Genomic DNA, 143,710 nt, shown 5'->3' on the forward strand with positions numbered 1-143,710 from the left:
AATCGTTTTGCCGAAATATCGCGATAGTTCATTTGGCAAAACTTGTGTCTTCCTTTGATCTTTTGTCCATTTTCCACAACCTTGAATGGACTTTTCCGTCTGTCAAACACCCATCGTTAAGATGAGTGAGATGATTCACTTTGATCCAGACTTCTTTCTATTTATTTATTTTATTTAAATCCAGTAAACCCCATAAATTATATCAATTTTATGGATGACAACTATTTTTTATTAGTGACCAGCTGTTAGTTTGTTGCGGCTCTGGAATCATAAGCGGTGAGTCTAAGCCCCGCCCCCGCCTCTCTGCCTGTTCATTGTTTTCCCCCGCGTGCAACCCCCCTCCCCCTCCTGCGTGTACGTCTACACAGACAGCACAACATACAGTCATCATAGCAAACAGAAGACAGGATAGTACGGGCGTCCTCACGCAAATCGAATGACTTTTACGCGGAAAATGGGTGGTTTTAGTCTAGGGGGGAAAAAAGGCTTTGGGGGGGGGCTCATGTGTCCCCTAGGACAGGGGTCAGCAACCTTTTTTACTCAAAGAGCCATTTGGGACCGCCCCTAATAAAAAAGAAAGCACCCGGAGCCACAACCCGTTTTGACATCATTATATATATTATGCATGTATATATTATTCAAAGGTGCTCATTACGTCGATCGCGATCGACCGGTCGATCTTCAATGACATGAATGTAGATCGCAGGCCAGAAAAGATAAAAAAAAAAAGTACTTCTTTAAAATCCACCAGCCAATCAAAATCCTCACTGAGAAGTACGGGACTTGATTGACATGTAGATTGGCCAATCGGACATTGTCTGAAGCATACGTCGCTGCAAATGCACATTATGTTCTTTAAAGGATGATACCGCGGCCGCGTGTGGGAGGAGCTACTGGTTCTGGTCTGATCGCTGCATGGAGCGATGTGTTTATCAATGCATGGTAGACACTGAGAATGTGGAGAGATCAGGTTTATTATTTTGAAGAGTTCTACTTGGTAATCATGTTTCCATGTTTGAGTTCATAAAATCATCCCAGGGAAAGTCTCTGCTTCAACTCCTGCAGTGAAAGCTGCGTCTGAATCTGACGCCCGTGTTTGCATCTGACAGAGTTTGAAGCCAAAGCCCCTCCTCCGCCTCTCTACCTGCTTTTCCTCTCTACCTGTTCACCTGTTCATATCTTCTGCAGCTGAGAGTTGGTTTCCCCATGCTCCTCAGTGTGTCCTACACAGAGAGCGCAAAATACAGCAGTAGTCGGGTCGCTCCAGCGCAGCACAAGGATGAAAGAGCCGGACGCAGGTTATAGCGGGGATAGAGCGTGTTAAGAAAATGATTGGAAGAAGGCGCTCCACTGAAGAAATATTCAATATTGTACACATTTTATTATTGGTCAGAACCATCTTTTATTTAGAAAAATCTTTTATTTTATCAGTCCAGTACGAAAAGAAAACATCAACAAAAGCTGTGTTGGGCGGTTTTTGGCTGGGTCTGGCAGTTTTCAGATGACTTTTGGGCTGGAAAACTGTGACTCTATCTGGCAACATTGGCGCAAACTCTCTGTCATCAGCGAGTTGCTCTCACGTCAAGTTCCCGGCAGAAGATCGGAGTGTTTATTGAAGCCGCCCCGCATGCCTCTCCCTGCTATCAGCTCTGCAGGTTTGAGCTCATTACGAAGCTGTTTTTTATGTGGCACTCGCTTCGTGCGGAGCCAGCAGCGCCTTTGAAATGGCATGAAAAATGAACAAACTAAAATAAAATTTAAATATTATAAAATACTCATTATTTTCCAAATTCACAGGGAGCCACAACAGATGGATTAAAGAGCCACATGTGGCTCCGGAGCCATGGGTTGCCGACCCCTGCCCTAGGAGGTTACCACTGACTGTCTTTTTAGAAGAACTTTCCATCCCAAAACAGACTCTGGTCGGCGTTCACAGCTGCAGACACGCCCCCCTCTGTGCGTTCACGCTGCTCTCTTCCTCCTGTCCGTTCACCTGACGGTGTTAAACGCGCCGCGACAATCTCAGAACATGATAGTTATTTTACAAAAACACAGAGAGCCGCAGCACAGGGAGGAAAGAGCCGCATGCGGCTCCGGAGCTGCCGGTTGCCGGCCCCTGCACTAGATGGTACTCATGATCTTTGCTAGTGCTAGCCATTTCTTCTATGACGTCGAAGTTCGAAAAATACCACGAAAACCGTGGTATTCAAACTTCTTTCAAGCTGAATCGGTTTTAAAGTTCTTTGCTGGTATTTTCTTTAGCTTTGGTTGAGCTTTGGTTGAACTTCTCGCTTGGAAAGTGTTGTTTTTTCAGGTAAAGCGTCGGATCCCCGAAAAAAGTAACCGCTTATTCCGCCATCTTGGTAACACCCCTCGACCGCACTATATGGTGCACTATATCGAGCGCAAATTCTGTCATCAGAAAGTCGCTTTCTGCCCGGCGGCACATCATGTCCCCGGCAGATGACCACTCAGGACAGCCGGAGTGTTTATTGAAGCCGCCCCGCGTTTCTCTTCCTGCTATCGGCTCTGCAGTTCTCGCCCGTTAAATACGAGGTCATTTAGGAAGCTGTTATTTTTTTTCGTGGCACGCGCATCAGACGGAGCCAGGGGCACCTTTGAAAAGGCACACTCCCCGCATCGCACGGTTTACAACAGAGTATGACATACAATGGTCGCTGCTTTATGTCTTAAAATGCCTCATCTGTTAATACAAAAGTATCTCTGTGTACTCTCACTGTGTAGTTTTTGCTCATCAGTACGTAAACATAATGTACAAATAACATGTAACTAATATACATAACTAACATACATTTACTAGTGGTATTTAATACGTACACATGTATGTGTATATATATATATATATATATATATATATATATATATATATATATATATATATATATATATATATATATATATATATATATATATAAAAAAAATGTCCCTCTCACCCTCCGCGGGTGGTTTCTCCTCCAAGCTCGGGTCCTCTACCAGAGGCCTGGGAGCTTGAGGGTCCTGCGCAGTATCTTAGCTGTTCCTAGCACTGCGCTTTTCTGGACTGAGAGGTCTGAGGTCTTTCCAGGTATCTGTTGTAGCCCCTCCTCCAGCTTGGGGGTTACTGCCCCGAGTGCTCCAATTACCACAGGCACCACTGTCACCTTCACTTTCCAGGCTTTCTCCAGTTCTTCTCTGAGTCCCTGGTATTTCTCCAGTTTCTCATGTTCCTTCTTCCTGATGTTCCCATCGCTTGGCACTGCCACATCCACCACAACAGCTTTCCTCTGTTCTTTAACCACCACTACAATGTCTGGTTGGTTCGCCATTACCATCCTATCAGTCTGGATCTGGAAGTCCCACAGGGTCTTTGCCCTCTCATTCTCTACGACCTTCGGAGGTGTTTCCCATTTTGATCTTGGGGTTTCCAGTTCATATTCTGCACACATGTTCCTGTATATTATTCCAGCCACTTGATTGTGGCGCTCCATGTATGCTTTCCCTGCCAACATCTTACACCCTGCAGTTATGTGCTGGATTGTTTCAGGCGCCTCTTTGCACAGCCTACACCTTGGGTCTTGTCTGCTGTGGTAGATCTGAGCCTCTATGGTTCTGGTGCTCAGGGCTTGTTCCTGAGCTGCCAGGATGAGCGCTTCAGTACTGTCCTGTAGGCCAGCCCTTTCTAGCCATTGGTAGGACTTCTTGATATCAGCCACTTCAGTTATGGTCCGGTGGTACATCCCATTCAGGGGTTTGTCCTCCCATGAGGATCTGTCCTCCAGCACTGTATCCTCTGCTCTCCATTGCCTGAGACATTCACTGAGCACACTGTCAGTTGGGGCCTTGAGCTTGATGTACTCATGCATCTTGGATGTTTCATCCTGGATAGTGGCTTCTACGCTCACTAGTCCTCAGCCTCCTTCCTTGTGGCTAGCATACAGTCTCAGGGTGCTGGATTTGGGATGGAACCCTCCATGCATGGTGAGGAGCTTTCGTGTTTTAACATCCGTGGTCTGTATCTCTTCCTTTGGCCATCTTATTATTCCTGCAGGATATCTGATAACTGGCAGTGTGTAGCTGTTTATTGCCCGGGTCTTATTTTTGCCATTGAGCTGGCTTCTCAGGACTTGCCTTACTCGTTGGAGGTTGTTTAGCCTTTATTTTGTCTGGACACAACTGGACACACGAATCCACCTGATTGTTTGAACGGTTTCTGAGGACTGAGCGACATTTATTTCTGCTCTGAAAAGTTCACACACACCGCCCCAAAGCCGCTGTGTGAGCTGGCGGTTCTCCTGAGTCCTGCAGCCGCTAACCCAGAACGGCGGGACGGCTCGCAGTCTGAATTCTCCCACACATAACAAAAAACAAAACGCGGCACACGCAACAAAGCATCCTCCCCTCCCCTCAAACAGAGAGTTATTAATCCGGCTGCTCTGCTCACTCTGTCCACTGGCACCCGAGCTCTGGGCTCGGGTGCCAGTGGACCGAAGTGCTCCTCCCCCGCATCCCCCTCGTGAAGGTTGTACGCGAGCGGGGCGAGAGCGGGGCGAGAGCGGAGCGTCACTTTTCACGGGGCGTCCGCAGAGCAGCTGGTCTGTCCCGCATGAGCTCCAAAGCTTTCTCTCAGTGAAACACCGTCTATGCATGACGTAAACCAGAGCAGTAGTGACACACGATCAGAATGAACTGTTTACATGACCAACGATCGGATCAACAATCGGCATAACCTCAGGGGTGCCCACATGAAAGAGGGATCCTCCCCCAGGACGGACAGGCAATTTACCATAACTCACAAAGAGGAAAGAATTTATCTTACACTACTACATGTCTATGAAGACTCTCATCCATCCAGGTTGGTTCCATTGTAGTAGGTTTAGGGGATGTCATCTGGACTTGGTTTTAAAGTTAGAAGACGTTTCGCCTCCTATCCAAGAGGCTTTGTCAATTCTGAATTAGCTGGTCTAAGAGCTGGTATATATATGCGTCCATGGGGGAGGAGTCAGACCTGAAACTGGAGGTATTGTCCACTTAGCCTACATGGTTTCGGGTCGTTAATAGTCCTTTGTCCTCAGCTGGGGGTTGGAGAGCCAGTGACTCGCTCTCCACATTGGTCCTCTCTTTCAGCGGTTAACGACTCAGGTAGAACTGGTTTGGTTTGTTTAGGTTTCAAGACACTGCCGTAGATGGATGGAAGAATAAATCTGAGACCACCATTCTTATTAAGAGAAGGTTTATCCTTCTTGACAAAGATGGCTTCTTTCACTCCTCGCTCAAACCATCCTTTCTCTCTGGCTAGAATTCGGACTTCACTGTCCTCGAAAGAGTGGTTTGTGGCCTTCAGGTGGAGATGCACTGCAGACTCAGGTCCACTTGGGTTGGCTCTGCGATGTTGGTAAAGCCGCTTGTGTGTTACACTACAACTACATATTTAAAGTCCAGCAGACGAGCTTCATCCAGATGGAGTTGGGTGGACGGCCGGGGGCGCGAGACGAGCCGGAGACAGGATCCATGTCAAGACAAGCATGACCTGTGCGAAATGTGCAAAATGAATTTTCACAAAGCACAGTGTGATGGTCACTCTTGTGCTGTGTATATGTACAGACACACACACACCTTCATATTGCAACTGCTTGTCTGTTGTGTTGTGATTTAGTTTTTTTCTGATTCACAGTGCATGTATGTAAAACAAAATTTCAAGATTATGTTTCAATGTTATGTAAAACTATTGTATTTTATATGTCAGTCTTTCAAAAGTAATTCAGTAGTGAAAAATAAAAAAAAGCTTGAACATGTATATTTTTAAGAAAAACGAGTGAATAATCTGATAATTGAACCACTTCCTGTTAGAGGTAAGGAACACCATTTCACTAAGTTTTTGAAAGAATAATTGGTAATGGAGTTAGTGATGAAATATTCACACTGCTTGTTAGGATTTCTGTGTTTCGGACATTGTTTTAATTAATAAAACATGCACCGGGTCAAATTGACCCAGGAACATCACCTCTGTTCCTCACAAATGAACATAACAGGAGGGTAAACACCGCTCCTCACTGCTTGTAGAAAATCCCTTTATTCAGATATCAAATATGATAAATATCTTTGTATATTTAGCAGAAAGACCATCGTCTCAGATTTGACCTTTCCAGATGTTCATTTTACAAATTGTTTCTTAGTAGGATTTGTTGTGATCAGCGGACAGCATTTCATTTTTGAACTGTTTGAATTTGAACAAAATAGTCTTCAGGTTGTAGTCCACTAACTGGAGGTTTTGGGGAAATATTCTGAACCAACTAAAGTTTATCATGAAATCTCCCAGAAGCAGGTCGTCTGGGGTTCATTCGGCCTCCGGCTTTGGTAGACTGAACTACAACTCCCACTTCCTCCTGCATGCGATCTGACGGCGGGAAGCTTGACAAAACACGCACACGCATTCGTGTCATTTCCTTCAAATTAAAAGTTCTGTTGATCTGTAGGGGGCGCTGTTGGCTGCTGTTGTCCCGGTGCGGGGTTCGCGTGTGTAAGTGTGTTTTAGTGTGTGTTAGTTTATACAATCTGCAAAAATGTTCAGCTAAAAAACACATTTATATTACCAGGAATCACAATTATTCCAGACGAATCATAACTGAAACGAGCTTCAGACCAGACAAACCAACAACAGGAACATTTAAAGAAATGTTAGAAGAAAAAAAAGTCAGATCAGCTGTTTGGTCTGTGCTCCTTTTGTTGATCCCAGCCTGCAGAAAAAACCCGTGAATAACAAAAATCAGACTGATCTGAATGTTAACATGACCAAATAATGGCAAATAATGGCACTGTAAACAAATCTAAACAGCACCAATCTGAGCAGAAGCAGCAGATCTCTGGCTGGAATCCAAAGATGGGATCTCCTGCAGGCCTCAGCCTCTGTCCGTCCAGCCCTGATGAAGAGGATGCTCAGGAGTCCATAGTCTTCCTCTCCATCGCTGCTTCACAAACGTCCAGCCTGTAGCTGGCAGCAGATCCTTCCTGATCAGCTAAACGCTATTTGAGCTTCTGAACTGTTGGTTGTCATCCGTTTGGATGAGAAGACCCCGTTTTGACCCTGCAAAGGTAACACTGGACTATTCCTTCTCTCTACCGTGGCTCTGAGCTCAGGTGACTTTATTTTGAAGGGCCAAAGCGGAAGCTGCCATCCCTGTTCCGCTCCTCCGCCGCGCCCACATCCAGCTCCCGCTCCGCACTGCAGCCCCGCAGGACGCGGTGTTCGCCTCTCCGCCGCGCTTCTGCGGCCTCAGCAGCCCGGGGAAGCCCGCCCTGTCCTGCCCTTCACCCGCCGGCCCCGGGAGGACGTCCCCGCATCCTTCCTGCGGGGTTCTGCGGATGCGCCTGCGCGCTGGAGCCTCCGTCTGCAGAGCATCATCCGCCCGGTACCATGAGCAGCACCGGTAAGACCTTCCGCCGGAGCGTCGGGCCTCTCTGCGTTCCCAACGGGCATCCCCGCGGCAGCTCGGCTGTGGTGCAGCGTCCGGCGGGGACGTAAAGATGCCGCATCGTGACGCACAGCCGGGACCCAGAGAGGCGGTCACGTGACCGTCTCCTCATGATGTGGACCTGCAGGCTCTTGTCCAGGTGTTTCTGCTGCTGAGGTGGTCTTCAGGTTTCAGGTTCAAACAGCTGCATCTGGACAGATGTGGTTCTGGTGAATCCATTAGTGACGAAACAAAACTCCTTTGGCTCCAACTATAAAAAAATGTTCTTTTGGTCAACATTTGCAGACTTTGTAGATTTGTCATAGAAGCACTAAATCAATGCAGCGTTCTGGATGGAGGTTCCTTGCTGCTGATGCTGAACGTACATGAAGGCCATCTGTTCTGGTTCATGGCTTATGGAGGCCACCTGTTCTGGTTCTGGTCTCAAGGAGGCCACCTGTTCTGGTTCTGGTCTTATTGTGGCCACCTGTTCTGGTTCTGGTCTTATTGTGGCCACCTGTTCTGGTTCTGGTCTGATGGAGGCCATCTGTTCCGGTTCTGGTCCCATGGAGGCCATCTGTTCTGCTTCTGGTCCCATGGTGGCCACCTGTTCTGGTTCTGGTCCCATGGAGGCCACCTGTTCTGGTTCTGGTCCCATGAAGGCCACCTGTTCTGGTTCATGGCTTATGGTCTCATGGAGGCCACCTGTTCTGGTCGATGTCTAAAGGGGGCCACCTGTTCTGGTTCTGGTCTCAAGGAGGCCACCTGTTCTTGTTCTGGTCCCATGGAGGCCACCTGTTCTGGTTCTGGTCTTATTGTGGCCACCTGTTCTGGTTCTGGTCTTATTGTGGCCACCTGTTCTGGTTCTGGTCTGATGGAGGCCATCTGTTCCGGTTCTGGTCCCATGGAGGCCATCTGTTCTGGTTCTGGTCCCATGGTGGCCACCTGCTCTGGTTTGTGTCTTATGGAGGCCATCTGTTCTGGTTCTGGTCCCATGGAATCCAACCCTTCTTGTTCTGGTCCCATGGAGGTCATCTGTTCCGGTTCTGGTCCCATGGAGGCCACCTGTTCTGGTTCTGGTCTCATGGAGGCCACCTGTTCTGGTTCTGGTCCCATGGAGGCCATCTGTTCTGGTTCTGGTCTCATGGAGACCACCTGTTCTGGTTCTGGTCCCATGGAACCCACCTGTTCTGTTTCTGTTCTCATGGAGACCACCTGTTCTGGTTCTGGTCCCATGGAGGCCATCTGCTCTGGTTCTGGTCCCATGAAGGCCACCTGTTCTGGCCCATGTCCCATGGAGCCCATCTGTTCCCGTTCTGGTCCCATGGAGGCCACCTGTTCTGGTTCTGGTCTCATGGAGGCCACCTGTTCCGGTTCTGGTCTCATGGAGGCCACCTGTTCCGGTTCTGGTCCCATGGAGGCCATCTGTTCTGGTTCTGGTCCCATGGTGGCCACCTGCTCTGGTTTGTGTCTTATGGAGGCCATCTGTTCTGGTTCTGGTCCCATGGAATCCAACCCTTCTTGTTCTGGTCCCATGGAGGCCACCTGTTCCGGTTCTGGTCCCATGGAGGCCACCTGTTCTGGTTCTGGTCCCATGGAGGCCATCTGTTCTGGTTCTGGTCTCATGGAACCCACCTGTTCTGTTTCTGGTCTCATGGAGACCACCTGTTCTGGTTCTGGTCCCATGGAGGCCACCTGTTCTGGTTCTGGTCTCATGGAGGCCACCTGTTCTGGTTCTGGTCCCATGGAGGCCATCTGTTCTGGTTCTGGTCTCAAGGAGGCCACCTGTTCTGGCCCATGTCCCATGGAGCCCATCTGTTCCGGTTCTGGTCCCATGGAGGCCACCTGTTCTGGTTATGGTCTCATGGAGGCCACCTGTTCTGGTTCTGGTCCCATGAAGGCCACCTGTTCTGGTTCATGGCTTATGGTCTTATGGAGGCCACCTGTTCTGGTCGATGTCTAAAGGAGGCCACCTGTTCTGGTTCTGGTCTCAAGGAGGCCACCTGTTCTGGTTCTGGTCCCATGGTGGCCACCTGTTCTAGTTCTGGTCCCATGGTGGCCACCTGTTCTGGTTCTGGTCCCATGGAGGCCACCTGTTCTGGTTCTGGTCTTATTGTGGCCACCTGTTCTGGTTCTGGTCTTATTGTGGCCACCTGTTCTGGTTCTGGTCTGATGGAGGCCATCTGTTCCGGTTCTGGTCCCATGGAGGCCATCTGTTCTGGTTCTGGTCCCATGGTGGCCACCTGTTCTGGTTCTGGTCCCATGGTGGCCACCTGTTCTGGTTCTGGTCCCATGAAGGCCACCTGTTCTGGTTCATGGCTTATGGTCTAAAGGAGGCCACCTGTTCTGGTTCTGGTCTCAAGGAGGCCACCTGTTCTGGTTCTGGTCCCATGGAGGCCACCTGTTCTGGTTCTGGTCTTATTGTGGCCACCTGTTCTGGTTCTGGTCTGATGGAGGCCATCTGTTCCGGTTCTGGTCCCATGGAGGCCATCTGTTCTGGTTCTGGTCCCATGGTGGCCACCTGCTCTGGTTTGTGTCTTATGGAGGCCATCTGTTCTGGTTCTGGTCCCATGGAATCCAACCCTTCTTGTTCTGGTCCCATGGAGGTCATCTGTTCCGGTTCTGGTCCCATGGTGGCCACCTGCTCTGGTTTGTGTCTTATGGAGGCCATCTGTTCTGGTTCTGGTCCCATGGAATCCAACCCTTCTTGTTCTGGTCCCATGGAGGCCATCTGTTCTGGTTCTGGTCCCATGGTGGCCACCTGCTCTGGTTTGTGTCTTATGGAGGCCATCTGTTCTGGTTCTGGTCCCATGGAATCCAACCCTTCTTGTTCTGGTCCCATGGAGGTCATCTGTTGCGGTTCTGGTCCCATGGAGGCCACCTGTTCTGGTTCTGGTCTCATGGAGGCCACCTGTTCTGGTTCTGGTCCCATGGAGGCCATCTGTTCTGGTTCTGGTCTCATGGAGACCACCTGTTCTGGTTCTGGTCCCATGGAACCCACCTGTTCTGTTTGTGTTCTCATGGAGACCACCTGTTCTGGTTCTGGTCCCATGGAGGCAAGGCAAGTTTTTTTGTATAGCACAATTCGTACACAAAGTAATTCAAGGTGCTTCACAAAACAGAAAAATGCATTAAAATCACAATACATCATAGAAATAATCAACATAAAATTTACTTTAAAAGAAAAGGAAAAACAAAAAAAAGATTTAAAAAGAAAGGAAGGAAAGAAAGGTGCAGATAGGACCTTTCAGTCATATACACGGCTAAACAGAAATGTTTTAAGTCTAGATTTGAACATGAACACAGAAGAGGCCTGTCTTACGCCTTCAGGGAGGCTGTTCCAGATTTTAGCTGCAGAATATTGAAACGCTGATTCCCCTTGTTTAGTTCTGACTCTGAGAATCAACAGGAGGCCGGTCCCTGAGGTCCTCAGAGTACGAGATGGTTCATATGGCACTAACATGTCAGAGATGTACTTTGGTGCTCGGCCATGGAGAGACTTGTACACAAGCAGAGCTGCTTTGAAGTCTATTCTTTGAGGTACAGGGAGCCAGTGCAGAGACCTGAGCACAGGACTAATGTGATCATACTTCCTGGTTCTGGTCAGGACTCCAGCAGCAGCATTCTGGATGTACTGAAGCTGTTTTACAGCTCGTTTGGAGAGGCCGGTGAGCAGGCCGTTACAGTAGTCTAACCTACTGGAGACAAATGCATGGATAAGTATCTCCAGGTCTCGCTTTGAGATTATGTTTTTGATTTTGGCAATGTTTTTCAGGTGATAAAATGCAGCTGATGTTACTGACTTGATATGGCTGTTAAAGTTCAGGTCAGAGTCCATGATTACCCCTAGATTTCTGACTTGATTTGAGGGTTTAAGAGACAGAGAATGAAGGTAGCTGCTGACACTTTCTCTTTGTTTCTGTGGGCCAAAAACAATAACTTCGGTCTTGTTTGAGTTTAGCTGGAGAAAGTTGTCCTGCATCCACGCGCTGATCTGTTGGAGGCAGTGGTTGAGAGAATCCACCGGCCCATATTCACCTGTTGTCAGTGACACATAGATCTGAGTATCATCTGCATAGTTGTGATAAGATATGTTATTACTGCGTATTAACTGCCCTAGTGGCAGCATGTAGAGGTTGAACAGAAGGGGTCCCAGGATCGATCCCTGGGGCACACCACAATTCAAGCCCATGTAGTCTGAGACACAACTCCCAATTTCAACAAAATATTTCCTGTCTTCTAGATAAGACTTGAGCCAACTTAGGGCAGATCCAGAGATGCCAACCCAGTCTTGGAGTCTGTGCAAAAGGATCCCATGATCAACAGTATCAAAGGCAGCGCTCAGGTCTAGCAGGATTAAGACAGAGACTTTTCCATCATCAGTGTTCAGGCGGATGTCATTGGTTACCTTGATAAGAGCAGTTTCTGTGCTATGATGGGGTCTAAAACCTGACTGGAAAACATCAAACGAATTGTTTAATAAGAGAAAGTCAGTGAGCTGTTGGTAGACAACTTTTTCAAGGACTTTTCCTAAAAATGGCAGATTAGAGATAGGTCTGTAATTATTCAGTACAGTGGGATCAAGACTGCTCTTTTTCAGGAGGGGTTTAATGACTGCAGTTTTTAAGGCCTCTGGAAATATTCCAGATTGAAGAGACATGTTAACTATTTGAGTAATTGATGGCAACACACTGTTCAAGACAGACTTTAGAAATCTAGTGGGTAACACATCAAGGCAGCATGTAGACGAGCTCAGACGGGTGATGGTCTCTTGGACAGTTTGGTCAGTGACAGGTACAAAGTGAGTCAGCTTAGAGTGAGTAGGTGGCCGTTCGATAGTTATATGTGTTGTGGAGTTGATGGCTTTTTTAATGCCCTGAACCTTGTCATTGAAAAATACAGCAAACTCATTACATTTAGGTGTACAAACCAATTCTATTGGTAGCTGGGTTGGAGGGTTAGTTAATCTGTTAACTGTTGTGAACAGGATACGAGAGTTGCTGCTGCAACTTCCAATGATTTCAGAGAAGTACCTTTCCCTTGTTCTGCATAAGATCTGGTTATAAGCGTACAACTCCGCCTTATATATTCCATAATGAACCTGGAGTTTTGACTTGCGCCACTTTCGCTCGGCTCTGCGGCACTGTTGTTTCTGTGCCCTGACTAGATCATCATTCCTCCAGGGAGCTTTCTGTCTATGTTTTCTCAATTGAACTTTCATAGGGGCAATGGCATCCAGAACATTCAAGATGCTAGAAGTAACAGAATTCAGCATTTCATCAACATTGGCACCAGAGACGTTTTCAGGGTTTATCATTTCTACAAACTGTGCCCTAGTGCTCTCATTTATTTGTCTCCTTTGGACAACTGCAGGGCCAGGTGGTGGTTTGGGAGCAACAGACAGGTCAAAGAATACACAGAAGGCCACCTGTTCTGGCCCATGTCCCATGGAGCCCATCTGTTCCCGTTTTGGTCCCATGGAGGCCACCTGTTCTGGTTCTGGTCTCATGGAGGCCACCTGTTCTGGTTCTGGTCTCATGGAGGCCATCTGTTCTGGTTCTGGTCCCATGGAGGCCATCTGTTCTGGTTCTGGTCTCATGGAGACCACCTGTTCTGGTTCTGGTCCCATGGAGGCCACCTGTTCTGGTTCTGGTCTTATTGTGGCCACCTTTTCTGGTTCTGGTCTTATTGTGGCCACCTGTTCTGGTTCTGGTCTGATGGAGGCCATCTGTTCCGGTTCTGGTCCCATGGAGGCCATTTGTTCTGGTTCTGGTCCCATGGTGGCCACCTGCTCTGGTTTGTGTCTTATGGAGGCCATCTGTTCTGGTTCTGGTCCCATGGAATCCAACCCTTCTTGTTCTGGTCCCATGGAGGCCACCTGTTCCGGTTCTGGTCCCATGGAGGCCACCTGTTCTGGTTCTGGTCCCATGGAGGCCATCTGTTCTGGTTCTGGTCTCATGGAGACCACCTGTTCTGGTTCTGGTCCCATGGAACCCACCTGTTCTGTTTCTGGTCTCATGGAGACCACCTGTTCTGGTTCTGGTCCCATGGAGGCCACCTGTTCTGGTTCTGGTCTCATGGAGGCCACCTGTTCTGGTTCTGGTCCCATGGAGGCCATCTGTTCTGGTTCTGGTCTCAAGGAAGCCACCTGTTCTGGCCCATGTCCCATGGAGCCCATCTGTTTCCGTTCTGGTCCCATGGAGGCCACCTGTTTTGGTTCTGGTCTCATGGAGGCCACCTGTTCTGGTTCTGGTCTCATGGAGGGTGGTAGGAAGGGGGCACATCCGTCCTCTTCAGGCCCACCAGCTGTATCCTCCAGCTGCTGCGTACAGATCTGTCCACTGGGCGGCTGTGACTGCGGCACACATGACTTCCTGAGGTTACCGGTTTGGTTACTGGTCCTTTATTTCCTTCTGCGCCCATCATCCTCTGATCTGCTGTCAAAGCGTTCCCGGTGCTCTTTTAAGTTTGTTTTTAGTCAAGATCTAGAACCCCGTGTCATTATTTAGGACTTAAGATAACTAAGGGTTAATGGCAGACGAAGTGTGCGGTTATTACATTTTAACGCAGGCCGTGGAAGCCTGAAGTCGGACTGTTCCACGAAGTGCGTTAAAAAGTAACAACTGCACACTTCGAAGGCCATTAACCCGCTTTTACCATGGTCACTTACAAAAGCAATACATATTACCCAGGTTTTAGTCCTTAATTCTTGTTTTTTTTCCGATTTGGATCGCTTTTCTCACAAAAAGCAGACTATATATTGCGCCGCATCACGTAACATATAGTCCGCGTCGCCCAGTACCACCGCTGCAGTCAAGTTTCGGCGATATATCTATGCTGATCGTACCGATGGCTTGAATAAAGCATCATTTCAGAGAGAAAGTTCTCCTCTAACCGCTTGTTTTTGTCTAGATGATGAAGCAAAAGGTTGTTTTAAAGAAGCCGGCGCAGTGATAGAGAACATTTAAGCTAGCTGACCGAACTTCTTTGTTCACTGTGCGGTCATCAGGTTTAATACATACCCAGCAGCCAATCAGAATCGAGTATTCAACCGGACCATGGTATAATTGTTATTATTTCCCATCATCCCTTTTCTACTTTCTCCCGCTAGCTTACAGCCCCTCACAACATTAAGCTAACATTAGCGGAGCAACAAAAACAGCAGCAGCATCAGATCCATCCATCCGTCCGGTTCTGATCCAGATTCCATCTCAGACGAGGAAAACAAAGACGTTCATAGATCTGTTCGTCAGAAAGGGGCGGAGCCTAGAGGCTTTGATGCGCTAGCTGTCGTTTTTATGTAGAACCTATGATCTTTTTGAAAAGGTACAAGTCATCTGCCCCTGACTCCCAAATATCAATGAAATACTCAGAAATGCAGGTTAATCTGAATTGTTTTGTATACGTCCTCCATCATGAGAAAAATCGTTAAAAAGAGCGTTTTCACTGGACCCTTCACTGGGACATCTATGAAAACTATTACTTGAACTTGTCACATGCCTGATAATGAGCCTTTTGTCCAGATCCATTCACTATTGGCACTTTGTGTCTGTTTTACGGGAAGCTGTTTTTTTTCACTTTCACTTTCACTTTCACTGGACCCTTCTTTCTCCTCTGCCTCTGTACGAGGCAGAGGAGAAAGTAAAGGTTGTTGGGGCGTCTCCAGAGATCATTGGTGAGTGACATCCATGCCCGTCATGTCATCCAGACCTGTGAAGAAGCTGAAGAGGAAGCTGTCTTCCCTGTCAGACCAAAGGCTGCTCTAAACTTTCCTTTAGATCTGATTTACTCACAGCTCAACACGTTTTAGAAGATAACCTGATCCGCTTCAGTTATGGTTAATGTCAGAATCCCAGGCTCAGTTCTTTTCCGGTTCCTACCCTAATCCTGAGTTTGTAAATGTTCTGTCATCCTGTGAGCACTTCTGCCTCCTGGAAGTTTGTTGCCCACAGGGATTTCTGTCTCCTCCTTTCTCCAGATCTGAACCTGAACCCATCAATCCTCAGCAGACGTGACGTTAAGCTGAACCAAGCAGCTCAGTGTGATTCACACCGTCTGCGCAGACGTCACACAGCTGGTCTGTCTGCATCCGTTCCGTTCCAGATCAAAGCCTTGGCTCTCTCAACTCTCAACTCAACTTTATTTATATAGCACTTTCATACAACAGTAGTTGAGACAAAGTGCTGAACACAACAGTAAAAAACATTAAAACATGTTAAGGGGGGGAAAACACAGAGGGAGATAAAACTATAGAAAACAGTAAACAGTTAGAAAAACAGTGGTCTTCATATTGGGTTAAAAGCCAGAGCATAAAAATGGGTTTTTAAACGGGTTTTAAAAATGGACAGTGAAGGGGCTTCTCTAATGGCCAGCGGCAAAGTATTCCACAGCTTTGGAGCGGCTACAGCAAAAGCTCTGTCCCCTCTGAGCTTCCGTCTGGACCTCGGTACCTCTAGAAGCATCTGATCAGCTGATCTGAGGCACCGTGCCGGCGAATAGGGAGTGAGAAGCTCAGAGAGGTACAGCGGGGCAAGACCGTGTAAAGATTTAAAAACAAGCAGAAGAATCTTAAAATGAATTCTAAAATGCACAGGCAGCCAGTGAAGCGATGCTAGGATCGGTGTGATGTGGTCTCTTTTGCGTGCTCCAACCATAAGACGAGCAGCTGCATTTTGAACACGTTGGAGACGCAAGAGAGACGACTGGCTGAGTCCAAGATAAAGAGAGTTGCAGTAATCCAGCCGGGACGTGATGAAAGCATGGATTACTGTTTCAAAGTGTGCAGGTGTTAAAAAAGGTTTTACCTTAGCAAGTTGGCGAAGGCTTAAAAAGCTTAACTTCACTACAGAGCTTATCTGTTGGTCCATCCTAAAATTACTCTCCAATTTAACACCCAAGTTAGAAACAGTTGATTTTAAGAAACCAGTCAGAGAGCCCAGATCAATCGGGGACGGTCCACTAAAATCATTCGGTCCAAAAATTACAACTTCTGTTTTCTTTTCATTCAAACTCAAGAAACTTAGGGCCAACCAGTCCTTAATGTCATGGAGACATGACAGGAGCCGCGTCACAGAGAGATTATCCTTTTTTAGCGGCAGATAGATCTGACTGTCGTCAGCGTATAAATGAAAGGAAATGCCGTGTTTTCTTAGAATGGACCCTAAAGGTAACAGATATAAAGAAAACAGAAGAGGTCCCAAAACCGACCCTTGTGGGACCCCATAGGGAACCCGAGCTGTGGTGGATTCATAACCACCTAAACTGACACACATGGTTCTTTCCGCCAGGTAGGATCTGATAAGTGGACCCGACTATCAGGTTAACGGTTAGCTTTGGTTTACGGGTCGCTCCTTGGTTTAGGACGGGGGTCAACGACCCTGCTCCTGCTTGTTTGCATTTGATGGTTTAACCCTGCTTCATTAGATGGTTTAGCCCTGTTGTATTGGATGGTTTAGCCCTGGTTCATTAGATGATTTAACCCTGGTTCATTAGATGGTTTAACCCTGGTTCATTAGATGGTTTAGCCCTGTTGTATTGGATGGTTTAACCCTGGTTCATTAGATGATTTAACCCTGGTTCATTAGATGGTTTAACCCTGGTTCATTAGATGGTTTAACCCTGTTGTATTGGATGGTTTAACCCTGGTTCATTAGATGGTTTAACCCTGGTTCATTAGATGGTTTAACCCTGGTTCATTAGATGGTTTAACCCTGGTTCATTAGATGGTTTAGCCCTGTTGTATTGGATGGTTTAACCCTGGTTCATTAGATGGTTTAACCCTGGTTCATTAGATGGTTTAGCCCTGTTGTATTGGATGGTTTAACCCTGGTTCATTAGATGGTTTAACCCTGGTTCATTAGATGGTTTAACCCTGGTTCATTAGATGGTTTAGCCCTGTTGTATTGGATGGTTTAACCCTGGTTCATTAGATGATTTAACCCTGGTTCATTAGATGGTTTAACCCTGGTTCATTAGATGGTTTAGCCCTGTTGTATTGGATGGTTTAACCCTGGTTCATTAGATGATTTAACCCTGGGTCATTAGATGGTTTAACCCTGTTTCATTAGATGGTTTAGCCCTGGTTCATTAAATGGTTTAGCCCTGGTTCATTAAATCGTTTAGCCCTGGTTCATTAGATGGTTTAACCCTGTTTCAGTAGATGGTTTAGCCCTGGTTCATTAAATGGTTTAGCCCTGGTTCATTAGATGGTTTAACCCTGTTGTATTTGATGGTTTAACCCTGGTTCATTAGATGGTTTAACCCTGTGTCAGTAGATGGTTTAGCCCTGGTTCATTAAATGGTTTAGCCCTGGTTCATTAAATGGTTTAGCCCTGGTTCATTAAATGGTTTAACCCTGGTTCATTAGATGGTTTAGCCCTGGTTCATTAAATGGTTTAACCCTGGTTCATTAGATGGTTTAACCCTGTTGTATTGGATGGTTTAACCCTGATCATTAGATGGTTTAGCCCTGGTTCATTAAATGGTTTAACCCTGGTTCATTAGATGGTTTAACCCTGGTTCATTAGATGGTTTAACCCTGTTGTATTGGATGGTTTAACCCTGGTTCTAGTTTGAAGGTTTACTTGTTTAGCGGCTGGTCTGCTGCGTGTAGGACTGGTACATGGAAAACCGGGGTTTGATTCCCAGGGGTGTGTTGAGCTTCATCCAGTGTGGGTCCTTAGGCCGGACCCTTCACACTACTGCCTGAAAGGGGCTCAAGTCTGGGTCTCCCTGTGCCGGTCCCCAGCCTGGATAACATACAGGTAGTGTCAGGAAGTATTTGGCAAAAAGTGGATTTTGCATCACATAAGCCCTTTTCCTTCCAAAGTAAAGCATCTACTCTTTCCTTTTGGTTTTAAAAACATTCACTCCTCATTTCTTATCGTTTAACAAACGTAAGCTAATTTAGCCATTGAACTGAAGTGACTTTTTTGACTAAATCAATAAAGTTGCATGTTATCCTAGTAATATGATGTCTTTTTAGTGTGGATAGTCTGATGTAGAACATGTTAGTTTTTATTAAAGCTAAATGTAAAGTTGGCCTAAAGCTGGTCAGAATAAACATCCTGTCATCTGCAGAGATGAAGAAAAAGAACCATCTAGAATCACTGCTGCAGTTCAGCGCACATGAAAAGAAATGCACTAAAGGGAAGGGCGTGTACCGCCGTGTCTTTGTGAAACCTGAAACTCCTGCTGATCATGCTGTTGTCTTTAAAAGTTCATGCCGTCAAACATACCTGGTCAGCACGTCGGCCCACCTAGAAGCAGAAAAACCCAAAGAAGTGTTGGACCACTGCCTGCTGGGATTCTTACCGTACTGATGTCAGAACCAAGAGCTTGGTGCACCGTGTTTTTGGACGGTGTAATCCTCTGCCCTCACCAGCCCAATCTGCCCCAGGACCTAGAAACTATCCGTGTACGTTTGCCCCAACAGAGGGGTCGTTTTCCGGGTGTTTTGCTTGATTTGTGGTTCTTTGGTTAGAATGCAGGGTTCTGTGTGTTTATGAGTTCTGAAGTACGTATTACTGCAAAAACCCAGAAAAGGAGCTAAGAAACCCAGATAAAACCCAGTCTAGAATAACTTCTTACATTGTTGTTGCTTATTTTATATCTGTTTCAAAGTGTAAATGGATTTGGGAATTATCAAAAGCGAAGCAGAAATAATACAAAACTAGACAAACAACAGAAATGTATATCTAAAGATTTATCAGACACTGGATAATTAGTCATTAAATTGATTGGAAAATACAAGTTTACGTACACTAGTACATAATTTAATTGTTACTCTTAATCATGAATACAAATATGAACTCTTTCAATATTGTGAAACCATTCAATATTGACTAAAGACGTTCAATAGAAGGTGTGAATGGGAGGAAGAGCACTCAAATAATTCCATCTCTTTTTTTTTTTTTTACTTGTCCTGTCCAACAGCTGGGCAGGCAGATGAGAGCTGAGGGCCTCTTGTGTTGGACATATTTTACTTTAACAAGAGGGGTTATTAATCTTCAGACAAACCAAAGGTATGTCTGAATAAACCCCTTTTGTAATTGAGGCCAAACTTTATTAATTTCAACCATGATTGAAAATCTTTGGTGTTGGACCGGACGGAAAAGGAAAGAACGGAAGAAGAGGGAGGGATGTCGGGGGGGGGGGGGGGGGGGGTGATAGTGAGAGGGGGGGGGGGTAAGACCATGAAGCAGCATAGAGCAGACAGGTTTACTGGTTGTTTATCGTTTCGGTACAGTTCAAATGTAGTACAAAAAGGGCGGGGCCTATTCACACACACTCAAATATTATCAACACACCTGCTAGCTGCAAAAAATGTTCACATGTCAACATGTACACAAAACAGATAGTGTTCACACACGCATACCTATGCCTTTAAAACAACTAGTGTGAAATCTTTCATTCATTCAATCATGCAAACTATTAGTGCAAAGGTGAGCTAACACCTGTGCTCAGGTGGGTGTTTATGTTCTTCTAAAATGGATGGTGGAATGTGAAAATAAGGAGGAGGAGCGCCCAGCCACCCCCACACCCGGACCCCCGCCGCAGCAGCAGCCGGAATCCCCCCAACGCCACACGGGAACAGGCAGGGAACAACTGCCCCCCGGGCGACCAAGACCGCCACCCAGGCCAGGGCCAGCAGGACCGCCGCGAGGCCCCCAGAGCAAGAGAGCAGGGAGGCGCGGAGGGAAAGAGAGCGCCGCCCCAGCCCAGCCAGGAAAGCAGCCCCCCCGCCGCGCCGGAAGAGCCCAACGCAGGGCCCCACCGGAGAAGGACGCCCACAGCCCCAGACGAGCACCCCACCACCACCCAGGAGTTCCGGGCATCCCCCCGCCCCAACCCCAGGTACGAGCCAGGACCCCCCAAGGGAGACCCGCTCCGCACTCCAGGCAGTCACCCACCCGGCCCACGGTTGGTCCAGGGAGGAGCAAGGCAGGGGCCTGCCGCCCCCGCCCAGGAGGGGGGAACCCCGGGGAAAAAAGGGCGGCCCACAAGGGGTGTTATAAATATGGCCCGACCAGGCTCGGCCATGTTGGAAGTTTGGCGGGGCCCAGCGCTCAGGGGCAAAGACCAGGACCCACCCCTCAGGGACACGAACACCCCCGGCTCAGGTGTAATATGAACCCCCCCACCGTGCGGAGAGAGCACCGCCGGGCCCAGGGAGCCGGCACCCAAGGGACACGGCCGCCATCGCCAAGGGGCCCGCACCCCCCACCAGGGAAGGGGTAGGGGACAGATGGACCCAGGTCCCACCTTCCTTGCAAAATGTGTGTGCGTGTATGTGTGTTTGAGAGGGTGTGTGTGTGCATGTGTGTGTGTTTATGTTGGAATGTATATATTGAAGGGGGAGGGGTGTGTGTACTAAGGGGGGTGCAGTTAAAATTGGCGAGTAGGGCACTAAGGGGACATCTCCTGATTACTCACAGTGATGTCCCCTCACCCTCCCCACCAAGGGGCCCTAAATGTCTAAGATGCGGTTAAAATTGGCGGGTAGGGTGCCAGGAGGACATCCGCTGCTTGCTTGCAGTGATGTCCAAGCACCCCCCCTACCAAGGACCCTACATGTCTAAGGTGCAAATAAAACCGAAAGAGGGGGGGCCCACTCCATACGGCAACCATAGGTGGAGGGCCACTGCCAAGTAGCCCCCCCCCAAGGTGCATAAAAAAAAAAAAATAATAATTCCATCTCTGCTTTGCTTTACGTAACTTTTTGCTTTCTTAACCTAGCTTATTGTTATCCGGTTGCTAACTTCTGATCAGCTGTGTATACTTTACTATTTCCAGTTCTTCTTGTTGACATAAAGAAGCTGCAGCTCCTGTGGGAGTCCCTTTCTGCCTGATAGCTGCTATTAAGGGGTTTCTCCCAATATTCCTGATAATAAAAACATTTACACTTTGGGATTGTTAAAGAACTTTCTTTCAGCCCTGGTGGTATTTTTTGGCAAACTTTGGTGATGTCACTGGTTTTCAGTTGTAAGCTTTGGTCCTACTTCTTGCTTTGAGATGTCCCAAGTGTGTCTTAGATGAAAGGGTGGCAGTAAGAGGACGAGCTAATGAAGCCTTCAAAAGAAGGAGCACACAGCAACTTAAGGGCTTTAATTAGGGGGTTTAACCATTCATTTCGACAACTATTCAATTGCAATTGAATTAAAAATTTGAATTACAATTTGCCGATTCGATTCACTGTTGATTTTGGTTCAATTTGAACGATCCGACTGGATCCAATTCCTTGACTTAAAATTGATCCAGAACATCTTTAGACAAAACTTTAACCAGAGTGACTCAGGATGTATTCAGACTGGACACATTTGAGACAAATGAGGTTGTTTACCCGATAATCGGAACATATTTTCAGTCTGAATACGGCCAAACGGACTCTGGTCCAGGACCACCGGAGTCGGTCGTCACGTAAACAGAGCAGGAAAGAAGCAACAGACGAGTCGCAGACAAATGTGGAGCAACGATTGTGGTTTTACCAGACAGAAGAAGAGTCCAGCTGTTTATTTGTTAGAGCGTTTATTTTAACATCACTGAAAAGCTTCTTCCACGCTTTTCTGCGTCTCGTTACGCGGCACGCGCCCTCCGCCGCTGTGACATCATCCTGAAGCTACCTTGTAGTTCCTAAAACAATGACATGACACCACAGCCATGAGACACAGACACTCACTGAAATGAATTCAGCCTCATATGTGATCCACATCCCTTCTCACTGTTTTCCAACCATCTGTACGTCATAAACATTTATCAGAGCTCCTTCTTAGCCGTCGTCTCCTCGGTAACCGCCCTGCAGCACGACTCCACCAAAGGAGAAAGTGTTCAACCAGACGTTGATGCAGACGTTCAGAATCAGTCAGAGAAACAAAGTTTGACTGAACTAAAACTGACTTTCATGTTTACATAGCTTCTAGTGGCTTTGCCCCGCCCTCGTAATTCCTGACCAATGAGAGATATCTCTAAATTCATTCTGGAACAGGAAAGTCGGCTTGACGGCAGTCTGAATACAGACCCAACAGGTTTCCCAGTCTGAAAACAGACTCAGACAGAAATTCCTATTTAAACTGGTCTAGAGGTCTAAATAAAGCCTTTATTCTTTGATGATGATGGTAACAATTACACAACTATTAGAATTAGTGGTTGATAATACAATTCATAGTCAATTTTGTTTCATCTTAAATGATCCGACTGGATCTGATCCTCTGTCCTAAAGTGGATCCAGATCCTCTGTCCTAAAGTGGATCCAGATCCTCTTCATCCAAACTTCCAGACAGAAATTCCTGCTACTGAACAGTTTTCCAGATTCTTGGATTTCTTCCAGATCATCAAGTTAATGAAATCTGTGTCCAAACCAACAAGTAAACTAGAATGAATGTCAAATCCATTCACATGTTAGTTTCCTAAAGTTCACCACTGTTGTTTTTCCACATCCAGAGAATCCAAAGGGAACATTCTTAGAACATTCTAGACACTGGATGGTCACATGACTTTATTCAGTCTGTCCACACTAGGGCTGCACAATATACCGCAAATTTATCGTTATCGCAATATCCAGCTCTGCAATATGCATATCGCAAAAGACGGCGAATATCGCAATAAATCGCAAACCCAAAATGTGTTAAAACAATCTTCTAGCAGCTTGAAGCATTTAACGAATCAAATAAATCCCTTTATGCTTTGACCAATCAGATGGACGCCTTCCCATTGTTGACCAATCAGATGGAGGCCTGTTATGTTAACCCTGGTCCTGAAGAGCCTCAACCCTGCCTGTTTTCCAGCTCTCCTTAACCAGCTTGCTGTTGATTGGCTGACTCAAGTGATTTCACATCCTGATTGACTGAACACACCTGATTTTGGTTGTCATTATCGAGCAGTCTAGGGAGAACTGGAAAACAGACAGGGTTGAGGCTCTTGAGGACCAGGGGTGGCCACCCTGACGTTTGTCCCCCATGTCGATGAGGGTCATTAGGAGCATAATTTTTAAACTGTTGCAATGAAATGGGAATGATGTTTTTGTTTATTTTTCTATTTGTTTATTTACCGCAAATTTATCGTTATCGCAATATTGATCACTAATATCGCATATCGCAAGTTTTCCTCATATCGTGCAGCCCTAGTCCACACATTGGATTGGAATGATGGACTGATCCATGTTGATGACATCACATGTGTGTTGTCTGCTGTGATTGGTGGGTTTTAGAAACATAAACCAGACTCAGCTGATCTGAAGCTGACTTAGAAATAAGTTTTCTTTTAGTTTAAGTTCTGTTTAGAGGGAGACGCCTGCTCATTACAGGAGTGATGATGTCATGGCGTTGCTGCACGGCAGTCTGCCTCCCTGCTGTGCTCCATGTGTGTGTGTGTTTGTGTGTGTATGTGTGTGTGTGTGTGTGTGTGTGTGTGTGTGTGCTGCATTGCTAGTGAAACTGAAAGTCATCCTGTGGATGTTTTGTGTGCGTTGATGACCTAAATAAGTTTCTGTTAGTGCGATTTTCTGTGAGCCACACTGTTTATTTAGTAATACACAGCTTTATTAGCGCTTATTACCCCGATAACGAGCGCACGTGGCGTGCATGTGGGCGTGCACAAAGATATACCTGCATGTGTGCTTCAAACCAATGGATGTAACGTGTGGATTACAGTTACTAAAGCCATCCACCATCATCCAGACCTCCAAGTAAAGATTCAAAGATTTGATTGTCATTGTATTTCTACAACAAAATTTCCGATGGAACTCAGTCAAAAAAGATACAGTAAACATGAAAAGAATATAAACCAATATAAAAATCGTTAAGAAGTTTTTAAGTAAAATGTCATAATAAATAAACAGTTATTTCACATTCAGTGCTACGTTATAGACTTTGACCCGCAATCCCAGGTTGAGAGTGTTGTCAATCACGAACAGCGTTAAAACCCAAAACCTCACCCACATTTATGGTCCTTCGAGCTAGACCTCATCTTCTTCTTCTACTCTTCTTTTGGGCGTTTCCCTTCAGGGTCTCCACAGCCAATCAGCTTCTTCTGTCTGTCTCCTGCATCCTCTACCAGCAGCTACCTTCATGTCTTCCTTCTCTGGTCTTGCTCTAGACCTCTGGCAGCTCTAGACTCAGCATCCTTCAGTCAGTCCTCTGGACATGTCCCAACCTCTGGCTAGCTTAAGGAGACCTTCTCACTGTACTGACTAGACATTGTTCCAATGTTTTTGTCCTTCACACTTCTGAGATCAGGCTTTGGCCTGCTGTCTTCCCTCCGCTGGTCCTTTTTGCTTCTGCTGTTGTCCGGGCTGTCTATGTCGCATTCTGAACTCTTGTCCGCCTCGGAGAGCCTTGTTTCCAAACAGAGAAGGGTCCACATGTTTGGTCTTTGCAGGAGCTCTCAGATGTACCGTCTTACTTTCCAAATGTGGCATTTTTTATTCCAGGAAACATACTGGTGCAGACCTAACCTGCCAATCCAAGAGAGAATAGCTTTATCGCTCAACAAAAGACACGCCTTCAATTTGCCTTTATTCATGCTGTCAGAAGTTTAACAGTATTAAAAATTACAGTTCCATCACAGCGTTCCAGTGTGATCCGGAGAAATATCCGGATCAGAGCTGTTTGGGTTGATCTTGGATTCATTCTGATAGTCAATTCCATCAGAAATCAGCATTTTGACTCCAGCGAGCGGCTTCAAAGCGGGGCGCGCTCCGGTCCGGACACAGCATGGCGAGGACTGGGACACACCCGGTGACACATTGCTGGGAGGTGTCACCCTCCTCCAACTCTACAGGCTTCTATTTTTACCAGATAGTTGCAGAGAGGTGGGAGAGACACCCATGACCTGAGCTCATTCCACAGATAGTAACGGACGGACCCTCAGTCTGTCCACAGCGTGCAGACGATGGGTCACGAGTCTGGCAGTACACGCTGACAACTTTGGGAATTGGTCTCTACATTTTTATCAGTGAAGGACACCAGTCTAATCTGTGTTGTCACTAAAGCCATAGCGACAATGCCAGAGGAGAAAGGTAAGAAGGAATTTTGACAGCTATTCAGTTGTTTTCCTTTCTTTTGCCCAGTACAACCTGTTTGGAGTGAGCTCCTCTAATTCATCTCAGTGTTTGCAACAAAGAAATATTTAACTGCTTTTCTATAAAATGTTTAGCTGAATAATTTAGGAGTTCTTATGCAATCTCAGTGGAGAATCTGTGAATGACAACCAGCCTGTGGGGAGAGCTGGAGGCTGCAAACTGATATCCGGCCTGCCTGCAACATCCTGGCATCAGCAGTGTTTACTTAAACGCTGGGAGCTCAGCGATTACGGCAGCGTGGCGGTGATGTGGGCCAGGTCCACAGACGCCATCACAACCATGTGTTATGGTCATGTAAGCTGCTGTGGCAGGGCTTTGTCCATGACACCCCCTCATCAACATTAGCATGTAGATTCTTGTTTTTGCCTTGTTTCCTACAGAAGTCTTTCAGAAACATTTTGTGCTTTTTAGCTTGATAATTAAGAGATTTTTGTACTTTGTATATTTCTGGATTTCCTTTGACAGCAAACAAAGTGAATCTCCAATGAGGGTTTCAGTTGATGCATTTTCCATTGTTGACCTTCACCTAGTTGGTCGTGAAAAGACTATTTCCTGGTTATTGTCTAGTTTTCACCAACGTTAAGTCTCCTTTTGTTTGTGAAAGCTGGCTCTGATTCATGCACCCTGCTGTCACAGTGAGACTGTTTCGGTTGTTGGGAAGGACAAAGAGGTGACTCAGCAACGCACACTCGCCGCCACGTGCTCTGAACGCAGGCATCTTGCATCACGTCAACCTGGACGCAGGCAGCAATGCTCTGTATTGATGTGGTCTGAGCTTAGATGTCATGGTTTGTTCTGAGTTTTAAGCCAATTGTGCGTAAACCTTTCACACGGGAGCTTTAGCTTTCTTTTCACTACCGTAACTCTTCAGCCGCGTACACAATTAGCATAACTCCAGCAGTACGTTGGTGAAGGTTCTCATTCATCCGGGTGATGTCGTCTTGAAGTTGTAGCAACCGGACTATCGCCGCTCATCCAAGTGTGTGTATCAGTCAGAGTGGTGCAGAATTCCACAGGAAAACAGCCTTGTACTGGTATGCAACACTGGACAGGGGTGACGTGCTTACTCAACAGAAATCAGCTGATTCTGTTTTGGAGAAAAGTGTCTTTGGGCAACACTTCCCATTAGTGATGTCTGTAAAAAGTTCTAAAAGTCCTTGCAGCCAAGGAGGGGAGAGGGGATCATTACTTACCCCTCAAGAACAGGAAGAGGAAATCCTGATAAGCCTCTCCAGGGACAGGAAGTGTGAAGGGGACAGGGAAGAGGCATAAGGGGGCAGACCAGGGTGAATCCACTGGGACAGGAAACATCTGAAGACACATATATCCTTTAAGGAAAGCAGACTCTTCCCAGAACTCAACCCAAAGGCTGTGTGATCCAGACAATCCCCTTAGGGACAGGTGGGACCATGGCTCAACATGGCTCGGTGGGGCTTGAAACCTGGACCCATGTTGGCCAAGTCATTCTTTCAGGAACTGGTTGAGTAAAATGCTGGACAATATTCAGCAACTCTTGTAGAAAAACTTGTTATAGACCTAAAATAAAACTGCACTGATGGTAAGCCAACACCGTATCATTGAACTGAAACAAAGCAAACGTGTCCAGTCTGAATACATCCTGAAACAACATTCTCAGATTTAGCATCTGATCATTCCTGGCTTTTGGATGTGTCCATAGTGAAGATGATGAGACATCAAATACCACGCTCATCAAAACAAGACAATTGCATTGTGAGACAGCAGCCTGCATGCAGCAAACAGCTGACCCAAATCTTTTCACAGAGGAGCTTCTATTCAAGAGTCATGCTGCTTCTCTGTGGCTTGAAAACACCAGCCTACAAAACCCATTCATGTCCGGTCCTGGCATTGCTTTGCTCCTTCCTCTGCTGCCTTCCGTGTTCCCTCCATCAGCTGGACTGGTTGCTGGGTTAGTAAGCTCATCCTTTTCTGCACACAGGTACCGTCTGGGTTTCTGCATCCCGTTCAGAATCTTTTTCACGAGCCGACCTGGACTGTGATTGTGCTGAGGTAGATGTTCAGGCAGGAATCAGAAGTCTCTGTTCAGCCAGCAGCAGGAAGACTCCACCAGACTGCTTGAGTTCAAGTGTTTTTAATCATCACCAAGAAGAAGACGCTTCAGCAACAAACACAGGGAGGAGCTTCCTTAAATAATGAAGCTAAGTGAGATCATTGCAGGCAGCTGTGACCAATCATGGAGGCCACAGTCAACCTGGAATGAAAAACCAAAAAACCCCAGTAGGGGGCGACCATAACAGTTTCAGGCCGTTATTCTTGGAAGCTCTCACCGGTCACAACATTTTTACACAAAAGATGTTTTCAATGGAGATCATGGCATCTATAACCCCATTGGTTCTGTTCAAGCTACACATTTATACTGACAGTCCACTTCTTTATGAGGAAATGAAAGGAACCAAACGCAAGGCTTGATGTTTTTGCAAACTCCTTGAGAAATGCTGCAGGTCTCCTTAAACCCACCCACACCTGTCATTAGTGGTTTTGATTAACAGCCCCATGCTGCCCCTTACCCCAGTAATTACTGTGGACATGGGAAGGCTTCCCAAATTCTGCCTCTGTGTCGTTCTGACAGAGGTGCAGTGGCCTATAGATGTGTATGCTCATGGCATAGGACATCGGTAGAGCCTAAGGTCAACCTTCCACCCCTGCTGACCCTGCAGTAGGTGCACTCCTAAAAGCTGCAGGGATCCTGGAATCCTGGATGTTGAAGGCATGCTATATATTTGGGAGGTGTATGAGGATGACCCCCCCAAAAAGGTATTTAAGATGTAGCTGGTGACGCCTTCCACAGTGAGATGAGCACACTCAGCTTGTGATGGCGACTCACCTCAGGGTACTTCCAGAAGGAAGGAATGCAGCAAAACCGGGGCAGTTCTCTGGAAAAAGCATGTTGTCGCTGTAAACCCCCCCTAGAGCTGAGCGTGGAGGCGTGCGTGCAGCGCAGACACGCGGCGCTGCATTGCTCAGATGGCTGCCTGCCTGTCTGCGACCTTTGGGACGGTGACATCAGAAGAGGGAGAAAACAGACACCAGAGAGGCTGAGTGACGATATGGACAACTGGCTTCTGGACAACACACATGAGGGACACCAGGGAGTGCTGAGGTCTGAAGACCCCCACCAGCAAGAATGTCCTCTTCCACCTTTAAACGTGTTGCATAGGCCTCACTTGCTTTGATCTGCACAACAATTCTTTAATGTTCAGGGTGACGGTTATTGAATGAGATGCACAAACACAATGAAAACACATTTCTGGTTTGTTTCAAGCCTGATTTGAAATTGGCTCCACTAAAGCATTTGTTGGGATGTGAAGCTCAGGACATTTGCAGTGCTCTTTTTCTTACAATGGAGACTCAGTGAGTTCTTTAGATTCTGGGTCTGGACTCTAAAGAACTATCCCCTATTCATCTAAAAGACATAATGAGTAGAAATGGAAGAGAAAATCTGGGATGCTTAGCAACAAGTACACATCCAGATTTCATCTGCTGCATAAGAAATAATCCTCTTTTCTCCTCCACCAGAACTTTGTCTCATGAAGATGTAATGATTTTGCTGCATTCCTCAGTCCAGTACTGGAGTCTCTGCCCTCTGTGAGGATCCGCCTCATGCCCATCCTTTTCCTTTGGTTGGAAGTAAAGGTACTGAGACAACCCCGTTCTTGCAAATGCCCCTTCCAGCTATTTTCAGACTCGTTTCTTCTCCAGATGGTTCCAATCAGCGTGTTTTAGGCCCTTCTTTACGAGGACGTGATACTTTTCCTCCTAAATTCTTGTCTTTAGGCTGCTGTACGCTCGCTGTCTGTACTGCAGCTCGTCTTAACACTGGATGGTGAAATCTCTTCTCTTTGCTGGATTCAATTTGTTACTTGGCTGGATTTCAGGAGTTATAATGTAATCCAGACATGTAGGCTGAAAGCAGCTTTACCGATTCCAACTTTGGCACATTATTATAATTTTATTCTGCACACAGAGCCTCAAGTTAAGTCATTTCTGGTTTAACGTCGCTGTCAACTGTTTTTTCTTTTCTTTTTACTTGTCCTGTCCAACAGCTGGGCAAACAGATGAGAGCTGAAGGCCTCTTGTGTTGGACATATTTTATTTTAACAAGAGGGGTTATTAATCTTCAGACAAACCAGAGGTATGACTGAATAAACCCCTTTTGTAAGTGAGGCGAAAATGTATTAATTTCAATCATGTTTGAAAATCTTTGGTGTTGGACCGGACGGAAAAGGAAAGAAGGGAAGAAGAGAGAGGGATATTAGAGAGAGGGGGGGGTTAGGAGGGTGATAATAGGAGGGGATAAGACCATGAAGCAGCATAGAGCAACAAGTTGCTGAATGTTTATCATTACGGTAAGGTTCAAAGGTAATATAAATCTAGAAGGGGCGGGGCCTGTCCACACACACACCTAAATCCCACAAACATACTTGTTGGCTCCAAAAAAATGTCCACATGTCAACATGTAAACAATACAGATACTGTTCACACACGCATACTTATGCATTCAAACCAATCAGAGTGAAATATTTCCTTCAGTCACGCCAACTATTAGTGCAAAGGTGAGCTAACACCTGTGCTCAGGTGAGTGTTTATGTTCCTCTAAAATTGATGATGGAATGTAAAAAGAAGGAGTGAGAGAGGCCACCCCCACACCAAGACCCCCGCCGTGGCATTAGTGGCAGGAAGAAAAACCCCCCAACGCCGCACGGCAACAGATTGAGAACAACCGCCCCCCCCGGGCAACCACATACGCCTCCCAGGCCAGGACCAGTGGGACCACCGTGAGTAAAGCCAGAGAGCAGGGAGGCATGGGGGGACAGAGAGCGCGGCTCCAGCCCAACCAGGAGAGCGGCCCCCCCAGCAGCTGTGAACCGGTTTTAGGAATCAGGAATCAGGAAAACTTTATTGTCATTTTATCATGATAAAACGAAATTAGGCTCTCTGGTCCCGGGCCAGCCGTTTACATTCAGACATAAATAATATATATCAATAATAATGTCAGTAAAATATCAGTCTGTTATGGTGTGGTTCCTGATGAGTATTGCACAGAAGTATTTTTCAAATTGCACAGTATTTTATGTTAAGGATTGCAAGTATTAACGTTGCTGTAAACCAGTTTAACGTTGCTGTAAATCAGTTTAATGTTGCTGTGAACCAGTTTAATGTTGCTGTGAACCAGTTTAATGTTGCTGTGAACCGGATTAACGTTGCTATAAATCGGTTTAACGTTGCTGTAAACCAGTTTAACGTTGCTGTAAATCAGTTTAACGTTGCTGTAAATCAGTTTAATGTTGCTGTGAACCAGTTTAATGTTGCTGTGAACCGGATTAACGTTGCTATAAATCGGTTTAACGTTGCTGTAAACCAGTTTAACGTTGCTGTAAACCAGTTTAACGTTGCTGTAAATCAGTTTAATGTTGCTGTGAACCAGTTTAATGTTGCTGTGAACCGGATTAACGTTGCTATAAATCGGTTTAACGTTGCTGTAAACCAGTTTAACGTTGCTGTAAATCAGTTTAATGTTGCTGTGAACCAGTTTAATGTTGCTGTGAACCGGATTAACGTTGCTATAAATCGGTTTAACGTTGCTGTAAACCAGTTTAACGTTGCTGTAAATCAGTTTAATGTTGCTGTGAACCAGTTTAATGTTGCTGTGAACCGGATTAACGTTGCTATAAATCGGTTTAACGTTGCTATGAATCAGTTTAATGTTGCTGTGAATCGGTTTAACGTTGCTGTGAATCAGTTTAACGTTGCTATGAACCGGTTTACTGTTGCTATGAACCAGTTTAATGTTGCTGTGAATGGGTTTAACGTTGCTGTAAATCAGTTTAACGTTGCTACGAACCGGTTTACTGTTGCTGTGAACCGGTTTAACATTGCTGTGAATGGGTTTAATGTTGCTGTAAACCGGTTTAAAGATACTGAATGATCTGGAGTAGCAGAGCCACGGCCCAGACCTAAATCCCATAGAGAACTTAGGGTTAGATGTGGAACAGGATGGTCATACCCGATATCTGCACAACCTAACTGGATCAGTTTTCATTGAGAACAGAGCCAGATTGCAGATGTAGACTGAGTGATACGTATCCACAGAGACTTGAAGGAGGTGAATACCGATGCAGGCAGTTCTTTTTCTCTATAGATGTTTTTGTTTCATCGATATAGGGATATAGTTTACTCTAAAAAGCTTAAGAACAGGAGGATTTAGACCCTTTAAGAGTTTTGTCCAGAGAAATAGACATTTCATAGATCATTAGGGATTTAAAAGGGAAAAGCATTCAAGGGGGCAAATACTTTTGCAAGGGACTGTAAACCATTTCCTTCTTCCAAGCTGAGGTCTGAGCTCTTTGAACCGTCACCAAAATGTGAGCTTAGAAAGCTTTTATAGGAAAGTCTGGTGTTACCGTGTCGTCGGCATGATTGTCATTAGCTCAGAACTAGCGTCTGGGTTTAGCCTTGGAACACGGGTTTACTAGTTGATGAGCATCCTGACTTCATAACTTAATCCTACTGTCAACCACAAACCAAAAGAGTGTGGCGCCTCTTCAGAAAGGGACTAAATATTAGCACACAGCGAGACCCGGTTCCTGTTGAATCCCATTTGTGAAGGAGCCGTTCTGGAAGCCAGGCCTGGGAACGGAGCTTTTGGCAGAGCATCCGGCTTCTCCGGGTCCACGGCAAATGAGCCAGACTACACCACAGCTTGGCTGCACCACAGCTTGGCTGCACCCTACGCTGTAGGGTGGAGGCCATGACGGCCAGATGCCTGCTGCTGACACACGACATGAGGACGTGGGATTTATCAGGACTTGGTCTTCCCATGTGACCACCGTATGAAGCATTCCTGGAACAGACAGGAAAATCGGTCCAGCTCGTGTGTGGTTGTGTGAATCAAATTTAACCGCTGATGTAACAGTCATGAGGACAACGTGCACGATGAGGACAACGTGCACGATGAGGACAACGTGCACCATGAGGACAACGTGCACCATGAGGACAATGTGCACCATGAGGACAATGTGCACCATGAGGACAACGTGCACCATGAGGACAACGTGCACCATGAGGACAACGTGCACCATGAGGACAATGTGCACCATGAGGACAACGTGCACCATGAGGACAACGTGCACGATGAGGACAACGTGCACCATGAGGACAACGTGCACGATGAGGACAATGTGCACCATGAGGACAACGTGCACCATGAGGACAACGTGCACCATGAGGACAACGTGCACGATGAGGACAACGTGCACGTTGTCCTCATCGTGCACGGATAGTCAAGAGGCTGTTTGGGAGTCCTTGCCGGGTTCCACTAGAATTTCCTTTGTGTTTGTAAAGTTGCATTATTCTTGGTGAGACTGGGACTTGTGACACCAGAACGTAGTTCCTTTATGTTATTATCTCAATTATTTTTTAAGGAAAAATGGTAATCAGGCATAAAAAGACTTGTAAAAAATGTAGGTTCTTGTACTTTTTGGGAAACTTATCCCCATAGTTTGGAATTTGTCAGGAAATGTTTCCAAAAGGGATTTTAGAAATGGCTCCATTTTCAGATACAGATGTAGGGCGTTTCCCTTTCCCTACCATAGATGTAAAGGATCACTTTTATTCTGAGCAGCCTCTTCCCTGCTTTTGTTTCTTGCAGTTTTTCAGCAGCAGGCCGTCCACGGCCTTCCAGAGCAGCAGAAGCAGAAGCTGAAGCAGGGAGGAGGAGGAGGAGGAGGACCCATCCCCTGTCAGAACTGCAGGAAGCCCTGCAAAGGGGAGGCTCTGCGCGTCCAGAACAAGCACTTCCACATAAAGTGTTTTGTCTGCAAAGGTATGTAGCACCGAGATGTGAACGTCACAGACGGCTGTGAAGCCGCCGGCTGGCTTCATACCAAAGATGCTTCATGTGACCGAAAGACGACAAAGAAGACTTCTGGGAATGAAAGAGAGAGAAAGAAGCCAACTTTAAACTTCAGGATGTCTATTTCAAAGCAAAAATGTCCTTGTTTTTGTGTCTTATAACATCAACAATATGTGACATATTAGTAAGTAAGTAAGTTTTATTTATACAGCGTTTTATTTATATGTGATAAAATCACAAAGCGCTGAACAATAAACAATATATAACCCAGTAAAAGCAGAAAAACAATCAATTAAATATAATGTAAGCAAAACTAAATTGAAGAAAAATAAACATAGAATAAAAGTAACAATCAAGCCAGTCAGCTAAAAGCATTTTTGAATAAAAATGTCTTCAGTTGACTTTTAAAAGAATCGACGGTGTCGGCCACACGAAGGGACAGAGGGGGGGCATTCCAGAGTCTGGGGGCTGCTGCCTGGAACGACCGGTCACCTCTGGTTTTGTACTTTGTCTTAAAAATCTTTAAAAGATTTTGATCTGAGGATCGGAGGGCACGGCTGGAAGCGTAGGGACAGAGCAAGTCTGATAAGTATTTTGGGGTCTGTCCATTTAAAGCTCTATAGGTTAAAACTAGAATTTTAAAATCAATACGCCACTTGATTGGGAGCCAGTGCAAGGAGGATAAAATGGGGGTAATGTGTGCCCTTTTGTCTGATCCTGTTAAAAGCCTTGCAGCAGTGTTTTGAACTAACTGAAGATTAAGAACAGATTTATTAAAACAAGTAAAAAGAGAATTACAATAATCTAAACGAGAAGAAATAAAAGCATGGATAACCATCTCTAAGACTGAGTTAGATAAGAACGCCCGCAATTTTGCTATGTTACGTAAATGATAAAAACAGTTTCTTATTAAAAGGCTGGAATGATGGTCCAAAGACATTGACTGGTCAAACCATACACCAAGATTTCTGATACAGGGCTGTACAGAGGACCCTCAAGCTCCCAGGCCTCTGGTAGAGGACCCCAGCTTGGGGGAGAAACCACCACGGAGTGGGAGGGGGAATATAATTGCTCTTGATCATAAAAGGACATTTTTGCACATATACATACAGTACAGAGTTTTTTCTCCTTTATCAGTCCAAGTGAAGATTATGTATTAATCAGGTAACCAAAGTGGTATGCCTATTGGTTATCATCAGAAAAGATTATTATAATAATAATCAAGAGTTCATTCTTAATATATATATATATATATATATATATATATATATATATATATGTGTGGCATTGACTCAATGCCACACACATGGATCACTGAATGCTTGGAGCTGTACAACATAAACAGGACTCTAAGAGCCTTCATAGGAAACTCGATGAAGCTGTGGAAAACCACCCTTGAAGCCAATGGGAAGCCACTTGCACAAGTGTCCATCAAATGTGGGATATACCAAGGTGATGCTCTGTCCCCACTGCTGTTCTGCAGAGGACTGAACCCCCTCAGCCAAATAATCAACAAGACTGGCTATGGATACCGACTCAGAAATGGGGCCAACATCAGTCACCTCCTATACATGGATGACATCAAGCTATATGCTAAGAACGAGCGTGACATTGACTCCCTGATCCACATCACCAGGATCTACAGTACTGACATTGGGATGTCATTCGGGCTCGAGAAATGCAGCCGGATGGTGACAAAGAGAGGCAAGGTAGTCCACACAGGAGGGGTCTCACTCCCAGAAGGAACAATAGCAGACATCGAGGACAGTTACAAGTACCTTGGAATTCCCCAGGCAAATGGCAACCTGGAGCAGGCAACAAGGAAAGCTGCAACAGCTAAATACCTCCAACGAGTAAGGCAAGTCCTGAGAAGCCAGCTCAATGGCAAAAATAAGACCCGGGCAATAAACAGCTACGCACTGCCAGTTATCAGATACCCTGCAGGAATAATAAGATGGAAGAGGTACAGACCACGGATGTTAAAACACGAAAGCTCCTCACCATGCATGGAGGGTTCCATCCCAAATCACGCACTGTATGCTAGCCGCAAGGAAGGAGGCCGAGGACTAGTGAGCGTAGAAGCCACTATCCAGGATGAAACATCCAAGATGCATGAGTACATCAAGCTCAAGGCCCAAAATGACAGTGTGCTCAGTGAATGTCTCAGGCAATGGAAAGCAGGGGATACAGTGCTGGAGGACAGATCCTCATGGGAGGACAAACCCCTGCATGGGATGTACCACCGGACCATAACTGAAGTGGCTGATATCAAGAAGTCCTACCAATGGCTAGAAAGGGCTGGCCTACAGGACAGCACTGAAGTGCTCATCCTGGCAGCTCAGGAACAAGCCCTGAGCACCAGAACCATAGAGGCTCAGATCTACCACACCAGACAAGACCCAAGGTGTAGATCTACCACACCAGACAAGACCCAAGGTGTAGGCTGTGCAAAGAGGCGCCTGAAACAATCCAGCACATAACTGCAGGATGTAAGATGCTGGCAGGTAAAGCATACATGGAGCGCCACAATCAAGTGGCTGGAATAATATACAGGAACATGTGTGCAGAATATGAACTGGAAACCCCAAGATCAAAATGGGAAACACCTCCGAAGGTGGTAGAGAATGAGAGGGCAAAGATCCTGTGGGACTTCCAGATCCAGACTGATAGGATGGTAATGGAGAACCAACCAGACATTGTAGTGGTGGATAAAGAACAGAGGAAAGCCGTTGTGGTGGATGTGGCAGTACCAAGAGATGGGAACATCAGGAAGAAGGAACATGAGAAACTGGAGAAATACCAGGGACTCAGAGAAGAACTGGAGAAAGCCTGGAAAGTGAAGGTGACAGTGGTGCCTGTGGTAATTGGAGCACTCGGGGCAGTAACCCCCAAGCTGGAGGAGTGGCTACAACAGATACCTGGAAAGACCTCAGACCTCTCAGTCCAGAAAAGAACAGGAACAGCTAAGATACTGCAGGACCCTCAAGCTCCCAGGCCTCTGGTAGAGGACCCCAGCTTGGAGGAGAAACCACCCGCGGAGGGTGAGAGGGGCGTTTTTCTTTTTTTTTATATATATATATATATATATGGCTGTCCTTCGTGTGTCGAAGTTGACTGAGTTTGAGGATTAAAAATGACTCTCATGTGGGCTGCTAGTCCAGCACGGGATCTGCAGAAGCGATCACATTTGAAGCATTTGAAATCGGTTGAAGTTGCTACGGAGTGACGCCAGTAATGTGCCTGTTGGTATTCGTGTTGGCGTTGGTCTTCAATGGTTGTCATTTCACGCCATTTGGATTTTTGTAGGGCTTCTTCTTCCCAGTTGTAGTGTGGGATGCCTGCTCTCTTCATGTGTCGCTTTAGCACATCTTTATAGCGTAGTTTCTGTCCACCGCGGCTCCTTTTTCCTTGAGAAAGTTCTGAGTAGAATACTGGTACTGGAATACTGGAGCTTGAGGGTCCTGCAGGATCTTAGCTGTTCCTGTTCTTTTCTGGACTGAGAGGTCTGAGGTCTTTCCAGGTATCTGTTGTAGCCACTCCTCCAGTTTGGGGGTTACTGCCCCGAGTGCTCCAATTACCACAGGCACCACTGTCACCTTCACTTGGCCCCTCTGGATGCCCTTCTGTGTCTGTGTGTTCTGTTGACATTTATGTGTACAGTATTTGTCCGTTTATCAAGTGGAATACGTTCCATAAATAACCCGCATATGTGGAACCCACAAGTTAGGATTCTAGATGTTTGGATGCAGTGAAACTCCTCACTACACACTTTATCCACTTTTCTCAGACAAACATGAACATTTTCATATTTTCTTTCTGGCTTAAACTCTCAAAGTTCAAACACAAAGTTGTGTTAAAGAAATCTACAGTGAGACTGCAATAGAGTGAAGGAACACTACTTCTTCTGGTAGTTTAGCTTTAAATGGATCAGAACCGGAAGTTTCATGTATTCGTGTCCTGAAGTACAGAAAAAGTCCTACCAAGAGGGGGCCATCTGTCCCGTACAGTTGAATTTACATGGGGGTTTCCTTTGACATGGACCAACAGAAGATCAGTCATCTGCTGACTATTGAAACCCCGATGACTGCTGGGACATGTGCTGTCATGTAGGGGGTGGGGGGTATTTCCTGTGCATGTATTTCTGCAGGGGCTGCTGCATGTTTGAAACTTGAAATCTGATAGTGGTGTGTGCTTATATGTGTGTGTGTGTGTGACTGTGAGTGTGTGTGACTGTAAATATGTGTGTTACTGGATGTGTGTGTGTGTGTGTGTGATTGTGAGTGTGTGTGACTGTAGATATGTGTGTTACTGGATGTGTGTGTGTGTGTGTGTGTGTGACTGTGATTGTGAATGATTTTGTGTGTGATTGTGACTGAATGTGTGTTACTGTGGATGTGTGTTACTGTGTGTGTGTGGGTGTGTGTGTGTGACTGCGGTCCAACCTTGAGCTTCGTGTCAGACTGCTGTTGTTTTCAACAAACACAGGAGTTGCTAGGCAACCGTAGAGGTCACTGGTCCTGGTGGAGGTTAATGTGAGGATCCACGCCCCCCTACTCCCCGTTTTGTCCGGGGGGAAGCAGCAGCAGCAGCATAGCCCTGATTTATCACTGATGAAAGCTTGTCCCTCATTAACGGTAACCATGGAAACATCCCATGATGAACGTGCAGCTTCATAGAAGTTTGAGCCCGGTACGTTTTGTCCACATGATGCTGATGGGTGGAGCTTTATCCAGCTGTTACAGCGTGTCTGGAAGGTCAAGGCAGAATAGAGCAGCCCCCCTCCCTCTGTGTAAAAAAGCTGCAGAATTGAAAAGACAAAAGTCTCATTAAGAACAGGAATCTGAGCACAAACACATGTCGTCACGGCGACACGTGACACATTAAGAGTGGGACTCCTGAGGTGTAGGCGGAACATCTCAGCGGCAGAAACCCAAAAACAGGAGTTCCTGAGAAAACACACTGTTGTTTTTATCTGATGTCTTCATTCTCGTCTGTTTGCTTTTAACCTAATGTCATTTTTTAGAACAACATCTATAGATTTTCTGTTTTCTTTAAATCCAGTAAACCCAATAAAGGATATGAATTTTATGGATGACAACTATGTTTTATTAGGAAGCAGCTGTTAGTTTGTCTGGAATCATAAGCAGTGAGTCTAAGCCCCGCCCCCTGCCTCTCTACCTGTTCACACCTCTGCAGCTCCAAGTTGTTAACCACCGCGTGCAACCCCCCCCCCCCCCCCCCCCCCCCTCCCTCCAGCGTGTTCTACACAGACGGCCTAACAGACGGTCATCGTAGCAGACAGGATAGTGGGGGCGTCCTAACGCACATGTAATTCATTTTACGCAGAAATGGATGGTTATGTTTAGGGGGGAAAAACGGCCTTATTTAATTTTTTTGGGGGTGTAAATGTGCCCCCTACCAGATTACCACTGACTGTCTTTCCAGAAGAACTTTCCATCCCATAACAGACTGTTGTCGGCGTTCACGCTCGCTCTACCTGACGGTGTTCAAGGCGCCACGGCGGTCTGAGAACACGATGGTTATTTTACTGAAACACAGAAAAAGTCTGCTTTAAATCAACGTACGGAGCTGGAAGAAACATGACAGCAGAAATGTAAAAGAAATACAAATATTTGTTCATGCAAAAACCAATAAGTGTAGAAAAGATGCAGATAGTTGTAAATGTTCAAATATTTCATGTCATTTTTCTACCTTGGAGATGAAATTCCATCATTTCAGTCTGTGATCTGACAGAAGAGTCTCTCTGTAGATGACGGACATTTCAAACCACAATGAGACATTAGAGTTTACTGGACAACAGTTGAAGTGAAGAATTTTTACAAAGCAGGAATTTTGTTATTCAGCACTTTTCTGGTGGTCCTTTCCTCTGATAACACTTCTAATATTTAGGATTCTTTACAGCTTCTATTGATTTATGAAAAGGAAAAGACTTTAGGACAGACAGAGGCTGAAGCTGCAGCTGACATCCATGTTTGATGACTGGGAGGAAAGGATTTCCCTCTCTGGAGTTGAGGCAGAGGAGCTGTGGTCACATGTCCAACCTAAAGCTGAGAGGTCTGCTGTCTGTCAGGGAGGGCGCTATATTTGGGGAGCAGCTGTGGCTCCCCGACACGAGTGTCCTGTTCCGTCTGAATGCGTTCTATAGAAGTGCAGAAACGAGCCGCCCCGCCCCAATAACCATCAACACAAGAGCAGGACTGGGATTCAGCAGCAGGTTCAGCTCCTCTGGTCCTTCAGGCTGATGCTTCCTTCCACCCTGCTTTCAGTCCGGGCAGATAAGGGGGCACTTACCCCTCGCTTCTTATCCCCCCCAATTACATCTGCTAGTACCAAGTCTTTCCAGGGTTGGGGAGGAAGAACCCCCCCGAGGCGCCATGTTGATGGGTGTAAAACAAAAGCTGTGCTGAAGGCCCCCATAGCACCGCCCCCATGGCACCGCCCCCCATGGCTCATGTCGCCTATATTTAACCTTTCGCAGATACGGACCGTACCATGAGAGTCCCAGCAAAAGGTCACCTACAGCCAAAAGCGGGTGTGCAGTGATCACTTCCTGTTTCCTGATGCGACTCCTGCTGTTTCCCTCTTTGAGGAAGACGCCTGAACGTCTCACAGCACTAAAACTTCCTGAAGAAAATTAGGAGAATTGAGTTAATTTTTCTGTTTTTTATTCTTCAGGATTGATCGATCAAAAATGCTCGGCTAACTGTAGTTCTATCAGAATAAAAACAGAAGAATGTTGACCTCTGTATGACCTTTGGCTCTCTGGTTTATCCTACTTATTGTCGAATACGAAGGAGTAAAAACACACGACTGTGCTGTAGTGGTTAGCACCTTCGCCCCACAGTGAGGAGGCCCTTGTTCAGATCCCATCTGGGATCCTTCTGTATGGCGTTTGGGTGTTCTCCCCGTGCTTCACATGTTCTCCCCGTGCTTCACATGTTCTCCCCGTGCTTCACATGTTCTCCCCGTGCTTCACATGTTCTCCCCGTGCTTCACATGTTCTCCCCGTGCTTCACATGTTCTCCCCGTGCTTCACATGTTCTCCCCGTGCTTCACATGTTCTGAATGTGTGAAAATGGATCTTGAAAGAGAAAAGAATAGTTGTTGATTTGTTCCGGGTTGGAGTTCTCTGCCTGGAACGAGATTCAGCAGATCTGCGCCTCTACAACATGTCCCTCTGATCGTGTGCTAGTATTGGGCAGCAGCAGACCTGTGTGAGCATCACATGCTAAAGGCGTGTTGTTGATCACGTGTGTTCATTGCACAAGGGCTAAAGCAGAGGAAGTCTTCCCACACATGTGGGCCCAGAAGCACTGGTGGCAGGCTTCAGCTTCAGCTTCCAGCACAGCGTGTTTTCTGTGGTCGGGTTTGCGAGCTCTTGTCCTGCATGTCTCCATGTCCCGTGTCAAACTAGGGATCCAGCTCATCACACGGCTGCAGTCGTTACAGGAAGGTGAGCTTGTTGTGTGTCTTCACAAGGTTGTGTAGCTTCTGTTTTCCACAGCTGAGTCCAATTATCTGGATCATGAGGTCATCCGCTGAGGCCGGAAACAGGGCGAAGGCATACATGACACACACCCTCTGTTGTCATGGAGATGCAGAATGCTTATATAATTCTTGAATACATGTGTTACAAGCTTAAAGTTCCACTCAGATCATCGTTCATCTATTTCCTAGTGGTCCGTTAAAGGTCTACCTGCTGCTTTTCTATGCCTTTCAGAGTAAACTATGTCCTCATATATCATCATATATGACCTTTGGCACACTGAAGGATGATCATAAATGACATATGAGTTACTTTCCTACCCAGAAGGAAGATGACTCGATCCCTGAGGCTCCGCCTTTCTCTCCTTGTGGGAACATCTCATGTGTGGAAGCTGTAGAGGTCGTCATTCCCTTCCTGAAAGCTTGTCTTGTTGTTTCAGCAGCGTTCTCTGGTTGGGATTGATAAAATAGTGAAACAGTGTTGAAAAAGAAGAGTTTCACAGGAAAGCTGAGGGTTCTGGTGGTTCTGGGAGATTTCTCATGGAGCAGGACCCAGTTCTGGTGTTCTGGGGTCTTGTCTGGTGTGGAAGATCTGAGCCTCTGTGGCTCTGGTACTCGGGCCTTGTTCCTGAGCTGCACTCATATATGTCGATATATATTCTAACAGAATATGGGTCATTGGAGCACTCGGGGCAGTAACCCCCAAGCTGGAGGAGGGGCTACAACAGATACCTGGAAAGACCTCAGACCTCTCAGTCCAGAAGAGATCAGGAACAGCTAAGATACTGCAGGACCCTCTTTTCACTAAAAGTATTTCTATATATAAACACTACTCAGGATGCTTTATTGTGTATTGCATCTTTGAACAGACCTAAAGTCTATTTCAAAAATAAAAGGAAGACTTGACCTATTTCAATTCTGTCACTGTGCTATAAGCCCCTCCCCCTGGTTTCAAAGGGAGCGGCGGCTTTGTCCTGCCGCTAAAAGCCACCGTCTCTCGGTCTCTTCACGATCTCATGAACCTAGACTGGCACTGCTCATCGATGCTTTTGGAGAGGTCTTAAAAATAAATCACACGGAACATTCGTGTTCTCCATGAAGAAATCTTTTGATGGTGGCTCCTCCCACACGCGACGGTGGCTCCTCCCACACGCGACGGTGGCTCCTCCCACACGCAACGGTGGCTCCTCCTAATGCGACAGTGGCTCCTCCCGCATACGACGGTGGCTCCTCCCACACGCAACGGTGGCTCCTCCTAATGCGTTGGTGGCTCCTCCCACATGCGACGGTGGCTCCTCCTAACGCGACGGTGGCTCCTCTCACATGCGACGATGGCTCCTCCTAACGCGACGGTGGCTCCTCCCACATGCGACGGTGGCTCCTCCCACACGCAACGGTGGCTCCTCCCACACGCAACGGTGGCTCCTCCCACACACGACGGTGGCTCCTCCTAACACGACGGTGGCTCCTCCCACACGCGACGGTGGCTCCTCCTAATGCGTTGGTGGCTCCTCCTAATGCGACAGCGGCTCCTCCCACACGCGACGGTGGCTCCTCCCACACGCGACGGTGGTTCCTCCTAATGCAATGGTGGTTCCTCCCACATGCGACGGTGGCTCCTCCTAACACGACAGTGGCTCCTCCCACATGCAACGGTGGCTCTTCCTAACACGACGGTGGCTCCTCCCACATGCGACGGTGGCTCCCTCCTAACACGACGGTGGCTCCTGCCACACGCAACAGTGGCTCCTCCTAATACGACGGTGGCTCCTCCTAACACGACGGTGGCTCCTCCCACACGCGACGGTGGCTCCTCCCACATGCGACGGTGGCTCCTCCTAATGCGACAGCGGCTCCTCCCACACGCGACGGTGGCTCCTCCCACACGCGTCGGTGGCTTCTCCTAACACGACGGTGGCTCCTCCTAATGCGTTGGTGGCTCCTCCCACACGCGACGGTGGCTCCTCCTAACGCGACGGTGGTTCCTCCCACACGCGACGGTGGCTCCTCCCAGAAGCGACAGGGGCTCCTCTTAATGCGACGGTGGCTCCTCCCACATGCGACGGTGGCTCCTCCTAACACGACGGTGGCACGTCCCACACGCGACGGTGGCTCCTCCTAACGCGACGGTGGCTCCTCCTAACGCGATGGTGGCTCCTCCCACTTGCGACGGTGGCTCCTCCTAACACGACGGTGGCTCCTCCTAACGCGACTGTGGCTCCTCCCACATGCGACGGTGGTTCCTCCTAACGCGACGGTGGCTCCTCCCACATGCGACGGTGGCTCCTACTAACGCGACGGTGGCTCCTCCTAACGCTACGGTGGCTCCTCCCACATGCGACGGTGGCTCTTCCTAACACGACGGTGGCTCCTCCTAACGCGACGGTGGTTCCTCCTAACGCGACGGTGGCTCCTCCCACATGCGACGGTGGCTCCTCCTAACACGACGGTGGCTCCTCCTAACGCTACGGTGGTTCCTCCTAACACGACGGTGGCTCCTCCTAACACGACGGTGGCTCCTCCCACATGCAACGGTGGCTCCTCCTAACACGACGGTGGCTCCTCCCACATGCGACGGTGGCTCCTCCTAACACGACGGTGGCTCCTCCCACACGCAACGGTGGCTCCTAGTGTCAGGTTTAGAAACAGACTTTTGGACACGCTGCTGTACGTTAAAACAAAGACATGATTGTGACTTTGACGTGCTAAGGGCGATAGGTGTGAACAGACTATTGTTTGAAGTAATGCGCACCAGAGCAAATATCTGGTGATCCGCCGTCCACGTGCGTGGTGATCCGTGGCTTGTTTACATATACTTTTGGACCCCCTTAATGCCACATGCAGCAACTTCACCATCAGTTCAGAGGGGAAGTTGAATTAGATTCCTCGCACATAATTGAATTTAATTAATTTTTTTTCGGTTTTGACCCCTCCCAGTGGGGGTGATGAGCTGCAGCCATGCTCTGGAACATTTGGAGGTTTGACCCCTCCAATCCGACCCCTTAATACTGACATCAAGCTGGGAGGTACTCCCATTCTCAGTCTTTGACCTGCAGTCACAGGGCGGACACTCTCCACTTGGCCAGGAGTTCCAGATGAACATCGGCAGAGCGGATTGGGGAGTTCATGGATGGATCCTGCTTGTTTTGCAGAGCTAAGGGAAGCCGTCTCTGGAAGCTGCGAGCTCCAGTTCAGGCTTTTCCCCGGGGGGACGCCGTTTCCTGTCACCTTCCTGCTGCGGTGGGGAGCGCCACGCGTTCCCGGGTCTCTGCAGGCAGAACTGGGACAGCACGCCAACCGGCTCAGGGTCCTCATCTTTCCTGTTGTTCTTTCCAGAAGCAAAGAATGAGAGGAAAAGCCAGCCAGACTTTTTTTCTTCCTGCAGGAGTGGAAACAAAAGGAGGCTTTCCCATGAGGGCGGGGCTGCCCTGTGATGTCACCCTGTTGCTGTGTTGGTCCCTGACACACACAGAAACACACTCAGTCTCCTGCGGGGTTACAGAAACTCAAAGAGTCTGTCAGGATCTGCTTCCCTGAGGAACTCCTCCTCCCCCGGAGCAGAACGCTTCTTTCGTCTTAAATCTGGACTCATCATTGCTGTTTAGTTGTGTTTTCATGAAATCCCAAATGTTGAGAGTTTTTTTCTTGAGTTAGAGGAAGTACGGCTGCATTCAGACCGGACACATTTGAACCAGAGTTCCTTTACCTCGATAATCCATTTTCAGTCTGAATACTTCCTAAAGGACCCGTCTGTGGAGGTGCTGCTTTAAGAGAAATAGAAAGTTTGAATCAGTGAACTATCCAGACGAGGATTGTAAAGCCTTCTGTCTCTAGTCGGTTTGCCCCGCCCTCGTCATACTTCCTGACCAATGACTGATGAGATCTTTAGTCACATGGTTTTGTTTCCAGCTTCAGTCTGGAACAGCAAAGTCCGCTTGACCTGACTTTGTTTTCCTCCAAAATTCAAGATGGCAAATTCCTTTTTGCTGGTTGAAGACTTTAAACAAAGAGACATTTTTATGCTCCAATGAAGACAGCCCAGTGTTCTGAGTTCACAGACACGCTGAGGGTAGAAGCATCAGTGGCTTCCACCAGAGTATGAGCTAAAGCACATTTATGAACAACCCCCACTGTCTGTCCAGATTATGGAGGATTCTGGATTTGGTCTCAGAATCCAGTCTGAATGAAACACTTTGCTTTTCATTTCTGGTTATCATGTAGTCATTAAACTCATTAAAGACGCACTCCAAAGAAAATGCTGTTTTGATGCTTTTATCATGTTTTTGTGGCATTTTTCTCACCATGGACGAAGAAAATTAGGATTTAAACTGCATTTCTGACTGTTTCTTTATTCAAACCGTTGTCAATCAGGATCAGAAAAAAACCTGCTGTTGAAAAAACCTGTAGGTGTGATGTAGAAGCTGCAATGGGCGGGACCACAAGCTCCAAGCTCCGCCCCTTTCCGATCATCCACCTGCAGACCAACAGATCCGTGAACGTCTTTGTTTTTCTGGTCTGAGCCAGAATCTGGGTCAGAACTGGACGGATGGATGGATCTGATGTTGCTGCTGTTTTTGCCGGTAATACGGGAGGGGTGTAAACAAAGGGATGATGGGAAATGAGGGCAGGCATACTCCTCACCAATAGTCCCGCCTACATCTCACAGGTGAATTTCGGATGAAGTCACCATCCTCCTCATTAAAAAGCGGCGGGGACACTTTGAAAATGGGTCAGAAGATGATGGACGTGGAACGTTAAGTCTGGTTCCTGTTTGGAACTAGAAACACAGATCGTCTGCCGAGTGTTTGTGGGGTTTTTGGCGTGGCTCTGTGTTCACCGTCTGTTCCTTCTGCCCCCTCTGTCCTTCAGTGTGCGGCGGCGAGCTGGCTCAGGGGGGCTTCTTTGTGCGGCAGGGTGAATACATCTGCACTCTGGACTACCAGCGGCTGTACGGGACCCGCTGCTTCGGCTGCCAAGACTTCATCGAGGGCGAGGTGGTGTCGGCGCTCGGGAAGACCTACCACCCCCGCTGCTTCGTCTGCTCCTCCTGCAGGTAGGAGTCTAGTGTCAGTCCGTCAGTCGCTCTCAACACCTCCAACAACTATTTCTGAACATGTGGAGAAAAGCCCCAAACCTGGAACTGCAGCATCACCAGATCTACCCCCTCAGCAGCTCCATCTGGTGGCTGGTTGGGGGATTGCTTCATGAGTTTCAGCAGAAAGGATGCGTGTCCTATGATGAGGAGGACACACGCCAGAAACAAGAGCCAGAAAACACGCCAAAGCCTCAAAGTTACACACAAATGAACTTTCCAATCCAAAAATCTCTGCATTTTAAAAAGGTCATTTTCCAGTCCAGTTATCACCGTCTAAAACGAGACACCCCCAGTATAAACCCCATATGGTAAATGGCAGGGTTGTCATGTGATTCATATTTTTTTGTGATTAACTACTCATGACCCGTAATTAATTCATCTGTTTTTAATTGAACCTAATAACTGCTGCAAAAATATGTTTTCATTTAAATTCATGACATTTTGTCACAGTAAAAGATCAAATTACTACTCAGACAGTTCCAGGCCCGATGACGTTTTCCTAACAGAATAGACTTCCAAGCATTACTTTTAACAAACAAGGGGATTTTTTTCAGTCAGGACAATTAAGAAAAAACCAAACCTCGGGTCCAGAGTCTCTAATTTGACACAGTAGGAACAACTTTCTGAGCAATCCAAGAATACCGACCACAAACGCTTTTACGATACACGCTGACAAACCTTATTTCACAGTTAACTGCCCCTTCAGATCAGCCCGCCGTTTACCCCATTAACTTATGATAACAAACACCCTTTCAGACTTTATCTCTTCCATAGTAGATGATAGCTGTGGCGCACGTTGATGACATCACAGCAGCGATGGACGCGCTATGTTCAGGGTCTATGACAGGGAGAGAGTGATGTAAGGCGTCTTTTCAGCTGAGCTTAAGAAAAGGTTCATGTAGGTGATAGTTAGACCTTTATTTTTGATATTTGAGAACATGACAGTAGTTCTAGAGTAAATCTATATGTGCTGCCACTGGGGGACGTCATCAGGAGGCATGGCGTTTGTTTCACAGCTACGCTGATGACACTCAACTCTACATCGCTGTGTCTCCTGATGACGAAGAGTCCGTCAACACGCTCCTGAAATGCATGTTAGACATTAAGTCATGGATGGCAAAGAACTTCCTACAGCTAAACCAGGACAAAACAGGTTTTAGTGATCGGTTCTGAGGACAAGAGAGAGATCGTTTTAGCTAAACTAAAGAATTACAAAACTTCTCAGTGTGTGAGAAACCTGGGTGTTAATTTTGACTCAGAGATTAATTTACTCCACAAATTAAAAATATAACAAAAACAGGATTTTACCATCTTAAGAACATTGCCAGAGTCGCCCGTTCCTCTCTCTTGGCAGCACAGAGGTGCTGATGCATGTCGTTTAGATTATTGTAATGCCCTGCTCTGTGGTTTACCAAATCTACAACTGCTGCAGAATTGAGCCGCACGCCTGCTGACGAGGACCAGGGGGCGGGAACACATCACACATTTTTAATTGCTGCATTGGTTGACATTCAGAATTGATTTCGTTTACTGGTTTATAAATGTTTTTATGGTCTCAGGCCTTCATATTTATCTGATATGATTTTAAAGTATGAGCCCTCACGGACCCTGAGGTCCTCTGATACCGGCCTTTTGGTTATTCCAAAAGTTAGAACAAAAACATACGGCGTCAGTCAGTTTTTATGGACCCGCCTCCCAGCATGCCTCAGGGCCGCAGAGACTGTTCAGGTTTTTAAAGGAGTGCCACAGCTGCCCCGATAAACCTTTAACTGATTTTTGGGGAATTCCTTTGGCTTTCAAAGGTCAAAGACTAAAAGGCAAACCTTAGCAGTTGTGTTCTGACATCGACCAACGATGGTCATCCAGACGGTTACCGACTGCACCTCTCTGTGGGGAGTCACTGGACAGTTTTCCTTCTTGCCTTTTGTTCACAATGGCATTTTACAGACAAATACACAAACTAAATGTGTAGAATGTCAGATAACTCAGCAGACATTTATCCTGCTGTTGAGTGTTTGGGGTTGAACTCTGCCCTTTAACCTTTAACTCACAACGTGTGTTCAGTGGCCGCACATATTTACATGTTTACCTGGAAAACAGTTCCTGCATAGCTACGCGTCAACGTTTCTTGTTGGAAATGTTCACTTGAACGCGCGTCGCCAAGAGCGAATTGTAGCTTTAGCCGAATATCTGGAACGGCATTTCTGACATCAGATTATCAGCAGACAACCATCCAGACCACCAAAGCAACAGAAATATTTCTGTTGGATTCAGAAAGAGTTACAACAGGAGAAAAGCTTCTGCTTCTGGAAACCCTGAAAACACAAACCACCAACAGAGCGCTTGCAGTCTCCAAATGCAGAATTCAAAGTGTAGAAAGCCTTTATTTAGCTCAGCCTGTGGTGCACAGGCCCAAAGACGAATGTGTCCAATGAATGCACCCCATCATTTCTGACAGCCATGTGGCTCACTGTTCATGACAGCTGCTTGTCTGCGTTCTGTCCCACGCTGGGAAAGGCCACGCTTTACCAGTAGCTGCTGAGGAAAGGTGGATCATTCTAAAACCACATCTTGTTCAAGTGTCTGTTCTGGAGTCAGACCTTCTCTCTGGTACCGCAGAGACAAGCAAACATTATTGAAAAGCTTTGGAAACATTTGAACCCAGATTTGCCATCTGTGACCCCCGTCATGGACAAGGGTCCCAAATGTATGGAAAAAGAGGTTTTTGTCGCCACAGTCCTCATCATCTCGCCTTCTGTTGGGTTGCAGACAACCGTTTCCAGCTGGAGACCGAGTGACCTTCAATGGAAAGGAGTGTATCTGTCAGAAGTGTACCCAGCCTCTGCCTGCAAACAGCCCCGCCCCGATCCAGGCCGTCCACAGTCAGCGCCGCTCCTCAAAACCTTCTCTGAAAGCGGCGTTGGTGCTGGTTCTGACACGGTTGATCTCACTCTTTCCAGACTGCTGCGGCTGCGGGAAGGAGTTCAAGAACGAACAGTCTCTGGTCGCTCTGGACAAGCACTGGCATCTGGGTTGTTTCAAGTGTAAGCTGTGCAACAAGGTGCTGAACGCCGAGTACATCAGCAAGTAAGTCTGACTCTGTTCAACCGCTGGGTTTACAGGATTGCAGGTTTGAGGTGCTGAAAACCTACCGCGGTTCGGTTCTTCTTCAGGAGTTTCTGCTCATAACAGCCGTCAGAAGAACCCCAACATCCAATGTTCATTCAATTGTGTGTTGAATTGGCAACATTTATCCTCAAAAAGCCCAAAATTAGTTTTTTCTTCTAAGCTAACTCACTTCACTTCTTTGTTTAGTCCATGTAAAGTCAAGTTTTTCAGAGTATTTTAACATTCTTTTATGGTAAGCCGGAAAAGTACCGCGAGTACTGTGTTGCTTCCGTGTCCATCAGGATACGGTTTCAAGCCGAGCCGTGCTAAATCCTTCCAGCGTTTTTTATGCTTTTCCAGGATTTGAGCTCTCACTGTCGGGCAGGAAGCAAAGACTGAGGCTAAAAACAGTCCCAGTTTAAGGGCTGGAACGCCTTCCAACATCTTTAACCAGAAGGAAAACAGAGAGGCCGGTTTTCAGGTTACCGGGGTTCCAGTTCAGCTGAACTGAGTTCTACAAGGAAGCAGACTTCAACCAGTCTGATGATAAAAAGCTCCTGATCTTTAGAATTTAACTCGTCATGTGATGAGAGATAAATATTCTGTCAAGGTCGTTGATCCCAGATAAGAATTCCAATTCAAGATGAATGGAAGAGATTATCTGAGTAAGATGGGGGAGAGTATTGTCTCGTTTCCACTGAGCGGTCCGGTCCGGAATGGTCCAGTCCTGTCTGGGATGGTCCGGTTCAGTATGGTCCGGTATTTTGAGCGTTTCCATTGTAAAGTGGACCCATTGAACAGTAATGAACCGTACCTCTTGGGGGCCCCCATCAGTTGTAGGTCCATTCAAAAGTGACACAGAACAGTTGGGGCCAATCAAGGATTGGGTTAATGATGACGACATTAGAAAGTGCCAATATAGCGCTCCTTTAAGCTAACGTTTCCAATGTTTGTGAGCATTCTCAGCCGCCGGCAGCCAACCTGAAGTTCCTGCTACAGACGATGTCCCAGAAGTAAAGCCGTGAAAGGACCAGCTGCTGGATGACCTCCTTTGTTGTTGCTTTTCTAGTCGTCGCCCTACAATGATGCAGTGACACGCTGCGCTAGGTCCAGACACAGTCTAACGCTCACCAGAACTAACTGGACCGTACCATACCACTCCTTACCGGACCGGACCGCTCTGTGGAAACGAGGCTTTAGCTGCACTTTTGTGTGTCAGCGCAAGCGTCCAGGACTGCATCTGTTCTGTCTTCCTCATGATAAATAGCACCTGAACCACGGTTTCTGACTCTGCGTATCCACAGAGATGGGATCCCCTACTGTGAGACAGACTACCACGCTATGTTTGGCATCAAGTGTGAGAGCTGTCAGAAGTACATCACTGGCAAAGTCTTGGAGGTGAGGTCCACACTGATGTCTGTTGGTGTCGTGCAAATGCATCACTTTATTGTTAAATCTGGAATGTTAAGGGTACACCTTTGAACTGATTGACTTTTTCTAGTCAGATGTGACACAAAGACTCTTCAGGTGGTCTGAGCTTGTCTAAGAAACTGTTGGAGGATATTTTCCTGCATGTCCTGTAATTGTCCTCAGCGTCCTACATTTAAAGTCGGTGCCGTTTGTAAGAAGATGCCATCACCAAACGTTCATGACCAGTCTTCTGCGGTCAGGTTTATTTCATAGATTTAAACAATACTTATTTCTGTCACATAGTGGAAGCACAGCTAAAGTAGCCACTAATGTCCGGTCCGGTCCAGGCCGGGATAACAGTGACCGCCATCGGTTGGTTCACCAACAGGGTGGTTGATGTAAAAAAGGCTCCGTCTGGTTCTGCGTGTCCAGCCTGATGTCTGTTTGCAGCCTTTTTCCTTTTCTGTGCACAGGCTGGAGAAAAGCATTACCACCCCGCATGTGCTCGCTGTGCACGGTGTGAGCAGATGTTTGCAGAGGGGGAAGAAATGTATCTGCAAGGTGAGGCGTCCGTCACATCTGTTCTGTCCTGTTAGTGTCTCTGCGGTACAAACCTTCAAGCACTGAGACTCTGACGGACTCCAAGACCTTCAGAGGTTTGTGGTCTTCAGGTTCACAAAGATCAGGATGAGGACCAGCTTGATCTCATCTAACCTGCACCGTCTTTTCCATCCCGTTGACGTGATAAGTCAGAAGGGAGACAGGCGGTAAAAAGACGAGATCTGTTTGAGCTTCATGGGAGGAGGACAACCACGTTTGCCCAAAAACAAACCAAAAAAACATGCAGCTTAATGAAGACATCAGTTTAAAGACGTACAGCTTTTAGGCATAGAGCCACAAAAACCAGTTTTAGTCCAAACAGAACTTTACATTTGAACCTTTTTAAGCTGATCATTGTGAGGAACTGAGTCTGTCATCAGACGGAGACGTTTTTGACTCGTCCTGCAGGCTTTTGGTGGGGGAGGGGCATCCATCCGTCTGCTAGAATTTGAAGGAGGTTTACACAATTATTATTCTCCCCAAAACTGAAACCATTGTCCCTTTTCATGCATACATTTCCAAAAGAATACTGTGTTGGAGTCTGACAGTCTGCAGACAGCACAGATCTGTGGAGTCCTCCTAGAGAGAAAAACTCTTCATCTGTTCTAGTCTTTTGTCATTTCCACACACACATCCACTGACACAGGCTTGTTCTGTTCTTCAGGGTCCTCTATCTGGCATCCTCCATGCAGACAAGCAGCCAAACAGGAGGAGAAGAGTAAGGTAAATGAATGACAGAGTTTGTGTCCAACAGAAACCCATCTGAATGCAGCGTCCACAAACATTCCTGCAAAGCAGAATCCTCTTCTCCTCCAATTCCTTCCTGGAACTGGGAGATTTCAGAACGAAACCATTTTTAGAGTAAAACTGTCTACAGAGCCTGATAGAGTCTGAGCCGCCACAGCGGTTGTAGTTTTTGAGGCTGGTCTGTTGGAATGAGCGTTTTCTCTGAGGAGCAGCTCACAGCTGAGCTCACTGTTGGAAGGAAGCTTTTCCTGTCAGATGAATTGAACCTGTTTTTAGAAAGTTCAGTTTAAAGAAGTTCAGCTGCTTTCAGAAAGACAGCAGACTGCCCGTCTTCATCACCCTCTTCTTCTCAGAAGCAGGTCCGGATTCAGCTCACGGATGTCCCTGAGCATCAGGTGGGTTGTCCAGTACCCCTGAACCCCCCGCTGTCATTACCGCATGGGTTGATGGGAACTGCCGTCCTGTGAGTGCTGTGATTGTGCTGACGTCACTGAGCATGCTCAGACGCACCACAAACAGACGTTTGGGCTGTTCCCGAGTTCCTGCAGGTTTAGGAAGGATCAGACCAACGTGGGCCCCCCCCTGTCGTTCAGCGTGTGTGCATGATGCGTGTGCGGCACTAACAGGCTGCAGAAAGATGAAACCAGGACATGAAGTCAGGTTTCTGCCGTTTTCTGTGTGTTCATCTCAAATCCTGAGTCCAGTTTCTGCTGAAGGCTTTTCTTCAGCTTCAGCAGGGAAGTTTTCTAAGAGACTTGGAGCTGCTGAACACGTCAACGTCAGCCCAATGTTCGCTTTTGGCTCAGAAATCGGGCAACAAGACCGATGAGGCCGTTTCAAAAACCCCTTGTGCTGTCTTAGGGGGTCCAGATGACCCCCCCCCCCTTCCATTGAGGTGTTCTCCCTACCATGACAAAGGTGGATAAAGGTGGAAAGATTTCATGGAATCCATGGACACCAGTGAAGATCACAAATCATTGAAGAAAAAAGGTTCAGAGCACTGTCTGGTGGGTCTAGATGACCCACTGTCTAGTGGGTCTAGATGACCCACTGTCTAGTGGGTCTAGATGACCCAACTCCCAATGGTAAAGTGCCTAGGATAGAACAAGGGTTAAGAGAGTTTCTCCAAATCCTTTCAAAATAAAGTTTCATTTGGTGAACCTGTTATTGGTTTTCCTGGTTCTCTGAATTTTGGCTCCTCCCAGATCATAAAAGGGTTGATGTCTTAAAACCTCAGGTAACATATGGCATCAAAAAGGGAACCAGAAACCACTCCCATCTGTTCAGGAACAACCTTTTCTGTGTTCCAGATGGCAAGAACGTCTTCAGAGAGCATCCCTTCAGCGCCAGCATCCAGCGCATCAGGCTCTCCCAGCAAAGTCATCTATGTGAGAGTTTAGTTTGACGTTGATCCACTGACCAAGAAAACTCATTGATTGCAGCAGTTTTGCTTTAGAGCATCTGTGCTCCTTTCTAAATAACCGTAGTGAGGCAGTTTCAGCATTGACAGCTGTCGATCGTCTTAATCCTGCTGGTTCTGGTGTTTGCTCGGGTTTTTCTCTGCTGTCAGGCCAAACTAGGAGAGGAGTTGCTGGATTACAAGGACTTGGCGGCTCTTCCAAAGACCAAGGCCATCTACAACATAGACAGGCCTGACATGCTGTCCTACTCGCCGTACGTCAGCTACCCCTCTGAAGAAAGGCGCTACGGAGAGGTAAAGCCAACGCTTTCTAGTTTTGTCTTGACCCGTGAGACACAGTCAGGACTTTTTTATATCTAAATACAGAAACATTCGCTGAAAAACACTCATTACAGTAAATGCTACACAATATAGAAGCTGAACTGCAACTCGTACCGGGTCAGACTGTCTGAACACGCTGAAGGATGGATCAGTCATACAGACAACATGGAGGAAGGATGAGGGGAAGAGGAGGGCGTGTCACCTTGAGGAGTGGTCAAATCCCTGAGGCGTCAAATCTGCTGTTGGTGACCCTAAACCTCTAGAACGGCTGCAAACGGTTCAAAGCTCAGTGGAGACCATGACGGCCTTCAAAGCAAACATTCTACGATCGTTCTGAAAGGAACAGGGAGTCAGTGATGCTCGCCCCGTTGACAGTTGTGCGGCGGCGTTCCGGACTAACTGGAGGCGGTTCAGTGATCGGCGGGCGACACCGAAGTACAGAGAGTCACAATAACGTGAACAAGACGTGATCATGGCGTGGAGCGGCTCAGGGAAGCTATAGCTACCGTAATTTCCGGACTATAAGTCGCCCTTTTTTTCATAGTTTGGCAAGGGCTGCGACTTATACTCCGCAGCGACTTATATTAAAGATAAATTGAAATAAATACATTGTTAACCCTCCTGTTATGTTCATTTGTGAGGAACAGAGATGATGTTTCTGGGTCAATTTGATGTATGAGGTATGTTAAGTGTTAAGAGGATGTTAAGTGACTCAGAGAATCAGCAAACCTTTTTTTACAGTAAGATCTTGAAGGCTCAGAACATAATATTCTATTTTCCAATGATTTCATAGATTCAGAAATGCAATAAAAATGACAACTGTTTCTACAAATACAGGATGAAAACAGAGTATTAGTTGGCCAATGATGCTTCATGAAAGGAATAAATAAATAAGTATGAGAAAGAATTACTGTGAAATTAAGAGATAAACAGTCTGCTATGATTGTGTCATATGAGGTTGTGAAAGTTATTAGTTCTTGGTCTTAGATTTTGTCAAATAAATTTCCCGTCAAAATGCGACTTATAGTCCAGTGCGACTTATCTGTGTTTTTTTCTACTTTCTAATGCATTTTTGGGCTGGTGCGACTTATGGTCCTCAAAATACGGTAATAATAAAAGCTCTTTTAGACAACACTGTCAATCTGTCTGTCAGAGAGAACCCCCAGATTTGTAACTGTGTGTGGGGGGGTCACTAAAACCTACAAACAAAGAGACGTCCATGTCCGTCCACGGCTCTACTGACCAGATCTGACTGACATTCAGAATAAAACGACCTTCTTCTGTTTGTTTACCAGGGGGATGGGGAAAAGTCCCCCCGTCAGCGGAGACCCTCCAGCCCCGGCTCCAACAGCTCCCTGGGGGGCTACGGGCGAAGCACCCCCCCTCGCTCACCTCAGATTTACAGCCGTGCAGGTACCAGCATCATGCAAACAATTAAAAAAAAGAAAAGCAATCAGCGTATGAGAATGGATGAGGAGCGGGAATCTTTCTCACACGGACGCTCAGCTGAAGCTTCAGCCTCCTCTCAGCTGATCCGGCAGAGTTCTGGGAACACGGGGATTGTGCAGAAAACAACGTTTCTCAGTAAAAGTCCAAACCAAAGACTAGAGAGCCCCACAGCTCTGTTTCTGCTGTGAATATTTCTGTGCAATGAGTGAATCTAGTCTTAACCTGAGGATAGTAGAGCTGCATTTCTGCCTAACATCCCAGATGTCAGCATTAGAGGCTGGTCAAGACTTAGCATGAGGGTAAGTAATTGTCTTCTGTCATCCGATTGGTCATCCAGGCCCAGAGGTATACCACACCCACAGCTACAGTCCCCCCCCCCCGGCCTTCAGGCCTGGAAGCAGACTGCCTCCCAGCGGGGCGAAGGAAGCCGTGCTCCTCTCTGCTCACAGAGCTGCAGGAAGTGATGGCGGCTGTGTTGGCTCATGCTCACCCACGCCACTAGGTGGCAGTACTGGCCTGTCTTCACAGTTAAACCCCACCACTCTGGCCCTGCTGCAGCAGCACAACTACATCCCCTACTTCAGAGGTATCCAAGCATGTTTGACACTGGAGCAGTCGTCTGGGGTTGTTGCTGTTGTCAAACACGAAGGCCTTAGACGGAGACCAACCGTGCTGCTGGTCACAAAAACATTTAAAAGAGCCAAATCCTGAAGGATTAGAAACCTGGGAAGGTGTTAGGGTTCAGAGCAACAGCAACACGCCTCCGTCTACGCCTTCATCCGTGCTTTGGGGGAATGGAGTGCTGTGATAAAATGACTGAACACGCCTGAACTGGCATGGGTGGCGGTAAAACAGCAAATTAACCACGTGCTGCAAACTCTGACTCTGGAGCCCGGTACTCACCAAGCATGTGTCCAAGAAGGCGCCAAACGCAGGTTTTTACACAGGTCTGTACTTGTGCACGTTCTCACTGTCGGTGCAAATGTGGTGAACCTCCAGGCTTTTCCTTTCACAGATCTATTCCGATAAGGAAGACTTCCGACCGGGCAAAAACCGCAACTAAATGACAAGTCTGATCAGTTTCCATGCGTTGGGATGCTGTCCAAATGTCACTGTGAAATCCCAGTCTCTGATTGGTCAAAGTTGAACTGGTTTTTACTTTCCACATGCGTTTTGCACGTAAAGCCCAAAAACGACTTAAAAACTTGTGTGGCGGCGCGTGAACGTGAGAGGTTTGAACACGAACGCCCAAAAGGCGCATGTACATGCGGTTACCTGGACTTTCCATGGGAAGTCACTAGAAAGAGTGTTTCCCAAGGTGGTGTGAACGTAGCATCAGGGTCTCTCAGTCCACCAGAGACTTACGAGGCATGATGGGAAACAGAACTGTTCTGCCACCGTTTCATCACTCACCAAGGTTGATTTGAAAAGAGTAAAGTTACCAATGACATTGACCATATTGCCGGTCTCAGGATGGGCATCAACCAAATCAACGTCTGTAAACACTCCCCTCTGGCTCTGTTAACCTGCTGAAATGTGTCCAACCAGCTCACCCTGATTGATCTTCTACACATTGCTTGACCCTTTTAGGGCTCACACAGGACCCCCTACCTGACCCTAAACCTAGGACATCCCTACATCTCAGTTTACCTCCTCCCAATGGTAAAAATAGTAGTCTTTGTCTTATGGGTGGAATGGTTGGCGATCTAGCATGTTGTCATCTGTGCTTTTTCTAGTATGATCGGCTCCGTTTTTGCCCGTCCTGCTTGCTTTGTGTCCTTGTGTCTGTGGTGTCGTGGTGCATGGATTAACTGGATGTGGACCTGAGTCCAACCCTGTGACACTTTTCCCACTACACTGGTTCTTGTTTCGTTCTTGTCACATTGCAGTTGTGTGCCTGTCGTAGAAATCGAATATATTGTGTTGCTGTCTTCCCGCACAATCCCTTGTGTGTCAGATGAACATTTGTGTTGAGGTGGATTTTTGAAGGTCATAAAGGTGGCAGGTTGATGATTGTTGGCGAGCACTTCCTGTGAACTTTACCATAAATAACTGCACCTCAGTGTGAAATGGGAGGATTTTCCATGTTGTTCCACAGTTTTTTCTTCTTCATTCTGATAACTCAAAGATGTCTGTTTGAGGAGGATTTCGTTGTCATATGAAGGCGATGTTTGCAATCAGAATAAAAAGAATAAAAACAGTAAATGCAGCAAAAATCTGATTTCAACCAAAAATGTTTCTGACATTATCAGCAAATTCAACACAAATTTGCCAGTTGTTGGAAAGTCTTGTTTAGGTAGAGCCCCAGCTCACATTCAGGGTCCAGAGGACCGTATTGTAATCGCAACGATGGAAAGAAGCTACACACATGTGACTACACGCACAACCACACAGAAAGGCCTGCGTTGTTTTTGCATTGACCCTTATCCTCCTTTTTCTTCTTCTCTTTCTTTCATTCGTGCTGCATGCGGCGGTTGGCGGCGGTGCAGAGACAGTCTGGGACAGTTTGTCTTTTGTGGTTCTTTTGTTGTTTTTTCTGGAGTTGTTGACTTATTTTAGTGGGTTTTGGGTGGTGTGTGTCGGTTCCTCGCTGGCATGGCGGGGCGCCATGGGGTCGGGGTCCAGGCCAACCTGCAGATTTCTGTGGAAACTGTCCTCCTGGCTGTGGGGGTTTGGTCGGTCATGCTGTGGGGGGAGTACCTGCCGTTGAGGCGTGTCAGTGTTTCAGGGGGTCCCCCGTTCATGCCTGGTGAAGGGCTGGAGCGGGGGCCGCAGGGCTTCAGGAAACCAGTTTCTGAACTGATGGTTTGGGGCGCCAAAGTGAGAACCTGAAACATGGCGGTTCAGGTTCCTGAGCTGTCCGTCACAGACTCTGGTCTTTGGTCTAAAACGCGAGTTTAAAGGGTTTTGAGTGTGGGCAGCTGGGCGTAAGCGCGCCCCTCCCTGCACGAGACGGGCATAGAGGGGTTGAAAGAGCTGATTATTTCCTGGATCCACCTCATTAACTTGACGGAATTTGAATTTGCTCGGTGAGAAAAAACGGTTTGGGCTGAAGAAACGTGTGACCACTGTGTGAAACCAGATGGAAGAGTGAGTGTGTGGAGGACCTGCTTCCTGTCATGGTTTCCTCTTTTCCTCCTTCCCGTCCATTATCTGGAAGATTATTGGAGTTCTTTGGATATTATTGGTGGGAGAGACAAAGAGCACGACTCTTCCAGACTTTTACTCCTGCAGTGTTGGAGCTACTGAGGCAGACTGGGCGCTGTGGTGGAGCGGCCAGGCTTCTTTTTCTCATGGCTGTAGTGTTTCTGCTGGGGTGGCGGTTCTTGACTGTGAACGTTTCATCTGCTGGTGAGGTTTCAGCAGTGGCCTAATCGTCCTCTCTGTGCCTGCAGAGGCTGCACACAGGACCCCTTCCTTCTCTCTTTAGGGGATTTGTTCAGAAAAACCCTGATCCTGGGGGTGTCATTGTGATGGGGGGACTGGAACCGCACATTGGATTCTCCTCTGGACAGGTTGGGTTCAGGACCTCATTTCCTCTTTTCCTGTCATTGCCTCTTCTTTGGTTGACGTTTGGAGGCTCCATAATCCCCTGAGCAGACGGAATGTGTGGGTTATATTTGTGGGTGGGGTCTTGAGTGCTGGGGGCTTAGCTAGCTTTGACCTTACCAGTAGCTTTAGGATGTCAGGACGTTCCACTTATTGTCCTCAGTCATCATCGTATGATGAGCGTAGATCTACATCGTGGATCTTCCCCCAAGAGGACTTCTCCAAGCCGAGGTCTTGTGAGAAATGTGAGTTTTTTTGGGAACTTCAGAGCTTTAAAAGGTCAGATTTGGGTTCATTTAGCCATTGGTGGGAGGTGGGTAAAGCACAAATGTGGGTTTTCTGCCAGCAGTGCACCAGTCATTCAGCAGTTCCAGGTTAGAGGGTCATGTCTGCTCTGGAAGAAGACCTTTCTAGTTCTTTTCTCCATGAGAATCCATTGAAATTGACCTGCAGAACCTTCAAATCCCCCAAATTCAACTGAAAACTCTACAAAAGAGCAAAATGCTAACTGTTTTAGCTAATTTAGAAATTCTTAGTTTTTCTGTGCTATTTTTGGCATTGAACCTTTGTATTTTCATTATGCTAGCTCCTTTAGCTAACAAAGGCTTTTCTTCAATTATATACGATATCTTAGCACTTGGACTTATCTCTAAGCCAATTGCTTTAGCTTTTAAAGTAAACATTTTTAGCTATTTATTGAACATTTTTCTTAAGCAAACTTCAACTTCTTCAACTACTTTAGCATTAACAGCTTACAGCATTCACACTTGCATTATTGCAGGTAATGCTATAAATCTAGTTCTTATTTATGTTCTTTTTATTTCAGTGTTGGCTCTTCTGCATAGAGTTGCCTTTGCTTGGTGAAAGTGGATGGAGGGCTGAGGTCCTGCAAACGTTTGGAGGGGAATAAGACAGGGATGTCCTCTTTCTGGGCAGCTTTACACCCTCCAATTGAACCACTTCTTCAAAGGTTGCGTTCTCAGATGATGGGATTTGTGCTGCTGGTGTGGCCTCACACACTGCCTGCTGTGGTTTCTGCATATGCTGACGATGTGTGTGTTTTTGTTGACCGTCAGCGAGATGTTGTTTCTCTCTGTAATGTTTAGGACCTGCTCTAGAAGGCTTCCTGAGCCAAGGTTAAGTGGGACAAGAGCGTGGGATTGTGTTGGGTGGCAGTTTAGCTCAGGCGGTAGAGCAGGTAGTTCAACAACATAGGGGTCGGTGGATCAAATCCCGCTCTGGCCCCCCGAGCGTGGCCAATCCGCAGCTCACCGCCCCCCCATCATTTAGATGGGCTCCACTTTACAGCTTTTGCCAGAGAAAATGGTTTGGGAAACTGAGTGGGAAAAAGGTTTTGAGGAATTTTGGGGGCACTGATGACTTTTGGAAGAGGACTTTCCAGCTCTGTTGAATTTCAACCATTTTTAATATTTTGCTTCTACTTGGACTTACTTTCCCAGGGACTCCAGGTGGAAAACTACTTGGGGGGAGCGGTGAGCTGCAGACTAGCCGCGCTAGTCCCCGCTGGGGAGGGCGGGGATCAATCCGCCGACCCTTTGGTTGTTGGACGGTTGTTGGTTTAGCCTGAGCTAAACTGCCGCCCGGAAATGAGCCAAATTCACTGTCGCCTGGCAGAGTTCATCTTTTCACGTCTCACATGATTCATGTTCTTTTGTGCATTTCCCCCATTTAGATTAAATAAACAGTCTAAAACAGTCTAAGATGGCCATGTGTTGGTGAGCTGCGTAAAGCTTGTCTCAGATTTGGGGCTCTAGAGGGAAAATGTTTGCCCTAAAACTTTGACACTGAGATCTTAGGGGCAAATTTAACCTCCTAAGACCCAAGCTCTTGTTGGATAAGCTTTTGTTATTTCACTTTGACAGAGCTCCAGTTAAGCTGAATTAATTACTGTGGTAATAAAGCCCATAATGTGATGTCCATGCAGGAGGACGTCACGTCTTCAGAGGTCAAAATATTGTTGTGCTAATAAATTCTCTTTATTGTCAAATATGCTGCAGACACATGACATACAGCACAGATGAAATGACTTTCCTCTCCCCCCACAGTGCAAGCAGCTTATGCAATAATAGATACAATAAAATAGATAAAATGACAGCAATAATAAGAAGAATAACAGTAATCTGAACACTGCAAAGAGCAATGAGATGGTTAAAGTGCCAACAGAGCTAAGAACAGTAAGTGGATGAGTCGGTGATGGCAGTCCTTGGTGAAGATGGTGTTCTGATGCAGGACTGAAAGTATCTTAGTATCAGTTTGTAACAGGGAGGGGAGGGGGCAGAGGGGGGGGGGGGGGTTGTCTCAAGGCAGTTTAGCTTAACTGGCCTCTAAATTTATTTCCTTCATCACACTGAGATGTTTGTATCTATTCTTAATCTGTGTGACTTTTCCAAAAGTGTTGGAAATGTTTTGCTAAGTAAACTTTTGGTGACATTTTGGGACGTAATGATTTGAACACCAAGTTTTTATCTGGACATTTGGCAGAATTGAACTAGACGTGGACCAAAAAGATGGGGTCTCTACAGTCCCATTTTGGGGCTTAGCGCCACAGGAAATGATTGACATGATACATTTGCTTTGATGGAGCCGGCCATAACATTAACTGCCCCCTTTGGCTCCCTGTGTTCTCTGTCTTCTTTGCTTTTCGTACCGAATGCTTCTGTCTGCCATTGGAGGAAGTGAAAGTGGTCGGAGTACTCCCAGTCTGTCCACGTACTCGGATGGAAAATCTCCTTCATCAGCTTCCACATACGTGGCTGCTCCTCGCCATTTTCACATACCAGGTAGGTCATGGTTTTTCTTTTCTGTTGTTTTCTTCTCACAACTTTGCCCGGTTAGAATTAATGTTCAGCTTTGAAAACAAAAGATGAATATACTTTTCCAAAATTGTGATTACTGTGGGTTTAACTTCTGACATTTAGGTTAAACATTTAGGACCCGCCTCATCCTCCTCTTCCTCTCTAACTGCAGTGGTGGACTTTCTGCCTGCTGCTACTTGGCATCATTCTGGAGGTCAACTGATATGAAAGCATTTTTAAGTTTGGACCTAAAAGCATTCCAGGATATGTTTAGTAATCTATATAGACATACTCTCATGGTTTCCTACTTTCTCATGCTCCAAGAAAACCCGAGTGAGGCCAAATGATGTTTCCCCTGAGACGGCGTCAGAGGCGGAGTCTGTAGTGGTTTTAGTTGGCGGTAGGTTAAAGCCTGAGAGCATCTCAGCCCCTGGAATGAACGATTCAGATGCTGATAGACACTAAAACAAGGCAAAGATGGCACGTGTGTTGTTGTTTTGTCCATTGTGTTTTTTACATTCAAATGTAACTATTGTTACGCGGCGTCTGTCTTTGCGACTCCGCTGACACAAAGACGGATTTGATTGTCTCGGTGACACTACAGGATAAAGGATTTGTTAAAACACCAACCATGTCATTTCAGACTCTGCCGCCGCCTCCCTCTGATGCTTTTCTTTCAGCCTCATTGGTTTTTTTCTGCACCAGAAGAGCTGGCACAGCTCCTCAATGCAGACTGCTGAATCGGTTGACTCGGTGCATGGGAGCCACTATAGACCTTACCGGTCTGAAGTGATTGCAGCCATGTTTCCACTGAGCGGTCCAGTTCACGTCAGGACAAAGGTCTGGGCTTCTGGAGCCTCCGCTGTCATTGACGTGTTCTGTCCCGTGCTTTGGAACCCTCTGGATGGAGAACCTACACCAGTGCTTAGTTAACGTGGAAGCCCAAAGCACGAGCTACACTGGATTTAGGTCAGGATAATGAAGATGACAAACACCTAAATGTTTTCCTCTGTTCTAATTTAGCCGGGCCATGGGAATGATTCCACATAATCCAGGCACAAATCCACACAAAACCGGAATTTGTCTCTGAACTGTGCAGCTCAGTGGAAATAAGCCTACAAATATCATGTTGAATTAAGCTACAAATGCATCCTCTAAACCAGTGGTCCCCAACCTTTTTGACGCCGCGGACCGTTATGATGTCATTCAAAGTTTTCACGCACCGGCCTTTGAGATGTGGACGACAATTATTGTAGCAACACTACGACGAAAGAGGAACACAAACCTGAGGCCCATCCTAAGCTTTTATCTAGACAGTCATGTCATCGTACATGGCACAGGGGTCGTCCTCCTCTCCCCTTCCCACACCCATGGTGCTAAACGAAGAACTGTCTGTTAAATGTAGGGATCTTTTTTTTGGGAGGGAAAGGCTCCTCTTCCGTCTCCTGCTGGGCCTTTTCCCCTTGGCAGCGAAACTTTCCACGTTTGTTTTTCTTCATTTTGCTAGTTCCTGGGTTTATTTTAGCGGTATCCTATCACGTGACTGAGACGAGCGCCTCGGCCTGCGTCAAGACCGACACAGACGGATGGAACAGAGAATCGGGCAATTTTTCAAAAGAAAACATCTTTCAGATAACCAAAATAAATAAAACAGAAGTCATGTAAGTTATTTATTCTTTCTGTGCGGCCCGGTACTAAGTGACCCGTAGACCGGTACCGGTCCGCAGCGCAGGGGTTGGGGACCGCTGCTCTAAACTATGGCATCCCTTAAAAAACTGCTAACTCATGCCTCTTTTTCTCCATTCTCTCTCCGTCCTTCTCTTCCCTGCCCATTTTGGCTTCTTCCATTTCCTTTCTTCTCCTCTGTTCCCATCTTCAGAAACAATGGTCAAAGATAATATCTATAGAAAACCCCCCATCTACAAACAGCATGGTACAGTCTGCCTCTTTAACACTCTTTCTCTGGTTTTGTCTGGGAACGCTATGTTGCATGTCTCTCCTCACTTTCCTTGTTCTGTCTCAGCTCTCCCTCTATCCTCTGGAGGCCTGCACTCGTCCCACAGACTCGGTTCACATGCCTAGACTTGGTGTGAGGTCAGGAAAACATTTGGAATTCAAAGAGATAGAAATGATTTACAAAATATAATATAAATATGAAGACTATATCTGTTGGCTCTCAGAATGAGCTCTGATGCCACACACACACCGGGCATGTGATGCACGTTCAACAACATGCCAAACGTGCACTTTTAGCATTCGGTGTCTGTTGCTACCTGATACCAGTGCATGAACCTGCACTTGGAAGAGGCTCGGTGGGAAATGTCAAAGTGGTCCAAATCTGGTGAATCTTCTCCAGGCTTTTTTCTTTCACAGCTCTTTTCCAAAGTACGGAAGGCTTGTTGTCATAAAATCCAGCCGGGCACAAAGCATAAATATTATTTTCAAACGATTGGCACCTAGAGGACGCCCCCCTCACGTCGTTACCTAATTCCAGCTGAGAAAACCCACAAAAACAGGATTTCAGAAATGTAGAAAACTCTGGTGAAATCTGCCTAAATTCTGCAGGACATGAATGTTTGAAACTGGGTTTCAGCGACTAATCATCTACTAAACTCAAAGCACAGAGTGCTCCAATTACCAGGGATCGGCTACATCAGATACCTGGAGAGACCTCAGACCTCTCAGTCCAGAAAAGAACAGGAACAGCTAAGATACTGCAGGACCCTCAAGCTCCCAGGCCTCTGGTAGAGGACCCCAGCTTGGGGGAGAAACCACCACGGAGGGGGAGGGGGGCGTTTAATTTAGTTTATTCGGTCAGCCACCAATTGTTCTCCCACCTAAAAAGATGAAGGAGGCTTGTGATTTTGATCAACTATGAGAGACAAACTGAGGAAAAAATCCAGAAAATCACATTGTCTGATTTTAAAGACTATATTTGTAAATTATGGTGGGGGGAACAAAAATAGGTATATTTATATACGATTGAGTTTATTTTTTAAGGCCTGTGATGGATCCACACATTCATCAGTGTATTGGCCACCGATCACTTGTGTTCATTCGGTTGGTCAGTCTTTCCATTTCATTAAGACAAAACCCTCAGGAAACTTTTTATTTTTACTTTATTTCAGTTGGTAAGAGGAATTTTAAATATAAGTCCTTGTGATTACCTGCATCAGTCTGGCACTGACCTTGACTTAACTCGGCCAATAAAAGAAGGAAAGTTGGGATGTTTTCAATGTAAGTTTGATGGAACAATAAGCAGAAGACTCAAACTAAAAGACATCAAGCTGGAGGGGGGGGCAAAGTTTAGTTTGCCTCACGCTGGGAGGTTGTGGGTTTGAACTCACAGTTGGACCATTGTAGCTAAAATGTGACCTAAGTGGAGAACCTGTGACAACTAGCATTCCCTAAACTCATTAACAGTTCTACTCTATCTATTTCCAAAGTGTGGCTCCCATTCATTCTGAGAAGTGAAGTAATGCAAATAGAAATGGTAAAATGCGTTTGAACTAAAACAAACAGGAAGGAATGTCAATTGGATGAGTATGGTGAGATGAAGCTCACTGAAGTTAAAGTCGACCTCTGGACCTCGCTCATGAGCACTCAGCCGTCACCTGGAGGTTTTCAGGGCAAAGTCACAAGGTCCCATCATTGGGAAGCTTGGAATGGGAACCCAGCTAACAGATTGGGAATCCGCTGAGCTCCAGCTGTCCCAGTGCTTACGTTGACGAATACCTGGATGAGTGACACCTCCATGCATCAGGAGGAACCACAGCAGGCCTCACATTGCAGGGGTGAATGGGTCTGGAGGAACCATCACGCATGTCTGCTTGGTCTCGTCTGTGAGAACCCTGTAGAATCACGGTCCATGCATGTCTGCATTCATCTCACCAGCTCTTCTTTGGTTCCCAGAGGATGTTGAGATTGTGCACTTGGTGAATGGTTGGGTTCATCACACTCTGTTGTTTATCCGTCACTTTTTTCCCTCATGGGGTTTGAATTTCTTTCTTGTTTCCTTTGAGTTTCGTCTGATATGTGAGATTTTTGTTGGGATTAGCATTTAAAATGCACAGAAGGTAGGAATCAGAGGAGGCTTTAGATATTGTAACACACAAGAAAACCCTACTTTTTAGCAAAAAAGACAAGAATATCAGCTGCACAGAGCATAATTACCCAACTAACTAACCCTTATGTGTCAGTAAAGGAAGAGCGCCATCAAAAGGCAAAAATCAAGCCCTGAAGAAAGGAGGTTAAGCCGGAAAAGTCACTTTCTGTTCCATGCATATTTAATTTGAACTCAAATCTAAAGTTCCTCTGCTTGGTTTTGGCCACCATGCAGACATGCTCTCTGCAGCTGACCATGGTCTGATGGTAAACTCAGGTTTAGGCTAAGAGGCAGGGCCCCAGCTTGTTGTCAGTGACATCCTGTAACATTTGACTCTTTTACAGCTTCTAGAACATCCTGGCAGGACGGTGAGGATGGCAAGGTGGGTCTTTGCACAGTCTGAGTGCACCTTTTTATGTAACACTTTCTAAATGTTCCCAAATACTCTTCATCTGTTATGAAATGCATTCCTTGCCATCATCCATCACATCTATCCATTCACTGCCCTCGTTTGTGCTTCTCTCTCTCTCTCTTTCTGTAGAGGACAAGCTGGATGATCTTGAAGGGTGAGACTGATGGTTCCACGGGTCATGAGGACCCTGACCCGTGCAAATCCACCTGCAGTCTCCCCAGTGACATACCCCAGCCCAGTAAGGATTCACTCAGAACCGGACGTTGAAATAATGACCAGCCGTAACATGGAGGTGGATTTCTGTGTCTCTGTAGACTTTTCCCACAATAAGTCCGCATCTTTACCGGGTTATGGAAGGAACGGCATCTACAAGGTGAGGGCGGAGCCAGAGTGTAGTCATGTTCCAATGTGCTTTATACGTTCACTCATTATGTCAGCTACGTATGTTAGGCTCATTGTCATACATGTTACATATCAATATGTTACATGATACACCATACATGATATGCGTTACAAGGTACATGTTACACGATACACTTTACACATTACATGATACATGTTACATGTTACACAATTACATGATACATGTTACATGTTACACAATTACATGATACATGTTACACGATACACTTTACACATTACATGATACATGTTACATGTTACACAATTACATGATACATGTTACATGTTACACAATTACATGATACATGTTACACGATACACTTTACACATTACATGATACATGTTACATGTTACACAATTACATGATACATGTTACACGATACACTTTACACATTAAATGATACATGTTACATGTTACACAATTACATGATACATGTTACATGTTACACAATTACATGATACATGTTACACAATACACTTTACACATTACATGTTACATGTTACACAATTACATTATACATGTTACACGATACACTTTACACATTACATGATACATGTTACACAATTACATGATACATGTTACACAATTACATGATACATGTTACACGATACACTTTACACATTACATGATACATGTTACACGATACACTTTACACATTACATGATACATGTTACATGTTACACAATTACATGATACACGTTACATGTTAGATTTTACACATTACATGATACCCATTACATGTTAGATTTTACACATTACATGATACATGTTACACGATACACTTTACACATTACATGATACATGTTACATGTTACACAATTACATGATACATGTTACATGTTACACAATTACATGATACATGTTACACGATACACTTTACACATTACATGTTACACAATTACATTATACATGTTACACGATACACTTTACACATTACATGATACATGTTACACAATTACATGATACATGTTACACAATTACATGATACATGTTACACGATACACTTTACACATTACATGATACATGTTACACGATACACTTTACACATTACATGATACATGTTACATGTTACACAATTACATGATACACGTTACATGTTAGATTTTACACATTACATGATACCCATTACATGTTAGATTTTACACATTACATGATACATGTTACACGATACACTTTACACATTACATGATACATGTTACACGATACACTTTACACATTACATGATACATGTTACATGTTAGATTTTACATGTTACTTGAAACACAATACATGCAGGTTTTTTGATTCCAAGCTTTTAACCTTCAGTCACCAGAATGGACAGACAGACTCTCTGCATGTGACCTGACCAAACAAAATGATTAGCTTGACCTTTCACCTTATTAAAGTGGTGCTGTTGTATGACATCACAAACATGGAGCAGAGGGACCGTCTCCTAATCTAACTCCTACGGGGCCTGAGACTCTGCTCCTTAAAAAGTCATCAGGTTTGGTTTTCCTAACTTAGACGGTGTGGTGACAGTAAGTTTGGCAAATGTTTGGTCAGATAAATCCGGCAAAGGCAAAGACCCGATCCGTGTGAGAAGTGGCGTTCTTAAGCATGCGTCTAAGCTGAACATGAACATGTCATGTCTACAGGAGTGATCTCTCAAACATGCCCTGTTTCATACATTAGGTACATAGGAGCTGAGGCTCATAATGGAGCCATTATGGTCTGAGACATTTTAATATTGCCTTATCTCCCCATTTTAACCCAAATTTAACTCTCTAAACGTGCACAGAAACTCACAGTATTTCCAAAAGAAGCTGCAAACAATAGATTTGAATGGGATTGATTGATTCTGCGCCAATATGATGACATCATGGTGGCACCAAACCTGCTTATCGTGACACAAAGGATCATGGAAACGTTTTCTGACATGTAAACTCTTGTACATGTCAGGCATGTTCATTGACTGTTTGACATAACTGGATGGATCGCGTGTGACATCAAACATAGAAAATAGCTTCCGGTTCAGACCAAATGAAGTCCAATCGTTGCCATTTTTCCACGATATGTCTGTTAACACGTTGGAGCCAGATGTCCTCAGTAAACCGTGATTGGTCCGTCTACATTTCTGTGGCAACCACTCTCTCCAATCAGCAGTGGGCATGTTAGAAGGCCACACCCCTTCCACTGGAAGCGGGCTCAGGAGAATCTGGTTCGATGCGAAGCCAACTACTTTTGTTGAGGCGTCTGATTGGTCAGTTTTTAACTTGAACTACAGCTAAAATATCATGAAAAAAATGAGGATTATCAAGAAGATGTTAAACTGAGGGATCAGATCCAAAACGGTTCTTCAGAACAACAGAGGGACTGAGTAACAGCTGTTTGTGTCTCAATAGAAGTCGATGAGATTTTGGCTTCTTGGGACCAGCAGGTACTTCCTGTTTGGAACGCGAGCAGGGAGGGGTTACTCAGTGATTGCTCTGTGAGTCTGTCTAAACATTTACTCAGTCCCAAACCTGATATGGACCCAGAGACTCTCTGTAAGCTGACTTGGTTTGCTTGACCCTTCTAGTTTTAAAGTATCACAATTGGATGACCTCACCAAAATGCTGCCATATAGCCATGCTACATGACTATACATGCCGAGGGTCTTCAATGAACCTTTAAACAAGACAAAAGTACTAAACTTGAGAAATGCCAGTGCACTAACTCCTTAAAACAACAGCTTAGTGATGGTCTAACAGTCACTGTGTCTGTCGCCTTAGGCTGCTGATATGGTGGAAGATAACCTGGACTCCCAGAGCTGGGGAGGAATGAGAGGTGAGAAATTACCAGCAGCTGTTAAATTGGTGTGTTCTGCTTCTCTGGCATTATTGCTTCAATCTTAAACCCTTTTCTGCTGAACGCTAAGTCTTTCAAATGCTTTCCAAAGGTGTCACTCCCCGTATCATTATAGATATGTCCTTTCAGAAATGTACCAGCGGAAAATCCATTCCATGAATTATTGTCTGAAAAGCTCATTTGACTGTTGTCTTAAAATCGAAATGTTATTTTAGGTGGGAAAGACTAAACCCAGGTTATGCTGAGTCTACCTGTAGCTCCGCCCATGTGGCATTCAAAACAAACCACACCCCCATGAATGTTGTCATGAATAGTATAGAGAATCAAATGACAAAAAGGTTCTTGGAATCAATCATGTAGATGAGTTTCTTCATGGTAGGAGGTAGAACGTTTTAACAGGGAGTAAATGTGGAAGCCTGAAAGGTTTCTTCAGAACGGAAACATTTGGCTGGTCTTGCTTTGCCTCCAGCACCAACAGAAGGTGGACCTTTGGGTTTCAGCTTTTCTAAAAAGAAATCTGAATTTGTTTTTAAGTTTGTAAAAGCTTAAAGCTGTTCAGTATTAGGCTAAAACCGTACGTAGTGCTATTTAGCTGTTACTTCAGGCTTTAAAGCTGTTAGGACTAGGACACGTCACAGCAGTTCATCAGAAACCAGATTCTTTTGGACTCGTCCCGTCCAGCGGCTGAGCAAACAGATCAGAGCTGAAGGCCTCGTGTGATGGACAGATGTTACAACAGGGGGTTAGAAGAGTCACCCCCCCCTCTTGAAACAGTAAATCTGTCTTCAGTGTTCCCAGTAGAACGAGCTAAAAACAGGAGTAGATCTCTGAGTTTATTTGGAGATCTCCAAGAGTTCACTGTAGCATCAGAAAAGAACAGTGTTAATGTGTCCAGCTCCAAAGAAAAGAGAATCCAGGTTCTTCTTACGCTGAAGCTTCTCATCTACCGGAGAAGGAGCGCTCTGGAGGCGTCAAGGAACGAGGAGGGATCCAGTCAACAAGTCCAACATCTGGAATCCAAAGGCCAAAACTGCAGAACACCAAGGAGACAGACTAACTCCTAACCAGGGACAGAAAGGGGGTCAGGAACAAACGCTGGAACAAGCAACCGCCAAAGAGTGGGAGGAGCTATCGGTCCTGAATACTGAGGCTCCAGATCATGACAGACAGCTCTGACCCGCTCGCTCAGCTGCTGGAGGTCCGGGTGCTGGTGTGGGATGGGCACAGACCAGGGCACCAACGGAGCACCAACACCTCTGCTTCCTCTGCTTCTGCTGGAAAGGAGAGAAGCTCATCGGGACTCTGTTGCAGACCCAACAAGCAGACCCAGTTCCACATGTAGGTGTGGTTCTGGTGCACAAAGAGAATAAATGGCATCAGCATTTCTGTGACGGAAAACTGAAACTCCAAAGATCCAGGAACGATATCTTTCCACAAAAAGAGCTTTAGACTGTAGCAGCAAGTATTAAATACTAGAGAGACTGATGACCAGTTTTCAGCTGTGGAAAGAACACTCCCAGAATGCAGTGCTCTGTCCCTCAGTTTGCATGAGTGTTGTGCTGCATCTCTTTCTGATCTGATGCAGAATGAGATGCTGCTTGGAGGCAGACCAGTGTCCAGAGCTAAGGTCACTTGTAGCTGCACGACTGCTGCTGCGTGTTTGGAAACATCAGGAGAGAGTGGACAGTCCTTCAGCCAGAACAGAATGGAGCTTTCAAACTTCCTGACTTTTGCTTTTAGGGGAGAGGTTGTCCATAATGTCCAATGATGCTGTCATGTCTGCATTTGACATAAAAGCAAACTGATTCTGTTTGTTTTTTGTGTTTTTCCTCAGAATATAAGGTAAGACCCAGCAAATGACCTTTAACCTCCTGGACAGCCGTGGCCGGGGTCTCTGACAGCATCAGCTCCTTCTTTGCGGTGCAGGTCTACCCCTATGAAGTGCTGGCGGTGACACACAGGGTGAAGGTCAAGCTTCCCAGAGACGTAGACCGCACCCGCCTGGAGGTGAGCCCCACCCTCCACCGCCAGCTGACTCACTGGGGTTTGGGTAAAGAGCATAGACCGTAAAGCATCTGGGTCTGACGGGGAACGGCAGGGCGTTTGATTGACAGATTTTGGAGAGCCAATGGCAGCAGACTTCATCCTTTTCCTTCTTCTTGTCAAATTCTTTTAAAGCGTAGAGAAAGATTTTCCCGTGTTTCCGGGGTTCAACACAGATAAACCAGGATTTAAACTATAACATAAGAACGAAGGTTAACAAATATAAAATGACTGTTTGCAGATTCAAATGTGGTTCTGTCTCAACGGTTTGTAGAATTCTCTCAGTAGACAGAGAAAGCTGGATGCAGTCGGTGTTTCCATGACGCAAATGTACAAAACTTTATCGTAAAAACACCAATTCACTGTTTCCATCATAACCTAAATATGAGAAAAACACAAACCAACTCAGGACATAAGTCATTTAAAAACATGGATGTGAGCAATACTTTGATTGACAGCAGAGACTTTCACATTTCTGTCTGAGTGTCTCATGACAATGTATGGAAGATACAGAGGATGTTTAAAGATCAGATTTATTTATTTGAAAAAGTTCTACAGAAGCGTCGGTCATCAGCTTCATGAGATTATTCAGTTTCTCCCCAAAACATCGACATGACAAGCAAACGGGCTCCAGCGCCGGGCGTGGCGAGCTGCAATGCCGGGATCCGGTTTAGCGACCGCAGGCTGAATCCCTCCGTCACCCACAGTAGCCAGGACGGGCTCCAGCAACTCAGTGCGGGTTGATAAAATGGATGCAAACTGTCTACCTGTGACGAGTTGTTGATCACGTGTCTCATATAATTAAGAGAAAAGTCGTTCTGTTGTAGTTTTCAGAAATCCGTCCATTTTGATCCGCCCCAAAAACCACCTCCTCCAATGCAATAACCTTTTTTATTAATTTACGTCAATAACCTTTTTTTTTTAATTGACGTGTTTCCATGAGGCAAATTTAGTATCCCAAATCCAGTTTGCTCAATGTCATAGTCAATGGAAACGCCGCGTTCAAGAGGTAGAGGCGTGGAAAGAGGCGGGGACTCACAATAAGGTCACTCCTGTTTGGTGACAGTCGTTGCCATAGATACGATGACTCAGACAAATCACCATCGACTGCTGCGACCTGTTCAGGGTGTCCCCTGCCTTTGCTCACCTGTGGCTGGGATAGGCTCCAGCAGCCCCGTGACCCAGAAAGGGAATCGATGATGGATGGATGGTTGACGGGACAAACACGGCCGACTCGGTGACCTTAACCGGGTTTACCTGGTTAGTTGGATCATGTAGAGACTAACCCAACCCAGTCAGATCTTCGTAGACAGAACTTCTTCACGTGAAGAGTCATGCAGCGTGTGGATCCGGTGAGAGTTCAGGCGTGTTCTCCGTGTGTTCTGCTTGCAGAGACACCTGTCGCCTGAGGACTTCCTGCAGGTGTTCGGCATGACGCTGGAGCAGTTCGACCGTCTGGCTCTGTGGAAGAAGAACGACCTGAAGAAGGCGGCGCGCCTCTTCTAGACGGAAACGCCTCCAGAACCCTGCAAATGTGCTGCCCGGACCCCTCCACCCCCCAGCTGTGAGCCCACAGGCTCCGGTCTCAGGGGCTGCTCATGCCTGGGGGGGCAGCACCTGCAGCTTTTTATTTGCAGTGTGGTTTGAATGTATGACCGACAGCCTCGCAGAGGGGGGGAGCTGCGTTTGCATGGCCCGTTTAAGCTCCTCCCACAGGTATCTGCATCCGCCCCCACCTTGGAGAACCGGATCTTTGTCCTGTTCTTCACCCGCCTGCCGGATTCGTTTTCACAAGAAGCCGTGTCCGGACGCATCCGCAGCTTTTACTCACCTGGGGGGGCTGAGGCCAAAGCCTGCAGCAGCCCCTCCCATGTCGATGCGTCCTTCTGGAACAGAGAGAGAGGAAGGCGACTCCATCCCAGCCAGACCAACAAGACGGGTAGAGGAGAACCGCCGGCGGCGTGGCTCCAGAGTCTGAACAGGTGGATGACCTGCAGGTGAGGCATCACCTGTTCCAGAGGTTTCATCCAACCGCCACAAATGCAAACGCTTCGCCGTTCGTCTTTAAGGATTCTCATTTTGTTCTGGACTGTTTTCCACTTCCTGTTGTCCTTTCAGGACCACACGCGATGTCAGAGCGGTTCTAAAACCACGAACAGGACAGTTTGGGTCTTACGGACTAACGCCGTGTTCTGTATGTACGTTAACATGTCCGTCCCATGTTCCCGTTTGGATCCAGGCCGTGCTTCATGACTCTGCCATGCATGACGTAGTGGTGCTGACCTCATGTCAGACTCTTTGAAAGCACCATCCTTACTCGAGTATCTTTGGCTTGTGTTTGGCGTTTCTGAGGAGCGGTGAGGGGTTGGGACAGAGTGCATCATGGGGGCTCAGAAGAAATGTAACGCACTAACTGTTTATGTTTCTAACACGTCTGCTCATCTGATATTAAAGAGCTTTGTGCAAACGTCTGGCACTTCTTCCTGTGCAGACTTGAATCCTCCTTCAGGTGAAAGTGAAGCATGATGGGAGTTTTTTCAATCAAGGTGACTGAACTTGTGACATTGAGACGCTTCTGCAGGTCTGAATGATCCATGCCGTAGATCCCACATATAAAATACCAATGAAGCTAGCTGTCAGTCCTCCTCAGAGCCCTTTTTTCCTGTTTTTAACCTGGCTTAACCCCCCTGAGGGTCACAGAAGCCCATCCCAGCACAGGTGAGCACCCTGGATACGTCAGCACACACGCTAGAGTCACCTAGAACATGTGGAACAAGCTTTAAGGAGGACGGACACCGGCGCTGCCCGCCGTCAGCGTGGTGTGGTGCTAACCTCTGTAGCATCTGCAGCCCGCTCACACATGGAAGATCAGGAAGGGTTTCTTCATACAAATGAACTGATCCAGACCGGTTCCAGTGCGTTTCTATGATGCAGGTTTTGTCATGACAACGTTGTTGTTGGAGAAGGACAAGGACGACCCACTGAGGACGGACGCTCCACTCCTGCTGCCGTTGACTCCACTTGGTCCTCGTGAGTCCAGCATTCCCAATTCACATGACATTTGCAAATGAAATCCTCATCCTCCTGTCCTCTGACTGGACAGCTCTTCATCCTCCTGTCCTCTGACTTGACAGCTCCTCATCTTCCTGTCCTCTGACTCTGGACAGCTCTTCATCCTCCTGTCCTCTGACTGGACAGCTCTTCATCCTCCTGTCCTCTGACTTGACAGCTCTTCATCCTCCTGTCCTCTGACTATGGATAGCTCCTCATCCTCCTGTCCTCTGACTTGACAGCTCTTCATCTTCCTGTCCTCTGACTCTGGACAGCTCTTCATCCTCCTGTCCTCTGACTTGACAGCTCTTCATCCTCCTGTCCTCTGACTTGACAGCTCTTCATCCTCCTGTCCTCTGACTATGGATAGCTCCTCATCCTCCTGTCCTCTGACTGGACAGCTCTTCATCCTCCTGTCCTCTGACTGGACAGCTCCTCATCCTCCTGTCCTCTGACTTGACAGCTCCTCATCCTCCTGTCCTCTGACTGGACAGCTCTTCATCCTCCTGTCCTCTGACTATGGATAGCTCCTCATCCTCCTGTCCTCTGACTGGACAGCTCTTCATCCTCCTGTCCTCTGACTGGACAGCTCCTCATCCTCCTGTCCTCTGACTGGACAGCTCTTCATCCTCCTGTCCTCTGACTGGACAGCTCCTCATCCTCCTGTCCTCTGACTTGACAGCTCCTCATCCTCCTGTCCTCTGACTTGACAGCTCTTCATCCTCCTGTCCTCTGACTTGACAGCTCTTCATCCTCCTGTCCTCTGACTGGACAGCTCTTCATCCTCCTGTCCTCTGACTGGACAGCTCCTCATCCTCCTGTCCTCTGACTTGACAGCTCCTCATCCTCCTGTCCTCTGACTTGACAGCTCTTCATCCTCCTGTCCTCTGACTGGACAGCTCTTCATCCTCCTGTCCTCTGACTATGGATAGCTCCTCATCCTCCTGTCCTCTGACTTGACAGCTCCTCATCTTCCTGTCCTCTGACTCTGGACAGCTTTCCATCCTCCTGTCCTCTGACTCTGGACATCTCTCCATCCTCCTGTCCTCTGACTATGGACAGCTCCTCATCTTCCTGTCCTCTGACTCTGGACAGCTCTTCATCCTCCTGTCCTCTGACTCTGGACAGCTCTTCATCCTCCTCATCCTCCTGTCCTCTGACTCTGGACAGCTCTTCATCTTCCTGTCCTCTGACTCTGGACAGCTCTTCATCCTCCTGTCCTCTGACTCTGGACAGCTCTTCATCCTCCTGTCCTCTGATTCTGGACATCTCTTCATCCTCCTGTCCTCTGACTCTGGACAGCTCTCCATCCTCCTGTCCTCTGACTCTGGACATCTCTCCATCCTCCTGTCCTCTGACTCTGGACAGCTCTCCATCCTCCTGTCCTCTGACTATGGATAGCTCCTCATCCTCCTGTCCTCTGACTCTGGATAGCTCTTCATCCTCCTGTCCTCTGACTATGGATAGCTCCTCATCCTCCTGTCCTCTGACTCTGGATAGCTCTTCATCCTCCTGTCCTCTGACTATGGATAGCTCCTCATCCTCCTGTCCTCTGACTTGACAGCTCCTCATCCTCCTGTCCTCTGACTGGACAGCTCCTCATCCTCCTGTCCTCTGACTGGACAGCTCTTCATCCTCCTGTCCTCTGACTGGACAGCTCTTCATCCTCCTGTCCTCTGACTCTGGACAGCTCTTCATCCTCCTGTCCTCTGACTGGACAGCTCCTCATCCTCCTGTCCTCTGACTGGACAGCTCTTCATCCTCCTGTCCTCTGACTGGACAGCTCCTCATCCTCCTGTCCTCTGACTTGACAGCTCCTCATCCTCCTGTCCTCTGACTGGACAGCTCTTCATCCTCCTGTCCTCTGACTCTGGACAGCTTTTCATCCTCCTGTCCTCTGACTGGACAGCTCCTCATCCTCCTGTCCTCTGACTGGACAGCTCTTCATCCTCCTGTCCTCTGACTGGACAGCTCCTCATCCTCCTGTCCTCTGACTGGACAGCTCTTCATCCTCCTGTCCTCTGACTCTGGATAGCTCTTCATCCTCCTGTCCTCTGACTGGACAGCTCCTCATCCTCCTGTCCTCTGACTGGACAGCTCTTCATCCTCCTGTCCTCTGACTGGACAGCTCCTCATCCTCCTGTCCTCTGACTTGACAGCTCCTCATCCTCCTGTCCTCTGACTGGACAGCTCTTCATCCTCCTGTCCTCTGACTCTGGACAGCTCTTCATCCTCCTGTCCTCTGACTGGACAGCTCCTCATCCTCCTGTCCTCTGACTGGACAGCTCCTCATCCTCCTGTCCTCTGACTTGACAGCTCTTCATCCTCCTGTCCTCTGACTGGACAGTTCCTCATCCTCCTGTCCTCTGACTTGACAGCTCTTCATCCTCCTGTCCTCTGACTGGACAGCTCTTCATCCTCCTGTCCTCTGACTGGACAGCTCCTCATCCTCCTGTCCTCTGACTTGACAGCTCCTCATCCTCCTGTCCTCTGACTTGACAGCTCTTCATCCTCCTGTCCTCTGACTGGACAGCTCTTCATCCTCCTGTCCTCTGACTATGGATAGCTCCTCATCCTCCTGTCCTCTGACTTGACAGCTCCTCATCTTCCTGTCCTCTGACTCTGGACATCTCTCCATCCTCCTGTCCTCTGACTATGGATAGCTCCTCATCCTCCTGTCCTCTGACTCTGGACAGCTCCTCATCTTCCTGTCCTCTGACTCTGGACAGCTCTTCATCCTCCTGTCCTCTGACTCTGGACAGCTCTTCATCCTCCTCATCCTCCTGTCCTCTGACTCTGGACAGCTCTTCATCTTCCTGTCCTCTGACTCTGGACAGCTCTTCATCCTCCTGTCCTCTGACTCTGGACAGCTCTTCATCCTCCTGTCCTCTGACTCTGGACATGTCTTCATCCTCCTCATCCTCCTGTCCTCTGACTCTGGACAGCTCTCCATCCTCCTGTCCTCTGACTCTGGACATCTCTCCATCCTCCTGTCCTCTGACTCTGGACAGCTCCTCATCCTCCTGTCCTCTGACTCTGGATAGCTCTTCATCCTCCTGTCCTCTGACTATGGATAGCTCCTCATCCTCCTGTCCTCTGACTTGACAGCTCCTCATCCTCCTGTCCTCTGACTGGACAGCTCTTCATCCTCCTGTCCTCTGACTGGACAGCTCCTCATCCTCCTGTCCTCTGACTTGACAGCTCCTCATCCTCCTGTCCTCTGACTGGACAGCTCTTCATCCTCCTGTCCTCTGACTCTGGACAGCTCTTCATCCTCCTGTCCTCTGACTGGACAGCTCCTCATCCTCCTGTCCTCTGACTGGACAGCTCTTCATCCTCCTGTCCTCTGACTGGACAGCTCTTCATCCTCCTGTCCTCTGACTCTGGACAGCTCTTCATCCTCCTGTCCTCTGAATGGACAGCTCCTCATCCTCCTGTCCTCTGACTGGACAGTTCTTCATCCTCCTGTCCTCTGACTGGACAGCTCCTCATCCTCCTGTCCTCTGACTTGACAGCTCCTCATCCTCCTGTCCTCTGACTGGACAGCTCTTCATCCTCCTGTCCTCTGACTCTGGACAGCTCTTCATCCTCCTGTCCTCTGACTGGACAGCTCCTCATCCTCCTGTCCTCTGACTGGACAGCTCTTCATCCTCCTGTCCTCTGACTGGACAGCTCCTCATCCTCCTGTCCTCTGACTGGACAGCTCTTCATCCTCCTGTCCTCTGACTCTGGATAGCTCTTCATCCTCCTGTCCTCTGACTGGACAGCTCCTCATCCTCCTGTCCTCTGACTGGACAGCTCTTCATCCTCCTGTCCTCTGACTGGACAGCTCTTCATCCTCCTGTCCTCTGACTCTGGATAGCTCTTCATCCTCCTGTCCTCTGACTGGACAGCTCCTCATCCTCCTGTCCTCTGACTGGACAGCTCTTCATCCTCCTGTCCTCTGACTGGACAGCTCCTCATCCTCCTGTCCTCTGACTGGACAGCTCTTCATCCTCCTGTCCTCTGACTGGACAGCTCCTCATCCTCCTGTCCTCTGACTGGACAGCTCTTCATCCTCCTGTCCTCTGACTCTGGATAGCTCTTCATCCTCCTGTCCTCTGACTGGACAGCTCCTCATCCTCCTGTCCTCTGACTGGACAGCTCCTCATCCTCCTGTCCTCTGACTGGACAGCTCCTCATCCTCCTGTCCTCTGACTTGACAGCTCCTCATCCTCCTGTCCTCTGACTGGACATCTCTCCATCCTCCTGTCCTCTGACTCTGGACAGCTCTTCATCCTCCTGTCCTCTGACTCTGGACAGCTCTTCATCCTCCTGTCCTCTGACTCTGGACATCTCTCCATCCTTCTGTCCTCTGACTCTGGACAGCTCTCCATCCTCCTGTCCTCTGACTCTGGACAGCTCTTCATCCTCCTGTCCTCTGACTCTGGACATCTCTCCATCCTCCTGTCCTCTGACTCTGGACAGCTCTTCATCCTCCTGTCCTCTGACTCTGGACAGCTCTTCATCCTCCTGTCCTCTGACTCTGGACATCTCTCCATCCTCCTGTCCTCTGACTCTGGACAGCTCTTCATCCTCCTGTCCTCTGACTCTGGACAGCTCTTCATCCTCCTGTCCTCTGACTCTGGACATCTCTCCATCCTCCTGTCCTCTGACTCTGGACAGCTCTTCATCCTCCTGTCCTCTGACTCTGGACAGCTCTTCATCCTCCTGTCCTCTGACTCTGGACAGCTCTTCATCCTCCTGTCCTCTGACTCTGGACATCTCTCCATCCTCCTGTCCTCTGACTCTGGACAGCTCTTCATCCTCCTGTCCTCTGACTCTGGACAGCTCTTCATCCTCCTGTCCTCTGACTCTGGACAGCTCTTCATCCTCCTGTCCTCTGACTCTGGACATCTCTCCATCCTCCTGTCCTCTGACTCTGGATAGCTCTTCATCCTCCTGTCCTCTGACTCTGGACAGCTCTTCATCCTCCTGTCCTCTGACTCTGGACAGCTCTTCATCCTCCTGTCCTCTGACTCTGGACATCTCTCCATCCTCCTGTCCTCTGACTCTGGACAGCTCTTCATCCTCCTGTCCTCTGACTCTGGACAGCTCTTCATCCTCCTGTCCTTTGACTCTGGACATCTCTCCATCCTCCTGTCCTCTGACTCTGGACAGCTCTTCATCCTCCTGTCCTCTGACTCTGGACAGCTCTTCATCCTCCTGTCCTCTGACTCTGGACATCTCTCCATCCTCCTGTCCTCTGACTCTGGACAGCTCTTCATCCTCCTGTCCTCTGACTCTGGACAGCTCTTCATCCTCCTGTCCTCTGACTCTGGACATCTTTCCATCCTCCTGTCCTCTGACTCTGGACAGCTCTTCATCCTCCTGTCCTCTGACTCTGGACAGCTCTTCATCCTCCTGTCCTCTGACTCTGGACATCTCTCCATCCTCCTGTCCTCTGACTCTGGACAGCTCTTCATCCTCCTGTCCTCTGACTCTGGACAGCTCTCCATCCACTGCAGTATTCGACACCATCAGTCCGTCCATCCTGCTCTCACGCCTAAAGAACTGTCTCACTGGCTCTGCTCTGTCCCGGCTTCAGTCCTACCGCACCAACCAGCAACAGTTTCTCACAGGGAACAACCGCTCATCTTCCACTGCTCCTCTGTTGCAAGGTGTTCCTCAAGGTTCAGTGCTTGGTCCACTGCTGTTCATCCCTCACCCCACATGTGTCAAACTCAGGCCCGTTATCATTGGCCTGCTAGATTATATCAAATGTGCATTAGAGCTGACCAGCAGTGTATTCCTTTACTGCTCAAACTACAAATCCCACAATGCTTTGCTAGTATGTTGGCACACGGTCCAAACTGTCAAGCGCTCCTTTTTTCGTGCTCCAGTCACATCGGACACATTAATCTCACACTCCACAGAAATGGCCAACACAAAAGACGGACAACAGGAGCTTTGGAGACAGGCGGGAGGCAGATTATCTGTTCACGAATATAAAGACCAGTGGCAGACCGTTACACACCTGGACCTTCAGTAGAACTACGTCTGAATCCCTGAACCCCTCATGAACCATTTTACGATGCAGAAACCAGCTTTGCATTGACTATTGAACATTCCTGCAGCCACAATCAAAGCCTCTAAATCCACTAAAACGCTACTTTTTCACTTCACTTCTGATTTCTTCTTCTATCACTTTAATTGCACTGATCAGTTCCATTTGTATTTCACCTGAAGTCCCACTAAACACTTTATCAGTTGACGGGTCGTAATGCATCACCGTGTTTCTGTCAGCAATGACAGAAAGGAGCTCCAAGTAGTTTCCTCTGCTGGATCCAGCGTTTCCATCGTCCTCAAATGAAAGTTCTTCAAAAAAATGACCAAGTCTTTCAGTCTTTTTATGATTCCTCTGTTTTCCTGATTTCTGATTGGTTAAAAGACATGACTGAGCGACATTAGGGAGCCCTGCAGTACAGACGGTGACGGCCTCTTTGGCTCTGACCCTGCCTGGCAGTTAATTATATGGTCTAATTGTAACGATTATTCATTAAATGGTGACGTACGTCCATCCATCCATAAGCTGACTTTTGTGTGGTTTTTAAGACAAATCCAACAGTTTTAGAAATCGTGACATAAACTCTAAAACTGCAGCCTGCTGTGATTACCCCACTTTGGGGGAAATAGTTCCTGACAGAAACTCCCAAACAGTTGCTATAGCAACAATATTCATTTGTGCTTCTAACATGATTTCTATTGTGATCATGTATTGCAGCAAAACCAAACCAACATGATGTAGTTTATACACCATCTTATTACTTAACATCAAACATAATCAATAAAGAATGAAGGTATTTATGATCAACTTCTAGTTAACAGCAGAACATCCATCATTTTATTACTATATGATATATATACATTATATATTATTACAAGAACTTTGGGAGCCAACCCATATCAGATTGATCATCCGCCATCTCCACGGGGGGGGTATTCTGTGGCCCCTGCAGGTCAGGATGGTCCCCTGGGACAGGTGCAGGGCAAAGTTAGGCTGCTGTAGTGTCAAGTTGTGCGTGCGTAAATTGTATTTCATATATGTGCGTTTTTGAGCGTACAGGTGAGTACACACTTGATAGTACACACAGTTATGCACAAAAGGCACAAGTTCCAAACCAAGTATTACACACACACACAAATCTTCTGATCTAATTTCTCTTCATAACTTAAGATATGAGGAAAAATCTAATATTTGACCTGTATTATTCATTTGACAATATTCGTTTTTAAGAAAGCTAAATTAAAATAAAAGTTTCAAACTATTGACAACTGTAACAGTTTTAGCCTAATTTGTCTTTGTGGTGTTTTGTCAAGCTTTGGATTTTTTAAGTGAACAGTATAGCTACACCAAGCTGTTCTGTAGTCTGACGTTCATGTTTGTCAGGGGAGAACAGTCATGGGGTCATAGGATGGCACACGTCCGATCTGAGCGTCCAGGATCCCGCTGCAGGGTGGGCGGGGCTACATTCCTTTCTTCTTCTTTTCCTTCTGGAAAACTCTTCCATCACTCTGCTGGCTCCACCTCAGGGTGACGGCATTTACCCCTCTGGCTTTCAGCTCCTCCTGAAACTGGTACACACACAGATGCTATTACACGTGGGGGGGTCACGGGCTTTCAGACTCTAGTTTTACCCTTTGCTGAAGGCTTGCTTTCAAAGCAGCGTCGTTCAGATCCACAGATTCATCCGTTTGGAGCTTCAGCTTTACCAGCACCTTCACTGTCACTGCATGAAATCAGAAGATATGAAGTATTAGATCCAGACAAACCCGGAGTGTTGACCCGTCTTCAGGGGCATTAAGGCAGTCCTCGGTGCAGATGCTCACAAACCGGCATCCTCCATGTGTCTTGGAAGAGGCTTCTTTGGAGTCCGGTCCAAATGCTGCAGGTTCTGCAGGGCAGAGCCCAGACAGGGACTGTGGTACGGACTCTTTTTCTGCCTCTGTTACTTTATCTGTTCATTTGACTTTCTGTTGGAACAAATCTTAAAAGACAAGTACTACATTAAAAATAAGAAGCAGTATTTATTTTAGGCTGAAACCTGTTTCCAAAGCTGCATCACATCAAATTCTTTTATTAGTCTGACAAAAGACTCATAAACGGAAAAAACAGAAACATTTTTTAACGTAACATCACTTAAACATTATTTTTTAAAGCAGAGATTTGGTTAACCTCTAGTTTTAATCAAAGCAGTTCTTGTGTATTATGGGGGAACAGACTAAAGTCCTTTTGGGCTCCGCTGTGTGTCCAGAGCTGGAATGGACCCAAGACCAGCTGTGTGAGTTCCTGATGAGTCAGTGAAGCTGATCTCACTGTGGTGGGACTTTGTTTCAGCTGTTGACTCCTCTAAATCCTCCATGTGGGTCTCAGCTGTCTCCGCCCACGTGCACACGTGTTCTTAACCGTGCATTTACATGAGTTGCAGCAGTTTCCTGCATTTTAAATATAAGGAATAGTTTCGATAGATTTTAGTGAACTCAAACTAAAGATGACATTCAAACGGTGTTTCTGGTTTTGGAGCAGCAGAGGTTTGCTCATAAAAACGGTTCATTAAAAAGAAGAACTCCAACTTTTCTGCTCTTGGACTTCAGGCAGAGCTTCGTGGGCTGCAGCTTGTTTGAGTTTGTTGCTGGCTTTGCCTTTGGTGTGTGCTTATCTGGTGTCTGCAGACGAAAAGACATTTTCTTGTGTAAACAAGACGACTTTGGTATCTTGTTTGCCACTATAGAGAACAGAACTTCAAATCATTTCTTTTAGGATTTGCCAAAGCCAAGAAAATGACTTTTACTAACTACAACTAACTATGTATTTTATTGAACGGATAGTGGTATGTTAAATACAATGAATTTGAATTTAGAAGGAGCTGCTTTTCCAGAAGGAAATATAGGGTTGATGCTGCATTACTGAATGAAACTTATGGGGTAGGAATTGGTAAAAATAAAGAAATAAACAAAGAAATGATCCAAGTTGAGCATAAATAAAGTTAAAACAGCAGAATAACAGAAAAGATATGTTTGTGAAAAATGCCAGTCGGGTATCGAACCAGCGAGCTTCTGCATCGAGGATTCCCATTTGTTTCAATGGAGGCAGAAATCCTGGAATATCTGGAAAAGTTCAAGGATTTAAAGGAGCAAAAGTCAGAGCTGGAAAAGCTGAAAGAGCTGAACATTTGAATAGTTGGATGGTTGAAATAGATGAAACACTGTAGGAGGAGTTAAGCAGCAAAACATGGAGGAAGATACTAGAATAAAGAAAGAGAAACAGGAAAACTATGAGTTGAAGGATTTATAGTATTCAGCCAAACAAAGACTTGTCCTCCAACCTCTTTTCTTTAGAAATCCTCTGCTTACCTGGGCTGTAGCAGACAAACGGCAGCCTTTGATCACATGACAGAAACTTCCACTTTCCTGATCTCTGCACAGACGTCACACCACAGATGACCGTCATGGAGCCAATCACGTTTTTCCCACCATCCCAGAAACCGAAGCCAAAGCTGCTCCCGTCAGACCAGAACAGGTCTGGATCTCTGAACAGACCGATCCAGGACCTTTTGCTCTGTGGCACCAAGCTCTGGATCTTCCGGTTTTCCATGTCGTTCCTCACAGAGACCAGGTCCACAAAGTTCTCCCTGCAGTGTTTCTGAGCGCCGGACCAGGTCAAAGACTTGCTCACAAGAACCAATTCAGGATCCAACTGTGTTCCTGGTTAGAACGAGAGAGAGCAGGCTCTTTTGAGAAGATTGCAGTAAAGACATACACAATTCTGGCAGGATTTTTAGATTTATATTTTCACTCAATATTTCTTGGAGGCATGGGGGCAGAAGAAGAAGAGCATCCAGAAATAAGAACAATTAACAAAACTGCAAAAGATGCCCAAGGTCAAAGGAAAATGATGTTCTTACCTCTGTAGCAGATGGAGGTGAAATTATTCCCACAAGAACGGTCCCACCATTCCCCACCATCTCCAATATTTACACAGAACTGGTTGGCTGAAATAAAATCTGGGTCTGAATCAGTCGTGTTCCAGTTCCGGTAATCAGCTCCTTTCCCCGTGAAACCATCAGACCATCTCCAGTGGATTTGGTTGTACAGACCGATCCAGACGTCCGAGCCGACACCAGCAGATGAGACTCCGTTGATGAGCTGCTTCAGCTCCTCAGGGTCTTCTATGGTGGCCAGATCTCTGTAGTTCTGTCTGCAGTAGATCTGCGCTTCAGTCCAGTTCAAAGACTGATTCACAAAGTGGTACTGACGGAGGCAGGAGGAGAGGGTGAAGATCTCTGGGAAAAAACATCCAATCAACACAGCTAAGAATCTTCCCTTCCATTCATTCATCATGTGTGGTGAAAAAGACAGACCTACCTGACAGAAGGCAGACGGCCACCAAAAGCCTCTCCATGGTGCTGCTGCGCTCACAGATGCTCACATATTCTTTGGCTTTTATCTCAACATCAAGGTTTTTGGTTTGGAGAAAGTATCTCTGACGTTGATGCTATGGAAATATTTAATGGGACAGGCTTAAGCAAATTGACTGCAGGTCTGTTGAGCCAAACGGCACGTCGGCTGTGTGGGAGCTAGGAGGTCAACACGCCATCCAATTAAAGCAAACATGCATTTGCTTAAAGGTTGTTCAGCTGATGATGATGGCAAATCAGTTTCTTCATGTTGTCCAAACCACATGAATTGTGTATTATATTATATTACACACATTTTACAAAGGTTCATAAATTGTTCGTTTTTATAATGATCTGTCTGTCTGTATAGATGGATATTATATATTTAGCAGTAAATGCAAATACTGTTAGTTTCAGGTATTGAATAAATACATGCTTTGTGACATAGTACATACTGTCTAATGAAATATATCCAATATGCATGAGGTCATACCTCCAGATATTGAATAAATACATACATATTCTGTGTCATCTACTGTTGTCCCAATCCTCAGTTGTGTTTGTTTTACCTGTTCTTGTGTCTTGTGTCCTGGTTGGCTGAGGGTTCCCTGGGCTCCGCCCCCTTTCCTGTGGCTCTCCATGAGTGGTGCACAGCTGTATGGAATACTTGTATGTTGATTTTTTATGGAAGTGTCTCTGTTTCTGTCAATATCATCATGGTCTGTCAGCTTTTCCATTCTAGGTTCATAGAAGTGTGACAGACCTGATGGGGCATTCATGAGGTTGCTGTCAGAGCCACTTTGGGGGAGAGAACCCACCTCCGAAGGGTCCAAGTCTGGTGGTTCAGATTGATTTTAACCTGGAATCAGGAGCAGGTGTGGTTCATGCTTGCACTTCCACCTGGAGAAGCGCCCTAAATCGTTGTTGCTGGCGTGTCTGCTCCTCTTTCTGTTTAGCTTCCCGGTCTTCCTGCTGTCCCATATGAGCGCGGAGAAGAGACATCATATCCATAATTGTTGATACCTTACCTGGGCCCTCAGTGCAATCTGAACCTCCAGAAGCTCTGTTTTCTTTTTCCTCCAGGGTTTGTGCCTCAGAATCCATCGGCTGGTTTGATCCATCTCCTCTTGAAGCTTTGCCACTTCTCATGGTTCTTTGCATGGCTTCTTGGAGAAAAAGGGAATGAAGAAATAACCTGAGCTATTGACCAACTGATCCCACTTCTGACACCACTGTGAAGGATCAGACAATCACGGCCAAGAGCACAGATATTTAGTCCAGCCATTAACCCGTTCCCTTCCCCATGGAGTCCAGGTAATGGTAGAACCCATTTGGCACCATCTCTAAACCGGTACAGCTCCACATGAAAACTCAAACAACAAAGAATCAATGCATAGCAAAAATACATAGAAAAACAAATGGGACTGTACACTTCACCTTAATAATAATCTTGTGGGACTGCAGTCATCACACTTGGTATGAACTGTCTTTGTCCTGAACGTCCACCATCAGACCAGCCTGTTTCTTTCCTCCATCTGTCCTGATTCTCTCTTTTCTCGTCTTTCTCTCAATCCTCACAGCTGTTTGATATAAACTTTGTGTTAAGAAGATTTTCAAAGAATACAGAGACTAAACTCTATGTAAAAATAGAAACATTTTTAATTTTCAATTATGTTTGTGTTGGATATCAGTTAGTGGTTTAATAGAATAAAGTAGATTTCTTTATTGTAGTCAAACATCTCCAAATGTTCAACTAAAATCCAAAATGTCGTTCAGCCAGACGCACTGGAGCGCACGCTCATGCAACAAGACCCGCGTGAAGGAGGAGCTGCAGGACGCCCAATCAGTCATGACGTGCTTCTGATCATATCATTCACATGTGCACAAACAGCTGAGACATTAAAAAATATGGACCATAACTAACTAACCCCCACTTCGGTTCGGCGCCCCCTGGAGCCCGGCGCCCCGACTGTGAACGGAGCGCCGGATCGCGTTGGACATGGTGGATTCATGATGTCTGGTAGCTCTCAGTGGTGAGTTTTGATGACAAAGAGAGCGAACATGTGGGAGGAGGCGCTCTGAGCACAGCTGATGTGCCGTCAGTCTGCGGGGGCTCCTTCCCCGGAGCAGAAACCCGCCGGCGAGGCTCTGCAAGTTTAAACTCAGACATCAGATTTGATTTAGGCCTAGGATCCAAAAAAGGGTTGGAGTTGATTGAACCAAACTGAGATGGTTTCAGATGTAGAGTCCGGCTCGTCTGTTTCTCACCCTCTAAGTTTTTTACGCTTCAGGTCCAATTCCCGGGTTTTCTGGCGGAGGGAGTCGGGTCTGTTCACGACGGCTCACGAGGCGTGAGTCAGGCGAGCCACTGGAAGCAGGTGGGAGCTGTCTGCTGTCCCTGCTGGAGATTCAGAGGCTTTTATTTTGTTGAGCGGCAGAGCTTCAAACCACCAACCCATTTACCATATTCAGAAACGGGTTAAATGGAGTAAACCCCGCTCAACGTGTCCTCCCCCCATCATTTTTACTGTGCATAACTGAATGGAGGATGTTGAACTTTATCATCCAGGTGTCTGGGGGACCAATGGGGGGGTCCAGTCCATGCAGGCAACAGCAGGAAGACTAAGTATTTGGGTTTTGAACAGGAAGGTGTTACACAGGGACAATGAAGCACTAAAGTTCCTGAAATCCAGACAGAATCCAGACTCTGTCCACATTCATCTGTGTCACAGCTGTGCAGCTTCACAGAGCAGCTTTTGTCCGTCCGCTGACGTGGGCCGTGTTATCGCTGCAGCACTGAGCCACAGCAGCCGCTGCACCTGGCCCCCACCATGTATGGAGAAAGAGAGTCAGTGTGTGGGCAGAAACACTGCTCATTTATGTGTGGCAGCAGCCGGACACAACCCTGAACACACACCGGGCCCCCAAAGCCCCCAAAGGCCCGAGTCAGGGCAACGTGCACTCAAGTGGCCCAAAATAGCCTGAGGGTCCTCAATGGGCTTCATGTGCAGGAGGCTGGAAGGAGGTTTTGGAGGCATCGTTACTCAGCCCCCCCCCCGTTCACCTGCAGACTCTACCACTCCTTCCTCACTCAGTTTCAGAGATTGACGTTTCACAAGAATCAGGAAATCTTTTTTGTCATTTTATCACATGATAAAACAAAATTAGGTTCTCTGGTCCCAGGCCAGCCGCTTACAGTGAGACTGAACAGGACTAGAACCTCACGTGTTCTGTGCTCCAAAAACTACAAATTTCATTTTTCAGTTCATTTATTTATTGGTTTCTTTCATGAAAATTGAAGTTCAAATGTTTACATGTTTGTCCCACATATTGAACATTTTCATGATTAGAAGGGAGCAGAATTGAAGAATTCTTAGAATTCTCTGCTCCCTTTGAAACATTGCATCCTTTTTACATTTCTCACACCATCACCTGTGCTCAGATTTGACCAAATACAGTTCAAATATACAGTAAATACATTCCATTCATTTAATACAGGCATTCCAAACATTCCATTCAACAATCAAGTTTGTACAAACTAATTTGTTTGGTTTAATACATCCGTTTAAATTGAACAATATTTTGACAACTTTTTAACTGATTCTCCTGGGAATTCCAGTTTTACCCCGACTATAGACAAACACTTTTGCTTTAGTTTTGTTCGAACAATCTGTTGTTTGAAATCAAATTTTCTCCTATGATTTACATCTCCTGTGGTGAAAATAGTCAGGTTTATTATATGATCTCCTTTAACTCCAAACTGAGAGTAAAATGACATGATTGCCACGTCAAATCATCTTTCCAAATCATTGTGGGTTCTCTGGTCACATTTGGGTTCTGTTCTGTTCGTTATGGTTTTGTTGTTATTTATTTCTTTATTTGTATTGTTATTATTTCTTGTCAGTTTGTATTTAAAAGCTACAGCGACTGACATTATTCTCTGAGTGACTCTTATATCATTGTGTATGTGTGCATACCTATGTATACCTAAAGACCCGTACACACCGGGACGAATATTCACCAGCGTTTTTCGCCAGCGTTTTTCGCCACGTTTTTTGTGTTCACACCCAGGCGATTTTCGCTGACGATGAGCCGAGTGAACATGCAATTTCATTCCCTGACATTAGATGGCGCTTAATGTAAACAGAAATACTCCTGTACACAAGGTGGCGCTGCGCAACTTTACGCTTCTTAAAGTCGCTTTTCACTCAGAAGAAGAGAGCAAGTATTTACGCGCTTGTCAGATTAATACAAAGAAAACATGAATATTTCAAGCACCAGTAGCTCCAACTGGTGCTTGGTTCGGGGATATTTTAGAATGTCCGTCATTATTTCTTCACGGCAGTGTAGACGCTACTTGGCGTCTATCTTCTTCGCTGGTATGTGTGCTCAGCAAGGCAGTTTTGTGTTTGAGCGCCCACAAGTTGTGTTTTACTGTAACTTCAGAAGCTCCAGACACGTGTGCAAAAGCGCCATTCTCATTGGTCGAGTAGATTTCGACGCGACGCGTCGAAAAAAAAAAACGAACCCGAGGCGTTTGTTTTTGACGCTTTGACGCGTGGCGTTTTTTCGCGTCGGTGTGCACGCTCTCATTGGTGCCCTTTGTTTAGTCACGAGGCGTTAAACGTCGGCGACAATCGCCGGCGAAATTCGTCCCGGTGTGAACGGGCCTTAACATCAGGAAATGACGACTAGTTAATTTAAAAGAATTTACAAACAGAAAAGTGTTGAATTGTTAAAACAAACTTAAAAATGATAATAAATGTTCTCAAGATACAGTGAGCGTTTAGAAACATCTTACAGTTTTAGCAGCTGCTGCTTTAATTTAAACTTTCTTTAACCAAATATCAAATATTCTTGGGTGTAGGATAAAAACTGTTTATCCTACAGGCTGCAGCTGTTCATGCGTATTCCTGTACATTACTGTATATTACTGTATATTTATGTATATTACTGTATATTCCTGTATATTCATGTATATTTATGTACATTCATGTATATTCCTGTATATTAATGTATATTACTGTATATTCATGTATATTCCTGTATATTAATGTATATTCCTGTATATTTATGTATATTCCTGTAAATTCATGTATATTCCTGTATATTTATGTACATTCATGTGTATTCCTGTATATTTATGTATATTCCTGTATATTTATGTATGTTCATGTATATTACTGTATATTTATGTATATTACTGTATATTCCTGTATATTCATGTATATTTATGTACATTCATGTATATTCCTGTATATTAATGTATATTACTGTATATTCATGTATATTCCTGTATATTAATGTATATTCCTGTATATTTATGTATATTCCTGTAAATTCATGTATATTCCTGTATATTTATGTACATTCATGTGTATTCCTGTATATTTATGTATATTCCTGTATATTCATGTATATTACTGTATATTTATGTATATTCCTGTATATTTATGTATATTCATGTATATTCCTGTATATTCATGTATATTCCTGTATGTTCATGTATATTCCTGTATATTTATGTATATTCATGTATATTCCTGTATATTCATGTATATTCCTGTATGTTCATGTATATTCCTGTATATTTATGTACATTCATGTGTATTCCTGTATATTTATGTATATTCCTGTATATTCATGTATATTACTGTATATTTATGTATATTCCTGTATATTTATGTATATTCATGTATATTCCTGTATATTCATGTATATTCCTGTATGTTCATGTATATTCATGTATATTTATGTATATTCCTGTAAATTCATGTATATTCCTGTATATTTATGTACATTCATGTGTATTCCTGTATATTTATGTATATTCCTGTATATTCATGTATATTACTGTATATTTATGTATATTCCTGTATATTTATGTATATTCATGTATATTCCTGTATATTCATGTATATTCCTGTATGTTCATGTATATTCATGTATATTTATGTAGATTTCTGTATGTACATGTATATTCATGTATATTTATGTATGTTCATGTATATTCCTGTATATTTATGTATATGTCTGTATATTCATGTATATTTATGTATGTTCATGTACATTCATGTATATAATAGGCATTGGGGAGAGTGCAGCTCCAGCCCAACCAGAGGAGCAGCCCCTCCGCTGCGCCAGTAGGGCCCAACATGGGGCCCCCCAGAAGAGCCCCCACAGCCCCAGACAAGCACCCCACCGCCGCCCAGGAGTTCTGGGCTTCCCTCTGCCCCAACCCCAGGCACGGGCCAGGGCCCCTCAAGGGAGACTCACCCAATGCTCCAGGCAACCTCCCACCTAGCCCATGGTTGGTCCCCGAGAGCAAGGCAGGGGCCGACCATGATTCTGTGAAATATCGGGACCCTACATGTAGCAATACTTGTATGTATTGAAAATACTACCAAGAGAATATTTAATTAACCCTTGTGCCATCCTATGACCCCCCCTTCCATTGACGTGTTCTCCCTACCATGACAAAGGTGGATAAAGGTGGAAAGATTTCATGGAATCCATGGACACCAGTGAAGATCACAAATCATTGAAGAAAAAAGGTTCAGAGCACTGTCTAGTGGGTCTAGATGACCCAGCTCCCAAAGTGCCTAGGATAGCACAAGGGTTACTCCTCCTCCAACGTCTTCATCATCTTCCTCTCCCTTCTCTTTATCCCCATCTCTAACATTCCACTCTCTTCTTCCTCGTTCTTCTTTTCTGTCCAGTCCAGCAGGAAATGGATGCAGACATAATCATTGTGAGTAAGGTTTAGCTTTCAATACAAAAGGGGTTTATACAAATACACACCTTGTGTGTCAGGAGATTCCTAACACTGTGTTGAAGGTAAAATCCGCTGGACATGACAAGATAATCAAAAAGAAAGAATGGATGAAACTGGATTACAAACATCAGGGATGAACTGAGTCAGAACAGTTAGAGCTCAACACCTGGTTTTAAATGCAAAAACTCTGTAGTTAAAATAACTGGAACACACTTCATGAAAAACCTGTGTTTCCAGCCAGTAAACCCAGAAACTGGAGCCGCCAGCCGATTCCTCCTAAAATGCTTTGCTGCTGTTGCTACTGTTACTGTTTACAGGAACGGCCTGCTGCTTGTGCGCACTCTAGAAAACAGTCACACGTTTTATTTGGAAAAAGATCTTCTCAAAGGTCAAAAGACCAGTACGGAAAATGACTCCAACATTGAGATGGTGTTTGTTACAAGTTTCTGTGTTGCTGATCTGGTGCAGGATTGTGTTTCTCATCCTGTCTGTCTCCATGTTCCAGAACCTTCTCAGCTGAAGCCATTGGTCTAATCAAGACTGAAAGAAAAGCCCAGTTCATCCAATCACTCTGCCAGATCGTCCGTATACCGACTCTTAGTTGAGATGTTTGGATGTTGTGCTTCTTAAAGTATCCAGTCCTTCGTTTATTTGTTCATTCACCAACAAAAGGATCATTTGTTACAGTGAGGGCACTGTAGGGATGGGTACCGTTTGGATACTATTGGGTACTGGTGCCAAACCAATATAACGGTTCTGGTTCCAAAGAGCTGCTTGAAAAATGAAAAAAGTTGAATCTTTTCCAAAAACATCCCAGTGTGACAAAGCAGCATCACGGGGGGAGGAGAGCACTGGACCAAGACCCTTCACTTCAGTTTCAGTCTGGCTTTTGTCATCTTGCACTTTGCTCTGCAAATCTTTTCATGGCACTTGCTCCCTATGTTAGATTCCACATGTCTTTGCTGCATATGTCAGATTCCACATGTCCTTGCTCCATATGTTAGATTCCACATGTCCTTGCTGTATATGTTAGATTCCACATGTCCTTGCTCCCTATGTTAGATTCCACATGTCCTTGCTGTATATGTCAGATTCCACATATCCTTGCTGCATATGTTAGATTCCACATGTCCTTGCTGCATATGTTAGATTCCACATGTCCTTGCTCCATATGTTAGATTCCACATGTCCTTGCTCCCTATGTTAGATTCCACATGTCCTTGCTGCATATGTTAGATTCCACATGTCCTTGCTCCATATGTTAGATTCCACATGTCCTTGCTCCCTATGTTAGATTCCACATGTCCTTGCTGCATATGTCAGATTCCACATGTCCTTGCTCCATATGTTAGATTCCACATGTCCTTGCTCCATATGTCAGATTCCACATGTCCTTGCTCCATATGTCAGATTCCACATGTCCTTGCTGCATATGTTAGATTCCACATGTCCTTGCTCCATATGTTAGATTCCACATGTCCTTGCTCCCTATGTTAGATTCCACATGTCCTTGCTGCATATGTTAGATTCCACATGTCCTTGCTCCATATGTCAGATTTCACATGTCCTTGCTCCATATGTTAGATTCCACATGTCCTTGCTCCATATGTTAGATTCCACATGTCCTTGCTCCCTATGTTAGATTCCACATGTCCTTGCTGCATATGTTAGATTCCACATGTCCTTGCTCCATATGTTAGATTCCACATGTCCTTGCTCCATATGTTAGATTCCACATGTCCTTGCTCCATATGTCAGATTCCACATGTCCTTGCTCCCTATGTTAAATTCCACATGTCCTTGCTGCATATGTTAGATTCCACATGTCCTTGCTGCATATGTTAGATTCCACATGTCCTTGCTCCATATGTTAGATTCCACATGTCCTTGCTCCCTATGTTAGATTCCACATGTCCTTGCTGCATATGTTAGATTCCACATGTCCTTGCTGCATATGTTAGATTCCACATGTCCTTGCTCCATATGTTAGATTCCACATGTCCTTGCTCCCTATGTTAGATTCCACATGTCCTTGCTCCCTATGTTAGATTCCACATGTCCTTGCTGCATATGTTAGATTCCACATGTCCTTGCTCCCTATGTTAGATTCCACATGTCCTTGCTCCCTATGTTAGATTCCACATGTCCTTGCTGCATATGTCAGATTCCACATGTCCTTGCTCCATATGTTAGATTCCACATGTCCTTGCTCCATATGTCAGATTCCACATGTCCTTGCTGCATATGTTAGATTCCACATGTCCTTGCTCCATATGTTAGATTCCACATGTCCTTGCTCCCTATGTTAAATTCCACATGTCCTTGCTGCATATGTTAGATTCCACATGTCATTGCTGCATATGTTAGATTCCACATGTCCTTGCTCCATATGTTAGATTCCACATGTCCTTGCTCCATATGTTAGATTCCACATGTCCTTACTCCCTATGTTAGATTCCACATGTCCTTGCTGCATGTTAGATTCCACATGTCCTTGCTCCATATGTTAAATTCCACATGTCCTTGCTGCATATGTTAGATTCCACATGTCCTTGCTCCATATGTTAGATTCCACATGTCCTTGCTGCATATGTTAGAATACACATGTCCTTGCTCCATATGTTAGATTCCACATGTCCTTGCTCCATATGTCAGATTCCACATGTCCTTGCTCCCTATGTTAAATTCCACATGTCCTTGCTGCATATGTTAGATTCCACATGTCCTTGCTGCATATGTTAGATTCCACATGTCCTTGCTCCATATGTTAGATTCCACATGTCCTTGCTCCATATGTTAGATTCCACATGTCCTTGCTCCCTATGTTAGATTCCACATGTCCTTGCTCCCTATGTTAGATTCCACATGTCCTTGCTCCATATGTTAGATTCCACATGTCCTTGCTCCATATGTCAGATTTCACATGTCCTTGCTCCATATGTCAGATTTCACATGTCCTTGCTCCATATGTCAGATTTCACATGTCCTTGCTCCATATGTTTGATTCCACATGTCCTTGCTCCATATGTCAGATTTCACATGTCCTTGCTCCATATGTTAGATTCCACATGTCCTTGCTCCATATGTCAGATTTCACATGTCCTTGCTCCATATGTGAGATTCCACATGTCCTTGCTCCATATGTCAGATTCCACATGTCCTTGCTCCATATGTTAGATTCCACATGTCCTTGCTCCTTATGTTAGATTCCACATGTCCTTGCTGCATATGTCAGATTCCACATGTCCTTGCTCCATATGTTAGATTCCACATGTCCTTGCTCCATATGTCAGATTCCACATGTCCTTGCTGCATATGTTAGATTCCACATGTCCTTGCTCCATATGTTAGATTCCACATGTCCTTGCTCCCTATGTTAGATTCCACATGTCCTTGCTGCATATGTTAGATTCCACATGTCCTTGCTCCATATGTCAGATTTCACATGTCCTTGCTCCATATGTTAGATTCCACATGTCCTTGCTCCATATGTTAGATTCCATATGTCCTTGCTCCCTATGTTAGATTCCACATGTCCTTGCTGCATATGTTAGATTCCACATGTCCTTGCTCCATATGTTAGATTCCACATGTCCTTGCTCCATATGTTAGATTCCACATGTCCTTGCTCCATATGTTAGATTCCACATGTCCTTGCTCCCTATGTTAAATTCCACATGTCCTTGCTGCATATGTTAGATTCCACATGTCCTTGCTGCATATGTTAGATTCCACATGTCCTTGCTGCATATGTTAGATTCCACATGTCCTTGCTCCATATGTTAGATTCCACATGTCCTTGCTCCATATGTCAGATTCCACATGTCCTTGCTCCCTATGTTAAATTCCACATGTCCTTGCTGCATATGTTAGATTCCACATGTCCTTGCTGCATATGTTAGATTCCACATGTCCTTGCTCCATATGTTAGATTCCACATGTCCTTGCTCCTTATGTTAGATTCCACATGTCCTTGCTGCATATGTTAGATTCCACATGTCCTTGCTGCATATGTTAGATTCCACATGTCCTTGCTCCATATGTCAGATTCCACATGTCCTTGCTCCCTATGTTAGATTCCACATGTCCTTGCTCCCTATGTTAGATTCCACATGTCCTTGCTGCATATGTTAGATTCCACATGTCCTTGCTCCCTATGTTAGATTCCACATGTCCTTGCTCCCTATGTTAGATTCCACATGTCCTTGCTGCATATGTCAGATTCCACATGTCCTTGCTCCATATGTTAGATTCCACATGTCCTTGCTCCATATGTCAGATTCCACATGTCCTTGCTGCATATGTTAGATTCCACATGTCCTTGCTCCATATGTTAGATTCCACATGTCCTTGCTGCATATGTTAGATTCCACATGTCCTTGCTCCATATGTTAGATTCCACATGTCCTTGCTCCCTATGTTAAATTCCACATGTCCTTGCTGCATATGTTAGATTCCACATGTCATTGCTGCATATGTTAGATTCCACATGTCCTTGCTCCATATGTTAGATTCCACATGTCCTTGCTCCATATGTTAGATTCCACATGTCCTTGCTGCATATGTTAGATTCCACATGTCCTTGCTCCATATGTTAGATTCCACATGTCCTTGCTCCATATGTCAGATTCCACATGTCCTTGCTCCCTATGTTAAATTCCACATGTCCTTGCTGCATATGTTAGATTCCACATGTCATTGCTGCATATGTTAGATTCCACATGTCCTTGCTTCATATGTTAGATTCCACATGTCCTTGCTCCCTATGTTAAATTCCACATGTCCTTGCTGCATATGTTAGATTCCACATGTCCTTGCTGCATATGTTAGATTCCACATGTCCTTGCTCCATATGTTAGAATCCACATGTCCTTGCTCCCTATGTTAAATTCCACATGTCCTTGCTGCATATGTTAGATTCCACATGTCCTTGCTGCATATGTTAGATTCCACATGTCCTTGCTCCATATGTTAGATTCCACATGTCCTTGCTGCATATGTTAGATTCCACATGTCCTTGCTCCATATGTTAGATTCCACATGTCCTTGCTCCCTATGTTAAATTCCACATGTCCTTGCTCCATATGTTAGATTCCACATGTCATTGCTGCATATGTTAGATTCCACATGTCCTTGCTCCATATGTTAGATTCCACATGTCCTTGCTGCATATGTTAGATTCCACGTGTCCTTGCTCCATATGTTAGATTCCACATGTCCTTGCTCCATATGTCAGATTCCACATGTCCTTGCTCCCTATGTTAGATTCCACATGTCCTTGCTGCATATGTTAGATTCCACATGTCCTTGCTGCATATGTTAGATTCCACATGTCCTTGCTCCATATGTTAGATTCCACATGTCCTTGCTCCCTATGTTAAATTCCACATGTCCTTGCTCCATATGTTAGATTCCACATGTCCTTGCTGCATATGTTAGATTCCACATGTCCTTGCTCCATATGTTAGATTCCACATGTCCTTGCTCCATATGTCAGATTCCACATGTCCTTGTTCCCTATGTTAAATTCCACATGTCCTTGCTGCATATGTTAGATTCCACATGTCCTTGCTGCATATGTTAGATTCCACATGTCCTTGCTCCATATGTTAGATTCCACATGTCCTTGCTGCATATGTTAGATTCCACATGTCCTTGCTCCATATGTTAGATTCCACATGTCCTTGCTCCCTATGTTAAATTCCACATGTCCTTGCTCCATATGTTAGATTCCACATGTCATTGCTGCATATGTTAGATTCCACATGTCCTTGCTCCATATGTTAGATTCCACATGTCCTTGCTGCATATGTTAGATTCCACGTGTCCTTGCTCCATATGTTAGATTCCACATGTCCTTGCTCCATATGTCAGATTCCACATGTCCTTGCTCCCTATGTTAGATTCCACATGTCCTTGCTGCATATGTTAGATTCCACATGTCCTTGCTGCATATGTTAGATTCCACATGTCCTTGCTCCATATGTTAGATTCCACATGTCCTTGCTCCCTATGTTAAATTCCACATGTCCTTGCTGCATATGTTAGATTCCACATGTCCTTGCTGCATATGTTAGATTCCACATGTCCTTGCTCCATATGTTAGATTCCACATGTCCTTGCTGCATATGTTAGATTCCACATGTCCTTGCTCCATATGTTAGATTCCACATGTCCTTGCTCCATATGTCAGATTCCACATGTCCTTGTTCCCTATGTTAAATTCCACATGTCCTTGCTGCATATGTTAGATTCCACATGTCCTTGCTGCATATGTTAGATTCCACATGTCCTTGCTCCATATGTTAGATTCCACATGTCCTTGCTCCCTATGTTAAATTCCACATGTCCTTGCTGCATATGTTAGATTCCACATGTCCTTGCTGCATATGTTAGATTTCACATGTCCTTGCTCCATATGTCAGATTTCACATGTCCTTGCTCCATATGTTAGATTCCACATGTCCTTGCTCCATATGTCAGATTTCACATGTCCTTGCTCCATATGTTAGATTCCACATGTCCTTGCTCCATATGTGAGATTCCACATGTCCTTGCTCCATATGTCAGATTTCACATGTCCTTGCTCCATATGTCAGATTCTACATGTCCTTGCTGCATATGTTAGATTCCACATGTCCTTGCTCCATATGTCAGATTCCACATGTCCATGCTGCATATGTTAGGTTCCACATGTCAGATGCATATGTCAGATGCAAGGACATGTGGAATCTAACAGCACAATGAACAGGACTTTATTTGGTTTTTCCAGAACTGATCACATTCACACACATTTACAAACACACATCTACAAACACACACACACACTTACATTGTTATGGCTGTGTCTGTATTTGTTTTTGTTTGTTCTGTGTTTTGTGTATTTGATTTCTGTCAGAGTGGGGCCTCTGTGTTTTTGTGGATCTTTGTGTGTGTATGTCTGTGTCTGATTACCTTCAGGTGTGGTGCATGAAGGTGTGGCTTCCATTGGATCCAAGCTGATGGAGGCAGCTTTCCAAAGCACAGTGTGGCCCTCCAGCCTGGGAGAAGGGAGCTTAGCTGCAACCAGCTTGGCCCTCTTCTCCATTTTGATTTGTAGTTCTCCATTCTCCAGAAGCTGGATGGCTTCTATTCTACTGCTGACTCTGGCCGCATGTGGAGGGGCCTACAGCACATCACGGACTACAGAAGCAGCACCAGCACCATCAGTGCTGCAGACAGCCTGCCCGACGAGCTCAATGCATTCTACACCCGCTTTGAGACGTCCACCCCCCACACGGAGGGACCATTATACTCTTGGACAATTACACCCCCCTCACCCCCACCAGTCGTCTCATCAGCCCAGGTAAACAAAGCCCTGAGGAGGATCAACACTCGCAAGGCAACCGGTCCGGACAACATTCCTGGACGAGCCCTCAGAGCATGTGCTAACGAGCTGACAGACATTCTCACCTCCATATTCAACCTGTCCCTCAGCCAAAGAGTGGTCCCCTCCTGCTTCAAGACCACAACCATTGTTCCCCTCCCCAAGAAGAGCCCTCCCACCTGCCTGAATGACTACAGGCCAGTAGCACTCACTCCGATCATTATGAAGTGCTTTGAGAGAGTGATTCTGACCCACATCCAGAGCAGCATTCCAGACACACTAGACCCCCTGCAGTACGCATACCGGCCCAACAGGTCCACCTCAGACGCCATCGCTGCAGCACTGCACACCTCCCTCTCACACCTGGAGAATAAAGACTCCTACATCAGGATGCTCTTTATTGACTACAGTTCTGCTTTCAACACGGTCGTTCCCCACAAGCTCACCCACAAACTGTTCTCCCTTGGAATACATCCCATCATCTGTGACTGGCTCCTGGACTTTCTGACTGGCAGGCCTCAGTCTGTCAGAATAGGGAACAGGACTTCAGCCAGCATCATCTCTAACGTTGGCACACCACAGGGCTGTGTTCTCAGCCCAATCCTCTACACCCTGTTCACCCATGACTGTGTGGCCTCTCACAAGGACAACATCATCCTGAAGTTCGCCGACGACACCGCTGTGATAGGACGCATCACTGGCGGGGACGAAGCAGCCTACAGGAGGGAGGGGGCCAGTCTGGTGACATGGTGTGAGGACAACAACCTCACCCTCAACACAGACAAGACAAAGGAGATGATAGTGGACATGAGGAAGGAGAAGAGGAACCCTCATCAGCCGCTTCTTATCCGAGGTCTGGAAGTGGAGAGGGTGAGCAGCTTCAGATATCTGGGGGTCCACCTCAGCCAGGACCTCACCTGGACACTAAACACGTCACAGCTGGTGAAGAAAGCTCATCAGCGGCTGTACTTTCTGAGGAGGCTGAGGAGGTTCGGCATGTCCCCGAAGATCCTCAGCAACTTCTACAGCTGCATGGTTGAGTCCATCCTGACCAGCTGCATCACAGTGTGGTACGGCAGCTCTACCGCCATGGACCGCAAACGCCTGCAGAGAGCGGTGAAGACTGCGTCCAAGATCACCAGGACTCCTCTTCCCTCGCTGCAGAGCATCTACAAACGCAGGGTCTGCAGGAGAGCTGCCTCCATCATCAAGGACCCCACCCACCCGCAACGAGGACTGTTCACTCTCCTCCCCTCAGGACGGAGGTACAGGAGTGTGAAGTGCAGGACCACCAGATTTAGGAACTCTTTCTTTCCCTCTGCCATCAGACTCCTTAACAGCTGACTGGAGTCTGGAAAAACAAACTGCACCTTTGCTTATCCTAATTGCTGCTACTGTCATTGTCACTTTTGCACATTTGCACTTTTACAACAGCCACTCGACATCTTGTGTTTTTGTGTGTATGATGTGAGTGAATTGTTTTTGTTTCCTCTATACTTTTGGGCATTCGGAGCAGACAGCAAAGAAAGAATTTCATTGTGCAGGGAAACCCGTTTCTTTACTGTGCATATGATAATAAACCCTTTGAATCTTGAATTTGTGTAGCACTTTGTAGTTCTTTGTGGTGAGGCCCCCTCTGCAGTTTTGTTTGGTCTCATTTTTTTTGAGTGAAGCTGTAGGGGTGAACTGCCATTTTCTTTAGTACTCCTTCTCTCCTGTTATGTCAGTCCAGGGAGGTTAGATTTGGTCATGGTTTTCCCTTTTCTTTTAGTCCACGGGGGTATTCCAGAAGGCCCGTTGAAACTCCCCTGACTTTATCCCTGAACTCTGGCTGAAATCCTCCTGAACTTGCTTACTCTGGGTATGTCGGTTCCAACCGACCGGATATGAGTTAGTGTAATTACGCTCCACTTGGTAACCCTGGGTTAATGCACGTGCACAGCAGGTACATAAAGACATTCTCAATGGATCAAAGATTTACGGAGTCACCATGGAAACGCGCGGAGAAAAAAAGAGAGAGCTATATTTCAGTGAGACGGAGTTGGAGAATGACGGCGTATGAAGATTATACGACCATCAAAAAAGTAACACGGCTGCATCATCAGCAGCCTGAAGCCATTTTTGCTTCACTTTTAGTTATTGGTGTTTGTTGTTCAATAATTTGTAAATACATTTGAAATATTTGTTCATTCTTTTGGTGTTTTTGTTAATTTAGGTTTGGTGGCAAAAACAATTACTTTGTATGTTAAGCCCCTTGACCAACCCTTAGACAACAAATGGGGCGTAACAAACATGCATTCACACACATGCAGAAAAACACACATGTAGACAAACACACACACATGCATGCAGTCACACACACATCTACAAACACACACACACTCAGCAGCTGGTTGCTGCGTGAACGACGGTCCTCTGAGGCATCAACCGTCTCCGTCCAGAGAAACTGAACACGGCAGCTGGAGCAGAGAAACACAAATGAGCTCTGAGAACCACGAGGCTGTAGGGAAAGCAGATTGTGTAACACAATAAGTGTGTGAAGGACTGCTCAGGCGTCCGTGTGGAGGATGAGAAAATGCTCTGGAACAGGCTTTGGTCACGCTGTGCTCTTCTTCCACTGGAAACCCCCACTCAGCCTGGTACTCATCCCACTCAGTCATGGGGAACAGAACATTCAGGGAGTCTGCTCTCCATCCCCATACAGCCGGGGGGGTAAACAAAGCTTGTCGCCAACACAACCCGTGACGTTTGTGCGCCGCAGCTGTACGGTCGTTCAGCCTGACGGCGACAGCTGTAGGGAACAGGACGGCTTCAGGAGGACGGGAAGCTGGACGGACCAACGCAGGTGAAGCTGGACGGCTGGTCTCCACGTGAGCTGAGGGACACGTCTGAGTTCCTTCACTACCCCTAAAACCACGTTTTCCAACCGTTTAGGAACCACTTTGTCCTTGACAAAAACCACACCAACAATCCAAGATGCAGAGAAATGGTTGTGTGTGTGTGTGTGTATACATTGTAGCGACCAGCCTTGTGTAACCCTTGTGCTATCTTAGATGACCCCACCCTCGCATTGAGGTGTTCTCCCTACCATGACAAAGGTGGATAAAGGTGGAAAGATTTCATGGAATCCATGGACACCAGTGAAGATCACAAATCATTGAAGAAAAAAGGTTCAGAGCACTGTCTAGTGGGTCTAGATGACCCTACTCCCAACGTTAAAGTGCCTAGGATAGCACAAGGGTTAAGTTGTGTTACTGTGTTTGGTTGTGTGATTCTGATCTGTGTTAACTATAGAATCATCTTAATAATCCTCTTTTTCAAGTGCAGAAGGTTCCACACGCATGTTTGTCCAGAGGGCAGCAGTCCGTGTCCTGGTGTGATGTCTCTCTGGTGATATCTTTAGATCAGTGTTTCTCAACCGTTTCTGAGCCACGGCACACTTTAACCTTGACAAAGACCCCACGGCACACCAGCAGCCAAAAAAAAAAAAACTCAGTCTGTATTGATCGACAGCCCCCCCCATGTCACGTGCATTTTTGTGATAATTGTGGCAGAAAAAGCAGGAAGTTGCAGCTGTTTTTTCTAAAAGATGAAATAAAAGTTAAGTTAGAAAATTCAATTTTTAGAACGGAGAGACTTTATGAGCTAAATTGGAACAAGGAAGTGAAGACTTTAAGCACTTCTGATTGGTCAGACTGATGACATGTGATTAAGCCTCCAAGAATGATTGGTGGAGACAGTTAAAGGGGCGGGACTTTGCCGCAAACAGCTTTAGCTGCAGCCAAATCGCGGTACCGTCATTCTGATCAAAATGTCTTTAATAGAATCAAATAAACACAAAGAAAAAAGTATTTTAGGATCTTTTATGTTCCTAACTACTCAGTGTTTTATCAGGGCCTGTTTGGATGAACAAAGAGCTGAAATCCTGGAGATGGAAAATGTTTTTAGATCAGTGAATGATTAATGAGGGCAATTTCCCACTGGTTGAAAAACACTGCTTTAGCTTTCTGGGAACAACGTTCATTGTACCGATCATCCAGGGAGGGGAGAGGGCATCCAACGGGCATCCAACGGTTTTCCGGGCGTTGGGAGTCGAACCCTCTAGAGTTGGATTACCACACACAGCAGTTTCTGTGACGGATGTTTCTGCCACAGGACCTCAGGAGGTGGAGTTTTTCTGATTTAGGATCAATGTGGGCGGGCGAGTGAGGATGGGGGGCTGGAGGAGTGGATGGACAGACGGATGGATTCAATTTTTCTTTTCCTGCAGAAAGCGTTCACATGCATTTAAGGCCTCGTTGGAGGAAAGGCCGTCTGTGACCTGGGCGACCCCTGAAGAAAACGTCACACATGTTCTAACCAGCCACAGGAGGTGGGGGCTGTTGGTGTGAAGGGGGGTGCAGAGGCTCTCCTAAATGCAGCAGCTGGAGCACATCTGCTGCTACTGACCACATTTTATCCCAAACGAAACTCCTCTCCATGTATGGAAGTTTTTCTGTAGCATAATTAAAATTAAAAGTCCAAACCAGAAATGCTTTTTCATTTTCAAAGGAAGCTGCATATAATGACTCAAAAATAAATGCTTTTTCATTTTCTTCTTCAACATCGCAAAACTCAATACCAGTGAGCATTTCCGGGGGGGGGGGGGGGGGGAGGTGACGTCAGTGCTCCCACCAGCATATAAAGGTAATGATGTTCCAAAACAGACGCACTTGTACATTTGATGTGAGAACTTACACACCACAAATCTGCTCTGAGTGTAAGGATCTTCTGCTGTAAAGTAAAGTGAGCACTGAGGTCATCCCCCCCCCCGGGAAATGCTCACTGGTATTGAGTTTTGCTACAGTTAAGGTGGGGGGGGGGATGTGAAAATGAAAATGCAATCCCCTTTGCATTTTCAAATTAATTATGTCACAGAACGAGCGATGTTGAAGAAGAAAATGAAAAATCATTTTACCCCTTGGTCTATCTTAGATGACCCCCCCCCCCTCCATTGACGTGTTCTCATTGTGAAAATGAAAAAGCATTTCTGTTAATCCATTAAACAAATTAGACATTTCTAAATGAATTTTGCTACACATTTACCAGAGAACTTTTTGAAAATGAAATGTCAAAACAAAATTTATTATCATTTTAATTAAGTGACAGAATAAGCAGTGTTGAAGTAGAAAATGTAAAATTATTTCTGGTTTTGAATTTTATTTTTAGTTATGCTCCAGATAAACTTCCATATCATGAACCTCTTCCTCCCACTGACCCACTAGTCCCGCCTGAAAAGAAGAGCTGCGGTGTCCCACAGCCCGTGAACGCCCCCTGACAGACTGGATTCGGGGAGGGGTCTGCACCAGAACCCCCCCTCAGCACCCGGAACCGGGATCCAGTCAGTTCTGAGCCGGGAATCCTCCGCGGTGAAGCCGCTGCTCTCGCCGCCTCCGGAAGCTCCGCGAGGATTCGGAGAAGCCCTCCGTCGTCGGGGGCGCGCGAGCGCACGCGGGGACAACTGCAGAGATGTCCGGCTTTCGGGACGAATCTGTCTGGGTTCGGTTTGTCTCCCACAAACTCCACGCGATGCCAGCCCGAGTCCAAAGTGTGGCTGCTCTGCCTGAACGAGCGCCGCGCGCCCCCGCCGCTCGCGCGGACTAGAGCCCGCCGCCGTTCCCGGGGAGCAGCACCGGGTCCCGCTGTCCCGCAGTCCCGGGCCGCAGCATGCTCCTCCAGTGGGTCCCGGTGACTTTGCTGCTGGTCTCCACGCAGACGTGGGGTGTTCACGCGTCCTGGGAAAACGAGGCGGACACGCGCGAGAAGCCGCACATCGTCTTCATCCTCGTGGACGACCAGGGCTTCCGGGACGTGGGCTACCACGGCTCCGAGATCAAGACCCCCACGCTGGACCGGCTGGCGGGGCAGGGGGTCAAGCTGGAGAACTACTACGTGCAGCCGCTGTGCAGCCCGACCAGGAGCCAGCTGCTGACCGGCAGGTGAGGCGAGGGCGTCCAGGTGCGCGTGCACACCTGCGGGGGGGGGGGGGGCAGCCAGACACAAAAAGTAGTAAGACAGAGCTGGTCAAATGTAGAAAAGTCCTTTAGGGAAGTTGATTTCCTGTTTGCAAGTTGGGTTTAAATTTCAGAATAAATCAGAGTAAAAACCGTTTTTAGAAAAACATACAATCCAAATGTGGGGAACAAGCCTGAACTCAATTCTTTCTATTGTCATCCCTCTGTCTTCTACAGCGGGTTTGCGTCCTTCGGTCTTCTAAAGCGGGTTTGGGTCCCTCGGTCTTCTAAAGCGGGTTTGGGTCTCTCTGTCTTCTACAGCGGGTTTGGGTCCCTCAGTCTTCTACAGCGGGTTTGGGTCCCTCAGTCTTCTACAGCGGGTTTGGGTCCCTCTGTCTTCTACAGCGGGTTTGCGTCCTTCGGTCTTCTAAAGCGGGTTTGGGTCCCTCGGTCTTCTAAAGCGGGTTTGGGTCTCTCTGTCTTCTACAGCGGGTTTGGGTCCCTCAGTCTTCCACAGCGGGTTTGGGTCCCTCTGTCTTCCACAGCGGGTTTGGGTCCCTCAGTCTTCTACAGCGGGTTTGGGTCCCTCTGTCTTCTACAGCGGGTTTGGGTCCCTCAGTCTTCTACAGCGGGTTTGGGTCCCTCTGTCTTCTACAGCGGGTTTGCGTCCTTCGGTCTTCTAAAGCGGGTTTGGGTCCCTCTGTCTTCTACAGCGGGTTTGCGTCCTTCGGTCTTCTAAAGCGGGTTTGGGTCCCTCGGTCTTCTAAAGCGGGTTTGGGTCTCTCTGTCTTCTACAGCGGGTTTGGGTCCCTCAGTCTTCCACAGCGGGTTTGGGTCCCTCTGTCTTCCACAGCGGGTTTGGGTCCCTCAGTCTTCTACAGCGGGTTTGGGTCCCTCTGTCTTCTACAGCGGGTTTGGGTCCCTCGGTCTTCTACAGAGGGTTTGGGTCCCTCGGTCTTCTACAGCGGGTTTGGGTCTCTCTGTCTTCTACAGCGGGTTTGGGTCCCTCGGTCTTCTACAGCGGGTTTGCGTCCTTCGGTCTTCTAAAGCGGGTTTGGGTCCCTCGGTCTTCTAAAGCGGGTTTGGGTCTCTCTGTCTTCTACAGCGGGTTTGGGTCCCTCAGTCTTCCACAGCGGGTTTGGGTCCCTCTGTCTTCCACAGCGGGTTTGGGTCCCTCAGTCTTCTACAGCGGGTTTGGGTCCCTCTGTCTTCTACAGCGGGTTTGGGTCCCTCGGTCTTCTACAGAGGGTTTGGGTCCCTCGGTCTTCTACAGCGGGTTTGGGTCTCTCTGTCTTCTACAGCGGGTTTGGGTCCCTCGGTCTTCTACAGCGGGTTTGCGTCCTTCGGTCTTCTAAAGCGGGTTTGGGTCCCTCGGTCTTCTACAGCGGGTTTGGGTCCCTCCGTCTTCTACAGCGGGTTTGGGTCCCTCTGTCTTCTACAGCGGGTTTGCGTCCTTCGGTCTTCTAAAGCGGGTTTGGGTCCCTCGGTCTTCTACAGCGGGTTTGGGTCCCTCAGTCTTCTAAAGCGGGTTTGGGTCTCTCTGTCTTCTACAGCGGGTTTGGGTCTCTCTGTCTTCTACAGCGGGTTTGGGTCCCTCAGTCTTCTACAGCGGGTTTGGGTCCCTCAGTCTTCTACAGCGGGTTTGGGTCTCTCTGTCTTCTACAGCGGGTTTGGGTCCCTCGGTCTTCTACAGAGGGTTTGGGTCCCTCGGTCTTCTACAGCGGGTTTGGGTCTCTCTGTCTTCTACAGCGGGTTTGGGTCCCTCGGTCTTCTACAGAGGGTTTGGGTCCCTCGGTCTTCCACAGCGGGTTTGGGTCCCTCAGTCTTCTACAGCGGGTTTGGGTCCCTCTGTCTTCTACAGCGGGTTTGGGTCCCTCGGTCTTCTAAAGCGGGTTTGGGTCCCTCAGTCTTCTAAAGCGGGTTTGGGTCTCTCAGTCTTCTACAGCGGGTTTGGGTCTCTCTGTCTTCTACAGCGGGTTTGGGTCCCTCGGTCTTCTAAAGCGGGTTTGGGTCTCTCAGTCTTCTACAGCGGGTTTGGGTCTCTCTGTCTTCTACAGCGGGTTTGGGTCCCTCGGTCTTCTAAAGCGGGTTTGGGTCCCTCTGTCTTCTAAAGCGGGTTTGGGTCTCTCTGTCTTCTACAGCGGGTTTGGGTCCCTCTGTCTTCTAAAGCGGGTTTGGGTCCCTCAGTCTTCTACAGCGGGTTTGAGTCCCTCAGTCTTCTACAGCGGGTTTGGGTCCCTCTGTCTTCTAAAGCGGGTTTGGGTCCCTCAGTCTTCTACAGCGGGTTTGGGTCCCTCTGTCTTCTAAAGCGGGTTTGGGTCTCTCTGTCTTCTACAGCGGGTTTGGGTCCCTCAGTCTTCTACAGCGGGTTTGGGTCCCTCAGTCTTCTACAGCGGGTTTGGGTCCCTCTGTCTTCTACAGCGGGTTTGGGTCCCTCTGTCTTCTACAGCGGGTTTGGGTCCCTCAGTCTTCTACAGCGGGTTTGGGTCCCTCAGTCTTCTACAGCGGGTTTGGGTCCCTCAGTCTTCTACAGCGGGTTTGGGTCCCTCTGTCTTCTAAAGCGGGTTTGGGTCTCTCTGTCTTCTACAGCGGGTTTGGGTCCCTCTGTCTTCTACAGCGGGTTTGGGTCCCTCAGTCTTCTACAGTGGGTTTGGGTCCCTCAGTCTTCTACAGCGGGTTTGGGTATCTCTGTCTTCTACAGCGGGTTAGGGTCCCTCGGTCTTCTACAGAGGGTTTGGGTCCCTCGGTCTTCCACAGCGGGTTTGGGTCCCTCGGTCTTCTACAGCGGGTTTGGGTCCCTCGGCCTTCCACAGCGGGTTTGGGTCCCTCTGTCTTCCACAGCGGGTTTGGGTCCCTTGGTCTTCCACAGCGGGTTTGGGTCCCTCTGTCTTCTACAGCGGGTTTGGGTCCCTTGGTCTTCTACAGCTGGTTTGGGTCCCTCGGTCTTCCACAGCGGGTTTGGGTCCCTCTGTCTTCTACAGCGGGTTTGGGTCCCTCTGTCTTCCACAGCGGGTTTGGGTCCCTTGGTCTTCCACAGCGGGTTTGGGTCCCTCAGTCTTCTACAGCGGGTTTGGGTCCCTCGGTCTTCCACAGCGGGTTTGGGTCCCTCTGTCTTCTACAGCGGGTTTGGGTCCCTCTGTCTTCCACAGCGGGTTTGGGTCCCTCTGTCTTCCACAGCGGGTTTGGGTCCCTTGGTCTTCCACAGCGGGTTTGGGTCCCTCGGTCTTCCACAGCGGGTTTGGGTCCCTCTGTCTTCTACAGCGGGTTTGGGTCCCTCTGTCTTCCACAGCGGGTTTGGGTCCCTTGGTCTTCCACAGCGGGTTTGGGTCCCTCAGTCTTCTACAGCGGGTTTGGGTCCCTCGGTCTTCCACAGCGGGTTTGGGTCCCTCGGTCTTCTACAGCTGGTTTGGGTCCCTCGGTCTTCCACAGCGGGTTTGGGTCCCTCGGTCTTCCACAGCGGGTTTGGGTCCCTCGGTCTTCCACAGCGGGTTTGGGTCCCTCGGTCTTCCACAGCGGGTTTGGGTCCCTCGGTCTTCCACAGCGGGTTTGGGTCCCTCGGTCTTCTACAGCTGGTTTGGGTCCCTCGGTCTTCCACAGCGGGTTTGGGTCGGCCTCCAGCTGGAACCTTTTCCAAAAGCAGTCTGCTGAGTGCGGGGCTGCTTAGCATTCCTCAGAAGTGACCTCACCTCTGCAGAGTGGTTCTGGCTCAGAGGACGGGGCAGCTGGAGTTCAGAACCAGCAGCTGGGCTCAGTCATTGCAGGACGTCTCTGCTGCAAACAGCAGAAAGTCCAGAACTCTGGCAACAAACGGGTCCAAACAGAGAACAGCTGCTGAAGCGGCTTGAAAACCTGCAGAGAGAGAGAGAGAGAGAGAGAGAGTTTTTTCATGGACGAAAAGCTTCCCACCAGGAAAACGTCCTGGAGGAGAGGATTGTGGGAAAAAAAACACAAACAGGAAGTTGATCCGTGCAGGTCGTCCTCCAAGACAGACGGCGGTCCAGTCCTGTCCCGACCCGGACATCCCGAGTGGTTTTGGATGAAGCTGTTTCCATGGAAATCTGGAGATTATTGGGCCGGCTGTGCAGTGGCAGGGCGGTCGACCTCCGATCGAAAGAGTAAAGGTTTGATTCCTGCTCTGTCTGCACATATGTTGAAGTGTGGTGGAAGGTTGGCGCCAGCAGAGCCGCCACCAGTGCCTGAATGGGACTGTAAAGCCCTTTGAGCGCTTTACAGGAACACGCCATTGAGCATCACCAGTATTGATAACCTAGAGAGCGATTGACGGACAGATGGAGCTTTTGTCATTCTGGAAGCCAAACAGAACAGAGAGCAGGACTCGCTCCGTTCACTGGAACACACGTCAAAACTCTGGAACATGGCAGCCGTGTTGGGTTTAGCGGCCACTGCGCCCGTCTGAAGAGGCTCCGAGTTCTGAAAGTAATGACACGTGTCCCGTCCAGGACACACGCCTGGATTGGACATACGTGTGGGAACACTGAGCAGGAGGGTATCATGCAGCACAGCCATTACTTCATCTGACATCTGTCTCAATGCAGAACAGAGATGCCTGACCTCTGACCCTGCTGTTAAAATAACATGCTAATCTTTGCGATGGGGCATTGGGAGGGGCTGCAGAGCGGTTTCTGAGGTTAGCTTACGGGTCATTAGCGTATCTGTAGATGAGGGGTCCTCTGAGAATGAAGCCCGGCTCCCTGAGGGGGCTGCTGTGGCTCAGTGCTCTAACTCCACTAAAGGGGCTCCGAGGCATAAACACACTTAACAGCAGTGAATCCATGAAAAATGGAACTTTTTCAAGATTTGTTGAAATTCTACATTTTCATTTAACTGTCTCAACATCTTCACCAACAAACATGGAGTCGTTCTGTTACTCCTCTTCCTGTAGGTTGTTCAGGCCAGAACGTGTCATGGTGGCCAATTCTTTTGCCGTTTTCATCTGTAATTTTGATGCATCTGCATATTTTTCACTGCTTTTTTCCTCCCCCCCCACAGATATCAGATCCATACCGGCCTTCAACACTCTGTCATCCGAGCCACTCAGCCCAACTGTCTTCCTCTGGAAAACGTCACCCTTCCCCAGAAGCTCAGAGATGCCGGCTACTCCACCCACATGGTAGGGAAGTGGCACCTGGGCTTCTACAAACGGGGCTGCCTTCCTACTCAGCGAGGATTCGACTCTTTCTTTGGCTCCCTGCTTGGCAGCGGGGATTACTACAGTCACTACAAATGTGAAGTACCTGGCATGTGTGGATACGACCTGTACGAAGGGGAGGAGGCGGCTTGGGAACAGGACCGGGGCCTGTATTCCACTGTGATGTTCACTCGGAAGGCCGTCAGCATCTTGGCGCACCACAACCCTCGTGCACACCCCCTGTTCCTCTACCTGGCTTACCAGGCAGTCCATTCCCCGCTGCAGGTTCCGGCCCGCTACCTGGAGCGCTACAAAGGCATTTCCAACCTGAGCCGCCGCAAGTATGCAGCCATGGTTTCCTGCTTGGATGAGGCCATCCATAATCTAACGCTGGCTCTGAAACGCTACGGTTACTATGACAACACTGTTATTGTGTACTCCTCTGATAATGGAGGTCAGCCTCTAGCTGGTGGAAGCAACTGGCCTTTGAGAGGAAGCAAGGCCACGTACTGGGAGGGGGGCATTAGGGCAGTGGGCTTTGTCCATAGCCCCCTTCTCATGAAAAAAGGGACAAAATGTAGATCTTTGATTCACATCACTGATTGGTTTCCCACACTTGTGACTCTGGGTGAAGGAACCTTAGACGAAGACCTGAATCTGGATGGTTACGACGTTTGGGAGGCTATCAGCGAAGGCCGTCCTTCGCCTCGCCTCGACATTCTGCACAACATCGATCCCATTTACATCAAGGCTAAGAACGGCTCGTGGAAAGCTGGCTTTGGTTTGTGGAACACCGCCGTCCAGGCGGCAATCCGGGTGGGCCACTGGAAGCTGCTCACCGGCGTTCCAGGCTACAGTGACTGGGTGCCCCCCCAGACCTTCTCTAAGCAGAGGCTCACCAATCGCTGGCACAACGAGCGAGTGCGATGGGATGGGGGTAAGTCTCTCTGGCTGTTCAACATCACAGCAGACCCTTACGAGAGGGTGGACTTGTCTCAGCACTACCCTCACATCGTCAAGACGATGCTGCTGAGGCTCGCTCAGTACAACAGGACCGCCGTGCCAGTCCGCTACCCGGCCAAAGACCTGCGGTCCAACCCTCAGTACAACGGTGGCGTGTGGGGACCCTGGTACAAGGACGAGAGGGGGGAGCCTGATGAGGAGGAGCAATACAACACCTTGTTTCCAAACCATCTGGGTAAAAGACGATGGACAAACGAGTAAAAAGAAAGAAAAGGATGAAGCAGCGTTGTGCTTTGGTTTTCTCAGGGATCATTTCTTCCCGTCTCAAACATTCAGAGTCTCAGCTGAACTCCAGCTCCTACTGTAAGAAGAAACAAAGGTTAACCCGGTTGAAGCCATTCCATCCAACCCAAACAACCAAAGCAAGAACGCCAGAACTGCAGTCACTTCCTGTTTCTCTGGTCAAACTGGTGCTCTGCTGAAATTGTAGTTAGAATAACTCAAAACCGTGTTTGTTCCATTCGTTCCATGTTCGTTCAGGTCTGTTGTTGATTTTATGAAGTGACAATTCAAACAAAGAAAGTTGCTTGAAGGTTTTACAGAGAAAAGGCACCAAAGATAGGCACAACTAACAAACGTTTATTCCTTACTATTCCTATCAGATTCAGCTTTTAGCTTCCAATAAGGGGGCCGCAGAGTGGACCAGGGGTCAGCGCCGTCGCTGGTTCAAACCCAGCTGGGTCCATCATGTGTGGAGTTTGGTCTCCTCCTTTCACCCTCCAAAAACTGGCTTCAAAGGTTCACTGGTTACTCAAAGTGTCCCTCAGTGTGTTTGTGTGTGGAAGTGAATGTGTGTTTGTGTGATTGTTTGTTTGTGTGATTGTGTGTTTGTGTGATTGTGTGTGATTGTGTGTGGAAGTGATTGTGTGGTCCAAACCCAAACGAGAAGATTAGTTTCTTTGATCCAAATCCCAGTGGTTTGGATTTCTGAACATAAAATATTTGTGTTATTTTCCTCGTCATGTCATTTAAATGTAGAGGTTTACAGTGAGCATTGAATTATGAATAATACGTAACATTTCATGTGAATCCAGATGTTTCACAGGAGTTTTGGTAAAGACGTATGTAGATGTATTCTGTTCTAGATAAAGCCATGAAAATTATCCCATTTAATATTTTTATAAGAATTCAAAGAATGCTGGCTGATTGGTTTATCCCCACACCTGTCACCCTCTAAAGAGGCAGAAATCAAATCAAATAGGCCTAATCCGTTAAGAAATCATTTAAAAATGAGGTAAATCAATAATCAATGGTGGGCTTTATTTAGGCTTTATTTGACTCTAATGTAAGACCGACCAATCACAGCAGACAACACACGTGTGATGTCATCAACACGGATCAGTCCATCATTCCAGTCCAATGTGTGGACAGACTGTGAATAAAGTATGTGACCATCCAGTGTCTAGAATGTTCTAAGAATGTTCCCTTTGGATTCTCTGGATGTGGAAAAACAACAGTGGTGAACTTTAGGAAACTAACATGTGAATGGATTTGACATTCATTCTAGTTTACTTGTTGGTTTGGACACAGATTTCATTTACTTGATGATCTGGAAGAAGACAGATTGCAGCTGAGCCTCTGGTGATGGACATGTTCTGCTTTTACAATCGGGGTTATTTGTCACTCTTTGAGATGTTAATATGAACCCCTATGGTAGTAGAAATGAACTGTATTGAGTTTATGCCGCTCGGACAGGATGGGGGGGTTGTATGTCTTTCCTTGACCATTGCCATCAACATTGGTGACTGATCTATTCTGTTTTGGTTGCATCTCTACCAGAACTTGCAGGACTGATGTGACGAGTGAGTTCAGGTGTGATTCTGATCAACCTCTACTGTCTGATGTCTGATCCAGAACAAAACCAGGCTGACAAAATAAAAGCCCCAGACGGGAAAAACTTCTGTCTCCGTGTTTTTCAGGCTCCGTTTGCAGCAGAAAGATTTCTAGTTTAGTAAATTCATGTAATTGAAAGAGCTGGCAGAAATCTAGTAGGAGGATCTGCAGTCTGTAGATACATTTACACTATCTACATGTAATATAGGAATATCAATCTTTTTTTTGTAATAGTAATATGGTTTCATATCTAACAAGCAAAAGCTCTCAGCCATTATTGGAAAAGCAAATCAAATGATTAGATGTTGTGTGATACCAATTCAAACAAGCTGATCTGCTTGGTTTAAGGATCACACAGGCTTTGGATCTGGATCCCTTGGTAACCAGACAATGACGCCATTTGGCTTTCAAAAGACTTTGATCCTTGAAGGTTTACTGGTTTTATGTGGCTTTGCTGAAACCTGCATGGTGAGTCCGTCATTTTTTCTTTTCTTTCAGCTGCTTCAAGAAGATTTCTTTCAACAGTTGAGATTGGACCCAAGGGAAGAAAGTACATGTCAGGGTTTAGTTCCACCATGAAACCACAACAAGCTACAGCTGGGAGATCCAGAAAATCAGACCAAAGGAACCCCGGACTGTCGGGGCTTCCTCATTTCGTTTTTAGTTATTCATACTCATGCGATGGACGGAGTAGCTGAGGTGGACAGTAATGCATCAGGCTCCATTGATCGGCCCGTTTGAGCACCAGCTGGGTGACAAGAAAACAAGTTCAAAAGATTTCAAAGGAAGGAGGCTTTTGTGAGACTGTCTCCATGGCAATCTTCTAAAATGTCTTGGTTTTTCAGTTAGCAAAAGCACCACAATAAAAGCACAAATCAAAATGTGGTAAAACGTAGTATCCTTAAATCTATGAACTCTCCTCAGTGTCTCACATGGAAGGTAGCATGAGTCAGCCAGGCTTGGACCTTCCCTCTTGGACATTTCCTATGGGACCCACCCTCTGGGACCGTCATTCTGGGACTTTCCCTCTGGGACGTTCCCTCTTGGACCTTCCCTCTGTGACATTTCCTCTGGGACCGTCATTCTTGGACCTTCCCTCTTGGACCTTCCTTCTTAGACATTTTCTCTGGGACCGTCATTCTGGGACTTTCCCTCTGGGACGTTCCCTCTTGGACCTTCCCTCTGGGACATTTCCTCTGGGACCGTCATTCTGGGACCTTCCCTCTTGGACATTTCCTCTGGGACCCACCCTCTGGGACCGTCATTCTGGGACCTTCCCTCTTGGACATTTCCTCTGGGGCCGTCATTCTTGGACCTTCCCTCTTGGACCTTCCTTCTTAGACATTTTCTCTGGGACCGTCATTCTGGGACCTTCCCTCTTGGACCTTCCTTCTTAGACATTTTCTCTGGGACCTTCCCTCTTGGACTTTCCCTCTTAGACCTTCCCTCTGGGACATTTCCTCTGGGACCGTCATTCTTGGACCTTCCCTCTTGGACTTTCCCTCTTAGACCTTCCCTCTTGGACATTTCCTCTGGGACCTTCCTTCTTAGACATTTTCTCTGGGACCTTCCCTCTTGCCCAAAGTTCTGTGGTGAAAAGCTGGATTTTAACAGCCTTTAGCAGAAGAGGCAGAATGTGCTTTCAGCACCAGCCAAGCGGCCAAAACACGCCATCCTCACATGAAATCCAGTAACTCAGAATGTTCTCTGTGAGGCTCTACAATCTGACTTCACTTTGGTGCCGATGCAACAGGGATTTCTTCTCAAAGGGTGGGAGCAGTAATCTGCAAACACACAGCCTTCTGGAAGAGTGTTGGTGGTTTTCACAGAGAAGAAACAGTCTCTATGGAAAGTCTTTCTGGGCTGCTTGTCTGTATCCAAATGGGATTTCCTGTAATCAGCCATTTCACTGATGCACAACCACAGCTTTTCCTGGTGTTTCACAAAGGAGCAGCTCTACACATTATCCACTTTAGAAGGAATTGCCTCATTTTGTATTTCCTTTCCAGACCACTCATTTGTCTGCAAACACCAACTGCTGTCTTTCTTTTGACTCATTAAGCTCTGCAGTCTGGCTGGTGTTACCTTTTGTGTAACTGTTGTTGTTCTTGTCTTGCTTGTGATTTTGCTCTTTAGCCAGTCGTTTATACAGATTAGCAGCATTCGCAACACAAACTGTTTGACTGTTTTCTCTTGATCCCGACTTATTGGGTTGTTTTTAAGAAAACAACATTTGTTTTGTCCAACAAGCTGAGAAGATTCTGCCATTCTCATACAAAGACACCTGTTAAAGTTGCACATCTGTCAGGCTGGATTCAGACTAGGAACACCGTTTGGTCTGGGACCCAATCCGCTTGATTTGGTTCCGACCAGCCCTGAACCTTGAGTTTGGTCTGTATTCAGACCGCCGTCAAACAGACTTTCCTGATTCGAACCAATGATTTTACACAAAACCACATGAGGAAATCTCTTCACTCATTGTTCAGAATTTACAAGGGCGGGGCATAGCAAGGACATTGTGGAAGTTCTGCGCTTTGTAGTCCGTGTCGGGATAGTTCACTGTTTCTGTCAGGGCAGAACTCATGAACTTAACATGAACTTTAACAGATTATAGTCTACTCTATCAGGACACCCTGTTAACCTGGACCCAATTTCCTACAATGGATTTCTCCCAGAGAACATAATCCTCTTCTAAAGTTCCGTACACACCGGGACGAATTTCGCGCGCGATATTCGCCGACGTTTAACGCCTCGTGACTAAACAAAGGTCACCAATGTGAGTGTGCACACCGACGCGAAAAACGCCACGCGTCAAAGCGTCATTTTTTAAAAAACGCCTCGGGTTCGTTTTTTTGGTTTGACGCGCCGTGTCGAAATCTATTCGACCAATGAGAATGGCGCTTTTGCACACGTGTCTGGAGCTTCTGAAGTTACAGTAAAACACAACTTGGGGGCGCTCAAACACAAAACTGCCTTGCTGAGCACACATACCAGCGAAGAAGATAGACGCCAGGTAGCGTCTACACTGCCGCAAAGAAATAAGACGAAGAAGATGCACTCACTGACGGACATTCTAAAATACCCCCGAAAACGCTCATGATACATTTTCAGCTCTTGTACCAGTCGATAAAACTCCCCATGTTCTTCTCTTCTCGTAACTATGGGATGTACCCAAAATCGACGTCTTTTCCGGCGTCTGTCATCATTCAACAGAACAATAATTTCTTCATCGCTGGAACTGGAGCTACTGGTGCTTGAAATATTCATGTTTTCTTTGTATTAATCTGACAAGCGCGTAAATACTTGCTCTCTTCTTCTGAGTGAAAAGCGACTTTAAGAAGCGTAAAGTTGCGCAGCGCCACCTTGTGTACAGGAGTATTTCTGTTTTACATTAAGCGCCATCTAATGTCAGGGAATGAAATTGCATGTTCGCTCGGCTCATCGTCAGCGAAAATCGCCTGGGTGTGAACACAAAAAACGTGGCGAAAAACGCTGGCGAATAACGGCTGGCGAATATTCGTCCCTGTGTGTACGGGCCTTAACAGTGTGTCGTACTTTTTGGCATTGGAAAGGGAAAATCATCTGGTCCGGAGTCCTCCTGGACACCTCCCTGGGGAGGAATTCCAGGCATGTCCCACTGGGCGGAGGCCCCGGGGAAGACCCAGCACACCCTGGAGAAACTACGCTCTGGGCTGGTCTGGGAACGCCTCGGGGTCCACAGGAGACCTTTCAGCAGCAGCAGTGGTCAGGTCTGGTTGTGGAGCTCATGAAAAGACAAGCTGAGCAGAAAAGAAAGAGTTCATTGATGATGCAGTTCTCAGAGCAGCTGGGAATGGCCTCAGCAGTTGGAGGAAGACAGGACAGAGGGGAAGCCTGACAGCAGACAGCCGGAGACCCGAGGCAGGTCCAGGAGGAAGTTCAGGTCTGAGCAGGAGGCCAGAGTCCAAGTTCAGTCAACACAGCAGGGGTCATGACCTCCGTCCACATCTGTAGTCCAAACCCAAACAAGTCAGAAAGTGGTGAGACAGACTGGTGAACAGGTCAGAGAGGAACCGCGAAGATCCTGAGATGATCTGAACGAGTGCAGACTGAATGGAAAGGCCATCTCCCAGGTGTGCCTGACGACAGTCATGACCTCAACCGGAACATCAGCTGAGGAAAAGCAGAGAGGCAGGCACTCAGCATGACAGGACCAGCCAGGTTTTGTACGCAGGACCTAGAAGAGCACTTTAAGGTTGAAAAACCTGCACGGATAATAATATTAAAAGAATAAGAATAAATAAGTAAATTCTGGGAAATGAAGCTGGAAAGCCTGTGATCTTCAGATGGAGCAAAGAGTTTAAACTCCTGCAGTTGTTCCATACGGTGGTGATGTTTAACATGTTTCTACTTTGAGTGATTTGCACTTCAGGGCCACCGTAGGTACACCTCATTCAAAAGCAGAAGGACAGCGCCCTCTACTGATCATAGAGGTGAAGTCATTTTGCTGCGTTGGAGCATGAGTGATGACAAAACAACAGCAGATCATCTATCAAGAAGATTGAAATCTTATTGATTGTCCTCAGAAAACATTCTTACATGATTTCAGTGACCATTAATATGAATCACACCTCATATAACAGATGCATTACGGTACTCATTGATTAGCATCAAGATTTCTTATAGACCATTGCTACGCTTTGGTAGAATATTGATCGTCATCAGAAAAGACTTTCACATCTTTTCAGTAAACATTGACATGGATCACACATCATGTAACAGACATGTAGTCTTCATTGGTTAGTATCAACATACATGATCCCAGTAATCATTGCTACACTTTGTTGATCAAGTAAAGAAAATCATCAGAAAATATGAAGTATGTCCCAACATCCAGGTTCACACATCCTTATAGTAATAATTTATTCAAACAGCTGATGACCTTTACGTCTGAACCATGAGCCTCTCTTTGCCGTGCAACAAAAGGGTCTTTCTGCATTTTCTTGAATTTATGGACATTTGACCATTGAGCTCATTGTTTAACCCTTGTGCTATCTTAGATGACCCCACCCTCGCATTGAGGTGTTCTCCCTACCATGACAAAGGTGGATAAAGGTGGAAAGATTTCATGTAATCCATGGACACCAGTGAAGATCACAAATCATTGAAGAAAAAAGGTTCAGAGCACTGTCTAGTGGGTCTAGATGACCCACCTCCCAATGTTAAAGTGCCTAGGATAGCACAAGGTCGGGGCAGAGGTTGTGTGAGAGTGTGGGGGGGCCCTGGCTCAGTCCAACAGAACATGCATACAAATGTAATCAATATTAATTGAGTTTATGTTACGGTTTCAGTCACTTTGTGTTTTGTTCCTTGATTTCCTGTTTTATTTTGTAGTATTTCCTGTTTTGTTGTTGTTTTGAGTTTTACCTTGCCCCATCAGTCCTGAGTGTTTCCACCTGTGTCTTGTTGCCTTGTATGTATTTAAGTCCCGTCTTTCCCTTCCTCCTGTGCTGGTCCATATTGTATTCTTCCCCGGTTTTTCGAGCTGAGTGCTTTTGTAGTGTCTCGAGATTCTAGCCTGCCGTATGCAGTGGTTTTGTTTTTGTCTTTAGTTTATGTTATTAAACCCCATTCCCTGCATCCTCCTGCCTCCTCTCCTCTCTGCGCCTGGGTACTTCCCATTACCTCCGTAACAGTTTAGCGTCGTGAGGGGTACAAAAGGTTGCTCTGGGACAGCCGGCCTCCTCAGCGAGGAGCTTTAGTGGTCTACCCAGACTCTGGAGGGGGTCCATGATGGTCTTCTGGACAGAGTCTCAAGTCTTCTCCATTTTAACCAAACTGAACCAGGTTCATGACATGTGGGGAAGCTGTGCAGGTGCTTAGAGTCTAATAGATGATCAGTCGCTGAAACTGTTTCCAACATTCAGATTTCTCCAGAGTTTCTTCTGAAATCCTGTTTTTCTGGGTTTTATCAGCTGGAACCCCAATTTAGGTCAGGACAAAAAAAAAATGCTTGACATCAATTAAACAGGGGGCCCTGAATCTATAGTCTATGTAAGTTTAATTTTTGATGGAAACACGACAGCTGTTAAAAGCTGCGATGGTTCATGATGTCATCACCAAACTGCAGCCTGCAACTTTGTAAAAATGTGGGAGCCAGACTTGATAGTTATCAAAGAACATAAATAAATACCATCTTTGATTCCTTAGAAAAATGCCTTCATTCCTAAAATTCAGCAAGAGAAGATATAATTATTCAATAAAATGTGGTCAAATAAAGTGATATTGATGCTGCTGTCATTAGAGGGCAGCAGACGGAAGGACCGCAGATTCTCTAAAAATAACGTGTTGTCATGGAGATGGTGCTGGTGCAGATAGACCCACAGTGACAACAGACAGGCAGTTGCCCCCCCATCGATAAACCGTGGTGTTCATAGAAAACGACTGCAGGACAGGAGAGGCTCAAGTCCAGGTTCCACAGCAGTGCAGAGTTAATGTCCAAACGGGCTCTGAGAGTCTAAGGGAAGCAGGAAGTGTTTGTTCCACAGCATCCTGGTGACGACATCACAGACGAAGTGGGGGTGAAAGTCGATCCATCATAACAGCCGGAGGAGCCGTTCAGGCCTGAGAGACCTTTCTGCAGGATCTTTACTTTACGGTTTGCTTTTAAAAGAGGCACATTGACAACCTTGCCCAAAGACATTCAAATTAATTAGGGCTTCAGAAATACTGCGACCCATTTACTTTGATTGGCCCACAGCTTACTGTGCCAAATGACTGGCCTACTGCTGCCGGAGACGTCCTGAGCCCAGCGGGGTTCTTTCCATACAACAGGGCAAACTCAGTGTGTTCAGGTGGAGACTTCTGGGAGGTCGCTCTGATCATGATGGAGGAATAAAGCCAAACACTTAAGATGCACAAGGAAGGAAGGATAGCAGAGGCCTTCGACCTTTAAAGACGATCGGTCAAAGAGTTACAGTATGTCAAAGAGCGTGTTATTTAGATGCAGCAGGTGACATCTCTAGTGTTTAAGTCCCACTTCCACCATCTTTTGATCCATTTGCAAAGGGTTCCTAGTGGTCTTTTATATTTGTTTCTGGCCAAAATCCAAAAAAACTGGGTTGTTTTCTAGGACATAGTTTCTGCAGAGCGGCAGGACTTCCTTAAATTTACCTCTGAGTTGTGGGCAGGGCCATTGGTGCAGAGTAGTTTCCCTCATTTCCCATCATCTATCTGTTTACTCTCTCCCGCTAGCTGACAGCCCTCACACCCCAACCTAACATTAGCAGTGCAACAAAAACAGCAGCAGTGTCAGGTCCATCCATCCGTCCAGTTCTGATCCAGATTCCAGCTCAGACCAGGAAAACAAAGACATTCATGGATCTGTTGGTCTGCAGGTGGAGGATCAGAAAGGGGCGGAGCTTGGAGACGTTGACCCACCGTTTGTTGCTTCTACGCCACAAATACGATCCTTTTCACACATTTTTTGTCTGCTTCTGATGCACAACAATTTGAACAGAGAAATATTCAGAAATGCTGTTTTAATCTGAATTTTATTTCTATATGTCCTCCATCATGAGAAAAATGCCACAAGAACACGTTAAAAACACCAAAAACACCATTTTCGTTGGAGTGGGTGTTTATAGGCTTAAAAGAGGAAAAATGAACTATTTTTCATTTTTGTCAAACAAAACACAACATTTTAAAATACAAATGTGAGTTAGGTGTCATGGTGCCTCTGGCAGTTTCTCCTGCCCCTCCCTTCTCTGCTCTGCCTTCCTGATTGGACCCAGCTGTGGACACTCACCTCATCACCTACCTGGCTTCTTAAGGAGATCTAGCTCCAGCATTCATCGCCAGTTCATGGCCCCTGATGGTGCTTAGCCTGGTTGGGTCAGGTTCTATATTAGCCTCGCTTCTCTACCTCATCTACAGGACTAATTACCACTAGTGTCCACCTGGGTCTTTCCATCACAAGAGCAGTCTGATCCTCACCCACAATCCTAGCGTCCAGCCAAGTTAAGATCACCAAGCCATGCCAAGATCTCAAGCCACGCCACAACTCCAAGCCAGTACTCCCGGTAGCCACGCAAGACTCCTCCTGCCGTTGGACAATCTCCAATATACTCACCCTCGGAACCTCGTCCAGGATAATAAATCCCTGTATTTGCCATCTAACTCTCCTGTGTTTCTTTCCGGGTTCCAGCGTCTGGGTCTGTCCCACCAAGCAGATCTGGCATGTGGGTTGCCTTCAAATTTTTAGATGACTAACAAGATCTGTTGTTGTATCTGAACCTTTGGTTGAATTGAGTTCACCGTCTTGTTCGGCTACAGTACTGGTTTAGGATTCTGATGTCGGTTTGAAGGTCAAGTCAACTTGCTTTGATTATAGCCAACATTCATGAAGACCGCTGCAGGAATCAGCCAGCAGCCTCTTCTCCCTCACGTCCAGCCCCCCTCCCCCAGCGGCCCAGGAGACGACGGACCGGAGACCCAGTGAAGCACCCAGAGAGGAGACGTCCAGCAGATCAGGGCCTGCTGCAGTCACCAGCTGTTCCAGAGTCAGAACTCCTGACCCAGGAAGGGTCAACTGAAGTCCGGGGGCGCGTCATCACAAATGTCTAACCTTACTCCAAAGATCAAAGGCTCTTTAAGAACCAAAGCAGAAAGAGAATTTTTCATTTCACGGCAACCCACTTACATCTAAAAGCTTGTGTCCAATAAAAACAGAGCATTATCCAGCCTCAGCTCCCTCACACGCTTTAAGAAGCTTGCCTGCCCCCCCCACGTCAAATCTGTTGGTCCAGTCAAAAAGCCTTTGCAGTAACTGGATCCTGAAGATGGCAGTTCTAGGCCCTGTCCCCCTTCCTCTAAAAAAAAACAACACCCCCTGCAGCACCCAGTGTAGACTGTCCCAGAGGAAGCTTGGACTAAAGCAGAGACAGTAACCCAGAAGGGGGGGGGGCAAACACATCAGCCAGCGCCAAAGCAGGGAACAAGGTTGTTCATAACTAAAACTCTCCCCTAAAAGACATCTGGGGGTGCAGCCATCACCACTATTTCATCTTCCCCTCCAGGTTATGGACAACACCCCCCCCCCGTTCTTTTTGACCGTGGCGGGACCACCCAGAACAACTCCCAGGTACTACAAACCATCCTTCTTCCACATCACATTGGAGGGGAGAAGCTATCCCTCATTGGACCATCCACAACGTCACACTTTACATCATCCATCACGGTCTGGATCAGCAACCAGACACGACAGGAACAGACTGCAGAGAACCATCCGATCCACTGAGAGGACCGGTGGTTCCAGGCTCCCCTCCATTCAGGACCTGGACCGGTCCGGGGTCAGGAAGCGGCTGGCAGAATCTTGACTGAGCCCTCACATCCCGAACACCATGCTTTCAGTCTGCTCAGTCCAGTCGGCGTTTGAGAACGATGGACGGCAAAACCACCCGCCACGAAGTCAGCTTCTTCCCCCAAACCGCCACTCTGATGACGTCCTGACCAATCACAGAGCACGGAACAGAAACACGAGAACAGTCAAACCAGAATAACTTATCTTTTTCTTCATATTCTCTTTTATTCTGCAATTGTTAGCACATGAGAGCATAAAGGCCCGTACACACCGGGACGAATGTTCGCCAGCCGTTATTTCGCCACGTTTTTTGTGTTCACACCCAGGCGATTTACGCTGACGATGAGCCGAGCGAACATGCAATTTTATTCCCTGACATTAGATGGCGCTTAATGTAAACAGAAATACTCCTGTACACAAGGTGGCGCTGCGCAACTTTACGCTTCTTAAAGTCGCTTTTCCCTCAGAAGAAGAGAGCAAGTACTTACGCGCTTGTCAGAATCATACAAAGAAAACATGAATATTTCAAGCACCAGTAGCTCTAGTTCCAGTAGCTCCAGTTCCAGCTCCAGCGATGAAGAAATTATTGTTCTGTTGAATGATGACAGACGCCGGAAAATACACCGATTTTGGGTACATCCCATAGTTACGAGAAGAGAAGAACATGGGGAGTTTTATCGACTGGTACAAGAGCTGAAAATGTATCATGAGCGTTTTCGGGGATATTTTAAAATGTCCGTCAGTGAGTGCATCTTCTTCGTCATTATTTCTTCGTGGCAGTGTAGACGCTACTTGGCGTCTATCTTCTTCGCTGGTATGTGTGTTCAGCAAGGCAGTTTTGTGTTTGAGCGCCCCCAAGTTGTGTTTTACTGTAACTTCAGAAGCTCCAAACACGTGTGCAAAAGCGCCATTCTCATTGGTTGTATAGTTTTTGACGCGGCGCGTCAAACCAAAAAAACGAACCCGAGGCGTTTTTAAAAAAATGACGCTTTGACGCGTGGCGTTTTTTCGCGGCGGTGTGCACACTCACATTGGTGCCCTTTGTTTAGTCACGAGGCGTTAAACATCGGCGAATATCGCGCGCGAAATTCGTCCCGGTGTGAACAAGCCTTTAGGCAGCAAAGCTAAATTCCTTGTAAAGCACGTTACTTGGCCACTAAAGCTGATTTTGATCTCAAATACCGACAGCTAAGGCGAGGAACAATGCCACAGAATAAGTGCTGTGTAAGAATTAACATAACAAAAGACTTTCTCTACAGCCATGTTTCTGAGAACTCCCTGAACCTGTTAGTCTCCTAAAGCAAACTCAACCCTCAAAGTGCAAAAAACAACCGTTGAACGTCGACAGAACCCACAGAGACGGCATTATGACTTCTGGTGAGCCAGTTGGCAGGCATGGCTGTGGCAAACAGGAAGTTTAGTAGCTGGTTTCTGCCTTATTTTGCATTCGAGAACACTGGCTCATAAATACAGAGGGGAGAGAAAACAACTCTACCCAACAACCCAAGACAGCAAGTAGTTCAAATGTTACAGAGAGAAACCAAGTGACAGCCCAGCAAACCGCTGCAGCACAGTGTCTGAGGCCCAGGCACTACTCTGCTAAAAACCTGGAGATCTACTGTATGAAAGGCGGGAACAAGACCCAGCAGCATAAACCGTTTCTGTCAGTCATTTCCTGTAGGTCCACAACCCCCCCCCACAGAAACCTCACAATAAACTGGATCACAATAAACCACAACACCGACATGTAAAGTAAGACTGGAGGTCATTATAAATAAAATAGAGGACAGTTGAGTAAAGTTTGAATAAAACTTTGAATAGTTCTCCTTAAACCGACCTTTCACAGTGGCACATAAACCAACATGAACAATCACTAAGGATCAGATTTATAGATTCAAAAAGAAAACACATACCGTAATTTCCGGACTACAAGCCGCTACTTTTCTCCTGCGCTTACAACCCTGCGGCTTATTCAGTGACGCGGCTAATTTATGGATTTAATTAGCGGCCGCCATGTACGTACTTTCGAACTCAGTGAATAGTTTGAATTCTTTATCTAACAGCAAGCACAAGGCATTTATATTCAACACACCTCTAAGCAGCCAAACAGCATGGACTTGACTTCAGGTCTTAGACACTTCAGTCATGGTTCAACAAAACGAAACACGCATGCCCAGCCGCATCCCAGAATCCTTTGGGGCCATTAGACCCAACGTGCACGTGATCGCCGCTACATTATGATGAAGCTTTCAAGTTAAAAGCAATCGTTAAAAGCAGCGTAAAAAAATCCACCATCACCAACGGGTTTGGAAAAGCCGGTTTGCTGCGTGACGGAGAGAACAGCGCATGGAGTGAATTTACACTCCATTTACGGTTTCTAAGGAAACCGTAAAAGCGGAATTTTGCTTTGAAAAACTCACAGCCTCCGTGTGAGCTGGAGACATCTTCTCCTGCTGATTGAGCTGCGGGTCGATGGCAGTCTGAAGGCTCCCACACGTAACAAAGCATCCGCCCCTCATACACAAAACGTACAGTATTAAGTCCGATTGCTTTGCACAGAAACGATTGGCTCCTTCCACCGGCGCAACGGGGACGAAGTGCTCCTCCTTGAAGCCGCCCTGGCCAGAGGTGTCGGAGTAGATAGGAAGGGGAGACAAGGAGTGCGCGGGGCGGGAGCGGAGCGCAGAGGCGTCCGCGGAGTGCAGAGGCTTCTGAATTCTGACGCACGGGCCGCACTGAGGCGCGGGTATCGCGCTGAGGCGCGCGCTTTTCAGTCGCCGCTGCTTTATTTTACCGGTGTGTTTTTTAACCAGCCCTGTTACTCCCATAACGCTGCCGCGACACAAGCGGAAGGAGAGCTGTACCCGTTCACCCCTCCATGCACTGCTGCTACTTGCTCATTCTTAAACACGTACAACAGAATGGCGAGCCGGGCGTTGGCCCCGCCTTTAGCCCCTAAGACTCATGGGAAATGTGGAATCGCGGATGTAAATTTCCTCATCATAACTGAGGGATGTAATGTTGATTATATGGTTACTGTTTGTAATTTTATGTATGATACCCTAGATTGTCAATAAGTAAAAAAAAAATGAAATAAAAACACCATAACTGAGGAACTTGTGAACAGAATAGAGGTCCATGCTGTTTGACAGATGTCGATACACTCAAATACATGAGCCAGAGGCAAAGCTGGAACCACCCACAATGTGCTAATGAACTGCTCTCACTCTGGGCTGCTGGCCGTGATCTGTCAGGATGACAATATCGCCTATCACATGCGCGGCTTGTACTCTGACGCGGCTTGTGTATGTATAAAACTAATTAAACACGTGAAAATGGGTGGGTGCGGCTTGTAATCGGGTGCGCTTTGTAGTCCGGAATTTACGGTAATTTGAATATCTTCCAAAAAATGCAATGATTGTTTTTTGCTTTTAAGTCTGTTATTTTTTACCTAAAGTTCCTCCTCAATCATCTCTGGATCTTTGGTCAAAGTCTTCCCGCTGGTCTTTTAATTATGATTCAGCCCAAATCCCAAAACCTGTGTCGTTTTCTGAGACCTACTTTCTGCAGAGCGGCAGGAGTTTATTTGAAATCACCTCTGAGTTGTGGGTGAGATCGTTGACGTGGAGCGACCCCGCCCCTCTTTCTATCACCCACAACTCAGATCTGTCTGCTTCTTCCTGCTAGCCTAGAGCCCCTCACACCCCCAAACAAAAACGGCGAGCAACATTGGAGCAATCCGGCCGTCCAGTTTAAACTTTAGATCCAGATTCCAGCTCAGACGAGGAAAACAAAGACGTACACTTTCCAAAAAACAAAACATAATATCAAGTGTATTGATCTCCATAATTCCCATCAAAGAAGTACAATTTAAAAAAAATGACAGTTGGGACATTTCCCCCGTTGGTCTGTGCTTAGATGTGGTTTGACCCGAGGAACCCGACAGCTGGAGCCCGTCCCCTGAATGTGGTTCTTGGAGCTGTTCCTCCACCTGTTCCAGTCTTTCTGCAGGTTTTCATCTTCTTCTGGCAGCTGGTAAACATCTTTGTGGTGCCGCCACTACCTAGTCTGAAGTGGGGATTGATTTTTTTTACTGAACTCTTTCTCTGCCTGAGTCCCACCTACATTTTCCTGAACAACTTTGTTTTCTTCTGAAACATTTCAGTAAAAGTGTGTAACTTTGTACACTAATAAAGTCACACGTTGGGTATTTTCCTGTGTAGCTTCCGTTTTCCTATTCTTTGAATAATATTCTGTATTTATTCTTTGTTGTCCTGCATTCTTGTCACATGACATTATTGCATGTTCTGTTGTTTTGGCGTCACCACGGAATTCACATTTGACTGAGACCATCGGACCGAACAGAACCCGGTTCATGACATGTGGGGAAGCTGTGCAGGTGCTTAGAGTCTAGTAGATGAAACAGTTTCAAACATTCATGTCCTGCAGAATTTAGGCAGATTTCTCCAGAGTTTCTTCTGAGATCCTGTTTTTGTGAGTTTTATCAGCTGGAACCCCAACTGGGATCAAAACAAACACCTGACATCAGTTAAACAGGGAGTCCTGGATCTAAAGTCTATGAAAGTTTCATTTTTGATGGAATTATGGAAATGAATTTTTTCATGACGTTCTATTTTTTGAAGTGTGTGTTTGTGGATCTAGTCGTCTACAAGGATGCATCAGAATGGAGCTGACCGTTGAGCTCGTGGCCCACGCACTCTATTCTCTACGTCACAAATACAACCTTCTCATTTGTAAAGACTCCTGATTGAACAAAGAAAGACTTTGTCCAATAATTTCCTTTGTGTATGTCCTCCATCATGGGAAGGATTGAAAACACCCCAAACAGGATTTTCATTGCAGTGGAGCTTTCTTCACTTTCAGGCTAAAACAGTCCAAATATCTCACAGCTTATGTGTCTGAGCTCACACAGATGGTAATATTGGTGAACAGAGCAGGGCTCCAGCTTACAAAAGTGCCCCAAAAGCCCCCCAAACACAGACAGTAACCGTCATGTCTGTGATTGACGGCTTTTGTGGCACATTTCAGGTAACCGTCTCCGTTTCAGGCGCAGAGGAGAGACTGGTGGTCTGGAGGGAGAATTGGTAAATATTTTTCTGTTTCAAGTGTATAATTTCAATCATAATTTAGTGAGCACAGAGATTTGCTTTAGTTTTACGCTCACTGAGTGTCGCGCTTGGAATAGTGGCACAAAAAGCGCTCCATACTTTGCTCCGTGCGTTTTATTTTGAAGTTTCCCTCCGGATGTGACTCCGCGTATTTAAGCGGACTTCGCGGCGCTCCTGTCATCCGTGTCACAGAGCGGGCGGACGCGGCAGACGCTCCTGAGTTTTGGTCCAGAACTCTGAACGGAAGCGCGGAGCAGCAACGACCCGGTTCCGCGCGGCTCGGACACGCCTCCAAACCGACCGGAAGTACCGCCGTGGGACGCAGCGACGCGGAGTTCTGACAGGCGTGATCATGGCTTCAACCACCTGCACCAGGTTCACCGATGAGTACCAGCTGTACGAGGAGCTGGGCAAGTAAGTTCCGCCTCCTTCCGAACCTGCAGGGCAGAAACGCCGCGGTTCGCCTCCGTCCACCTGCGCGGGGCGGCACGCGCCTCCGTGGAAAACAGACAAACAAACAAAGTTTCCCGTTAGTGGGAACAGAACCGGAGAACTTCTTTCGCACTTTTAAAGCTCCGGTGTCTCCGCCGTCGGACGGTTTCGGAGAATTCCGAGAAGCGCTGCGCGTCCACCGGAATCCACGCGCGGCGTGGAACTGGAGCCTGAGTTTGGGCTTCCTTAACTGGGGCTCGAACCTCCGTTTGGCTCCAGACTAAACAATGACGGACATGAACACACTTAGTTCGCGCTTCCTAGTGAGAAGAAGGCGCGTGCGACCTGTCCAGGTGTTGGTGGGACGTGCCTTTACGCACATGCGCATCACACTCCACCTGTGTTTACTCTGGAAGGGCGCGGCTCCAAATCTGAGGAATCTGAGGCGGGATTGCTTTGAGGCGGTTTCTGGCTCGCCTGGTGACGTCACAGAGACTCGTATTGGACTTTAAAACCGGGCCTCAGCCACTTAGGCAGCTGCAGGACGCTGGTTCTGGTCTGAGATGGTCCTCCTTGACCTGTGGACCGGTTCTGCGTCAGCCTGGAACCTCACTTTCCTGGGTCGGTCCTGGTTACTTTTGGAGTTGTTGTTGCTGGTTCTGTGGGCCTGAATCGGGGAACCGGGCCAGACGTTGGCTCAGTGTCTGTTTGTTTGGTCTTCTGTTACAGCAGTTGGGTCAAACCATTGACTGTATATGGCAACGGGACTGATTGGACCCCCCCCCCCCCACGTTCCAAACAGGAAGTGGTTCCAAGAAGCCAAAATCTCATAGACTTTTATAGACGTAAGCGGCTGTAAGTCAGTCATTCTATTGGTCAGAAGAACCGTTCTGGAGCTGATGCCTTTTTTTAAAAACATCTTGAAAATCCTCTTTTAAAAACTGACCAATCAGATGCCTCAGTGAAAGCATGGCCCCCAGCTTAAACCTTTGACAGATTCTCCTGCTTTCAGTGGAAGGGGTGTGGCCTTTGAACAAGCTCACTCCTGATTGGTGACACTAGTTGCCTTTAAATGTTGACTCAGACCGAGCTGAGTCCAGTTCTACATACAGTCAATGGATGAAACCTGTCCTGACATACATGAATGTTTAGACCCACAATGTGTCGACCCACTTAAGGAAGAAAAAGGCTTTCTGGTGTTTCCGACACGTTTTTGTAGCCTTTCTCTCTAACATTTCTATACAGAAGCTGACAACGTCCTGCACTACTTTTTTTTTTAACCGTTTCCTCATCATAACAAGATGATGAAGAACACGCTGTAGCGTCGCTCTCTCTCCCTTTCCTGCACAGATTTCCCCGTTTTAACTTTCTTTATGGTCCGGGTGAATACTCGATTCTGATTGGTTGCTGGGTGTGCATTAAAAAGTGATATACCACGGTGATAACCGCACAGTCAAAAAATAAGTTCCGGTCACCTAGCTTAAACGTTCTGCATCACTGCGCCGGCTTCTTTAAAACAACCTTTTGCTTCATCATTTGGAGAAAAACGGGCGGTGAGAGGAGAACTTTCTCTGAACTGATGCTTTATTGAACACATCGTGATCATCAGCGTAGATATATTTCTTTATATCGCAGAGTCTTGACTGCAGCGGCGGCGCGACGCTTGTGAGACTTGTGAGAAAAGCAATCCAAATTGGAAAAAAAAACAAGAATTAAGGACTAAAAACTGGTTAATATTTATTTCTTTTGTAAGTGACCGTGGCATAAGCAGGTTAATGACCTTCAAAGTGTGCATTATCCCTTTTTAACACACTTCGTGGAAGCTTGAACCCTCCGACCTGAAGTGCGTTAAAAAGTGATAATGCACACTTCGTCGGCCATTAACCCTTACTTATACCATAGTCCAGTTGAATACTCGATTCTGATTGGCTGCTGGGTATGCATTAAAACATGATAACCGCACAGTCAAAAAAGAAGTTCCGGTCACCTAGCTTAAATGTTTTGTTTAAGCTGCGCCGGCTTCTTTAAAAGAACCATTTGCTTCGTCATCTGGATAAAAACAAGCGGTTAGAGGAGAACTTTCTCTCTGAACTGATGCTTTATTCAACCCATCGGTACGATCAGCATAGATATATCGCCGAATCTTGACTGCAGCGGTGGTGCTGGTGCTGCGCCATGCGGACTATATGCGCCGCATCACGTAACATATGGTCCGCTTTTTGTGAGAAAAGCCATCCAAATCGAAATAAAAACAAGAATTAATGACTAAAACCTGGTTAATATGTATTGCTTTTGTAACTGACCATGGTATAAGCCAGTTAATGACCTTTTGAAGTGTGCATTATCAGCATTAACGCACTTTGGTTCGGTTCAGGCTTCCATGTTGTGTGTTAATTTCTGATGATGCACACTTCGTCGGCCATTAACACTTCCATATTTTGTGCTTGACAACTAAGACTTGCGAAGGAAAGTCTCCCCAAAGTTGATTCTTAGTCTGCTTTGATTCATAGGTGGAGCTATGCTCCTCAGACGCCTTAACGGCGTCTCATAACCAGAAAAGTTATTTGTCATCCTAAAAGCCCGAGTGACATGCAGTCCTTCCATGCGGTCCCGGTGCATCGTTCTGTATCCGAGCAGACGCCTGATCCCCTCATCTGATCACTGATGAAACTGACAAGTGCAGGATCACTGAACTGCAGACGGCTGTGCAGCTGCAGCCGCCTGCACAGCTGCCTGTGCAGCTGCAGCCGCGACACCTTCAGCACCACCATTGAACTGATCAATTGAAGATTGATCAGTTATTCTGGGGCTAAACAAACGGTTTAGTTTGGCAGCAGATTGAGGAAAAGGAAAAAAGCGTTGTAGTGGACTGAGTTGGGCTGCGTGTTCCGCTAATGTCCAGAGCTCAGTGAACGCACCACGCAGAGACGTTTGTCGGCCCTGGGTCCTGTCAATCAACTGTTGTGGGCGGCTTTAGGGTAATAGAGGAAGGGTGCGGGGTGAAGGGATGGGGGGTTGGTGCATGAGACGGCATTAAGAGACGGAGGAGTGAACAAATAACTTACAAACCAAGTTTCTGTTGTAGAGAGTTGCTGGTTCCTGCCTACAGTAACCACAAAATAACCACAAACCAAAGGGACTCCAAGCAGAAACGTCTCAGTGCCGTAAAGAGAGAGAGAGACGCTGCAGTAGATCTTCATTATCTGGTTGTCACTAAGGAGATGGTTGTTAATCTGTATAGGTCAGAAAATGGTGAAAAACAAATAAAGTAAGGCCGGCCGTTTTCAGCTTCCGTATTTCTGAGTATTTTAGGTTCAAATCATTGTCAATGAGGAGCAGATAAAAATGTTGTTGGAAAAAGCTTCTGTTTGTGACGCAGAAGCTGCAGTTGGGGGGCCAGCTCCTTGCTTGAAGAGGTGAATTTCTAATGAGCTCCTGCCGCTCTGCAGGAACTAGGTCCTAGAAAACCACACAGGATGTGAGATGTATGCTAAAAACGTCATCATGATCATGGAACGAGCACTGGGAAGACTTTCCAATAGTTTAGATGATTGGAATGCGTTTTTCAGGCCTTAGCATCTGTTTAGATCGGCAGGGAGCCATCTTCACTGGACTTGGGGTCACATGTGGACCACACAACAGCTGCCATGAGCATTGTGGCCCGGTTCATGGACTGGAAATGGATCTGACCCAGAGCGATGTAGAGTAGGGGTGCAATTATTTTATGTGGAAATATGGGACTTTGCCTTCAGAAAGCAGGCGCTCTTTGTTCCACCTGTGCCTTTTTCCTAAAGCAAAAGCATCAAAATAAAGTTCCATCTACCGTTGACCCAGTTTGACCAGTAACTATGTCCCAATCAGATGGTTTTGGATCAGATTCACTGATACTGATACACACCCAGTTGGATCATTTTGTAAAACATTTAAAAAAATCAGTCAGGGGTCTACAAGTCTCCTGATTAATTATGATCCATGTTTACGTGAACAATTATTAAAACTAGAAGTGTGTTTTTATTTCCAAAACCTTTTGTTGCAGTTTGACAGGTAATATTTATTCATGTGTTAAGCTTTAGGACCTTCAGATGTGATTCCCATCTCCATTAAACTCTGGTTTAGTTATCAGTTTATTTATGAGAGATTACACATGGATTTAGTTTGTCATTGGTGCAGATTTCAATGGACATGTTGCTGCAGGAAACGGGTGAGGAGGTGATGGGCAGGTTTGGTATCCAGGAGAGGAACATAGAAGGACAGATGGGGTTAATTTAAAGATGGAAATGTCTCTGGTGAACACGTTCTTTGAGGAACATGGGGTGACCCATCAGGGTGGAGGGAGGAGCACTGATGGTCAGAACTGCAGCTGATGTGGTCAGGATGACGGGTCGGAGCTTTCTTGGTGGTGGAATGAGGAGGTGGAGGAGTGTAAACGGAGTTAGAGGCCAACTGAGAAGAAGCGGGACGCTGAGAGGACTGAGAAGAGTCAACAGGAGATGCAGCGCAAGGTGATGTGGAGGGGTCAAAGGTCATACAAGGGGCATACAATGACGTGTATGCTAGGTAGGGCGGTAAAGAGGGAGAGACTGACGTATACAGATGAGCAAGAAAGAGAGGGTGAGATGGGAGGGAGTTGCAGCAGGTCAGGAAGATTAAAGATGGGGGTGGGAACGGATCAACAGGAACAGAGTTTCAGGTGATGAACGAAGCTTAAACGGCATTTCTGAGCGTTTCTGTCAAATGGCGGTGAATCCGGAGCAGAGATGTCGTTGGACAAAGCTAGTGGTTGTGACGTAGAAGCTACAGTCACCTGGCAGGCGCCAACAGCCCCGCCCACAACTCAGGTGAATTTCTAATGAACTGCAGAAACTATGAAAACCACACAGATTTTTGGATTTTGGCTACAAATGGCAAAACGCTTTGCAAATGGATCAGAAGATGGTGAGACTGAAGTCCAGCCTTAAACATCTGAGGTGCATCCAGACTCCAAAACGGATCGTTTTCATTCTGAAGGGGCTGAAAACCTCCCATTACGCCCAAATGTGTTCTCTGTCAGAGCTGCAGCTTTAAGCTGAACATGAGTGGACCTTAGATCCTCACTGTTTGCATCAATAGTTCATGTAAAACGTGTCAGAGCGCCGAGGGAGGATGAGCTCCCCTTCCATGCATGTAACTGTGCACGTGTGTCCTGCAGGGGCGCCTTCTCTGTGGTGAGGAGGTGTATGAAGATTTCCACAGGACAGGAGTACGCTGCAAAAATAATCAACACCAAGAAGCTGTCTGCCAGGGGTAAGTGCCCGTCTGTAGGTCCTCACCCCTCACCTTCTGTCAGTTCTGCCCCACACACCTGCTTCCTCCTCTTCCTCCTCTTCCTCTGCTGTGGAGCTTCACGGCTCTGCTGGCTGCAGCTCAGGCTCCCGGCCTTAACCTCACAGTCATGATGCTGTCACCTTTCTGTCACTTCCACCGCTCGCCAGCACGGTTGCTGCTGATTCATCTCCACGTTTCCCCTGAGGCCCGGCGGCGGGGGGCAGGGCCCCGGATGGAGGGTCTCCTCACAGTCCCTCCGTCATGATGTGCAGGGCTGGGCGGGGCTTCTGCATTCTGGATGTGCTCGGCCCCCGCTGGGCACCTGAAGGCCTGACGGGTACACAGCTTGAATGGGCTTTTGGGGGGGGGACGGCTGCAGCTGATCTGGCGAGGGAAGGGGGGGCGTTTCCTCATAAAGAAAGCCACATTTATAGAAAGGAGACCAAACCTGGGGGGTCTCAAAGCTCCCGGTTCAGATGGTGTCGGGGTTTTGGAGTCCAGTTCAGATCAGCAACAACAAAATAAAAAGCTACAATAATTATTTAAAAAATCTTTCAGGTCTTCAAACGCAGAGAAACACATAAATGCATGAAGCATTGAGGCCAATTCATAAAAACAAAATATTATCGACATCTCTGAACTCAAGATATTCCTATTCATAAATACAGATTCAGATTGTCCAGATAAACAAGGTGGTTGACTGACTGCTTCTAGAAATGACCCCAAAGTTATACATGAAAAAGAGATTCTGTCACCGTTCGGCTATAAGCCCCTCCCACTGGCTGTCCTGCCGCTGTTTTTGTACACTTCTTCCAGATAAATGGACGGAATCCCTCCTCATCCTCGTCCTCTGTGATCAGGTCGAGAAAAACCTTTGACAGAAGCTCCTCCCACAAGCGGCGGGAGCTGCAGGTGAACGCTCTTTGGGACAGACGCAGCAGCGACTTTGTTAAAACCAAGACGGTGAACGGGAATTGGACGCACGAATCGACTTAAATGATGCGGGTTTGTGGGTTCCTCGCCATCTGAAGATGGAATCTTGGCGTGTTCGTTCTGATGGAGGCGCCCGATGCTGATATTTGTCTTTAAGGTTCAGCTGAACAGACGGCGGCGTCCTCCGTGTCGCTGCTTGGTGTTTAGGACTGGTAGAACTGCAGTCCAACTGGGGGGTGCATGTTGGGGGTCACACCTCTATTACTACGCATTTCCTGTAGTTTGAAGCCTGACTTACTGTCTCTGCTGCACGTGTGGCGTGAAAGGGAAGTTGCCCATTAGCAGCCTGGGGTTCCAGTTCTTATTGCAGCACCTTCTAAAAAAGGCTTTTTGTTGCACTGTCCCTTCAAAATAAAAGCTTCTTCCACTGGAAACATCTGTGAAATGGGAGGAGCTCTGCTGGAATGGAGTTTCCTCTGCCAGCTCAGGCGTGTATAAGGGGGGGGGGATCTGGGACAGTGGTTAAATACGGAGCTGTGATGCTTGGACTCATTGGAGTGGAAGTGATCCACTGACAGACCCACCGGGCTGTGGAAAAGCGTCCTGTGCTTCGGGAGTCGGCCGCTCTGTCGTAACAGTGGAAGGCCCAGCTGTGCACAGCCAAGTCTTCATTCCCATGGAAACAAAGATGGAGAGCTAATTATAGTCTGGGGTAATCATGGAGTGGAAGTATGTGACATTGCACTCTTTGTGCTTGTAATTGTGGCAGCAGGAGAGTTTGACAGCTACACTATGGACCTGTTCTCATCATGAACAGACTGATAGATATTTTTTCTGTCTTTTGCGCTGAGCTCCATCTGTCTCATGAAAACACTGGTATTCTAGGAAAACGTTGGTTTGAATGTCTGCTGCATGAACTGCAGCAGCAGCAGCAAAACAGTCCGGGTACAGTCTTGCCTTTTGTGTTGACGACTCGCCCTCGGGTCGTGGCTGACCCATTTGCCCTGATAAGTGTTCATCCAGGTCCTGAGGACCAATGACTGGTCTTCCTGTACTTGGGCTTTTGTACCAGACGTGTGGTCCTGACTGCTTTTGGTCAAAGTCCATAAACGGTCCATACCTTCAATTTGGACATGGCGCCCAATCCTGACAGAAAACGGACTTTCCTATAATTTATGAAAAACGAGTGGAAATATGGCGTGGACTCAAGGATTGGGGCGTTTGCTGTAAATCACTGTCGCGGGGTCCTGCAGGGAAATGATGCAGAGGAGCCAAGGTAGGAGCGTTCTTTCCTTATTCAAGAATTTTGAGCACCACAATTGCTCCACGCAGGGCCACATCAGGTTGTGTCACCGCTGTCACTCTCCCTTTTCACTTCCTGTGACGCTTCCTTTTGACCCATACGTCCCTCCTAGGGGGCGGGGCTCTCTATTAGGCCACAGGTAAGGTCACAGGAAACAGTTTTAAACCTAAAATGAATAACAGTGTGGGTCCCATCACCATCTGACGGTGCCACACCGTCACAATCACCTTATCAGGTTGGTATAGGAATCAGTCCTTTGACCTTTGACCTCTGCTGAAAGAAGGTGAACCTGAGGGACGCTGCAACCAAGAAAATGTGTATCCCGGAAGGACCGCGACTCTAACATCTGCATTCAGCGCTGCTGTGGCAGCAGTGACTTTAGCACTGATCAGTGAAAACCAACGTTTGACGTGGAGACATGGAGCTCCGCCCAAAAACATGACAAATTACACTGCAATACAGTTGAAATCACTTTAAAACAAAGAATTTTAAATTATAGTTGAAAGAGCAAAAAAACATTTTTTAATGCACGACTAAATGTAACATTGATTTGCATTTTCATTTACATAAAGCTTAAACCCTTAAAGAGCTGAAGTGGTGGATTTTGTCGCCTACATTCACTTGCCAAGCCCAGTTTCTGCCGTTTGCAGCTCATTTTCCCCACAGCAGATGGGTTTCAAGTCTCCTGGGAGAGATGGAAGACTGCCCGCTACACATCACACGCCGTTTTTGAATGTTTCCTGGGAGGACATGGATTCAGGAGGCTGGAAGCAGAGACACCTGAGCTGCATCCTTTCTCTCGGTGGACGGTGTCCCTGTAGATGTGGGAGGTCCTCATCCCGTTTGCTACAGACTTTCTTCGTCCAGCTTTGCTTGGGTACCGTTTTGTCTGGAAGCGGATATTTGTGCCAGCTGAGGTGGGCGGGGCATCTGCTGTCAGCATAATGACTGTGCTCCTGACAAGCCTCCACAATAGTACTGCATTTAGTGTTCAGAGTGATGGGGGGGGCTCCCCACATCCTACCCACTCCAGTGAAAAACATGTTCTTATAAAACTGTTTGAGGATTTCTTTGATGAATCAGGAGCAGACTATAAATCTCTGAGCTGGAATCTGGATGTAGGATGGACGGATGGACGGATCTGTCGCTCGCCGTTTTGGTACCGCTAATGTTAGTTTGGGGTTGTGAAAAGCTGTAAGCTAGCAGGAGAGAGAGTAAACAAAGGAATGATGGGAAATCGTCAGAGGGCTAAATCTGCTTCCATTTGTAATGAACTCCTGCCGCTCTGCAGAAACTATGTCCTAGAAAACCACACAGCTGGGAAGGCTTTGACAACCGATCAGAAGATGATTGGAGCGGGACTTTAGGTTCTGTCTGTCCAGGTATTCCATTCAAGGTTACCTCTGGAGTTGGTGCCCCGCCCACATTATTGAAAGGAGGATAAATCTGACTTTTCCTTTGGGATTAGTTTTTCATCTATTCAAGTAGGCCAGTCACTGAGGGACTGACTGCCAGTGTAATTAGGGCTGGATAGGTCTGCAGGGAGAATCTTCTCTGGGTCTCAAAGACCCGCTCCAATGAAAGTGATGGTTTTGGGGGTTCCAACATGTCCCTGTAGCATTGTCCAGTTATTCTTCCTCATTTCCAATGGCTGCTAACTCCATCAGCCTCAGGAGACAACGGAGGACGACTCCACTCGTTTATTTATCTCCCACCCAGAACAGATGAGAGCTTCAGAACCTTCAAATAAACAGAATAGAATTAAACGGATATCAGAAATGGAGGTTCAGAGAATACTGTTATTTCAAACTTTTGCAGATATTGGGCCGTTTAACCATTTTACTAGTTGAAAACTGTTCCCTCAAATATCAGAGTATAAATATGAAACTGAACTAAATGTACCAATGGCGTCACTGAAGTCATCCAAGCATTAAAGTGTTTGTCAGGATCTCCCCATGACTGCCAGACTAAACCCTCACCTGCACTGTCACCTGATTTAACACGTCTTCCTAGCTCCACCTTCTCTCTATACTGCCCCCTGCAGCTGTGGAGGTGATGCTACCTGGAACACAACTCCAACTCAACGTCAGGAGCAAAATAAAGACAAAAAAAGGAGAATAGCATCTATAGCATCCTGAAGGAGAACATTTATCAAATTCAGAGTAAGACTGCGTGTTTCTTTATTTAAATCATGGTGGACCAGGAGCAGATGAAAAACCTGCAGTTTGAAAAAGCTCTCAGTTGAGATGCAGCTACAGAAATGGGCGGGGCAACAGCCTCCAAGCTCCGCCCCTTTCTGATCATCCACCTGCAGACAGACAGATCCATGAACGTCTTTGTTTTCCTAGTCTGAGCTGGAATCTGGATCAGAACTGGACGGATGGATGGATCTGATGCTGCTGCTGTTTTTGTTGCACTGCTAATATTACCTTAGGGGTGTGAGGGGCTGTAAGCTAGCAGGAGAGGGTGTAAACAAAGAGCTCTCAGCAATGGGGGGGGGTTGTTCTGCGCCTACAGTCCCACCCACAACTCAGAGGTGAATTTCAAATGACCTCCTGCCGCTCTGCAGAAACTATGTCCTAGAAAACGACATGTTTTTGAATTTTGGCTACAAACAGCATCATCATCATGAAAAGAGCACTGGGGACGCTTAGACCACAGAAACAAAGAGTGGAGAGGGGCTTCAATGAATGAACCCCTCTAGAAGCTCTGAGAGGACCAACTTTTCCTCTAAAGGGTGTTTTACCACAGTGGTCCCTGATCTTTGACGAGATCTGGGGCCTTATTTATAAAACTTTGCGTAGGATTTGCGTCAGAAGTGGCGTACGGATGAAACATAGGACGTGCGTACGCACAGAAATATTCAGATTTATATCCTACATCCTACGCATCTTTCTCTTAATAAATCACAACCGATTCTAAATGCAGCTTTTGACAAAAGCTTCTGACAAAAAATATGAAAATAAAAGGATAGTCCACTAAAATGGTAGTTTGCACATTACAAACATGCCAACAAGCTGACCTTTTAAGGTGTTGGACTGAAAAACTTAAACTTACCTGCTGTAATATGTACGAAATACCTCTAGTTCCTTTATCAGGACCCAAACATGGAAAAAACGGTTAAAAACACAGCAGCAGTAAAATATAGTTAGAAAATAGGCCAAAGCGCCTGAATGCTCCTGGGGAGTTGAGAGAACGTGTGGGTGCAGCAACACGAGCAAGGTCTGAAAGGTGTGAAGGGGCAGGTCTGGTTGAATATTTAGTGCACAGTCCTGTGTGATGGGGAGTCAGTGGAGGAATGGGCCAAAACATCACTGCTCTAGAGGAGATCTGCATGGAGGAATGGACCAAAACATCACTGCTCTAGAGGAGACCTGCATGGACGAATTGACCAAACCATCACTGCTGTAGAGGAGATCTGTATGGAGGAGTGGACCAAAACATCACTGCTCTAGAGGAGATCTGCATGGAAGATTGGACCAAACCATCACTGCTCTAGAGGAGTTCTGCATGGACCAAAACATCACTGCTCTAGAGAAGATCTGCACGGAGGAATGGACCAAAACACCACTGCTCTAGAGGAGACCTGCATGGACGAATTGACCAAACCATCACTGCTCTAGAGGAGACCTGCATGGACGAATTGACCAAACCATCACTGCTCTAGAGGAGATCTGCACGGAGGAATGGACCAAAACATAACTGCTCTAGAGGAGACCTGCATGGACGAATGGACCAAACCATCACTGCTCTACAGGAGATCTGCATGGACCGAAACATCACTGCTCTAGAGAAGATCTGCATGGAGGAATGGACCAAAACACCACTGCTCTAGAGGAGACCTGCATGGACGAATTGACCAAACCATCACTGCTCTAGAGGAGATCTGCACGGAGGAATGGACCAAAACATAACTGCTCTAGAGGAGACCTGCATGGACGAATGGACCAAACCATCACTGCTCTAGAGGAGATCTGCATGGACCAAAACATCACTGCTCTAGAGAAGATCTGCACGGAGGAATGGACCAAAACACCACTGCTCTAGAGGAGACCTGCATGGACGAATTGACCAAAACATCACTGCTGTAGAGGAGATCTGCATGGACGAATTGACCAAACCATCACTGCTCTAGAGGAGATCTGCACGGAGGAATGGACCAAAACATCACTGCTCTACAGGAGACCTGGATGGACGAATGGACCAAACAATCACTGCTCTAGAGGAGATCTGCATGGAGGATTGGACCAAACTATCACTGCGCTAGAGGAGATCTGCATGGAGGAATGGACCAAAACATCACTGCTCTAGAGGAGATCTGCACGGAGGAATGGACCAAAACATAACTGCTCTAGAGGAGATCTGCATGGAGGATTGGACCTAACCATCACTGCTCTAGAGGAGATCTGCATGGAGGAATGGACCAAAACATCACTGCTCTAGAGGAGACCTGCATGGAGGAATGGACCAAAACATCACTGCTCTAGAGGAGACCTGCATGGAGGAATGGACCAAAACATAACTGCTCTAGAGGAGATCTGCATGGAGGAATGGACCAAAACACCACTGCTCTAGAGGAGACCTGCATGGAGGAATGGACCAAAACATCACTGCTCTAGAGGAGACCTGCATGGAGGAATGGGCCAAAACATCACTGCTCTAGAGGAGATCTGTATGGAGGAATGGGCCAAAACATCACTGCTCTAGAGGAGATCTGCATGGAGGAAAGGGCCAAAACATCACTGCTCTAGAGGAGATCTGCATGGAGGAATGGGCCAAAACATCACTGCTCTAGAGGAGATCTGCATGGAGGAATGACCAAAACATCACTGCTCTACAGGATATCTGCATGGAGGAATGGACCAAAACATCACTGCTCTAGAGGAGATCTGCATGGACGAATGGACCAAACCATCACTGCTCTAGAGGAGATCTGCATGGAGGAATGGACCAAACCATCACTGCTCTAGAGGATACATGCACGGAGGAATGGACCAAACCATCACTGCTCTACAGGAGATCTGCATGGACCAAAACATCACTGCTGTAGAGGACATCTGCATGGATGAATGGACCAAACCATCACTGCTCTAGAGGAGATCTGCATGGACCAAAACCTAACTGCTCTAGAGGAGATCTGCATGGAGAAATGGACCAAAACATCACTGCTCTAGAGGAGATCTGGATGGAGGAATGGACCAAAACATCACTGCTCTAGAGGAGAGCTGCATGGAGGAATGGACCAAAACATCACTGCTCTAGAGGAGGTCTGCACGGAGGACTGGACCAAAACATCACTGCTCTAGAGGAGATCTGCACGGAGGAATGGACCAAAACATCACTGCTCTAGAGGAGACCTACACGGAGGAATGAACCAAAACATCACTGCTCTACAGGAGATCTGCATGGAGGAATGGACCAAAACATCACTGCTCTAGAGGAGATCTGCATGGACGAATGGACCAAACCATCACTGCTCTAGAGGAGATCTGCATGGAGGAATGGACCAAACCATCACTGCTCTATAGGATACATGCACGGAGGAATGGACCAAACCATCACTGCTCTAGAGGAGATCTGCATGGACCAAAACATCATTGCTCTAGAGGAGATCTGCACGGAAGAATGGACCAGAACATAACTGCTCTAGAGGAGACCTGCATGGACGAATGGACCAAAACATCACTGCTCTAGAGGAGATCTGCATGGAGGATTGGACCAAACCATCACTGCTCTAGAGGAGATCTGCATGGAGGAATGGACCAAAACATTACTGCTCTAGAGGATATATGCACGGAGGAATGGACCAAAACATAACTGCTCTAGAGGAGACCTGCATGGACGAATGGACCAAACCATCACTGCTCTAGAGGATATATGCACGGAGGGAAGGACCAAACCATCACTGCTCTAGAGGAGATCTGCATGGACGAATGGACCAAAACATCACTGCTCTAGAGGAGACCTGCATGGACGAATGGACCAAACCATCACTGCTCTAGAGGATATATGCACGGAGGAATGGACCAAACCATCACTGCTCTAGAGGAGATCTGCATGGACGAATGGACCAAACCATCACTGCTCTAGAGGAGATCTGCATGGACGAATGGACCAAACCATCACTGCTCTAGAGGAGATCTGCATGGAGGATTGGACCAAACCATCACTGCTCCAGAGGAGATCTGCATGGTGGAATAGACCAAACCATCACTGCTCTAGAGGACATCTGCATGGAGGAATGGACCAAAACATCACTGCTCTAGATGATATATGCACGGAGGAATGGACCAAACCATCACTGCTCTAGAGGAGATCTGCATGGAGGAATGGACCAAAACATCACTGCTCTAGAGGAGATCTGCACGGAGGAATGGACCAAAACATAACTGCTGTAGAGGACATCTGCATGGAGGAATGGACCAAACCATCACTGCTCTAGAGGAGATCTGCATGGACCAAAACATAACTGCTCTAGAGGAGATCTGCACGGAGGAATGGACCAAAACATAACTGCTCTAGAGGAGATCTGCATGGAGGAATGGACCAAAACATCACTGCTCTAGAGGAGACCTGCATGGACGAATGGACCAAACCATCACTGCTCTAGAGGAGATCTGCATGGAGTATTGGACCAAACCATCACTGCTCTAGAGGAGACCTGCATGGATGAATGGACCAAAACATCACTGTTCTAGAGGAGATCTGCATGGAGGATTGGACCAAACCATTACTGCTCTAGAGGATATAGGCACGGAGGAATGGACCAAAACATCACTGCTCTAGAGGAGACCTGCATGGACGAATGGACCAAACCATCACTGCTCTAGAGGATATATGCACGGAGGGAAGGACCAAACCATCACTGCTCTAGAGGAGATCTGCATGGACCAAAAAATCACTGCTGTAGAGGAGATCTGCACGGAGGAATGGACCAAAACATCACTGCTCTAGAGGAGACCTGCATGGACGAATGGACCAAACCGTCACTGCTCTAGAGGAGATCTGCATGGAGTATTGGACCAAACCATCACTGCTCTAGAGGAGATCTGCATGGAGGAATAGACCAAAACATCACTGCTCTAGAGGATATATGCACTGAGGAATGGACCAAACCATCACTGCTCTAGATATCTGCATGGACCAAAACATCACTGCTCTAGAGGAGATCTGCATGGAGGAATGGGCCAAAACATCACTGCTCTAGAGGAGACCTGCATGGAGGAATGGGCCAAAACATCACTGCTCTAGAGGAGATCTGCATGGAGGAATGGGCCAAAACATCACTGCTCTAGAGGAGATCTGCATGGAGGAATGGGCCAAACCATCACTGCTCTAGAGGAGATCTGCATGAAGGAATGGACCAAACCATCACTGCTCTAGAGGAGATCTGCACAGAGGAATGGACCAAAACATCACTGCTCTAGAGGAGATCTGCATGGAGGAATGGACCAAAACATCACTGCTGTAGAGGAGATCTGCATAGAGGAATGGACCAAAACATCACTGCTCTAGAGGAGATCTGCATGAAGGAATGGACCAAACCATCACTGCTCTAGAGGAGATCTGCATGAAGGAATGGACCAAACCATCACTGCTCTAGAGGAGATCTGCACGGAGGAATGGACCAAAACATCACTGCTCTAGAGGAGATCTGCATGGAGGAATGGACCAAAACATCACTGCTCTAGAGGAGATCTGCATGAAGGAATGGACCAAACCATCACTGCTCTAGAGGAGATCTGCATGGAGGAATGGACCAAAACATCACTGCTCTAGAGGAGATCTGCATGGAGGAATGGACCAAAACATCACTGCTCTAGAGGAGATCTGCATAGAGGAATGGACCAAAACATCACTGCTCTAGAGGAGATCTGCACGGAGGAATGGACCAAAACATCACTGCTCTAGAGGAGATCTGCATGGTGGAATGGACCAAACCATCACTGCTCTAGAGGAGATCTGCATGGAGGAATGGACCAAAACATCTCTGCTGTAGAGGAGATCTGCATGGAGGAATGGACCAACATACCAGCAACAGCTTGTGAAAACCTTGTGAAGACTCACAGAAAACATTTGACTGCTGTCATTACCAACAAAGGTTATAACCAAGTACTGAGTTGAACTTTTGTTACTTATTTTCCACCATAATTTACATATAAATTCTTTAAAAATTAGGAAGTGTTTTCTTTTTGGATTTTGTTTTCTCATTTAGTCTCTTATGGTTGAGGTTTACCTATGAGAAAATGTTCAGGCCTCTCATCTTTTTAGGTGGGAGACCTTACACAATTGGTGGCTGACTGAATATTTTTTGTCCCGCTGTAACAATTGTGTTGCTTTTATTTAAATTGTAGTAATGTAGCTGAACACGACTAGCTTGAAATGCTCTGTAATGACGTGATGGCTAACATGGGTGTG

General features: G+C 46.7%; 5 protein-coding genes and 1 long non-coding RNA gene across 40 annotated transcripts in view; 4 read left to right on the plus strand and 2 right to left on the minus strand.

The window, feature by feature from the left end:
- Positions 1 to 7,156: 7,156 nt before the first annotated feature.
- On the plus strand, positions 7,157 to 71,161 carry ablim2 (actin binding LIM protein family, member 2). Of its 28 annotated transcripts, none has more exons than XM_078936484.1 (21): positions 7,157 to 7,424; positions 33,212 to 33,385; positions 45,791 to 45,974; positions 48,786 to 48,898; positions 48,977 to 49,103; positions 50,429 to 50,522; positions 51,008 to 51,095; positions 51,799 to 51,857; positions 52,235 to 52,276; positions 53,192 to 53,269; positions 53,452 to 53,595; positions 54,918 to 55,035; positions 55,409 to 55,657; positions 56,662 to 56,733; positions 61,314 to 61,421; positions 63,316 to 63,369; positions 65,886 to 65,923; positions 66,083 to 66,191; positions 66,268 to 66,326; positions 69,107 to 69,161; positions 71,017 to 71,161. In XM_078936484.1, the coding sequence occupies exons 1-21, from the start codon at positions 7,412 to 7,414 to the stop codon at positions 71,040 to 71,042; spliced, it is 2,004 nt and encodes a 667-aa protein (XP_078792610.1). In that variant the 5' UTR covers positions 7,157 to 7,411; the 3' UTR covers positions 71,043 to 71,161. The 28 variants fall into 28 exon arrangements, with proteins under 28 accessions (XP_078792610.1, XP_078792614.1, XP_078792621.1 ...); XM_078936483.1 differs by lacking the exon at positions 7,157 to 7,424 and adding an exon at positions 25,239 to 25,461; XM_078936485.1 differs by lacking the exon at positions 7,157 to 7,424 and adding an exon at positions 25,239 to 25,461 and having other exon boundaries at positions 52,238 to 52,276.
- On the minus strand, positions 23,556 to 25,168 carry LOC144987264 (uncharacterized). Its single transcript, XR_013651140.1, has 2 exons — positions 24,998 to 25,168; positions 23,556 to 24,897 (listed from the first exon to the last, which is right to left on the minus strand). It is a non-coding gene; the product is annotated as an uncharacterized LOC144987264 (long non-coding RNA).
- Positions 71,046 to 73,692, plus strand: LOC144987311 (actin-binding LIM protein 2-like; the record flags this gene model as incomplete). The annotated part of the gene is made up of 2 exons (XM_078936651.1): positions 71,046 to 71,189; positions 72,618 to 73,692. Coding segments are annotated over 2 exons (258 nt in total), but the record flags the coding sequence as incomplete, so codon positions are not given.
- A 7,444-nt stretch (positions 73,693 to 81,136) lies between these two features.
- Positions 81,137 to 84,806, minus strand: LOC105353779 (lymphocyte antigen 75-like). Its single transcript, XM_078936310.1, has 5 exons — positions 84,681 to 84,806; positions 84,221 to 84,598; positions 83,670 to 84,020; positions 81,954 to 82,045; positions 81,137 to 81,890 (listed from the first exon to the last, which is right to left on the minus strand). Exons 1-5 carry the CDS (start codon positions 84,715 to 84,717, stop codon positions 81,783 to 81,785), a joined length of 966 nt encoding a protein of 321 aa, XP_078792436.1. The 5' UTR covers positions 84,718 to 84,806; the 3' UTR covers positions 81,137 to 81,782.
- Positions 84,807 to 104,115: 19,309 nt separating this feature from the next.
- On the plus strand, positions 104,116 to 112,915 carry arsj (arylsulfatase family, member J). The gene is made up of 2 exons (XM_023966353.2): positions 104,116 to 104,831; positions 109,857 to 112,915. The coding sequence occupies exons 1-2, from the start codon at positions 104,560 to 104,562 to the stop codon at positions 111,217 to 111,219; spliced, it is 1,635 nt and encodes a 544-aa protein (XP_023822121.1). The 5' UTR covers positions 104,116 to 104,559; the 3' UTR covers positions 111,220 to 112,915.
- A 14,548-nt stretch (positions 112,916 to 127,463) lies between these two features.
- The window catches only part of camk2d1 (calcium/calmodulin-dependent protein kinase (CaM kinase) II delta 1), an 81,677-nt gene continuing 65,430 nt past the window's right edge, over positions 127,464 to 143,710 (plus strand). For 6 of the 8 annotated variants that reach the window (XM_078936561.1, XM_078936563.1, XM_023965797.2 and 3 more), the window contains exons 1-2: positions 127,469 to 127,734; positions 132,941 to 133,035. In XM_078936561.1, coding sequence (XP_078792687.1) covers positions 127,673 to 127,734; positions 132,941 to 133,035 — 157 coding nt within the window. In that variant the 5' untranslated portion in view covers positions 127,469 to 127,672. Of the gene's footprint in view, positions 127,735 to 132,940; positions 133,036 to 143,710 lie in introns of all 8 variants that reach the window. The other 2 variants (XM_023965800.2, XM_023965801.2) reach the window with 1 other exon arrangement.

The sequence above is a fragment of the Oryzias latipes genome, chromosome 18 (assembly GCF_053564925.1).
Source record: "Oryzias latipes strain Hd-rR chromosome 18, Olatipes_Hd-rR_3.1".
NCBI classification, from domain to species: domain Eukaryota; kingdom Metazoa; phylum Chordata; class Actinopteri; order Beloniformes; family Adrianichthyidae; genus Oryzias; species Oryzias latipes.

What these genes read in the sequence shown, in the direction of transcription:
- ablim2 (XM_078936483.1), top strand. An exon ending in TCACTGGCAAAGTCTTGGAG is followed by an intron (nt 50,523 to 51,007) that starts GTGAGGTCCACA and finishes TTCTGTGCACAG; the next exon opens with GCTGGAGAAAAGCATTACCA. An exon ending in GGAAGAAATGTATCTGCAAG is followed by an intron (nt 51,096 to 51,798) that starts GTGAGGCGTCCG and finishes TCTGTTCTTCAG; the next exon opens with GGTCCTCTATCTGGCATCCT.
- LOC105353779 (XM_078936310.1), bottom strand. Translation starts at nt 84,717, where the DNA reads ATGGAGAGGCTTTTGGTGGCCGTCTGCCTTCTGTCAG. An exon ending in GGCCGTCTGCCTTCTGTCAG is followed by an intron (nt 84,599 to 84,680) that starts GTAGGTCTGTCT and finishes GTTTTTTCCCAG; the next exon opens with AGATCTTCACCCTCTCCTCC. An exon ending in GTTTGTCTGCTACAGCCCAG is followed by an intron (nt 82,046 to 83,669) that starts GTAAGCAGAGGA and finishes GATTTCATGCAG; the next exon opens with TGACAGTGAAGGTGCTGGTA.
- arsj (XM_023966353.2), top strand. Translation starts at nt 104,560, where the DNA reads ATGCTCCTCCAGTGGGTCCCGGTGACTTTGCTGCTGGTCTCCACGCAG. An exon ending in AGCCAGCTGCTGACCGGCAG is followed by an intron (nt 104,832 to 109,856) that starts GTGAGGCGAGGG and finishes CCCCCCCCACAG; the next exon opens with ATATCAGATCCATACCGGCC.